The following is a 144,179-nucleotide window of genomic DNA, read 5'->3' on the forward strand; positions in this document are numbered from 1 at the left end:
ATCTTCAGTATTAGAAGAAAAAGAGTAACGAAATCCTGAAAATAACTACAAATGTTTATACAGAGTACTCGCTTCAGTTTTCAGGCGATCTCTTGGCGTGGGTTCAAAAATATTCTCAACTAGCATGAATGACTAATTCTCTGATTCAGGTGTATGAAAATTAGGGTGTAAACGTTAAGACCAGTAGAATGAAATGCTTAACAGGTGGCTGTCCTTATGAATTCCTGTGCTGGAAGTACTGGAAGCAATGGCAGCAACTACTTAATGCAAATACTTGTGGATAGTAATTACAAATAATCGGAAACAACACAAAGAAATTAGATTAATATTGATATCATAAGGTAAAGACGGGACACAACACGCGGGAAGACAAGCACCGCACTTCCCAGAAATTCGTCAGCAGACATTGTTGTGCACGCGACGCTCATTGTTGTTGTAACCGCTGCTGAAGAGATCAGTTTTCTCCCAAGTTTTTGTACTTCAGGAGCAGAAAATAAATTTAAGAAAATATAATTTCGTGACCAAGGTAAGTCACGGAAATTTTTCACTATTCCTCTTTAATAGCATGTACTAGTAGATACTAGCCTAATGGCGTACAACTTGTATTTAGATTGCCCAGTAGAAACATTGTCGGTTGTGTTATCTTCCGATAACATCTTTGGTGAAAATCGGGGTGCGGACAGATGACGCACCATTACGGTGAACCAGATGCCGCAATGCTTGCAATGCTAACAAGAGTCCATACGGTTTGGTTTTACAGATAATGCCGAGAAAACGCATTAGGACAAAAGACAGAGGAAAATGGACTGCAGAAGATCTATTAGAGGCCGTGAAACTAGTCGAAGAGGAAGGTTATGGTAAAAGGAAAGAAACTCTAATGAAAAATATACCAGAACGAACATTAAGGAGAACACTTGGTACGCACAACTGCAAGAAAGCAGGGCGTGGACCATCATCATACTTGGGTGAAGATGCAAAAAGGAAATTAATTGCTCATATCAAGAAATTGCAGTCATGTGGCTTTGCTCCCAAACCGTCAGATGTAAGGCAAATAGCTTTCAATTTAGCTGATCAAATGGGACTGAAAAACAACTTCAACAAGGAAAAGAAACTTCCAGGGAAGGATTGGTTTCTCTCATTTTTAGAACGCAATGAGCGCTTAAGCATCAGAAAAGCGCAAAGGCTTTCTGTAGCCAGACCGATTGGAATGAACAGAGACGAGATCAGTTCTTACTTTGATCTGTTAACACAAACGTTGACCGAAAATTGGCTTTTGGGTAAACCAAGTAGTATCTACAACGTAGACGAAACTGGTCTACAGTTAAACAATGAGCATTGGATGATTGTTGCGGCAAAAGAAAGCAAAGATGTCCATGTCATTACTTCTGCTGAGAGGGGAGAGGCAATAACAGTTATTGCATGCTGTAATGGCGAGGGAAATTTCTTACCACCTTACTGCATTTAGAAAGGAGTGAACTAAAAACAAGTCGCTGAAGACAACATTCCACCAGGATCATTTGTTGTTATGAGGGGAGAATCCGCTTATGTCAACAGTGATATTTTCATGGATTGGTTTAAAAACAATTTTCTTTCTAGAGAGGCGCCGGGCCCTGCTCTGCTTCTGTTAGATGGTCATGCCTCTCATATGAAATGTGTCACCCTTTTGGATATAGCTGTTGAAAATGAAGTGTGGATAATTTGTTTGTCTAGCTACAGGACACACTTTTTACAGCCACTAGACCAATCATTTTACAAGCTGCTGAAATCATGCTTTAAAGAGGCTTGTCATTCATGGATTGTAGGTAACGCAAGAAAAGACAGAAGAATTACAAGGCAGAAATTTGGAGAGTTGCTCTTGAAAGCATGGACTCGTGCTGCCACTCCCCATAATGGTGAATCCGGATTTAGAGGTGCTCGAATTATCCTGCTTGACAGAGCAGTAATTCTAAACGACGCCTTTGTTTCAGACATTAACAATACTGAACTCCCAACTACAGCAGATGTGTCTCCAGATGAGCCATCAACAACAAAGTCTGAAACAAATGTGTTAAGGGAACACCTCTCTACCTGTAAACCTTGCACAAATTTGGCTACTCATCGACCAACTGATCAAGGCAGATGCTTCGTAAATGACAACTCAGTGACACTTCACGGAGAGACTCCATCAAAATTGCTCGAAAAAGATTTCACCTGTTCCTATACTGTCTCAGAGAAAGCAATCCAAAGAAAGCAATCAGCAATAAATTCAACATCCCACGATTTTATAGCAACGAAAAGAAAGAAAATCACGGAAAGAAACAATAAAGGAAAAGGTCTTGCCCAAAAAAATGTAGCAGCTAAAAGAAATCAAGTCCCCAAAACTAGAGGGAAAATAACCGCCAAAGAGGCGTCTGTTTGAAGACTCAGCTTTAGAAGATGATGGAGATGCTATTTCCCCACACGAAAGTTCCTGCGATGAATTAAATTCGAAGAAAACGAATGTCTAGAGTTCCTTGAACTTTATGAAGAAACAACGTCTACCTCTGACTGGATTCAATGTGTAGGATGTTCTAGGTGGCTTGATGAATCACGCACTCTGTACGGGAAAATGTATCGTTTGTGTGGACGACTTAAAAATGAACTTGAAAAACAAAAATCAGAGTGAATATCATTTTCAATGTATCTTGCCATTTACCATCCGTCCCTCCCTTCTGCGGCATCTTGCCCGCCACTTACTAATTAACTGAAATTTATAAACCTTTATAAATCATAACAACTGTAAGTAGGCTGTTTAGGTTTTTATGTTGGTAACGCCACGTAGCGCTCTGTATGAAAATCACTAACTGTGCTGTGTGCAGTCTGTGGCTGATTTGCATTGATGGAATATTTGCTACTGTAGCGTTGGATGTGAACAGCGCGTAGCGTTGCGCAGTTGAAGGTGCGCCGCCAGCAGTGGTGGATGTGGGAAGAGAGATGGCAGAGTTTTGAGAGCGGACGATCTGGACGTGTGTCCGTCAGAAAAACGAAATTTGTATGACTGGATGTCATATATATATATATATATATATATATATATATATATATATATATATATATATATATATATAATGACTTTTTAACACTATTAAAGTAAATACATTGTTTGTTCTCTCCCAAAATCTTTCATTTGCTAACTATGCCTATCAGTAGTTAGTGCCTTCAGTAGTTAGAATCTTTTATTTAGCTGGCAGTATTGGCGCTCGCTGTATTGCAGTAGTTCGAGTAACGAAGATTTTTGTGAGGTAAGTGATTCATGAAAGGTATAGGTTATTGTTAGTTAGGGTCATTCTTATGTAGGGATTGTTGAAAGTCAGACTGCGTTGCGCTAAACATATTGTGTGTCAGTTTAGTGTTGATCAGAATAAGTAAAGAGAGAAATGTCTAAGTACGTCCCGTTTTGCTCAGCTGTTTGAAAATCAAATAACGTAGTGGTTTAAGGGGATGTTTCCCAATGTTCCTTTGTTTTGAATATTTTTGTAATGCAGTGGTATCTGTAATAAAATACAATGTTCAAACCATCAAACTTGCGTAATTTTATTGCGATTTAAGTGTTTATATATTGATAAAAATTAATTTGAACAATGTGCGGCGTCCCACCTTTACCTTATGGGTTAAGATTATTATTCCTTTATTATATAGAATTCTATGAGATGTGAGAATCTTCACTGAGCCATCTACTTGTAAGCCAAACGTTACGAGTTCATTACACATAGTTTAGCTAAGTAACAGTCCGTACTCAACTGCTGAATGAATTATTCATTGTGGAACCATCGTGTCGACGTGAGATACAACAACAACAAACAAAGATAGGTATAATATTGACTGCTATTTGCATCAAACTGTTCAATTTACACCCTTTGTGTCATCCTGGATTCTGCGAACTTCAGAACTAATATATCGAAATTTGATTTTCATGTCCGCCTAATATTGTGCCAATCCCTCAATAACTTTACAATGGGCCCCTGGCTACCGATTATGAATATTAATGGAGCGTTATAGCTTTTTGCTCGCAAACAATAAGAAGGACCAATTTGTCTGTCAGGCAATGATTGAATACTTTCGTGTTTTCTTACGGTGGCCTGTCATTTTTTCCATTGCGAATCCACTGGTGGTCAGCGCAACAGCTACAAAAATACACATACAGAAGACACTGACCAAGCATGGTTAATTTTATATACACGAACTCGACGGTATCACGCACTGCATGTGTTAAAACACACCAGAACGTTGTAATAGGTGCAATTATTTTTTATCACTTTTAGAGCGCTCCAGGAAGTAAAACGTGTAACGGAGAAAATTGTTCAGGTTGTCACAGTACATGTAGCTCCCCATGGCTTCTCAGAAAACATGGGTATGATAATTCCTGTCGGCGAACAGATCTTAGGTTTATTCGATTTTTCACTCTATAAATTTTAGCAATTGTGGAGAAACGGAACGTAACACCTGTTCAGAAGGTCAAGAAGCCAACTATAAATTTTTCAGGTTATTCAACCCGTGTTCAGATATGGCCCATTTTTCCACCCATTCCAGTCTGTAGTTACTTTTAACTTCCGTGAAGTAGTTGTTAATGAATCCTCCTGACATATCGTTACACATTTGGCTTAGATAGCATGATGATAGTCCCCCTCTAGTGTTTTTTACAGTCTGGAGCACTCATTGTTTTCTTGGGCAGGTAGAGTACTAACGTTATGACATCTTTTCGGTATCTACGGCAGGTTCTGCCCCTCACACAGAGGATACACGAAACTAGATTCTCTCAGTCTGAACATAGTACGTCATTCTCAACAGAGAGCTACATTAACACGCATAAGTAATTTCGCGAGTACCCGAAGGGGGTGTTATAGTACCATTAGGTTTTCCGCATATACAGCGACTGCCACTCGACCGTACAAAATTAAAAAAAGATAATTATAAAAAATGCGTACTGTACATAAACAGGCACTAGTACCAATTACTGTAAGATTTCACGATAGCAGAACAGTAACTGGAATAAGTTTACACGGTCCTCCGTATCCTCACTGCAAATACAGGCTGCTTGTAACGAGAAACTTAATGGATAAGGACTTTTATCTCTCGTATACCTGCTGGTGTGACCGTGTGTAGCCACGCCGCAGGTGCAGATCGTAGTATAACTAGGACTCAGAGGAATACGGAAATATATTCATATAAGTCAAATCTTCCTCTATTTAAATTATTTAAATCTGCAGCAGAACGAGTGTTACCAGAAGAAAATAAATTTTGAAAAGATTTGATTTGCACTGTCTTTATACAAAAGGCAATACCCTGAACGACTGACTCACTTATATCGCCCAGCCCACATCGCTAACGATAGAAACTTGAAATTTTGCGAAAGTGTGGATTTTATACTGTAGGCGTCGTTTAGAGAGGTATTTTCGAAATTTCAACCCAGAGGGAGAGAAGTAACAGGTCAATGCTCATTTTGAAAATAAAAGAGTACTGAAGAATTTTTGAAAGCTACATCTATGAACATTGGTATCTGACTTCTCGGTGTTTTTGGAAATTTATCCCCTAAGGCAGTGAAACAAGCGATGAGATCTTTTTTATTATGAAATTATTTTATCATGGAAACATTTTTAAAGTTAAATCTATGACAATTTAAATATACTTTCCAGCTAACAAAAAAAAGCACGTATTTCAGAGTTTCGTAAATTCAACCCCCATGGGGGTGAAACGAGGAATGAAAGGTTATATGGAAATATTTTACTGTGCCAACATTTTTGAGATTATATCTGTGATATTTGTATTTCGCTTCTCTGTTAGACATAAAGCATATGCGCGTCACTGGTTTTGGAAATTTGACCCCTGATGGGATGAGACAGTGACTGAAACGTTGCATGAAAATATTTCACTGTGAAAGATTTTTAAAGCTAAATCTCTAAAACGGTTTTTGGCTTCTCGGTTAGAGATGAAAATATACGTGTACAAGTGGTTTTGGAAATTCTGTTTCTGTTGTTGTGGTCTTCAGTCCTGAGACTGGTTTGATGTAGCTCTCCATGCTACTCTATCCTGTGCAAGCTTCTTCATCTCCCAGTACCTACTGCAGCCTACATCCTTCTGAATCTGCTTAGTGTATTCATCTCTTGGTCTTCCTCTACGATTTTTACCCTCCACGTTGCCCTCCTATACTAAATTGATGATCCCTTGATGCCTCAGAACATGTCCTACCAACCGATCTCTTCTTCTGGTCAAGTTGTGCCACAAACTTCTCTTCTCCCCAATCCTATTCAATACTTCATCATTAGTTACGTGATCTACCCATCTAATCTTCAGCATTCTTCTGTAGCACCACATTTCGAAAGCTTCTATTCTCTTCTTGTCCAAACTATTTATAGTCCATGTTTCACTTCCATACATGGCTACACTCCATACAAATACTTTCAGAAATGACTTCGTGAGACGTAAATCTATACTCGATGTTAACAAATTTCTCTTCTTCAGAAACGCTTTCCTTGCCATTGCCAGTCTACATTTTATATCCTCTCTACTTCGACCATATTCAGTTATTTTGCTCCCCAAATAGCAAAACTCCTTTACTACTTTAAGTGTCTCATTACCTAATTTAATTCCCTCAGCATCACCCGACTTAATTCGACTACATTCCATTAACCTCGTTTTACTTTTGTTGATGTTCATCTTATATCCTCCTCTCAAGACGCTATCCATTCCATCCAACTGCTCTTCCAAGTCCTTTGCTGTCTCTGACAGAATTACAATGTCATCGGCGAACCTCAAAGTTTTTATTTCTTCTCCATGGATTTTAATACCTACTCCGACTTTTTCTTTTGTTTCCTTTACTGCTTGCTCAATATACAGATTGAATAACATCGGGGAGAGGCTACAAACCTGTCTTACTCCCTTCCCAACAACTGCTTCCCTTTCATGTCCCTCGACTCTTATAACTGCCATCTGGTTTCTGTACAAATTGTAAATAGCCTTTCGCTCCCTCTGTTTTACCCCTGCCACATTTAGAATTTGAAAGAGAGTATTCCAGTCAACATTGTCAAAAGCTTTCTCTAAGTCTACAAATGCTAGAAACGTAGGTTTGCCTTTCCTTAATCTTTCTTCTAAGATAAGTCGTAAGGTCAGTATTGCCTCACGTCTTCCACTATTTCTACGGAATCCAAACTGATCTTCCCTGAGATCGGCTTCTAGTAGTTTTTTCATTCGTCTGTAAAGAATTCGTGTTAGTATTTTGCAGCTGTGGCTTATTAAACTGATTGTTCGGTAATTTTCACATCTATCAACACCCGCTTTCTTTGGGATTTGAATTATTATATTCTTCTTGAAGTCTGAGGGTATTTCGCCTGTTTCATACATCTTGGTCACCAAATGGTAGAGTATTGTCAGGACTGGCTCACCCAAGGCCGTCAGTAGTTCCAATGGAATGTTGTCTACTCCTGGGGCCTTGTTTCGATTCAGGTCTCTCAGTGCTCTGTCAAACTCTTCACGCAGTATCGTATCTCCCATTTCATCTTCATCTACATCCTCTTCCATTTCCATAATATTGTACTCAAGTACATCGTCCTTGTATAAACCCTCTATATACTCCTTCCACCTTTCTGCTTTCCCTTTTTTGCTTAGAAATGGGTTTCCGTCTGAGCTCTTGATTCATAAGAGTGGTTCTCTTACCTCTAAAGGTCTCTCTAATTATCCTGTAGGCAGTATCTATCTTACCCCTAGTGAGATAAACCTCTACATCCTTACACTTGTCCTCTGGCTATCCCTCCTTAGCCATTTTGCACTTCCTGACGATCTCATTTTTGAGACGTTTGTATTCATATTTGCCTGCTTCATGTACTGCATTTTTATATTTGCTCCTTTCATCACTTAAATTCAATATTTATTCTGTTACCCAAGGTTTTTAACTAGCCCTCGTCTTTTTACCTACTTGATCCTCTGCTGCCTTCACTACTTCATCCCTCAAAGCTACCCATTCTTCTTCTACTGTATTTCTTTCCCCCATTCCTGTAAATTGTTCCCTTATGCTCTCCCTGAATCTCTGTACAACCTCTGGTTCTTTCAGTTTATCCAGGTCCCATCTCCTTAAATTCCCACCTTTTTGCAGTTTCTTCAGTTTCAATCTGCAGTTCATAACCAATAGATTGTGGTCAGAATCCACATCTGCCCCAGGATATGTCTTACAATTTAAAACCTGGTTCCTAAATCTCTGTCTTACCATTATATAATCTATCTGATACCTTTTAGTATCTACAGGGTTCTTCCATGTAAACAACCTTCTTTCATGATTCTTAAACCAAGTGTTAGCTATGATTAAGTTGGGCTCTGTTCAAAATCCTACCATGCGGCTTCCTCTTTCATTTCTTAGCCCCAATCCATATTCACCTACTACGTTTCCTTCTCTCCCTTTTCCTACTACCGAATTCCAGTCACCCATGACTGTTAAATTTTCGTCACCCTTCACTATCTGAATAATTTCTTTTATTTCATCATACATTTCTTCAATTTCTTCGTCATCTGCAGAGCTGGTTGGCATATAAACTTGTACTACTGTAGTAGGTGTGGGCTTCGTATCTATCTTGGCAACAATAATGCGTTCACTATGCTGTTTGTAGTAGTTTACCCGCATTCATATTTTCCTATTCATTATTAAACCTACTCCTGCATTACTCCTATTTGATTTTGTGTTTATAACCCTGTAGTCACCTGACCAGAAGCCTTGTTCCTCCTGCCACCGAAATTCACTAATTCCCACTGTACTAACTTTAACCTATCCATTTCCCTTTTTAAATTTTCTAAACTACCTGCCCGATTAAGTAATCTGACATTCCACGTTCCGATCCGTAGAACGCCAGTTATCTTTCTCCTGATAACGACATCCTCTTGAGTAGTCCCCGCCCGGAGATCCGAATGGGGGACTGTTTTACCTCCGGAATATTTTACCCAAGAGGACGCCATCATCATTTAATCATACAGTAAAGCTGCATGCCCTCGGGAAATATTACGGCCGTAGTTTCCCCTTGCTTTCAGCCGTTCGCAGTACCAGCACAGCAAGGCCATTTTGGTTATTGTTACAAGGCCAGATCAGTCAATCATCCAGACTGTTGCCCTTGCAACTACTGAAAAGGCTGCTGCCCCTCTTCAGGAACCACACGTTTGTCTGGCCTCTCAACAGATACCCCTTCATTGTGGTTGCACCTACGGTACGGCTATCTGTATCGCTGAGGCACGCAAGCCTCCCCACCAACGGCAAGGTCCATGGTTCATGCGGGGGATTTCTGTTTCTAAGGGGGTGAAATACGCGCAGACTCATTCACTGACTCGTAATAGCCCAGCCCAAACCGCTAAGGATAGAAACTCGAAGTTTGGAGAGCGAGTGGATCTTGAACTATAGATATCCGTCAAGAAGGGATTGTCCGAAATTACAATCCTAAGCGAGTGAAATAGAGGATGAAAGGCTTTTTGAAAGTATGTCGCTATTTAGGGATTTCTGAAGTTAGAACTACGAAAACTGGTACTTCATTTCGCAGTCAGAAAATAAAAAAATGTGTGTATCAGCAGCTTTTGGAAAATAAACCACTAATTTGGTGAAAGTTCTTTTGAAAATAATTACTAAAGTACTACTAACGGACTTTTAAGACTACGTCTATGATAAATTGTTTAGATAGACGGAAATGTTTGTCAGGGGATGAAAGTTGCTATGGAAAGATCTTCTCAAGAACACAAAAGGCATGATTAAAAAAAAACTTATACGTAAATTTACGGGCGATCACTGCTTTAGCTGCAGCGGGACAATAAACGGAATCAGCGGCGACGAACGAAAATGTGTGCCGAACCGGGATTCGAACTCTGGATCTCCGACTGACTAGGTAGCTGGGGTAGCCATTGCGCCATACGGGACAGCGCGTTATCGCAACTGCACGGACTAACTCGGTATGCCTCACGGCCGATCCATACTCCCATCGAGCACCTGTTATCCGCAGTCCCTGGACGTTACGCTCCTATTCGCTACTTACAGATTCCTACAGGAGGTCGGACGTATTTGTGCATTAGCACTGAAGAAAGTGGACCCATCACCCAGACAGGCTTAGCAATTATTTGAACGCACAGTTTCTGTTCCTTCGAAAGAACACACACTACGCAGATACAGCAGCTGTGGAACACTATATGTAAATTGAAGCGATATCACTGCTATCAGCTGCAGCGTGACCTTAAGCGCAATCAGCGGCGACGAGCGGAAATCTGTACCGGACCGAGCCGGCCGGTGTGGCCGTGCGGTTCTAGGCGCGTTAGTCTGGAACCGCGTGACCGCTACGGTCGCAGGTTCGAATCCTGCTTCGGGCATGGATGTGTGTGATGTCGTTAGGTTAGTTAGGTTTAAGTAGTTCTAAGTTCTAGGGGACTGATGACCTCAGAAGTTAATCTACATAGTGCTCAGAGCCATTTGAACCATTTTTTGTACCGGACCGGGATTCGTACCTAAGATCTCCACTGAAGCTGACAGCAATGACCCCCCTTCAGTTTAGGTATAGTGGTCTACAGCTGCTGGCTGTGCGTGGTGTCTTTCCTTTGGAAGGAACAGACACTGTGCATTCCAATTACAAATAAAAATCCTTGGAATCAAGCTACCAGAAACTCTTTTTGGTCAGAAATATATCCGGAAAAGATCATGCTTATATGGCCATAATTAGCGTCGATTGCATAGAATGTGGTGCAGTTTTAAAACAACATAATCAGTCGATTAAATAAAAACAAAACAATAAAATCTCTACAAGCCATTCAGTCTACGCTAGCGGAGCAGCGGGCTCTAAGCGGCGCTTCATGCGCGCTGTAAAGACAAGGAAAACTTAGCTGATTGTTTGATTCTATGTTGCTTGTTAAATGAGGCTGACTGTTTTAATATTTTTAATAACTGTGCAAACTTATCGTGGCCGAGGCATTGTCGATAAGAGACTGCAACTTCAGCTGCGGAAGGTGGCGATGTGATTCGCGTTACGATGGAGTTCGGTGCTTCGGTCGACCGCTGCTGACGGTCATCAGCACTGTCGCTTATTCTTCTATCCAACAGGTCCTACCAGACCGAGACCAAATACGGCCACCAGACCGAATACTGTACATGTGCAGCACTTGATGTCTACATATGTATGTGTGGTGGACCGAGACTTGAACTCGGGACCTTCGCCTTTCGCGGGCAAGTGCTCTACCAGCTAAGCTACCCAAGCGCGACTCACGCCCCGTCCTCCCAGCTTTACTTCTGCCAGTGCTTGAGTAGCTCAGTTGGAAGAGCAGTTGCCCTCGAAAGGCAAAGATCCCGAGTTCCAGTCCGCACACAGTTTTAGTCTGCCAGGAAGTTTCATATCAGCGCACACTCCGCTGCAGAGCGAAAATCTCATTCTGGATGTATGATGATGACATTGTGCTTCAGTCTTGCATGCTGTTGGGTATCAGTCTATGTATTACTATAACTTGAGTACAAACCAGTTAATCGTTTAATTATAACACTTCGCCAGTACCGTAATATCCCCAAACCACTGCAGCACGGTTGTACTCCCATGATGATGATGGTGTTTGGTTTGTGGGGCTCTCAACTTCGTTGTTATCTGCGCCAGTATAAAGTCTCAATCTTTTCACTGTTCATTCTCGCCACTTTCCCGAATGATGGTGAAACGATGAGGACAACACAAACATTCAATCCCAGGGCGGGGAAACTCACCGACCCAGCCAGGACCTCATGATCCAGAAACAGCAACGCAAGCCACTACACCACGAGCTGCGGAATCTTGCTTCCAGAGACCGACAATTACTGCAACGTTATTACAAGCTGCTTAATTGCGTAACAATAACACTTCGCACTTTTGTGCCAATTTGGTACACCTTATTGCAAAACATATTTCTGAGTTGCCGAACCGACAGCATGCAAAAACAGCCATCCAATGACATCTTACTTGTTAAAATTTCATAAGTATTTGTGTTAATTTTCAAGTGCTACCACACTTCTCAGTCCATCGTTGCGAATATCCTCTGATACATTTCTGTTATCGAGAAGTCGCTATCGCCATGTCCTACGGCAATATTATTCACTGGCGTCCCCAGTGCTGACCGTGTTCAGTGAGGAAGCTGTTACCGCCATTCCGACTCCTGCTTTCTCGCGTATTGTGTGCAACTTTACAAAAATGGTCTCTCTGGGTACTAATATTCAGTGGTCTCTGCCGTCTGCAGTCCAGGTTCGGTCTTAGGGCATCTTTCCAGCTCACCTAGGTGTACGAGGTCTATTGCAAGTTCGGCAGAGCCTACGATCCGCCACACATAATTCTCATTCACGAAACGAGTTGATCACGTTACAAGTCGTTCTTTATCTGTCTTGCAATGGTTTGCACACATAAAGGTAAATATTCTACTGCTGGTGATCCCGGCCGTGTGTTCCACGAAGGCTCTTTTCATAGCCAAATAATAATGAGACTTTGCGGGTATACATTGCATGGGGGCTTAATTATTTAAAATGCAAATATTTTTAGTAGTTGTAAGTCCGATTACGCTGTGTCTCGTAAACGGTAGGCCCTGACTAGTATTATTACGCAATCTGACTGCATAGAATAACAACAAAGAATGAAAGAAAATTTTCGTTAACACAATTAATTAATTAAGTCCCCAGCAACTATAAAACCAACGCAACAACAAGCACAAGAGTAATTGTTCTGTATGTGGAAGTATGACTCAACGCGCATCTGGCACGGTTCTTCTTCAACAAGACAAGAATTTTTAAATACCAATTATACTGACGTGATAATAAAAAAAATTAGAAATACTATAATTGCGCAAGAAACCCAGAATTACACTCTAATACAAGAACACAAGCCAGATGCTTTGTTGATTGAACCTGTAATGACGCATTATTCAGGACATTGAAATAATGAGAAAAAAAAGAAAAGTAGTTTGTTACCTTAATTTATATTGATGAAAAGCACTCTAGACATTACAATCTCTCCACACCAACTCGCTACTACCACATCTCAACAAGAACCTTTCCGTATCACATCTCAGCAAGCACTCCCTGCTACGAGTTCTTAACAAGCACTGACCACTACGAGTCCTCGACAGGCACTGACTACTACGAGTCTTCGACAGGCACTGTGGAGGCGGCTGAATAATACTCTTTGGCGCAATCTCTGGCGCTGTGGCTCAGTGTAGCCACCTTTCAACATTGACCAGTAGATGGTCCATAATTTCGTGTGAAAGATGTGCAGAGAAACGAAGTAAACCACAATTAACTTACAATAGCAGCTAAAGGGCAACTGGAGCAGTGTAGGAGCTAAGTTTCTTTGAGACCACGGAAACATAACGTGTCTGGCGGTTGTTTGCTCAAAGGAATATTGATCTGGCAGAATAAGATGTGCAGCAAAATCAGTTATCACTTCACGGACAAGCATTTAACTTCTTTCCTTTTCCTTCAAAAATGCTACATTGTTTCCTGATAACTGATTTTAAATAGCCACTTGTCCGGCGAAATGGATATGGGTTCCGATGCAATCGGTACTTGACAGACGAACGCACTGTTATTCGTAGGGACTGATAACATTTGCAGCATAGTTGTTTTGGTCCGATGATGAGTGACATGTAATCAACCCGTAATGTCGTGACGATTTGCGTGGGGGAAAAGAAAAATTATGATTCAACCGTGCTGACTGCTGAAAATCGTTCGGCTTCTACCACCGTGAGCTGAATGTGCTTCTTTACTCTAAATGGTTCATGTCTTATGTTTCTTAGTTTGATGTATGTTTAAAGTTTAAAATTATTAGCCTATAGAATATAAATCATTAATGAGTAGTATATAATTTCTTCAAGATTAATTCCATACGATGTGTTACATACGTTATATGATTCATTATTTCGACCAGCTGCAAAGTTTTAAGTAGTCCATTATTTAATTTTTATATTTTGCACTATCATGAGTGATCCAGCCTGTTGACGCAGAGATCTACGCTGATGAGCCAAAACATTACGACAACCTGCTTAATAGCTTCTTTCTTCTTATTTGGAACGAAATACGATACAGATTCTCCGTATTAGGGATCCAAAACTTTGTTGCTAGGTTTGTGGAAGTGTGTGGTTTTTTATGTCTACGCGTACATCATGTAATGTTCGTAAAAACCGAAGATTTGCGCGCGCGGAATTGGCGCCCAATAGTTACCGGATGGGTTCCATAGGATATGCAGCAGGCGGATATGGTCACCGAGACTTCAACGTGAGTTCACTATAGCACGGTTCTGGCTAGGAGAAACAGACAATTATACCGCTGAAAAACGACCGCCGTTGTGGAAGACATCAAGTTTGAAGGGATGTAGCTGTCAGCAAGTCTTCGACTACCATTGCAGGCCTCATGCAAGCTCAGGATAATGTCTCCCATGGCGTATTACTGCTCCCATCAGCCTGCGCCCATGGCCCGCTGCACATTTAGAGCCGCCGTTCATCTTGGTGGCGGCGTTTGTGGAGACGGCTATCGACCTAGTGTAGCAAAAATGAGAATCACCCGAAACGCAGACACGTTCCAGTTGATCGACGGTCAAATCACAATAGTCCCACGCTCACTGCAATCGTAATTGGGTCAGTATGCGAACACATAAGGGTCATATGTTGCGCAGTTCCATGTTAAGCCTTGTACGATAAACGGTGTGCTCCGAAACACTTGTATGTGCACCAGCGTTGTGCTCTTTCGTTAGGGATGGCCCAGATCACCATGTATCCTACTTAACAGAGCAGACAAGCCTCCGAACCGCACGTTCTGTGAAGTATCGCGGACGTCCAACTATTTAGCACCTAGTGGAGGTTTAACTATCCTGACGACAGTAGCATGTGAATATTCGACCAGCATCGCCGAGACACTCCTTCACAGTTTCTATATAGTAATATCTGCCCTTTGCCCAAGTTACTTATCTTAATGGATTTTCCCATCTGCAGCCCATATCTTCGCTAGGCTGATCCCCCATTCGCGTCTACTCTACTTGCATACTTTTGTTACCGAGTCACGTATCCGTAACGCCACCAGCAGATATTTAACGTCGTGGTGGGAAGTGCTCCCAATGTTTTGGCTCATCAGTGTATATAGTTAGGGAGGTGAGAATGTCGTAGCAGCTAATACACTGCTGGCCGTTATAACTGCAACACCATTAGGAAGTCTTGTGTAGTTCTCAGGTATTCAGCCGGTAAGCGTCGTCCAAACGACGCTGTATCTAAGCAAGCCGACTTCTTGCATCTTCAGGATTTCTAATGTCATCAGAAATGCCTGAAGAAGGCAAAAAGTTAGCTTGGCGAAACATTGCGCCTCTTGGTCGACGCCACCCGGCTAAATACCCGAGACCTGTTCCTGATCACACATCACTGAGAGGAACCTATTATTACATTAGTACATGATTTTGGAGTGAACAGAGTGCGAACTTTAGAATACAGCGTTGCTACCTCTGGCAGGAAAAAGGCCGTAAGCTTGTAGGGCATCGAGCCGAACTAGGCTTGGATGACACATACAGGTGCTGCTCCAGTTTCATCCCAGAATTCCTTGCTGTGACTCGCAAGCGTTGGCATGACAGTGTCTCGAACCCCACTTACATATGTTTTCAGTTGATGAGAGACCTAGATAACGGGCTGGCCAGGGCAACCGTCCAACTCACTCCTTATCGATTGAAGTCAGGACAACTGGGGAACATGCAGTTATGCGTTGTCTTGTTGAAACGCCACGGCAACTAGGCAAATCAGGACATGAACACAGACATTAATATGTCCGAGATGGAACGACTGCTGTTCACATTACTGACTATATGAACTAGAGATGATTTTGTTTCGTACCTAACGGCATCATGCACTATCACGTCAGGAGCTGAATCTATATGATGATGAACAATGCAATCGGGAAACGTTCTTTCAGCTCGGAGCCTCCAGACATAGATACAGTACTCGCCATGGTGTTCACACAACCGGGTTTTGGTGATACCTATGCACCACTGCCAGGACTCTTCCTATGGTACTGAGCCAGGTTCCAGGAATGGTCACGGTATTGAAAAAAATGTTCAAATGTGTGTGAAATCTTATGGGACGTAACTGCTACGGTCATCAGTCCCTAAGCTTACGCAGTACTTAAATTAAATTATCATCAGGACAAACACACACACCCATGCCCGAGGGAGGACTCGAACCTCCGCCGGGACCAGCCGCACAGTCCCTGACTGCAGCTCCCCAGACCAGTCGCCGAATACCGCGCAGCACCGTATTGACAGACCGTGGTAATTTAGACGTCGGAATGCTGCCTATCCCGCTTTGAGCAAGTGCATTTTAGGATTAAAACTATGTGATGTACCTGTAAGATCCTGCACGGCCAAGCGAGAAATACGTCTGGCCTTTCGAGCGCTATTCGCGTGGTTTCGTTGAGAATCTGCACGATGTCAATGTGGCTCTCTTGACGATTAAAGCAGACAACAGTATCGCAGAATGGTAGACTGCAGCAGTCTCGATCAGCCTCGTTTCTGCAGCTATCTAATTCGCCTCACAGTTAGATGCTTCCCCCAATTACATTTGGAGTACCACGATCTTCTTACAAATACACAACATTTAAATGAGATACCAAGGCGAGAGACGAGCTCCATAAACTTTCCTTATGCGCAGAAGGTATATGGTGTTACTAGCACCCTCTACTGAGTGGTTTTCTTGAAAACTTCACCAGCATTTGATGTTTGTTTTGTGCTGCTCCCTTGGTGTTGCAGTCTGAAACGCTCCGTCTTGTACTGGAGTATGCGTAAAGTATATTCTTCAGAAAGCGAGAGAAGTTTACCTGATATGTTATGTATCGGTCGATTACACCGCTATATGTGGCTCGTATATGGCATCAGGAGTGAGGATTTCTGATCGTGTGATCTGTATGCTTATTGGTGCGATTACTCGCGCAAACGCTGAAAACTCCGCGCGGGGGAGGCTGTACACTGTTCGGCGTCTATTTGAATGCAACTGTTTGCAGTTCTCGTGGAACATAAGGACGAACTATTTGTCAGTGGAGACAAAGGAGCTCTTCATTCTGGCCGTGCCACGAACTAGCAGTGCTTGAATAGCTGCTCAAGTCTGGAGTGTTTCGTTGAGGGGTAACGCCATGCTTTCGTCCAACTCTGCCAGTCTATTTCACCGCCAAGTGATGGATATAGTTATCAATCAGTTCACAGTTACACACACACACACACACACACACACACACACACACACACACACACGAATATTCCGCAATGGGTTCCAGTGCAAGTCACAGTCTTTTTGCGTAGTCGCTTTGTACTATGAGATCATGGTTGTCGTAGCTGGTACCACGGCTACACAGGACGCTCAGAAAGAAACTGAAAAGCTTGTAAGGATGCTGCAGGGTAATTTCTGCTAGTAAATAACTGTTTTAAGAAAATCGGTACCTGGTGCGGTCTCAAATTTAATTTGCATTGACTTTAGTCAATCAGGTCGTTGCACCCGAAAATTCAAGTACCTGCACGCGGTAAAAAGCGGCAATACACAGCCTCCGGTGCGTCTGTGGTTTACCACTTGTTCAAATGCTCATTACCAGTAAAATATGCCCTTTCTTCGGAAGTGATGAATTTGTGTTACATGAGTAAAGGCTACGTTTCTTCTGCTTGATCTACCCAAACGAAGAAATTTCTCTGAGAAGCTGTTTGAATTTCCGCGTGCAACGAGCTTATTACCTTACTTCAATGCTAATTAAATAGGAAACGGCGCAACGTGACAAATTTTTTTCCTAGAAGTTATTTCTCAGCCCACCCTCCGCTGAAATACGCTGAAAAGCTCTTTTAACGTTTTCTGGACACCCTGTGTGAGGACGAACAAGTTACTAGCCTGATCGGTATGCATAGAGAGTCCATTAAAAACGTTCATCAGCTATTGTACTATGTAAACGAATACATTTTCTGAAGTATTATGCTTCCATTGTTCTACAGATAATTTTGAGACTGGGGCAACGACAGCTTAAATAGTTATACATGATTGCTTGACAACACATACACTGAATAATTTTGTAAAACATAGATGTTAAAACGATTAAAATGAGACTGATTGTAATGACCAATCGTCAGACCTACAGCGCACCACTGAACGTTCCATTCAGTTTCATTTTCATAGTTTTAAAAATTGTATTTTAAAAAATTGTTCACTGTGTAAATTTTCAAGCAATGATGTAGTTCATTTTTCTCATTTGAATATTTTGCCGCGAAATTAAATGAAAAATAATTGTCGTCTTCCAATTTTGTCCAATATATCCTTTGTTATTAGAACTGCTTGAGCTGAAGCTCCCAGATATTCTCAGTTGGGACTCTCTCTGTAAAATTAATAGTTCGCCATGTATTGTTATCAGCCCGAGAAAATTGCAATTAGCCGTGTCACCGGAACTCCATGCACTAAAATACTAGGATTGTCCCGAAGGTAGTTTCCGATCGATCGCGAAATGGAAACCACAGTGACAACGTGCACAGTGACAATTTGCAATAGTTAGGTAGACTTTCCACCTACTTCTCTACATAGACGCCGCTTCAACTTCGAGTGTTGTCATAGAGTTGTATCAACTTTCCAATATCCTCGTGATAGAAAGCAGCCGCCTGTGCTTTCGGCCAGTTATCTCCATATTGTGGGTGGGTGATCAAACACTTCTCATCGGAATCGCTGCAGGAGTGTCTTGATTGCCCCTGCAGTATGCGGCCGAGAATTGGCATGAAGAAGGAATCGCCCGACGGTTGTGTTATGTGTTCTGAATGACACAGGCGAAATCTCTAACCAGGCTTCTATACTTGGCCGTGACGCTATTCCCTACGCATTTTTATGTGCTCACTGTTCACTCAAAATTGTAAACAGCGTCGCTACACGATCGACGGGCATACTAAAGACACTGCCCTACACATCTGTGTAAAGCTTTACCGGATTCTCCCAGTCGTTTCCATTTCACGACAGATCGGAACTTACTTTCTGCACAACCCTCGTTTTGAATTTTCTTTCGTAGGAAGGATGCACCCACGGTCTAGGGGTAGTGTTTTTGACTAGTAATCAAAGCATCCTCGATATCAGATTTAAGGCATACCACCACCTAAATTTTGATTAATATCAGGACTGGCGGCCGAAGACTTCCGGCAAGAGAAGTCACCCCTATTTTTCCAACGGCCTTGTCAAAGAGGGCGGAGGAGTGGTCAGATGTTCCGGGTACTGTCTGGTCCTTGGGGTGGGAAACTGCTTCGACAGGCGGAGGAATCAGCAATGATAAATGGCATGATGATGCACAAGGCGATGGAAACCACCCATAACGTGTATCCACAGAATATGTGGCATTTAATTGAAAAAAAGTGTCAATGATCATGTCTCCATTGGGAAAAGATTCTGGAATATCCCCCATATAGACCTACAGGAGGGGACTGCCCAGGGGGAGGTGACAATGAGAAAAAGATTGAATAACCATCGAAAGGATAACGTTCTACGAGTCGGGACGTGGAATGTCAGAAGCTCGAACGTGGTACGAAAGCTAGAAAATATGAAAAGAGAAATGCAAACGCTCAGTCTGGATATAGTAAGGGTCAGTGAAGTTAAATGGAAATAAGACAAGGATTTCCTGTCAGATAAGTATAGGGTAATATCGACAGAAGCAGAAAACGGTATAATAGGGGTAGGATTCGTTATTAATGGGAAGGTAGGGCAAGAGTGCATTACTATGAACAGTTCCGTGATAAGGTTGTTGTTATCAGCATCGACAGCAAACCTGCACCGACAACGATAGTCCAAGTATACACGCTGACGTCGCAAGCTGAAGATGAAGAGATACGGAAAGTAAACGACGATATTGATAGGGTAATACAGTACGTAAATGGAGATGAAAATCTGGGGTGCAGTTGTAGGGGAACGAGTGGAAGAAAATCTTACAGTAGAATGTCGGCTTGGGGCAAGGAATGAGAAAGGAGAAACACTAAATAAGTTGTGTAATAAATTTCAGCTAGTAATAGCAAACACTCTGTCCAAGAGTCACAAGACGAGGAGGTCTACTTCGAAAAGGTTAGGTAAAACGGGTATCAGATATAGACTCAAATCACAAAGTGGTGTTGATGGGAGGAGGCTGAAGCTCTGAAGCTTAGGACATTAGTCAGGAAGAATCAGTACACAAAGAAGTGATATACAGAAGTACTAAGGAATGATGAGATACGCTTGAAATTCTCTAAGGCTATAGATACAGGATAAGGAATACCTTAGTAGGCAGTGCAGTTGAAGAGGAATGGACATCTCTAAAAGTGCAATCACAGAAGATGGAAAGCAGACCATAGGTACAAAGAAGGTAACTGCAAAGAAACCATGGGTACATGGGTATCTGAAGAAATAATTCAATCGATCAATGAGGAAAGGAAGTACAAAAATGTTGAGGAAAATTCAGGAATACAGAAATACAAGTCGCTGAGGAATGAAATAGATAGGAAGATCAGATGAATTGGCTACATGAAAAATTCGAAGAAATGGAAAAAGGAATTATTGTTGGAAGGACTGACTGAGCATAAGATAAGACACTACAAGCAAGGGTGGTAACATTAAGAGTGCAGCGGTAATTCCGCTGTTAAATGCAGAGGAGAGAGCGGATAGATGGAAGGACTACACTGAAGGCCACTGTGAGGGGGAAGATTTGTCTGATATGATAGAAGGAACAGGAGTCAATTTAGAAGAAATAGGGGATCCAGTATTAGAATCAGAATTTAGGAGAGCTTAGGAGGATCAAATAAGGCAGAAGGAATAGATAAACATTCCATCCGAATTTCGAAAGTCTTTGGGGGAAGTGGCAACAAAACGACTGTTCACGTTGGTGTGCAGAATGTATGAGTCTGGCGACATACCATCTGACTTTCGGAAAAATATCACCCACACCATTCCGCAAACAGCAAAAGCTGACAAGTGCGAGAATTATCGCACAATCAACTTAACAGCTCATACATACAATTTGCTAACAAGAATAAGATACAAAAGAATGAAAAAGAATATTGAGGATGTGTCAGATGACAATCAGTTTGGCTTTATGAAAGGGAAAGGAACGAGAGAGGCAAATCTGACTTTGCGGTTGATAATGAAATCTACACTAATGATACGAGGCCTGTTGGGACAGTAAGGTCCGATCGGTCGCGAAATGGAAACCACAGTAAAAATCAAAAATTTTTTATTCGCAGTATTTAGCCACACGTTCCAGGTATATCTCTAAATAGTCGCCGCTCCGACTTAGACGTTTGTCGTGGCGTTGATCAAACTTTCCAGTTTCTTCGTCACAGAAAGCAGCCGTCTGTGCTTTCCGCCAGTTCTCTACGTTGGTCTGCCCTCCGTTGTTTGTGCCAAATGTTGTCTTCGTAGCCAACGGTTCATGTGAGCAGAGATGAACGACGGAGGGAGCCAATTAAGGGCTGTATTGTTAGTGACCAATGACTTCCCATCGAAAACGCTGTAGCGCCGTCTTCATTGCCTCTGACGGATGTTGCTGAGAATTGTCTTGAAGAAAGAAACCGATGACATTTATGTTATATGGGTTGCATAGCTTCAGGCGAAATCTCTCACCACCTCCACAAACGTGGCGGGAGACACTGTTGTTATGGGCATTTCTACATGGTCACTTTACTCTCTGAACTGAAAAGAGTGACGTGAGGCGATCGACAGGCACAGTAAAGACACTGCCCAACACATATGTTCAAAGTTCCATTGAATTTTCACTGTGATTTCCATTTCTAGCAAAATCGGACCTTAGTTTCCGAATAAGCCTCGTAAATCAAGGCACGTTCGTAAAATTTGTCGGCCTAGAAAAATGTTCGACTGTTTAAAATGGAGCAGGACGTTCGAAATCCTGAGAAAAATAGAGGCAAGCTAGAGGGACAGACAGGTAATATACAATATGTACAAGAGGAAAGAGGGAGTAATAAGAGTAGACGACCAAGAACGAAGTTATCGGATTAAAAAGGGTGTAAGATACGAATGTAATCTTTGACCTCTACTGCTCAGTCTGTATATGTAAGAAGCAGTGATGGAAGTGAAAGAAAGGTTTGGGAGTGCAATTAATGTTCAAGGTGAAAGCATATCAATAACACGATTCGCTAATGACATTGGTATCCTAAGTGAAAGTGTAGAAGAATTACATGATCTGCTGAACGGAGTGAACAGCCGAATATGATCTGATAGTAAATTGAAGAAAGGCGAAAGTAGTGTGAACTAGCAGAAATGTGAACAGTGAGGAACTAGGCATCAGGTTTGATGTTCTCCCTTCATTTTTTCATTCGGTACACAAGCCCCCTCGTCTTTCGTTGTATGAGGGTTGCTAACATAGTCCTTTTATCCGCCATCATAGATTCCCTAATCTCATCACATGTCCATACCATATTAAACACCTGTTTTCCACGTCATAGGTGACATATTTAGGAGTATCCATTCCCTTCCTGATTTCATTATCTCAAATCCTCTTTCGCCTTAAAAATTTACTGTCCCTTCTCAAAAAATGCAGGTGCTACGCTTTATCTCTTCTCCTCTCTTGATTTGTCTTTCCTATGGTTCTACGCCATACTTATTTGCATCTGCTACAGGCAAGTTCACACCTTCTTTCGTGTACTATCAAATACGGTTTCATTTTAATAACTTGCGCTTGCATAGGAAACTACATAGTTGGCAAGTGTATATGAGGGCGTACTGAAAAGTAATGCCTCCAAATTTTTTATTCTCTTCACAGTATCGGCTCAGGTATTGCATGTCATTGTTACCATTCGGTCGACTTTCTTGTTTCATTAATACAAGTTGTAACGGTCTGCTGGTAGAGCGCTGCGAAGTGTAGCGTATGACCAGGCGGTATGTAATGAAATTATGTCGGTGCACTAGAAAATGAAAGCAAGAATTCGAAGAGTTCGTCCACACATTGAACATCGTCCCCTTCAGCATGCCAAAGCGAGGCCACACACAAGCGCTGCTGCATCTGCAGCAATCCTCCACACAGTCCCGACTTGGTCACATCTGATTTTCTGCTGTATCCAAAACGTACAAAACACATTCGACGGCTTCACTTTGATAGTGATGAAGCATTGCCGGCAGAGGTCGAGTTGTGGTCCCATCAAGAAAATAAGACATTCTACAGCAGTGGTATCAACAAACCGGTCCCTCGTTGGAAGGGATGTGTTCATCACCTGGGTCATACGTTAAGAAATAAATACGTAGACATGAAGAATAAGGATTTAGAAGGTTAAAGAAGTTTGTTTAATTCAAAAAATTAATAGATTTCAGATGAAAAACTCGGAGGCATTCCTTTACCAAATGCCCTCGTAATTAAAATCCCATTTTGGAGCTGGACGTCCAAAAAATATAGTAATACGTTAATCGTTTCCCATCGCAAGGCTTACCGAATCGGTCACTACAGAGCGTAAGATCGGAGCCATCATTTTGAAAAATGTTACTGCGTTACGCCAACGTTTCTAAGGCATTACATACTGTAATTACGCTTCCTAACAACTAGAGCAGGAACTTTTGTAAGAAATTAAGGCTATGGTGGAGAGTGCTACTGGAAGTTAGATATTTGACCTGAGCAACTTCTACGTCTCCATGATAGAATATTAAAATCCAGCTTGGACCCCACACAATTTCATCATACATCGCTACAATACAGGAATACTTAAGCAATTTTTTTTTTCACCCTTACAGTTTGTATCGTGTCAACAATTCTAACCGTTTCAGCAAACATATTACACGTAAGAACGTACTTAAGGAAAAACTGTAAAGAACTTTTACGAAGCAGCGGATGGGTTGTAAGAAAATGTGAAAGATATAAACGTGAAAAACTTAAGCTCCAGGCCCCGCAAGAGCTGACGTGAAACGTAGAAGGAGAGTGGAAGTGAGAAATGCAAGCCGTAGAGCCTGCAGTGAGGTCGAAGGTCGCTCTCTGTCTGGCGAGAATTCACGATCATACATAAAATCCTTTACGGCTCCTAAATCATTCTTTCCGTCGTTTGGTGCTTGCAGTGGAAACGAAAGATAGTGGACTGAAAGTCAGGATTTAAATTCCGCATCCATAACTTGTACAGTGGCGGGTGCTGCATGGCTGTGTAACTCGAACAAAGAGATAGGAGGAAGCGGCATAGGAAATCAATTATGAAAGGAGCATTACTGCAACGTTTTCATTAATACAGACGCTTGATCTGATTATCAGAGTAGTTCTAGTAAGAGTTTTCACACATGCAGAAACGATGTGAGGTACTTTCTGTGATTACTATGACGTACACTGCATCCTATAGGAGACAAAAATGTCTCTCATAGCTTTTCTGCCACTAAAAGATCAATGATACTATCATGTCCTAGCACAATGAGAAGTCAGATAACCAGTTCTCCCTCGAACTTCAGAAATGCTCTTTACTGGGGGTTATCAGTGTACCAGCAGTTCACATTTACAATGGATTATCTCGCGTTTACATTAACCTGTGATCTTGCAATGCCCATCACTTAAATATATTACCCAGACAAACGTATGCATGAAATTTCATTACACTTCATTAATTACTTTGTTTGTATTGCGTTTTTCCGTCGGTTTCAAATACTGATTTTCAGGAGCAGGACCGTTCATTTATCTGTTCATTTGTCTTCCTGTGCCACACTACGGATCACAGTAAATCACGCTGCATCGTGCAGCGCGCGGTACCATTGAAACTGCTTGATCTTATGTCCGTTCTGACGCTGCTACACGACTTACCTTGCAGCACGATTCTCTCATGGTCTGATTAAATAGCAATCGAATAACTGGACTAACACTATTGCAGGCAACATCGCACCATGGCTCCATAGGGGTGGTAATGATACGAGTCACTGATATTCTATTTAAAAAAAAAAAAAACAAAAAAAACAGACGGTGCTTGGAACCACTGTACTGAAACCAAGTCACGTGACGTACGGCAGCAAGCCGAGTTTCTGCTACTGTATGCTATGTGAAGTGGAAGTGAAAGTTGTTTTTCACATTTTTAGCTCATATAAAGATTGATTTTGGTAACTGGACGGACTGTTTTATTACTGTTGCTAATGTAATAGTACAGTTAACGTAATTTCTCAGAAATTCCTAATGTTAATCTTAAGGTTGTGGTCTTACATGTGGCAAGGTGAAACGAATTGCTAGTTCTTTTTACAAGCAACACAATTACACTTCATCAGGGAATGTCTGATTTTGTTGAACTGTGAATCTTTTAGTCTTCCACAAGAACAGGTGACAAAATCTCGGTTTCGCAGGCAGCAATCGTTTGCTGAGGATTCCCCAATAACACATGTGAACTGTTTCGTTATGATTTTATAAGAGATGACCGGTTTTTACATAAAATATGTATTTATATTTTATGATTGCCGCCACATACAGTAATGTATGCCGATATGAGAAACAAGCGAAAAGCTGGATATTTACACTAAAAGGATATGCTGGAGGAACGTAATCGGTGCACTCAACTACAAGAACTGGTTTTATAGGTAAAATTGATAGTCCGTATTCATATTTAGCTGTGTATGACGCTTTGCAAGCTGACCTGCGACAAGAGTAGCTTTCTTACTGATTTATAAACTCAGTCAAGATCTCTTGGACCCATTGTTGTGAGACTTGTGGAGATGGGGGTAGTGGGAAGGTAGGGGAAGGGCCGTATAACAATCCTACTGCCCGTCAATTAGAAGCTGTTTCCAAGAGACTTTTGGTACACATTCGGACTGGTACACCTGTTTGTACTCATTGCTCTGCCACTGACTTTACCACAGTTCCTCGTGCAGCATCAAGTAATCAAGAATTACTGAAATGAGTTGCCCTTTGTTTCAGAGGCTACATTAATAAATAATGACTGTGATTACTTATCGTACCTTATCTTGTTTCTCTTACTTTGTATGTGTCTAGAAAACCGAACAAAACAAGTAGAGTGTAAGCTTTCCCAATGTCACTTTGTCGCACTGTTTCAAGTGGAGGTATCTTGATGAAGAAAAAAAACAAGAAGAAGAAACCCGAGGTGGAATGTGTCTGTTGCATCCAATGATGCTACTTATGTGTGCAAAATGTCCAGAAGATATTAAGACAAACATCGAATTTTGATGTGAAAAACCATTTGAAGAATGAAGTGGTGTCAGCTTTGACGGACGGAAGGAGTCATGTTTTCCTTCATTTGGATGAATATGTTTAAAGTGTTTCTTTCCTCGATAATCACAGTTATGAGTTGAAAACAGCTATAATCGGTGAGTACTTCAAAATAGGGTTGCATCATGAAACAATTCTACACAGTGAGAAGCTACACCATGATCGTATTGTGAGTTTCCGCACCAAAATAGTTTTATTTAAAAACGAGTGACTTTATGCTGGCCCCTAGGCAACCGAATTCCACGCACCTACAGCTACTGTTTTTTGTGTGTGTGTGAAATAAATTAATTAACCTAAGTACAATTTTTCTATCCATCTGTCTGTATATTTCTTAAATAATTTTTATTGCTGAATTTTAAGGCGGCTGAACAAATTTTTCTTCTTTCCCCCCCCCCCCCCCTCCCCCCACGTTGGCAAATAACTAGATAAAACATAAAACATTGATGATTCTTAAGGTTTCGTGTTAGCTGCTACCGTAATAAGACATACCAACGGAAAAAAGGACGTACGATTTCCATAAATGCTGTTGTTCTGGGACACTATATGTGGTTAGTTATATAGTTTGTAATTGGATTGAGGAAGACAGTGATGTGTGTGGCTGGCTGAGTGGTGAAGCCAACCTCAGTGCACTACATTATGTGATTTTACTATCAACTTGCGTAAATTAAACGACTGTAAAAAATCAATGCAACCATACGAATATCTCACTGAAAAGCCAATAAGAAGGTAAACCTTGGTATTACAACCCACTTCTCATAGTATATTATTACTCGTTCTGGGGATATATAATCCTAATTTACTGTTGTCTTTAGACAGTGGTAGTTGTCTTTAATTCCCTTGCTTCCTTCAGCATATTTAAAATAAATCAATTCAACCCTTAGCAAAAATTACGAGAGATTTTCCTTATCATGCTTTGGATTTAGTAGCACTTAACAGTGGCCTGTAGGAAGCACAGGTGAGAAACTGGAAATACTGCGCTGTGAGACAAGTAGTAAAATTTTACATTGTAACATTTATTTCCATGAAAACTGGCAGTAACATGAAAATAAAGAAAATCCTAACGTTAACGGTTCCTGGTGCCTGATGTACTGATGAAATAACATTCAACTAAAATCGTTATAGATAACGAGATGACGTTTATTTGTTGAATAACACATGACATTCAAAGGAGGGAAACAATGGATTGATACACTAGTAGGAGGATTTAAACAGAACGAATTAAGGATGGAATGAATTTAGACCATATCCAATTATGGCAAAGAAAGTCGGAATGACTGACGTCAGGTTCGCGAAAAATAAAACAAGCATTAATGGGGAATGTGATCCGAAATATCCGCATACAAAAAGCAAAGAAAGATACCAGGTGGTTGAGTAATTTAACAAAGATAACAAGCACCTGAATTATCATAAACTATTAAGAACTTAATAAAAAACGATCACCTGGTCGGAAAAGATTCAGAGAAATACGGTAGTGCCGTTCCGATGAAATAAGCAGAGGAATCGACTTGTTCGTAGTAACATGAGGTTCACACGAAGGAAGGAAGTTTTCAAAGACACGGAAAAGTCAAAGCTAATCTCAAACAGAAGAGAGGTTTAAACATATAGTATTCAACTTAACGAAAGATTACGATAGGAAATAGAAAAAGGTGAGAGAAAGTCTCACTGTACGAAATATGCACACTTGAACCCAATAGGACAAAGCACGCTGATAGAGAATAGAAGTATAGCCAGGATAAATGTTTAACTACGACAACAAAAAGAATTACACTCTTACAGGTGCACAATTACACCTTCGAATACACAACAGAGAAGGAAATATTCTAATGTAAACTAAGTAACTCGAAGTTATTACACAGCCACATATCAAGTCTCAGTGGAATAAAGCAAATCCCACATTCAACCAGTAAATTATGAAAATGCTACCATTTCCTACTTTAGAAACGACGGCGTGCTGAAAACTAATCCCTCCGATTCATGTTCTCATACATCGGCTGAGGTAATTGCATATCATGCATACTATTCCTTCAACTTTTCCAGTTTCCTGACGCAAGCTGCAACCCTCCGCTGCAAGGGGGCACCGAATTGTAATGTAGAACATGCGGAGTGTATCTGAACTTGTCCGTCCTGGAGAAACAGCGCACAGTAATCGAGTTTCTGATCGCAGCAAACTTCGTCCACACGTGTAGCTCCTCTCCTTTAGCATGACAAAGGCAGACCACACCGCTCGCTGCAACATCTGCAGCTATCCGCCGCCCTGGGTTCCCTGTCATCGGTTGTCCTCCATCCACTTCTGACCTAGACCCATCCGATTTTCAGCAGTTTCCAGAATGTAGAGAACACTTTCGAGGACTTCATTTTGATAGCGCTGAAAATGTGGGTGACAGGGAAGTGTGATAGGACCGCTGTTATTTTCTATATAGGCTACACAAATATGTAGCGCACGAGATAAGCAGCAGTGTGTGTCTGTTTTCTGATAATACACTAGGGTATGGGAAGACGTTGTCGTTGAGTAACTGTAGGAGTGTGAAGATGGCAGACACAATTTCTAGTTGGTGTGATCCATGGTATATAGCTCTAAAAGTAGGAAATGTAAATTAATGTAGAGGAGTAGGGAAAGAAAAGCATAACGTTCGAAAACAGTATTTGCAGTGAGGTGCCTGACACGGTCACGTTGATTAAATATCTGGGCGTAACGTTGCAAAGCAGTGTGAAGTGAAATGAGGATGTCAGGGACAGTGGTACTGAATGTGAATGGACTACTTCAATTTATTGGGAGAGCATTAGATAAGTGTGCTTCATCAGTAACGAGGCCGCAAGTAGCACACTAATGCGACCCCCTTTGAGTGCTGTTGTAAGTGTCTGACGATCCGTACCAGTTCGAATTACAGCGGCGGGCTGCTAGGTTTGTTACCGGTCGGTTCGAACAATGTGCAAGTGTTACCGAGATGATTCGAGAATTCAAATGTGAATCACTGGACAGAAGGCGACATTCTTTACGAGGAATACTATTGAGAAAATTTAGAGAATGTCCATTTGAGGCACACTGTAGGACGCTTCTACTACTGCCAACGTACATTTCGCGTGGGTTTCATGAAGATTAGAGAGAGTAAAGCCCGTGTGGAGGCATGTAGGTAATCGGTTTTCCCTTGCTCTATTGGCGATTGGAACAGAATGTGTAATGACTGGTAGTGGTACAGGGTACAACCTACCACGCACTACATGGTGGCTTGCGGAGTACATTTGTAATTAAATATGTAGCTGTAGCGGTACAACCAGAAGTGAGTTTGTGATTCGATCAACAGTGTTATTCCATCATGATCGTATCTACAAACCGGTCTGTGATTGGGAGAAATGTGTTAGTTGTCAGTGTGGCTGTGTCGAGGAACACATTTGTACAGGTGAGAATGACGTGTAGAGTGTTAATAAAAATATTTTATTTAAAAATCTGCAAGAGTTTTCATACGAAAATTCAGAGGCATTAGCTTTCAGCTCGCCCTCGTAAGTAGTAAAACAACATTCCAAAAATAAAGCGCAAAAGAAAATGGTTAAACACTTCAGTTAAGCTAAAGACTTTCACAACAACTCGATTCTAAATTACCATGCTCATTCTTAACCGATAATGTTCATTCACCTAATCCCTGCAGCAGAATGCCCGCGAAAGCTTGCTGACCACAGAACCACTCAGGTAAACGAAAGTGTCCAGGTTGGTGGCTTCCATCACCAATGTAACAACAGTCGAATGATTTGCATCGGTGAAGCTAATCAACTTTGGTGACACAGTCACAACAGCAGACGGAAAACTGTGCACTACTAATCATCTTGGAAATACAAAACAGAACCACGCATTCCCTCACTCTCTCAAGCAAGAGGTTTTGGGGCGGTGGGGAAGGCGGGTGGGGGGGGGGGGGAGAAGGGGTAAGACAGAAACAGATTTAGATGTGATAGAAGCCGCATAATAAAATGTAGGTGTGGGTTACGTGGAAACAAAGAGGGAAGGAAGGGGGGTTATAGTTTACTGTCGTGCCAGCATCGAGGTCAATAAAAACGGTGTAGATGCTCGGATTGATTCAAGGATAGGGAAGGAAATCGGTAGTTCCCTTTCAAAGGAACCACCAAAGCAGTTTCCCTGGGACGATTTAGGGCAATCACGGGAAACATAAATCAGGATGGCTGTACGCGTGATTGAACCGTCGTCTTCCCAAATGCGAATTCATCACGTTGAAATAAAGGTTAATAGTTATACATACATTAAACATGTTTTAAACTTATGCAGACGACGCGTCTTTGGGATCAGATCGTTAGCAACTGTTGAAATACTCGTAATTTATTCCACAGCTCAGTTCCTCCAGGGTAAGTTAAGAAACGCAGTGAAAATATGAGGTGCTAATATGAGACGCAAGAACAAGGTAAACGAAGCAAAATCTCACAAATCGGTTATAACAGAAGTTTGAACACTGTTATTTATAAATTGCGTACTTTTGTTATTCGCATTAGTTCCTTTACTTTTTTTGGTGTTTACTACTGGCGTAAGTAATTTGTTGAGCTTTTTGGCACCACTCGAAGAAATGAAGACTATCAGTCACTGGAAAATGCGCTTCATCTCGTTAATTTACCGGACAGAATAACTACCGCGTCGCCAATATTAAATTAATTCGGTATTGTACAGAGTGGTGTATATTGGCATTCTTTTTATGTACCATTCGTAAATGGGATATGAATGGAGGAAAATAACACTGCTTCACTACATTTCCCGATGCATAAACCGCAGGGTGTCTTATGGAGTACATTTTCTAGTAATTCGATGCTCGTGCGCCGGCAGCGAGTATGTCAGGTGGTTAACATGGGAATAAAGTGATTTATTTGCAAATGATTCTGTACTCATGTGATTTGATACCAACTGTTGGTGCAGAAACCGTGCATAGTTGAACCTTCAACTGGAGGTAGTGTGACAAACAGAAGCTAAACGATGTCAAAGTTAGCTTAAGGAGGGCTATGCGTGAAGCGTGCAGTGAATTCGAAAGTAAAATTCTATGTACCGACTTGACAGAAAATCCTACGAAGTTCTGGTCTTACGTTAAATCAGTAAGTGGCTCGAAACAGCATATCCAGACACTCCGGTATGATGATGGCATTGAAACAGAGGATGACACGCGTAAAGCGGAAATACTAAACACCTTTTTCCAAAGCTGTTTCACAGAGGAAGACCGCACTGCAGTTCCTTCTCTAAATCCTCGCACAAACGAAAAAATGGCTGACATCGAAATAAGTGTCCAACGAATAGAAAAGTAACTGGAATCACTCAACAGAGGAAAGTCCACTGGACCTGACGGGATACCAATTCGATTCTACACAGAGTACGCGAAAGAACTTGCCCCCCTTCTAACAGCCGTGTACCGCAAGTCTCTAGAGGAGCGGAAGGTTCCAAATGATTGGAAAAGAGCACAGGTAGTCCCAGTCTTCAAGAAGGGTCGTCGAGCAGATGCGCAAAACTATAGACCTATATCTCTGACATCGATCTGTTGTAGAATTTTAGAAAATGTTTTTTGCTCGACTATCATGTCGTTTTTGGAAACCCAGAATCTACTCTGTAGGAATCAACATGGATTCCGGAAACAGCGATCGTGTGAGACCCAACTCGCTTTATTTGTTCATGAGACCCAGAAAATATTAGATACAGGCTCCCAGGTAGATGCTATTTTCCTTGACTTCCGGAAGGCGTTCGATACAGTTCCGCACTGTCGCCTGATAAACAAAGTAAGAGCATACGGAATATCAGACCAGCTGCGTGGTTGGATTGAAGAATTTTTAGTAAACAGAACACAGCATGTTGTTAACAATGGAGAGACGTCTACAGACGTTAAAGCAACCTTTGGCGTGTCACAGGGGAGTGTTATGGGACCACTATTTTTCACTATATATATAAATGACCTAGTAGATAGTGTCGGAAGTTCCATGCAGCTTATCGCGGATGATGCTGTAGTATACAGAGAAGTTGCAGCATTAGAAAATTGTAGCGAAATGCAGGAAGATCTGCAGCGGATAGGCACTTGGTGCAGGGAGTGGCAACTGACCCTTAACATAGACAAATGTAATGTATTTCGAATACATAGAAAGAAGAATCCTTTATTGTATGATTACATGATAGCGGAACAAACACTGGTAGCAGTTACTTCTGTAAAATATCTGGGAGTATGCATGCGGAACGATTTGAAGTGGAATGATCATATAAAATTAATTATTGGTAAGGCGGGTACCAGGTTGAGTTTCATTGGGAGAGTCCTTCGAAAATGTAGTCCATCAACAAAGGAGGTGGCTTACAAAACACTCGTTCGACCTATACTTGAGTATTGCTCATCAGTGTGGGATCCGTACCAGATCGGGTTGACGGAAGAGATAGAGAAGATCCAAAGAAGAGCGGCGTGTTTCGTCACAGGGTTATTTGGTAACCGTGATAGCGTTACGGAGATGTTTAGCAAACTCAAGTGGCAGACTCTGCAAGAGAGGCGCTCTGCATCGCGGTGTAGCTTGCTCGCCAGGTTTCGAGAGGGTGCGTTTCTGGATGAGGTCTCGAATATATTGCTTCCCCCAACTTATACCTCCCGAGGAGATCACGAATGTAAAATTAGAGAGATTAGAGCGCGCACGGAGGCTTTCAGACAGTCGTTCTTCCCGCGAACCATACGCGACTGGAACAGGAAAGGGAGGTAATGACAGTGGCACGTAAAGTGCCCTCCGCCTCACAGCGTTGTGTGGCTTGCGGAGTATAAATAGAGATGTAGATGTAGAAAGCAAAACACGCAGCTACGACAGCAAATGTTGTTAACCCAAGTCTCCCATAAACTGCTTCTCACCATATGGCTTTTCATACTTCTCTAAACCATACATTGGCCCATGGAAGGGCCGGCCGCTGTGGCCGAGCGTTTCTAGGCGCTTCAGTCCGGAATCACGCGGCTGCTCCGGTCGCAGTTTCGATTTCTGCGTGGGGTGTGGGTGCGTGTGAAGTACTTAGGTTAGCTAGGTTTAATTAGTTCTAAGTCTAGTGCTTAGAGCCATAGTGCTTAGAGCCATTTGAACCAATTTGACATGGAAGGCGTCGGTACCAGGAGGACTATTTTGGTAGACAGTAACCGCCATAACAAAGTTTCCCCCCAGCCCTCCTATGAATCGGGTAGTCGAAGGGGTATAGTATCATCCAACTGAGGTATCTACCACTGCCATAAACACGTGGTGGAGTTAGAAATTCCGTGTGCTTCTTGTTTCTAAGCAAATTCGTTTTGTGGATGAACAAGAGGCGCTCAGTCCTAGTCATGTGTTTGTAACACCACGAGCTATGGTTTGGAGAGGTAACAATAGGACAAAGAAGAGGGAGGAGAAGGATAATATGTCACAGTTTTGTTCCATTGGGGCCTTGGTAACACCTCCTTACCGCCAGTAATCCAGCCACCTCCGATCTGACCCACACCTGCTCTGCCAGATAACCAATGGTAATACTCTATTTTGCTTATAATTCATTCTGCTGTGCATAAAAACTTGTAATACCACATAAAATGTTATCCCAAAATAATGCACGAATAATTTTCGAAAGAATGGAAAAATGGAGGCAGTGCTATCCCTATGATTATATACATACTTGTAGATTTAGAGGAAGCTTTGACCATTCTGACTGGATATTCAAACTACAACAAGAATAATAGAATGTTGTCGAATTTCATCACCCGATACTGAGGAGATGAGATTATAAAATAAAACATCGATGTAGTATTTTGCTGAAATTCAGAAGTTAGAAGAGATAAAATAGAGCGAAACGTTATCCACAATTGCTGTGGCAACTGCGGAAACAATAAACGAAAAGAGACTGGGGCAATATAGCAGTCTATTCCAATTGTAGTTCAGTTTATACATTGAGCAAGCTATGGAAGAAAGCTAACTGCAGTTGGAAAAAAGATAGTTGAAGAAGAACGAAGAAAATCTTTTAGGATATGTGACGACAATGTCATTCTGTCAGACATGGGATAGGATTTGGTAGAGCAGCTGAAAGTTGTGGATAGCTTCTTGAAAAAAGGTGAAAATATGCACATCGACATTAGTAAAACGTGGGTAATGGTATGTATCAAGATACATCAGGCCATTGTAGGCATCTACATTAGGAAATGGGGACTAAAGTCATTACATTAGCTTTGTTACTGTGGCCTAATAAAGGGGATATAAGTTGTTGGCGATCAGTATGAAGAAAATCGTTTTCCAAAATGAGAAAAATGTTAAAATTGAATATAGGTTCAAATGCTAAGAAATTGTTTCTGAAAGTATTTTTCTGGAGTGTACTCATGTACTGCAATGAAGAGGCTGCAAGCTTTTTAAATGTGATGCCACAGGAGAAGGCTGACGATAAGTTCGGTGGGTCGGATAACCGATGAGGACGTGAAGAATCTAAATGAGGAGAAAAGAAATTTATGGCACATACTGAATAAAGCTAGGTCGATAGGAAACGTTATGAGACAGCAATAAACTGTCAGTTTAGTAATGAAGGCAGGTACACTAGCGGTGAGGGGTGTGGGGAGGTTTCTAGAGCGTCATAAAGCCTCGGTTACTGTACGAAGTTTCAAGTGGATGTTGATCCCTATAGTTATGCAGTCGCTAAGAGGTTCATCACAACAACAACACTACATTACTTGATACGCCCTAGGACAGTATCGCTCTCTCAGCAACAGCTCAATATTTATTTACGTGAGTCAGTCATTAGTTCTAAGGATTTAGTTACGTTGTTATGCTCATTTCCAGTCGGTCAATGCATGTACTTACGACAATGTTTCACTGACTAAAGCTCCACATTTACGTATGTCAATGGTATCATTAATATTTGCAATCTGTGCACAAAAACGAATGACAATAAATGAATTTGTTTTCTTTTTTAATATTTGTACTAAACTTATAATTATTTTGTATTGCAGTTAAAATATAATCACTGATGTTTATGTGAATGATGTGTGGTAACGGTTATGTTGATCATACGTTAATATAATCATGGTCATGATGGAGACGGAATGAACGACTACTAGAGCCTGTATAACAGCTGGTAGCGTGCAAGCGTGGAAAGCACTAGGAAGTAAAATGGTGTAATGCTGTGAGGTGGAACTTTGTGACTTGAGATGGAACACAGGTATATCTCGGGACGGATTTCATTGCTGCGGAGTGTGAGTTGGTTCAAATTCCGCCGGGAGACTTGTGTAAGGCAGGAAATTGCATGGAATGTTGAATATTGGTGTAGAGGGGCAGCAAGGTACCTACATTGGCGATTAGTGGGTGGCATATTTAGTGCAGAGTATTGGATCTAAAAGCCATCTAGGAAGAGAAAATGGTTTGAGAAATGAATGAACTAGTTGTTGTTGTTGTGGTCTTCAGTCCTGTGACTGGTTTGATGCAGCTCTCCATGCTACTATATCCTGTGCAAGCTTCTTTATCTCCCAGTACCTACTGCAACCTACATCCTTCTGAACCTGCTTAGTGTATTCATCTCTTGGTCTCCCTCTACGATTTTTACCCTCCACGCTGCCCTCCAATGCTAAATTTGTGATCCCTTGATGCCTCAAAACATGTCCTACCAACCGATCCCTTCTTCTAGTCAAGTTGTGCCACAAACTTCTCTTCTCCCCAATCCTATTCAATACCTCCTCATTAGTTACGTGATCTACCCATCTTATCTTCAGCATTCTTCTGTAGCACCACATTTCGAAAGCTTCTATTCTCTTCTTGTCCAAACTAGTTATCGTCCATGTTTCACTTCCATACATGGCTACACTCCATACAAATACTTTCAGAAACGACTTCCTGACACTGAAATCTATACTCGATGTTAACAAATTTCTCTTCTTCAGAAACTCATTCCTTGCCATTGCCAATCTACATTCTATATCCTCTCTACTTCGACCATCATCAGTTATTTTACTCCCTAAATAGCAAAACTCCTTTACTACTTGAAGTGTCTCATTTCCTAATCTAATTACCTCAGCATCACCCGATTTAATTTGACTACATTCCATTATCCTTGTTTTGCTTTTGTTGATGCTCATCTTATATCCTCCTTTCAAGACACTGTTCATTTCGTTCAACTGCTCTTCCAAGTCCTTTGCTGTCTCTGACAGAATTACAATGTCATCGGCGAACCTCAAAGTTTTTACTTCTTCTCCATGAATTTTAATACCTACTCCGAATTTTTCTTTTGTTTCCTTTACTACTTGCTCAATATACAGATTGAATAACATCGGGGACAGGCTAAAACCCTGTCTCACTCCTTTCCCAACCACTGCATCCCTTTCATGCCCCTCGACTCTTATAACTGCCATCTGGTTTCTGTACAAATTGTAAATAGCCTTTCGCTCCTTGTACTTTATCCCTGCCACCTTCAGAATTTGAAAGAGAGTATTTCAGTTAACATTGTCAAAGGCGTTCTCTAAGTCTACCATTGCTAGAAACGTAGGTTTGCCTTTTCTTAATCTTTCTTTTTATATAAGGTTAGTATTGCCTCACGTGTTCCAACATTTCTACGGAATCCAAACTGATCTTCCCCGAGGTCCGCTTCTACCAGTTTTTCCATTCGTCTGTAAAGAATTCGCGTTAGTATTTTGCAGCTGTGACTTATTAAACTGATAGTTCGGTAATTTTCACATGTGTCAACACCTGCTTTCTTTGGGATTGGAATTATTATATTCTTCTTGAAGTCTGAGGGTATTTCGCAATGAACTGGTATTGGATGCAAATTGTAGAAAGCATGTGGACGCAGAATTCGAAGACGAGTGCACGTCTTTCCAAGATGTAAAGCGACTTGTAGAATTTTCGGGAGCGAGAGATCCATATTAACTTGACATATGAGCGGATGGGGCGGATGAGGGATTTATTCGCGAGAACAATGGTGGACGGTCATGGGCCCGATTTGTGGCATGTTAGTGCTTTTAGTGGTTTTATTCGATTTCGCACGTTGCGTGACATGGTAAGGGAATGAGCATTCTATGCTACTTTTCTGTCGAGGTGCTATTGATAGGGATATGTTGGTTCCTAAATAGATAGATGTGAATATGGACGAAGGAAACGTGGAACGCAGCGACCAAAGTTGATGACTTCGCATTTCTATGGATTTACTGAGTGTTTCTTCATGTTACGCTATTAGGAGATTCAAATGACCTTGAGGGAGGCATGGGATAGTTGAAGGATGTGGTGAGCATAATCAACAACATATTGAAGAATGTAGACGGGTGGTGGTGGTTTGAGAATGTCTGCAGTACTGGATGTAAATGGGGGGGGGGGGGGGCAAGAAAGAGCCTTGAGACCCTCTGAAGTGGGAAGAAATATATGGGAACAGGTGTGGTTCATTTAGATAGGTAGGACCATGATGAAGGAGGCATGCTACAAGGCGAGCATAGCCAACTGGAAGTACATGAGTATGTAACCTGAAGAGCAGTCGAGAATGCCGTACCGAAACATTTTCGATGTCAACGGATATTACGGTTTTCCGCTTATTTAACTGATGGGGGATAATGTGAATATGGTAACTAAGATGGTCGTTGGTGTCAGAGTTCCGACGAAAGCCATGCAGTGAGTTGGGGATGGGTAGTAGGATTGCCAAATGTTGATGAATTCTGTGGGTGGTGATGGTTTCAAGGGTTCTTCTGAAAACGGACAGGAGGCTGACAAGTCGACAGGATGGGATCTGCGAGTCTGATTTATCGGCTTTCAGGACGTTATCAACTACTCTGGGTAATGAATTGTGTAGAGGATGCGTTTGTGAAGAATGGAAAGACTTTGGTAATAAGCTATGAGATATCCACTGGGGTGCAGTGCTTCACTCTTTAGCGAGTGTTTGTGTAATGCTTTCAGTTGTTATTGTCATCATTAGTCCTGTTCATGAAATTGTATGTACTTATTGGAAGCTTGGTTCAGGTGGTAGGATAGCTACGTTTTGGAAGGATGAGCCAGACAGTAGGTGATTTTACTTTATTATATGAGCTTTTAAACAGTAACTTCTTTTTTCTTGTTACGGCCAAGCCTCGACCCAATTGGCAGACACCAAATTTTGTTGGCTTTGAGAACTATATTTCGCCAAACTCTACGCTCTGGCTCACCCTCGCCTCCTTAAGTCCTGGCTATGTGACCCCTTTTTAATATGCTTTCGCCAGTAAATGGCCTTTGTCTAAATATTATCCTGATGACTTAATTACGCCCACTGCATTCCCGTCCGCCCATCCTGTACAGTTTGTACGTCCGTACACTTAGGGAACTGTCGACTAACTAAATTTGGGGTCATTTGGGGGTTGCAAATGTATATTCTTGGTAGGATGTGCAGTTGTTGGCTTTATTGAGGTTTTATGGAAATGATTGCTCTGATGGAGGATGGAATACGTGGAAATGATTTATTTCCTAAAGGTGCTATGGAACGCTTCCAAATACTCTGCAATGTTTATAGAAGTTTCGTTTATTCTAGTGGATGTCATGCGCCAGCTCAGACGTCGTTTAGCTTGTAAGTAAATCCGAACATACAACTGGAGCTCCAGCATGTGTCTGAGTCACGAGCACAAAGGAATTCTCCGTAGACACAATGGGATTCTTGGAGCAAATCATGAGGAATTTTAGTCATGGATGATTGGCAGTATGGCGGGTTTCGTTTGGCATCCGATGAGAGATCTGATGGACCACAGGTGGTTGATCACTCCTAGTTGGATCTTGAACTTCTGATATGCATCTCAAGAGGTTACGGGAAGCAAAAATGGCGTCAGGAGCTGTATCTGTGTCAGTCCAAGTGATGGCGGGTGTGTCGATTTAGTGACCATAGAGGACGTTGAGAAACTGATGCCAATCCTGTTTCCTGTCACATGCAGGTGCATTTATGTATGAGATTAAGTTTTGATCAGCGTGGGTTAGGAAATCGTAAGGGATGGGATGGTTTGGCTGGATGTAGATTGTGTCCAGGTATAATGTGAGTGATCCGTTGCACAATCGATGGCTCGAGCTGCGTCTGCTGGAACAAGATCTTTAGCGTGAAGGGAGGCGAGCGGAGCGGTACGTTGGCGCGAATGCTATTGAGGCCGTTTCACCGGGAGGAACAGTAAATGAAGCACCCTGGACACAGCAAGTCTGCGGGGCAACCGGTGGGGCTGTTTCTTCTGCCACCCATGTGACATACAATTTTGTCTGGCTGAGCAGCTTCCAGACACGAGGGACGTGCACTGGAAATAGGAGTGAATACATTATTCCTTTGGCCCCCCAACTCTGGAGGTGGGCGGTGGGTCGTCGTCATCGACGCATTTCCTGACGGCTCCAAGTCCTGTTCGTCACCGCACAGTGGCTTTGGATTCCCAAAGAGCTACTTTTAGTTCGTTGGTTCGTTTTTGCTATAGTAATCACTTCAACCATCATCTGCCAACTGTTGGACAACAGTCGGCAGACGACAGTTGAAATGATCGCTAAGGCAAAATTCTGCTTATACCAGTATTGGTGGCCCTTTTGGTGATCAGAACCGAGGTAAAATCTTCCTAAACGTCGGTCAGAGGCCTGAAGATGGCGTATTAGAACGCAGAAACTGATAGCCAAATAAAACAAAATGGTTCAAATGGCTCTGAGCACAATGGGACTTAACTTCTGAGGTCATGAGTCCCCTAGAACTTAGAACCACTTAAACCTAACTAACCTAAGGACATCACATACATCCATGCCCGAGGCAGGATTCGAACCTGCGACCGTAGCGGTCACGCGGCTCCAGACTGAAGGGCCTAGAACCGCACGGCCACACCGGCCGGCCAAATAAAACAAGTTTGGAAACTAGACAGCTCAAAATTGTTTAATTTGACATTCTGTAACTCCACTCAGGTGAGAAGGATTCATGAATTCCAGGATTCCAAGGAGTGGTGCTATGATCATCAATCCGTGCAGATGAGCTACAGGTCGCGTAACGTTTAAGCCTCCACAATTGTCCCGGTACTTGCTTACCAGGTTGCAACCGGCGTCAGCTGCCCTCTCCGAAATTCGCCGCTATCAGCACTTAATCCAGCAGGAAAACCTTATCCGAGACCAACTTAACAATTCGCGGTTTCACGATCTTCACTCCTGGGCAGCAGGAGTGTCGCAGAAACCAGCTCGCCAAACCCAACATCACACTCCTCGACCGAATTCTGCTTCTGTCATTTGAAAAGGATCGATATCGGCTCTACAAGTAGTTAGTGGAGCCTGTGGAATGCCATACCCATCAAAATTACAGCAACTACTGCTCAGGTACTGCGTAAGTTCGTGAACATAACTCTCGCTGAAAGGCTTATGAAGCCGTTCAAATGGTTCAAATGGCACTGAGCACTATGGGACTTAACATCTGAGGTCATCAGTCCCATAGAACTCAGAATTACTTAAACCTAACTAACCTAAGGACACCTCACGCATCCATGGCCGAGGCAGGATTCGAACCTCCGACCGTACCAGTCACGCGGTTCTCGACTGGAGCGCCTAGAACCGCTCGGTCACCACAGCCGTCTATGAGGGCCTCCATCTCGCCGGTACGCTTCACCAATATTTTTGATGCCTAGGAATAATGAGGGGGGGGGGAGGGGGTGAGACGGTTTCAGACCTGTTGTGGACTATCGTGTAGTTTATCATAAAGTAATCTTGGAGTCTGCCCTTCGTCCTGATCTAAACGGGTATTTCTCATGATTTTCTGGGGGCACACTGTTTTTCTGTTTTCCATCTTGACCAGGCCTATTACCTGATTCCCTTGCCAAAGAATCCTAGGCGGCCACTGTCTCTTGCACCGCCTAGAACTTATATGAATTCAACCGGATGTCTTTTGGCCATTCTGCGGTGTGGCAGTTCTTTCTAGGTTACTGGGTTTCGTTTTTGTAGAGCTAAAGTGCATGTGTCTGTATAAATCCTTGGAAGATGTTGTCATCTACAGTGTCGTCTTCTTCGAGCACTTTGAGTATTTGTGAATGCTCTTAGAGCGTCTTAGGCAAGCGGGACTAACTGTCAAAACGTCTAAAGCTACCTTAGCTCGTAGTGAGATCTCTTTTCTCAGGCATCTAATCTTGGCCGCAGGGACAGGAGTGACCAGCCTAGGACCCGAGCTATTTATTGTTTCCTTTCTACGAAGACTGTGAAAGGGATATCCCATTTCGTTGGAATTGCAAACTTTTTCCGAAAATTCTTTCCAAAGTTTGGTCAGTTCCTGGAAGCCTGTTGCAAAAGAAGCGCGATCCGTTTGTCTGAACCGACAGCCAGCAGGCTCTGTTTGATGCGCTTAAGATCTCTTTGAGTAATGCCAATGTTCCGGCCATTCCTGACCCTTTGTGGTCCAAACCGACGCTTGTAACTCGAGGGTTGCCACCCTGTTGATTCAGGACCAAGATGGAGAGCAGAGGTCCTTATCCTGCGCCTCTAGATGTCTGTCCTCTTCACCCTAGATAAATTCAAATACTACCTACAACACCAGGAATTCATACTGAAGACAAAAAACCAGGCCTTTAGTTAGGTTCTGACCCTCTCGCGTAGAACTGAGCGTACTGCGAATTTCCGCCTTACTCTTCTACGTGAGCCACATTAGGGGGCGCAGAATATTATAAGAGTAGGAGGAGGTTTGTTCTCTCTCCACGGCGCCAAAATGGTAAAATGTTTTGTTAATTCAGTGTTTATCGATGTTTCGGCATTGTTTGCTGACCTTGCACAATAACAAGAGCAGTACACCAAGTAGTGCTCCATTACAGAGCAGTTCAGAGACGGTCAGCAAGTCTCCTGGGATGAATTGCGAACGGACATTCTCTGCCACCGCAGGACCGGGATGAAGAAATTAAAATCTGCTTGCCTGCCGCGCTTGTCGTTCGATGAAGGGCTTGTGAGGCCGTCGACCTCGCCGGCATGCTCCACCGATATTGTTCATACCTAGGAATAATGTGGGTGGGGGGAGGGGGGTGAGACGGTTCCAGACCCGTTGTGGACCATCGTGTAGTTAATCAAAGTAATCTCAGATTCGGGCCTGTCTTCAATATGATCGTAATTCTTCTGTGGGGGTTGACTGGCGGCGGTATATAAAACCTTTCAGAAGATCCGTGAGTCACTAACGTAGCCCATCGCGTATCGTGATGTTAGAAAAATGATTGCTCACTGTGGGGAATGTAAGACGACTATGCCGAATGCCGATGTGGGCAGGGGTTTCTTCAATCCACTGGTCCACACTGGTCCTTTAATTGATTGTGTCGGTCCTCTTCCACGGACGCAATGTGGCAGCGCTATAGGTTTGTGGTGGCTGATGGTTTTACTCGTTTCAGCTACCCATTAGTGGTATTACTGCTGGACAAACTATTAGATATTTGAGTAAGAATTTATATAAGTTATAAGAATCACTCCTTACAGTATTGCCGATTATTCAGATGTCAATGGCTTGACAGAGAATGCTGAAGTTATAGTTCTTGAAATTTTGCACGGATTTTTGAAGGGTGTCGTTACGTCAAAAAGAAATGTAAAAAAAAAAAAAAAAAAAAGTGCAGCAATATCCAATGTGATTCTGTCTGCTAGCAGGCATCGTTCAGTTTAGTCTTGCGGTATACTTGTTTCGTAAAGTGGGATCAAAAAACATTGTTTGAAATTGTCTCGTTTGTGGGTTTCTGCTCTTCATTTAGCACTGTGGCTTGATTAGAGGCTTCTGACGTTCAGTTCAGGAAACCTAATATTTCAAATGATTCTCTATCACAGTTCGTTTTCGATAATGCTGACTTCAGTATTACAACAATGATAGGCAAATGTAACTCACGATTATACTTGGATGATGGAAAAGGTTTTACAGATTTCTATTCCTGCATGGCAAGAATTTATGGAGAATATCGGAACTTGAGAACCTTATACGCAATCAAATGTGTTAGCACTTACATTCATCAACAACCCGCCTACAGATTACAGTACTCTGTTTTAACCGCTTTAGCTTACGCCATCACGGACCATAAGAAGACCATACAGCAAATATGTATCGTGACGTCTGATTAACCACACTACAGGAGAGCTAAAGATACAGTTGCAGTGGTCGCCAATGGAGGGAATAAACTATTCACTAATGTAGTCTATCGATTAGGAGGCTTTCACTTCATAATGTCTTTTCTAGGAGCAATAGGATTCTTAATGAGAGACAGTGGACTCTCTCAGGTCTAGGGGACTGTATATGCTGCAGCTTCTATTCCCCTTGTACATATTAAAGACTGTCATTCTGATTTCAGTGGAAACGGTGCATCATTCAGCGATTTGGAAAAATATCAAATGAAGGAAAAGCTGATGGTTCAAACGGCTCTAAGCACTATTGGACTTAATATCTGAGGTCATCAGTCCTCTATACTTAGAACTGCTTAAACCTAACTAATCAAAGGACATCACACACATCCATGCCCGAGGCCGGATTCGAACCTGCGACCGTAGTAGCCGCGTGGTTCAGGACTGAAGCACCTGGAATAGCTCGATCACAACGGCTGACAAAAAGCTGAAAAATAAATTTGTCAACACAGTGGATGATATTAAGCAAAGAGGGAAAACTTCCCAGTTGGGGATACAGTACATTCGGCTTGTTATCTTGGCACTGCATTTCATACAGGCAGAGCGTATGGGGAACTGTGAGCTCCATATAGAATATGTAAGAGCTATGTTCCCTATATTCCATGCAACTTGACACTTTCCTTGTGCTAAAGCGTGTTATGTGTACATTCAGGACATGTAAAAACTGAAAGAGACCATCAAACCAGCGGCTTTCGATAAATTCACCAAGGACAACTTCTTCAGGATTCGACGTTCTGATATGTATTGGTGTGGAGTATAGACTGACATGACGATAGAACAAACGCTAATGAAGAACCTGAAGAGTGTTGGATGTGTTTCACACGGAAAAGGTTTCACCGATAGAGTGCTGAACCGTTGAATCTGCGGTATACCAGTAGCCCACGACATTTGGGAAGCTATGGAACAGTCCTGCAATTTACATTCCGTTTAGAATGATCAACAAGTTGAACTGACGAGTGGGAGGATAAAAATTGACGACAAAATTTGCATAAAATTTCCGCTATATTTGCAACTACACAATTCGTTTGTTTATAAGGAGCAATTGCATTGGTGGGTTTCCGGGTTCCCCTTAATAGGTCAGGAGTCCCTTACAAACAGGAAGCGGATACGTGGGTAGCGGGGGCTGTGTGGAAGGGACTGGGCGGATGTTTTTGATTAGAGTGTCTCAGGAAACCACAGAAAGGGTGTCCGTCTCAAAAGGGGGCAGGCAAGACTCAGTAAGGTAGCTGTAGAAACAATCGGTATTGTAGTTGTGAATTGTCGTAGCTGTGTTGGGAAAGAACCAGAGATCCAAGCCGTAATAGAAAGCACGGAATCCGGAAATAAATTCAGACGAAATTTTTTCAAACGACCTAACTGAGTTCAGAAAGGATAGATTAAATACTATTGGTGGAGGAGTATTTATTGCTGCCAGAAGTAGTTTACCTTGTAGCGAAATTGAATTATAAGTAGATAGATAAGTAGATAGATCCTGCAAAATAGTATGGGTAGGGCTGTACTTGACAATCGGACTAAACTATTAGTTGGCTCATTTTACCAACTCCTCGACTCAGAAGATATAGTTGATGAACAGTTCAAAGAAAACTTGAGTCTCATTTCAAAAAAGGTACCGCACTCATACAATTATAGTCTGTGGTGACTTCAATATACCCTCGATATGCTGCAAAAACTATACGTTTAAAGCCTGCGGCAGGCATGAAACGTCATCCGAGATTGTACTGAATGCTTTCATAGAAAATTATTTTGAACGATGAGAACATGAGCGCACTCGAAGCGTAAATGGTTGCGGATGCAAACTTTACCTCATAGTAACCAATAATCCTGGACAAATAGTGAGTATTATGACAGTTAGAGGGATTAGCGACCACAAGGCAGTTGCTGCTAGGCTGAATACCGTAACACGCCCCCCCCCCACCCCCACTTAAAAAGAAACACAAAATACATCTGTTTAAGAAAGCTGACAAAATTTATCTTAACGCCTTGTTAAGAAACAGTCTCCACCCCTTCCGTTCTGATCATGTAAGCGTAGCAAAAATGGACAATAGTTTCAGAGAGATATTATCGACGCCAGTTGAGAGATATATACCACCTAAATTACTAAGTGAGGGAACTGATCCCCAATAGTACACAAAACTGGTCAGATCGCTATTCCAGCAGCAGCGAGAAAAGCATGGAAAATTTAAAAGAACGCAAAATCCTCAAGATTGGCAAAATTTTGCTGAAGTTCGAAAGATAGAGCGTACATCGATACGAGATGCTTATAATAAGTTTCACAACAAAACACTGTCTCGGAATCTGTCAGAAAACCCAAAGAGATTCAGGTCTTACGTAAAGCACACCAGTGGTAAGACGCAATCAATATCTTCACTCCGCGATAACAACCATGTAGTCACTGATGACAGTGCCACTAAAGCAGAGTTATTAAAGACGGTTTCCCAAAACTCCTTCACGAAAGAAGACGAAGTAAATATTCCTGAATTCCAATCAAGAACAACTGCGAAGAAGAGAAACGTAGAGGTAGATATCCTCGGTGTAACAAAGGAGCTTAAATCACTTAATAAAGGCAAGGCCTCTGGTCCAGAATGTGTACCAGTCAGTTTCCTTTCAGAGTATGCTGATAAAATACCTCCGTATTTTGCAGTTGTATACAACCACTCGCTCACAGAAAGTTACGTACCTAAAGACTGTAAAATTACTCACTTCACACCAATACCTAAAAAGGAAAATAGGAGTAATCTGCTGGATCACTAACGTCGATTTGCAGCAGGATTTTGAAACATATGTTGTGTCTGGACGTTACGAATTATCTCGAAGAAAACGATTTATTGACACATAGTGAGCATTGATACATGTAATATCGTTCCTGTGAAACACAACTAGCTCTTTATACTCATTAGCTAATGAGTGCTATCGACAGGGGATGTCAAATTGATTCGATATTGTTAGATTTCCTGAAGGCTTTTGACCCCATTCCTCACAAGCGTCTTCTAACCAAACTATGGAATATCGCCTCAATTGTGCGACTGGATTCGTGATTTCCTGTCAGAAAGGTCACTGTTAGTAGTAATAGACGGAACGTCATTGAGAAAAACAGAAGTAATATCCGGTGCTCCCGAAAGACCGTGTTATAGACCCTCTATTGTTCGTGATCTATATTAACGACATACGAGGCAATCTGACAAGGGAACCTCCCCATCGCACCCCCCTCAGATTTAGTTATAAATTGACACAGTGGATAGGCCTTGAAAAACTGAACACAGATCAATCTAGAAAACAGGAAGAAGTTGTGTGGAACTATTAAAAAATAATCAAAATATACAAACTGAGTAGTTCATGTGTCAGATATGCAACATCAAGGAGATTGTAAACTGAGGAGCGCCGTGGTCCCGTGGTTAGAGTGAGTAGCTGCGGAAAGAGAGGTCCTTGGTTCGAGTCCTCACTCGAGTGAAAATTTTACTTCCTTTATTTTCGCAAAGTTACGATCTGACCGTTCATTCATTGACGTCTCTGTTCACTGTAATAAGTTTAGTGTCTGTGTTTTGCGACCGCACCACAAAACCGTGCTATTAGTAGATGAAAGGACGTGCCTCTCCAATAGGAACCGAAAACATTTGATCGCAAGTTCATAAGTCAACCGATTCCTCCACAGGAAAAAACGTCTGATATATTCTATACGACACTGGTGACAGCATGTGCGTCACATGACAGGAATATGTTGTTGACCCACCCAACTTGCACACTTGGCGTATGGGTAAAAAGATTCTTCTACCTTGCTCGATTTAGATTTTCTTGTGGATGTGATAATCACTCCCAAAAAAGTGATGAAAACATAAGAGTTTGTCACATAAACTGCAAAAAATGAATGCAACAGTTTCACAGTCGCACAGTTTTCCCTGTGCTCTGTTAAAACGTATGTTTTTTACGTTTTCAAATGTTTCCGTGTGTAGACCGTCAAATCCTGCGTATGTCCAAGCAAATCTGAACATGTCCTGGAATTTTGGAGAGCGAAATTGATTATGTGTGAGTGCCTGAACTTTGATAATTGTCTGAAAATAAAAAATTAAACTTTTCATTCAAGAGAAGATTTGAACCAAGGACCTCTCGATCCGCAGCTGCTCACGCTAACCACGGGACCACGGCGCTCGCCAGCTGACACTCTCCTTGATGTTGCCTATCTTGCGCATGGACTACTCAGTTTGTATATTTTGTTTATTTTTTTCATAGTTCCACATAACTTCTTCCCGTTTTCTCGATTGATCTGTGTTCAGTTTTTCAAGCCCTATCCCTGTGCCAACTTATAACTAAATCTGAGGGCGGTACGATGGGGAGGTTCCCTTGTGAGTAGACCTTTTAGGTTGTTTGCAGATGATGCTGCCATTTACCGTGTTTTAAAATTATCAGATGACCAAACTGAATTGCAAAATAATTTAGATATGATATCTGTATTGTGCAAAAAGTGGCAGTTGACCCTGAATAAAGAAAAGTGTGAAGTTATTCACATGAGTACTAAAGGAAGTCCGCTAACTTTCGATTCTGCGATACGTTACACAAACCTGAAAGCTGTAAATTTAACTAAATACTTATGGATTACAATTTTGGGTAGAGCAAACCAAAGACTGCGATTCAATGGTGGAACAGTTAAGAGAAGTCACAGGTCTACTGAAGAGACTGCTTACACCACGCTTGTCCGCCCTATTTTGGAGTACTGCTGTGCGGTGTGGGATCCGCGTCAGGTGGGACTTACAAATGACTTCGAAAAAGTTCAAAGAAGGGCAGCTCGTTTTATGTTATCACGAAATAGGGTAGATAGTGCCACAGACATGATACGTGAATTGGAGTGGCAATCATTAATACAAAGGCGTTTTTCGTTGCGACGGGATCATCTCATGAAATTTCAATAACCAGTTTTCTCCTCCGATTGCGAACACATTCTGTTGACACCCACCTACATAGGGAGAAATGATCATCACGGTAAAATAAGAAAAATCAGGGCTCGCACAGAAAAATTTATGTGCTCGTTTTTCCCGCGCGCCTTTCGAGAGTGGAACGGGAGAGAGACAGGTTGAGGGTAGTTCACTGAACCCTCTGCCAGGCACTTTATTGTGAATAACAGAGTCATCACGTATATGTAGATGTAGATGAATCTTGGATACGGTGCCTCTTGATAACCAAACACTTCGGTTCCCTCGATTACTGAAGTACCCACCACACGAGAAAAAAACGATCTGCTCACATTCAGATTCATTGAGCCCCGAGATAATGCATTCACAACTACATAGGAGACTGTTCTGACCACTACTCACTCTTTCAAGGTACAGAGGACATTCCACAGGCGCAACCTGTAGCCTTCACTAGCATTTGCATTTATGTTCAGGCATACATATTTGTTTTTCCAGCACCTCTACCTTCAACGTTCTGTTTGCAGCGGAATTCCGCTCTCTGTATCGAACTTTTGGGTATTTAATGCTATTATATCCTAGGTGACTCGCTTGGTACTCACACACTCCACATGATGCCGGCAGTGCGCGAAATTATGTCTCTGACTTGCATGAAGTCGTAAATTAGGGATAGAGGATTTTTTTAATCACAGTATAGGAAATTAACTGTAAATTGAACTTTTTATATTCACCGGAAAAAGTGTACACGTTAGTCAGAGCTGGATAATTCAGCAGTGTAATTATGGTTAAACTAAGAATTTATAGCGTCACTAACCTAATTTACGACTCATCGACCAACAGCAAAGACAGGAATGAAGTTATAGAAACAACATTCTTTACCTAGTGTTTCATTACGTAATTACGTTTTCACATCTGCTGAAAGTTACATAAGAAGTGTCGTACTTATCTGTTACCTAATAACTAACAAACAATTAATAATTTAAACTACAATCTACATGTATGTCTAAATGTACATACATAATCCGCAAGTCACAATACTGTGAATCGCGGAGGATACCTTGTATCACTACAAGCCAGTCTCTTTCCTGTTCCAATCGCAAGTGGAGCTTAGGAGAAACCAAGGTCTACACTTCTTCGTACCAGTTCTAATTTGTTTTACCTTACCTTCGCACTCATTACATGAAACGTGTGTGAGCGGTAGTAGAAATTTTCTGCGTTTACCTGCCAGGACGGCTCCTTCCATTTCTCAGAAACCTTTCTCGGAAAAGAACGTCACCTTCCCGCCAGGGATTTCCATTTCAGTTGCCGAAACATCTCCGAAAACCTCGCATGTCGCTATAAACTACTGGTAAAAAGTCTAACAGAACGCCTCTGAGTTGCTTCGATATCTTCCTTTAATACGATCTGTTGGTGATCCCAAACACTCGAGCGAAACTCAGGAGTCAGTCACATCAGCGTTCTATGCGCGATCTCCTTTGCAGATGAGGTGGCCTTGCCTATATTTCTCCCAATAATTCAAAGTCTGTCATTCTCCTAGCGTCCTTACATTATCGTCCCATCACATTCCGCTTTTCAGTGTTACGGCGAGATACTCAATCGACGTGACTGTGTCAAGCGACACTCCACTGAAATTCCATTCGAACGTTAGAAGTACATTTTTCCTATTCAGCTGCATTAACTTACATTTTGCTACATACAGAGTAAGCTGCCATTCATCTCAACAAATTGTATTTTATGTCATCCTGCGTTCTCACCCAGTCACTCAAACTTTCCCGTACACTACAGTCCCATCAGCAAAAAATCGGATATTGCTGCTCAGTCAGTCTGTTAAATTGTTGAAGTACACAGAGATTAATAGCACCCTATCATTCTTCTCTGGACTACTTCTTACTGTACCCTTGTCTCTGATGAAGACTCACCGTCCAGATCCACGTACTTGATTCTGTTACTCAAGATGTCTTCGAACCAATGAAATATGAGACCTATTCCGTAAGTCGGACCTCCGTTAACAGTCTGCAGTGGGGGCACTGTATCAAACTCTTTTCGGAAATGTAGGAGTATGAAAGCAGCCCTTGCCTTACATCCGTGATTCGCTGAATATCGATCGAGAAAAGGGCAAGCTGGTTTATGGATACAATCTTTTCTATCTCAGTATAGTTTTCGATTTTTTATTTTCGAGTCATCAGTGTTGTGAGTGGTATGATGAGGCCCGCCACATATTCCTCAGTTATGCCAACCTTTTCATCCGAGAGTAGCAGTTGTAACCTACGTTCTCAAGTATTTGCTTCAGGTGTTCCAATATCTGGCTTCCTCTACAGTTTCTACCGTCTACAGCTCCATTACCAGGGAAGTTATTCCGTGATTTCTAAACACATGTCCTATGATCCTATCCCTTTTTCTTGTCAGTATTTTCCAAACACTTCTTTCATTGTCAATTCTGCAGGAAACCTCCTTATTTCTTACCTTATCAGTCCACATAATTTTCAACACTGTTCTGTAGCACCACATCTTAAACGCTACGATTCTCTTTTGTTCCGGTTTCCCTACAGTCCATGTTTCACTACCATGCAATGCTGTCCTCAAAACCTACGTTTTCAGATACTTATTCCTCAACATAGAATAAGTATTTATTATTACAATAAGCAAAAGAATATTCAGTTATCATTTTTAGTTTGAGTAAACGATATGAATAACATTAAGGCTTAAAGCTGTAAGGTAACATAAGTAAAATGAAAAAAAGTAAATAATAAAGTACAGCGCAAGTTAATATACATCAGATCCTAAGGCAGCTACAAAATAGGTGTTTTTAGGCAAATTGCAAATTATTCTCATTATTACTGAAAGCAAGGGGAAACAATAGCCGATACTGTACCCGAGTTTATCTAGCTCCACAGTAGTGTTAAACGATGATGGAATCCTCTCGGGTAAAACACTCTTAAGCTAAAACAGTCCCCCATTTGGATCTCCTATCAAGGACTACTCGGGAAGAAATCGTCATCATGTGAAACATTCTACATCTTGTATTGTTGAATGTTAAATCCGTTAATCTAGTAGGTGGGTTAGAAAAATTAAAAACGGAAGTGGGTAGGTTGTAGTCTGACATAAGAGGGGTTAGTAAAGTTGGGTGGCAGAAGGAAAGTACTTCCAGATGGTCAGTACAGCGTTATAAATGCACAATCAAATTAGGGTAATGAAGAAGTAGGTCTGGTTATGATGAAGTAAATAGGAATGCGGGAAAGCTATTATGAACAACATAGTGACCGCATCGCAGTCAATACAAATCCGAAGAATACACTCACCACACTGGTGCAAGTTGGTATGCAATCTACCACCTCAGATGATGAAGGGATTCAAAGAATTGTTAATGAGATTCCATAATTTATTCAGTTAGTTAATGGAGAAGAAAATTTAGTTGGAATGAGAAAATGGTATCCGATAGCAAGGATAGAAACAAAAGAAGAAATAGTGGAAGAATATATACTGGGTGACGAAACGAAAGAGGAAGCCACCTAATTGGATTTTTGACAGAGCATAATTTAATAATGACTAACATTTGGTTTAAAAAGCGTGAAAGAAGGATGTATACTGTAGGAGAGGAGGAGAAAGGTGTATGCTGTAGGAGACCAGGAGACAATGGATGGTGACAGACTGATTATATAATGGTACGAAAGAGCTTTAGGAAACGGATTTTAAACTGTCTGACCTTTTTGAGGGACAGATGTTGTCTCTGGCTTCAATGTATTGGTTAAGAAATGTATATTAGAAATGAAGAAATTACAAAAATGTAATAGATTAAGGAGGTGGGACTTGGATTAGTTGAAGGAACCAAAGGATTTAGAGGGTTCTTTTTAAAGAATTTCAGAGAGAACGTTAGGCGGCGATGGTCTGAAATAGGGGAAATGAATACCGCGTAATACGAATGGGTATGTCTGAATGACGAAGTACAGAAGGCACCAGAGGGTCAATTAAGTTAAAAGACATCGTTAGATAACACAGAAAATACTGAAGTTAACTGATGAAAGGAGAAAATAGACAAATACAGCAAATGAATACAGATGTTTAATAAATCAGATTCACTGAAAGGTCAAAATGGCTAAGCAGGAATGGTTGCATCGCAAATATAGGGCTACAGAATGATGTACAACTAGAGGAAAGGACGATACCACCGACGATAAAATGAAAGAGGACTTTGCAGAAAAGATACGCAGCTGTGTAAAATAAAGAGCTCAAATAGGAAACCAGTTCTAACGAAAGAAGTGAAAGCTAAAAAGTGGAAGAACAACGTAAAGAGCCCATGCGTGGGAAATAAATTTGAAAGCAATATTGCAGAAAGGGAGAGGATATAGATAAAAACAAGATGGCTGATATGACACTGCGAGAAATATGTTGCAGAGCATTCGAAGACCTAAGTCGAAGCAAGGCCCTTGTAGTAGATGAAATTCATCCGAACTACTGGTATCCTTCGGAAAGCCCTCCATGACAAAACTATTCCACCTGATGTTACAGATGTTTGCGATGGGCGAAATTGAAGAAGATATAATAATTACATTTATAAAGAAATTTCGTGATGACAGCTCTGAATGTTACCAGATTACAAATTTAACAACTCACGGTTGCGAAATACTGACACGAGTTATTTATAGAAGAACGTAAAAAGTGGTAGAGGCATCTTCGTGGATGATCTTTCCGGGTTCCAGAGAAATGTAGGAACACGCGAGGCAATATTATTGACCTTACGAAATCTCATAGAAGATAGGTTTAGGGAGAGCTAATCTTCGTCTACAACATCTGTAGCTTTAGAGAACCGTTTTGACTGACTTAAATGCCCTCTTTGAAATCTGAAAGTAGAAGATTGGTAAAATACAGGTAGAGTAAGACTATTTGCAACATGTATAGAAACGAGATGGAAGTCTTAAAACCCAAAGGGAATGGAAGGGAAACATCTGTCGAGATGGAAGTGAGACAGGGTTGCAGCTTATACCAGAGTTACTCAATTTCTATAGTGAGCAAAGCAGTAAAGGAAACAAAAATCTGGAGAAGCAACTAGAGTTCAAGCAGAAGAAATAATAACTTTGAGGTTTATTGATGACACTGTAATTCTGTCAGGTACAGCAATGGACATGAAAGAACACCTGAAGAGGATGGGTAATGCCTTGAATGTAGCACATAGCGCAAACATCAGCCAAAACAAAACTAATGTAATGGAATGTTGTCGGATTAAATCAGGCGGTGCAAAGGGAATTAGATTAGGAAATTAGACAGAAATGTTATAGATGAGCATTCCTATTACCGTAGTAAAATACTGACGACGACCGAAGCAAAGAGTAGCCTGGGTTCAAATGGTTCAAATGGCTCTGAGCACTATGGGACTCAACTGCTGAGGTCATAAGTCGTCCCCTAGAACTTAGAACGACTTAAACCTAACTAACCTAAAGACATCACACACATCCATGCCCGAGGCAGGATTCATACCTGCGACCGTAGCGTAGCCTAGGAATGGGAAGTAAAGAATTTCTGAAGAAGAGAAATTTGTTAAAATCGTACATAAACTTAAGTGTTAGGAAGTCTTTACTGAAGATATTTGTCTGGAGTGTAGCCTTGTGTGGAAGTGAAACGTGGGTGATAAGCTGCACAGACAAGAAGAGAATAGAAAATTTTGAACTGTAGTGCTCGAGTAGAATGGTGAAGATCGCGTAGTAATATGGAGGTAGTGAACAGAACTGCGGAGTAAATGTATTTGTGGGGCGGCATGACTAAACGAAGGGATAAGTTGAATGGGCACATTTCGAGATATCAAGGAACGTAACTATAGTACTGCAAGGAAGTGTGGGTGTAAAAATTGTTAAGGAAGGTCGAGAGATGAATAGAATAACCACGTTAAAATGTATGATGGCTGCATTAGTTATTTGGAGATTAAGAGGCTTCCACAAGATAGAGTAGCAAGATAGAGTCTTACAACTGAAGTCCACGACAAGAAAAACAACAACAACAACGACACAATTAGATACTCTTCACAGTTTAACACCAACTAAAAAGGCAGAGGGTGGCTACACTGAGAATGGGAATTTAGATTACACTAAATTATGGTTGACTTCTTAAACAGCCTACTTTTAGCACAGATTTACCTATATTATCTGCTGCGCCCAAGTCCCAAACTCTCCCTCAATACATACACTCCTGGAAATGGAAAAAAGATCACATTGCCACCGGTGTGTCAGACCCACCATACTTGCTCCGGACACTGCGAGAGGGCTGTACAAGCAATGATCACACGCATGGCACAGCGGACACACCAGGAACCGCGGTGTTGGCCGTCGAATGGCGCTAGCTGCGCAGCATTTGTGCACCGCCGCCGTCAGTGTCAGCCAGTTTGCCGTGGCATACAGGACTCCATCGCAGTCCTTAACACTGGTAGCATGCCGCGACAGCGTGGACGTGAACCGTATGTGCAGTTGACGGACTTTGAGCGAGGGCGCATAGTGGGCATGCGGGAGGCCGGGTGGACGTACCGCCGAATTGCTCAACACGTGGGGCGTGAGGTCTCCACAGTACATCGATGTTGTCGCCAGTGGTCGGCGGAAGGTGCACGTGCCCGTCGACCTGGGACCGGACCGCAGCGACGCACGGATGCACGCCAAGACCGTAGGATCCTACGCAGTGCCGTAGGGGACCGCACCGCCACTTCCCAGCAAATTAGGGACACTGTTGCTCCTGGGGTATCGGCGAGGACCATTCGCAACCGTCTCCATGAAGCTGGGCTACGGTCGCGCACACCGTTAGGCCGTCTTCCGCTCACGCCCCAACATCGTGCAGCCCGCCTCCAGTGGTGTCGCGACAGGCGTGAATGGAGGGACGAATGGAGACGTGTCGTCTTCAGCGATGAGAGTCGCTTCTGCCTTGGTGCCAATGATGGTCGTATGCGTGTTTGGCGCCGTGCAGGTGAGCGCCACAATCAGGACTGCATACGACCGAGGCACACAGGGCCAACACCCGGCATCATGGTGTGGGGAGCGATCTCTTACACTGGCCGTACGCCACTGGTGATCGTCGAGGGGACACTGAATAGTGCACGGTACATCCAAACCGTCATCGAATCCATCGTTCTACCATTCCTAGACCGGCAAGGGAACTTGCTGTTCCAACAGGACAATGCACGTCCGCATGTATCCCGTGCCACCCAACGTGCTCTAGAAGGTGTAAGTCAACTACCCTGGCCAGCAAGATCTCCGGATCTGTCCCCCATTGAGCATGTTTGGGACTGGATGAAGCGTCGTCTCACGCGGTCTGCACGTCCAGCATGAACGCTGGTCCAACTGAGGCGCCAGGTGGAAATGGCATGGCAAGCCGTTCCACAGGACTACATCTAGCATCTCTACGATCGTCTCCATGGGAGAATAGCAGCCTGCATTGCTGCGAAAGGTGGATATACACTGTACTAGTGCCGACATTGTGCATGCTCTGTTGCCTGTGTCTATGTGCCTGTGGTTCTGTCAGTGTGGTCATGTGATGTATCTGACCCCAGGAATGTGTCAATGAAGTTTCCCCTTCCTGGGACAATGAATTCACGGTGTTCTTAATTCAATTTCCAGGAGTGTATGTAGATCAGATGATGTTAATTACTTGTAACGTCGGTTGTATTGTTTGCATATTATTATACATCGAAAACACGTTTTGTCTGCAGGTATGTAACATCAATTCCAAAAAAATAGCTCTTTTTATTAATCCACCAAAAGCATTACACAGTCATACTTAAAACGTTCTAAATATTACATCGTGGTGTGTGAGGAGTAATGCATATGAGCTAAACATCAGCACTGCCTCCTAACAAAGACCATCGCCTCTGAGATTCGTTGTAAATAAATATAGTTAAAATTTAGTGACTTGTTGCGTTGTGTTTTTATGTCTGTCAAATGCGCTAATCCAATCCTTGTGAAAGTTATGATATGACTAGCTATTATAATTATTGAGCACTGTTATATAAGTGTGTTTGCAAGATTTAAAACCAGCGGCAACAAGAACAATCAATGCCACATCACTAAGAAGTCAAGAAAATTATTTTATTGGCTTCTGTAGGGGTCGACACATAGGGAGATATGAAGACTGGAGACTCTAGCAAGACAGTGACACTGCAGGCGAAAATCGTAAAAATACTGCGGTTGTGGGATGAATCGTCACTCGTTTGGCTGACGGTCTGCCACAATAATTAGCCATGGAGGCTCCTCTCGCGGAACCTTAGAGGTTTTGCTGTTCAACGATGTAGCGGGTTTGTAGAATGTGGCAGATATGGCCAAACTGTGTATTATTCTAGAATGCTTTTCCAAGAATCGTTTTTTCACTACTGTATGTTTATTGGTGAAGGAAAAGAAGCTTTTGGTACCTGCTAACGAATAATTCTACTGATGCATTAAAGAATGTACAAAGGCACAACATAATTGATCTAAACTCCATTTTGTCCACTACCAGTAAAGTATATGAGGTACATTACCAAATCAGTTACTTTCGCAATCAATTACTGAATGTAATTTAGACTAGGTGCAGAGTTAAAAAAACCGCAAGCTCATTTCAGTACCAGTTTCATGACGTGTTTCTCAACAGATTCATTATCCTTCATTTTTGCAAGTAATTCTATATGAGATTTACAAGTAAGTCTCCTATTGGAACGGCTCCCCCAGTCGGAGGTTCGAGTCCTCCCTCTGGTATGGGTTGTGTGTTGTCCTTAGCGTAAGTTAGTTTAAGTTAGATCAAATGATGTGTAATCCTAGGGACCGATGACCTCAGCAGTTTGGTCCCTTAGGAACTTACCACCACCTCCATCCTATTGGGATAAACCCCAAGATGGCGAACAGCTGAATTCATTCGGAGTAGATAATTGCTCACATGGGTGGCTGAAGGATCGTACGTTATTCGATTTGTGATTTTTTTAATGGTGACATTTCAGGTGATATCATAAGTCCTGTTTGCAAAGAACTGCTACCAGTATCATTCGTAGCACTGTTTGGCCACTGACGAGTAATTCTGGTTATCGAAAGCAGACAATCCGCTGATGTAGCCTGATTTTTATGCTACAGATGCAATGATCTACTAACCTATGGCCTTCAGTTTGTGAAACTGGTAAGGAAACATTATTGTATGTACCAATAATAGCTAGGAAAACACTGCTCAGGAAGACTCGCATTGAATGTGATTATTCAACTTCGCAGAGAAAATATGAAGATTATCTACTATACTTCTATCTCTGTCGATCAGAAACTCTGATGACGGAAGATGACTTTAGAGTTCTAATTGCGTTTTCAGCCTGGCTTCGGGCAACTGTTCGAACGTTTTTGCTATGTGAGAGGATAAGACCACGAGTCACGAGAAGAAACTTCACAGATATCTTTCCTCGTCGTTAACTGCTGGATAATTACACTGCTCCATTGTAATGTTATCAGCATTTGCTCTAACATAATTTAAGAGTGCTAATTTCCGATATGAGGAGGGAGTTTTCTCCGAAAGCTCCATTTTTTTGCTGTCACCAACCGTCATTCTGTTTTTTCTGTGTTTAAATCACATTGTAGGAGGACAAATATTTGATTTAAGTCTTTCGAACATAGCTGATTTACGTCACCGCCTCTCTTTAAATGAAGTTACGTAAAATAATTGAGAAATAAAATATTAACTTTCTATGAATTCTGACTTGAAATACTTAGCAAACATGGCAATTTTAAGGAAAAATTTGGTCCAATGTTAATTCTTTTACGTAAATTTTCAATTTCAGTGGCAACTTCAGCTACGCCCCACAGTTAGCTTGGAAGACAGTTCTTCTGGTAATAAATAAACTGACGGTGAAATTTAATGCTGTTTCCTTTAGGATAAAAATATGTTAATTTATAATCTGACTTCCTAATGAAAAAATGAGTGCCAGCTCTATCGCATTTTAAAGACAAAAGATAGCTGCGCCTTAATTGGCGCTTGAAAGTTACGCAGACCAACAGAAAAGCTGCCGTATTTACTTATTCCACATCTTCTGCTCTTGTAAGGCAAAGAGAGGTGTTTGAAATGAAATAAAAAGTTAATTTGTCAGTGTATCAATGTAAACGACACATACAAGTAATATTCAGCTATCACGACGACTAAATCAATAGTTTTGAAGGAAAAATAAAAATCATGTCTGTGAAGATAATACTTTTATATGATTCCTATGCATTTAATTATTCCAGGAATCTGATTAGACGTTTATTCTCCAGATAAAATTACGACTGAGCACCCAACTAAATTAATAATAGTCCAAAGCTAGTGCAATTTATAATCAAGAGAGCTAGCAAAGCGAGCGAGTAAAATAAACAAAAAATGAGATCAAGAAGTGAGATCGAGCACCCTTCTGGAATGGCTTATATAATCACTTATGTAGAAGATCTTTGTACATTTAGAAATTACATTTATGGTTACAGCTCTCGTATCTCTGTTGCTCTTAATATACCCCTAAAGTTTTATACTTTTCGTTTGTGCAACTTAGAGTGTCACTTTCCATGTATTTACAGTAATAAAATTCATGGGAAAAATTGTTTAAGTTCGGTTGTGACACCACAAAAACCCTCTAGGATATAGAGCTCGCATTATACGCTTCTGTTTAAGACCAACATTAAAATACTGCTCACTTCACTTGCCACTGACAAAATTCGTGGTTATAAGCCTGAATTTTTGATTACAGGAGACCTTCATTGTTACAATGATATTATGTAACGACAGCCATTCCTAATTTTCTTATACATATTGTTATTTACATTTTCATTCTTAACGTTTGCCTTTGCCGCTTGACGGCGGCCTGTGTTCCAACTTTGCCGGCCACTGTGGCCAATAGGTTCTAGGCACTTCAGTCCGGAACCGCGCTGCTGCTACGGTCTCAAGTTCTAATCCTCCCTCAGGCAAGGATGTGTGTGATATCCTTAGGTTAGTTAGGTTTCAGTAATTCTAAGTGTAGGGGTCTCATGGCCTCAGATGTTAAGTCCCGTAGTGCTTAGAGCCATTTGAACCATTTTGTGATACAACTTTGCCTTGATTAAAATTTGTTCGTCATTGTATTCAGGCGCGGTCCCACGGAAAACGAGTAGGAAACCACGCAGTTCTCAGCCTCTTTCTTACATTCATAAATGTAGTTAACATTGACATTGCAACATAAAATATTACAAGACATTTAAAAATGAGAATATGAAACATAAAAAAATACGTAGTATCACAAGATATTACTTAAAAAATTTGTTTTTAGAATTTGATTAGTATTCTTTGCACGAAATTTTAGATATTTTAGTTAGACAGAAATTTGTTCAGTTCTTTGTGAGACTTTTGTTAAAAGTTTCTACCTCACATTAAATATTGTTGATTGTGGTTCTCTGGTTCAAATGGTTCAAATGGCACTGAGCACTATGGGACTTAGCATCTGAGGTCATCTGTCCCCTAGAACTTAGAACTACTTAAACCTAACTAACCTGCGGACATCACACACTTCCATGCCCGAGGCAGGATTCGAACCTGCGACCATAGCAGCAGTGCGATTCCGGACTGAAGCGCCTAGAACCGCTCTGTCACAGAGGCCGGCTCTTCTCCGCTAGTAAACATTATTCATTTCAAGGGTGCGAGTGTTCATAGGTAATTACACATTCTCGTTTGTTCTTTTTCCATTACGAAACAATTTTTAAAATACTAAAAGCTAAATAGTTGTCTTTTGAAAAGCTGCAGACTCGTCGCGATGGACTGAAGAAGACGACTCGTCAGGTAGGATGTAGGACGACGCCAGGTCCCTCGGAAGCGAACAGGATATTGTAGGTGTTACTAGCCGGACGCAGGATGTCCAGGTTGTGTTCTCCCGCAGGGGATAGGCACGTGGAAAATAATTGTTTGGTATTAGCACATACTGGTATAGAATGGGGTGTGCCGACTGGAAAGATGTTCATAAACACACACACATCTTCACAAGGTTGCTTGATTCCCTTTTCTTGTTAGTGGTGACAGTTGCTTATTCTGGTGCGATCCTTTCAAGTATTTGTCTGCGTCTTCGTTTCAACTGTTTTCAGTTCAGATAATGCTGTCCACATTGAAACGAATATTTATACTGCACCATAATCAATGCTACTTTTGATGTGGTTAACAGTTAACTTGTCTTTACATTATGCTCCCACTGTTCGTACTTAAGGCGTGTCTATAGTAGAGCACATATGTCGGTTATACTTTCTGTTACAGTCAGTACTGTACGATCATGTGACTGACATTCCACGGCGACAGTACTGTGCATAGCGTTATTGTCGCACAACGATTTGACCACGCGGAAACGACAGTTTGTGGTACATACTGTGTCCACCCACGTCTTAGCGTTTTGAATACGTCAGAGCATCTACTTGTGATTCATATAGAACTTTTTACACATAATGCTGCTTTCGCTCACACAATTTGACATATCCATTAACGTAAGTGCAATTTATTTTTCCTTTTCAGAACTACCTCGGTTGTCGTTCACAACACACAAGTACAGCCGCACTGTTTCCCGTTATTGTGGCGTCAAAGTCCATGTACCGTGTCACTCTATGAAAGTCTATAACAGCAGTGACCTTAGCAATCGGTTGTTCTGTTTGCATTAGATAAAGTTTTTTTATTACATCACAGTGATGTTGAAACTATTCACTTTGTATAAAGTTCAGGATAGCCTTCGTTTCGATGCATGTGTGGTCTTTCAACCCGGATATTTCATCGAACAACTTCATTTACAAATAATGTGAAGGCTTTAGTACGTAATTACAATTCTTGCTTTTAAGCAGGTCCGAACAGTGGGAGGGAATGGGGGCTCAGCCAAATCCCCGGTGTCCAAACCCCATGTGGGGTGGGTGGGCGAAAGTATCTGAAGATTTCGGATCCATCTGAATGCTCAGCTGGCACATTTCAGACTGCCTTTGTAAAATAAATTTCGTTTCATCTAATAAATAAAAGAATGTTACCTCAGCACCAGCATAGCCAATCTAGCTCTTGCATTCAGCTTCAGTTCTTCATTTATATAATTCTTGCAAGACAGTTGCATACACTTCTAGTTGGCGTTCAATGCGAAATGCACAATGATTCCTTTCGACATCATGCACTTGAACAACATCCTGATTGAATCTAAAGTGCGCTTTCGTTAAACGTTTTTGACAAACCTACCAATACATTCCCGCAACAAATGTTCACACCATCAGTTGAGAACCGTGCTTATAATTTGGGAAGATTGTCCACACCGTTCAAAGAAAAGGCGTCTCTAATTCCATAAAAAGGTGGTTTTACATGAAATAAAGAGAAAAAATTTTGCATTCAAGGGTAAGAAGGAAATTATATACAGGGTGTTACAAAAAGGTACGGCCAAACTTTCAGGAAACATTCCTCACACACAAATAAAGATAAGATGTTATGTGGACTTGTGTCCGGAAACGCTTAATTTCCATGTTAGAGACCATTTTATTTTCGCAGTACGTACTGTACTTCCTCGATTCACCGCCAGTTGGCCCAATTGCAGGAAGGTAGTGTTGACTCCGGTGCTTGTGTTGACATGCGACTCATTGCTCTACAGCGCAGTGGTTCGACACTGAACTCGCATTCGGGAGGACGACGGTTCAGTCCCGCGTCCGGCCATCCTGATTTAGGTTTTCCGTGATTTCCCTAAATCACTCCAGGCAAATGCCGGGATGGTTCCTCTGAAAGAGCACGGCCGACTTCCTTCCCCATCTTTCCCTGATCAGATGAGACCGATGACCTCGCTGTCTGGTCTCCTTCCCCAAACAACCCAACCCACTGCTCTACAGTACTAGTAGCATCAAGCAGATCAGTACGTAGCATCAACAGGTTAGTGTTCGTCACGAACGTGGTTTTGCAGTCAGTGCAACGTTTACAAATGCGGAGTTCGCAGATGCCCATTTGATGTATGGATTAGCACGGGGCAATAGCCGTGGCGCGGTTGGTTTGTATCGAAACAGATTTCCAGAACGAAGGTGTCCCGACAGGAAGACGCTCGAAGCAATCGATCGGCGTCTTAGGGACCACGGAACATTCCAGCCTATGACTCGCGACTGGGGATATTCTACAGGTGCTGCTAGAACATGTGCCTTTACAAGAACGACACCACATGTGGTTCATGCACGATGGAGCTCCTGCACATTTCAGTCGAAGTGTTCGTACGCTTCTCAACAACAGATTCGGTGACCGATGGATTGGTAGAGGCGGACCAATTCCATGGCCTCCACGCTCTTCTGACCTCAACCCTCTTGACTTTCATTTATGGGGGCATTTGAAAGCTCTTGTCTACAAAAGCCCGGTACCAAATGTAGAGACTCTTCGCGCTTGTATTGTGGACAGCTATGATACAATACGCCATTCTCCAGGGCTGCATCAGCGCATCAGGGATTCCGTGCGACGGACGGTGGATGCATGTATCCTCGCTAACGGAGGACATTTTGAACATTTCCTGTAACAAAGTATTTCATGTCACGCTGGTACGTTCTGTTTCTGTGTGTTTCCATTCCATGAGTAATGTGATTTGAAGAGAAATAATAAAATGAACTCTAACGTGGAAAGTAAGCGTTTCCGGACACATGTCCACATAACATATTTTCTTTCTTTGTGTGTGAGAATGTTTCCTGAAAGTTTGGCCGTACCTTTTTGTAACACCCTGGAAGAACCATAAAAGTGAAGAAATGTAATGACATGAAAGAGTTTCATTGGAAGTAAAGAGGTAATGTTCTTAATTTGTTGTTCCGTAAAATAGCCAGCTTATGTGGGAACCCACATGTTATTTGATGTAACGTTTTCTTGGTCAAAGAAACTTGGCCTTCAGAGTCTTATCTCAGAAAATTGGAGATCTAGGTAATGGAAATTTCCTTACAATATTAGAGATATTGAGTAGGTACGATACAGTTCTTGCAAATCACATTAGCAACGCCAGAGAAGGGCATGGAGCTGGGAAGCGTTTACAAGTGCATTATAGTCAGCTGATACCCAGAATGAATATATTTCTAATTTTGCACATCACTTCAGGGGTGCCATCTTTGAACAGAGAGAAAATGAGAATTATTACTCAAATAATGTTGAACATGCAAATTCATCCTGAGTTATATCTACTTTAGTAAGGAAACCGAAAGGGCAAGAAACAAATGAATGGCTTTCGAATCAGTAAATTGCATTCAAAAAACAGGAGTTGCTGTTGCATGTTTAATTCGACCAATAGTTGTGAAACACGCAGTTCCTATCGCTGAATGCCAAGGACAATATTATGAGAAAGAACATAATACGAGATGGTGTTATAAAGGAGTTTAGATATTTTCTTCAGTGGAATCCTGTGGCCAAACTGTCTCTGTCTGCTTTTCATGGCCTTATGCGGTGTACGTATAGCTGAGAATCGTCATGAAGTTCATACTTTTTTCGCGGTGATTCAAGTTCTTTAAAACCTGTTCAGTTGCAGTCGATAACGATGGGTAATTCTGAAAGAGCGTTATATTCCGCGTCTGACACTTCATGGAGTGTTCAGATTGACGTATAAGACCAGTTGCAGATCACTTGGATAAGATTTTCATTGCCGTTGAAAATCTCAGTAAATTAAATCTTTCAGCGGAAACACTTTCTGAGGTAGCCGTATCTCTGGGTTACGGAAGATCTTTCGGGAATTTCACAATGGCAGCAATTTGGCTACGGTTTGTGGTAACAATTGTGTAGAGAATCAAATTATACAAGGTGGAAATACTATCATTAATATTAATGTAAGACTGAGAGCTTATTAAACAATTTAAAATATTTTGGCAAAACTGGGACGCTATTCTCGATGAATCCTTAAGTTCTTACCAGTGCAATTAACAATGATCCTGAATTTCCGGAGGTGTCCACTAAGAAGAAGAAATCGTATCATAGAGGAAACCAGGTAGGAAGTGACAGACGTAAATCCGGAAGATTTCCTCAAGATAAATGTGTTTATGCCATCACTGACAATCTAGTATCTAACTTGAATATCTGATGTGAAAGTGTTAAGATTATACACGAAATCTTTGGGTTTTAAGGAAACAATCGAAGATCACTGATGATCGTATCGCTGAGGCAAGCAAGCTGATCATTATCAGTCAGTGCCATAATAATGTCACAACTGATTTAGAAGAAGGAATTATATGTTTTAAACTATTCATACTACAAACTTTGAATACATTGCTGTGAAAGAACTAGACCTTGTGAATAAGATGCACGAGCCATAATAATGTCACAACTGATTTAGAAGAAGGAATTATATGTTTTAAACTATTCATACTACAAACTTTGAATACATTGCTGTGAAAGAACTAGACATGTGAATAAGATGCACGAGCCATAATAATGTCGCAACTGATTTAGAAGAAGGAATTATATGTTTTAAACTATTCATACTACAAACTTTGAATACATTGCTGTGAAAGAACTAGACCTTGTGAATAAGATGCACGAGCTAAAAATTTCAAGCTTATTTCCGCACGTATCTGTAGCTGTGCACATGTTTTACTCCCTTCCACGGCTGTAGCTGAAGCTGACAGGTCATTCAGCACTCTGTGTGGTGTTGAGAACTGTCTCAGATCAACTATGCATCACGAACGTTTCGCAGATTTGGTGACCTAGGCAACTGAATATACACTACTAAAGAGAGAGAGAGAGAGAAAGAGAGACGCACCAAAAATTAATCTTCTGAATGGAGCGGATTTTGATAGATGTGATATACAGCGTGAGTCACCTAACGTTACCGCTGAATATATTTCGTAAACCACATCAAATACTGACGAATCGATTCCTCAGACCGAACGTGAGGAGAGGGGCTAGTGTAATTGGTTAATACAAACCATTTAAAAAAATGCACGGAAGTATGTTTTTTAACACAAACCTACGTTTTTTTTAAATGGAACCGCGTTAGTTTTGTTAGCACATCTGAACATATAAACAAATACGTAATCAGTGCCGTTTGTTGCATTGTAAAATGTTAATTACATCCGGAGATGTTGTAACCTAAAGTTGACGCTTGAAACCTCCGACGTTCAGTTGCGTGTTGTAACAAACACGGGCCACGATCGGCGAGCTGCAACATACTTCCCGTTTCTACAGAATGATTTGCCAACGTTGCTCGAAAATGTCCCACTGGAAACGCGTCGACGTATGTGGTATCAGCACGATGGTGCACGTGCACATTCCGCAATTAACACTAGGCTGACCCTTGACAGGATATTCGACGGGCGTTTCATAGGACGTGGTGGACGCATAAATTAGTCAGCCCGTTCTCCTGATCTTACACCTCTGGACTTCTTTCTGTGGGGTACGTTAAAGTACAATGTGTACCGTGATGTGCCTACAACCCCAGAGGATATGAAACAACGTATTGTAGCAGCCTGCGGTGACATTACACCAGATGTACTGCGGCGTGTACGACATTCATTACGCCAGAGATTGCAATTGTGTGCAGCAAATAATGGCCACCACATTGAACATCTATTGGCCTGACATGTCGGGACACACACTATTCCAATCCGTAATTGAAAACGGAAACCACGTGTGTACGTGTACCTCACCCCTCATGGTAATGTACGTGTGCGTCAGTGAAAAAGACCAATAAAATGGTGTTAGCATGTGGACGTAATGTGCTGTTCCAGTCTCTTCTGTACCTAAGGTCCATCACCGTTCCCTTTGGATCCTAACGTAATTCGGTGCTCTCCGATACACACGATCGAACAGCAGAGGAGTGGTACTCAAGCGTCAACTTTAGGTTACAATATCTCCGTATGTAATTAACATTTTACAATGCAACAAACGGCACTGATTACGTATTTGTTTGTATGTTCATATGTGCTAACAAAACTAACGGGGTTCCATTTCAAAAAACGTAGGTTTGTGTTAAAAAAACATACTTCCGTGCATTTTTAATGGTTTGTATTAACCAATTACACTATCCCCTCTCCTCACGTTCGGTCTGTGGAATCGATTCGTCAGTATTTGATGTAGTTTACGATATATATCCAGCGGTAACGTTAGGTGACTCACCCTGTATATATATATCAACAAAGAAGTCATTACAATTTTTATAAAAATCTTAGTTTGTCGAAAGAAAGTGCTTCACAAATTGAGCAAGTCCATAATGCGTTGATCCCCACTCTGGCGTTCATGCAAGCTGTTGATCGGCTTGTCATTTATTGACAGAGTTGTTGGATACCTCCCTGAGACACCAAATTTTGTCCAGTTGGTATATCGTCAAAATCTCGAGGTGGTCGAAGGGCCCTGCCCTTAACGCTCCAAACATACTCAACTGGGGAAAGATCTGGCGATCTTGCAGGCCAAGGTAAGGTTTGGCTAGCACGAAGACGAGCAGTAGAAACTCTCGGCGTGTGCAGGTGGCCATCATCTTGCTGAAATGTTAGCCCAGGGTGGCTTGCTAAGAGGGGCAACAAACGGGACGTAGAATATCGTCGACGTTCAGCTGTGCTGCAAAGGTGCCGCAGATGACAACCAAATGGGTCCTGCCGTGAAAAAAAAAAATGGCACCCCAGAAATCGCTCCTTGTAGTTGGACCTTATGGCGGCCTGCAGTTAGGCTGGTATCCCACTGCTGTCTGGGACATCTCCTGACACATCTTTGCTAGTCATCGGGGCTCAGTTCAAAGTGAGACTCATCATTAGAGGCAAATCTACTCCACTTAATGAGGTTCCAGACCTAAGAGTGTGAAGCTCTTTCTCTTGAATAAATCACACTGTATTTTCTGGAATTGTAATAATTTGTTTATCTTTATATGTACAACACGTCTACCGATTTTCCTCCCATTAGAATTACTAGCTCACTGTGCGTCACCTTTTTTCTGTGAGAGTATACTGTAATTTGACAAGGCAACTAGACTTTGGTGCTGTTATTCCAATATTTGCTGAACGATTAGCTCACAAAGCGCCATTGAGGAGTGTTACTTCCAAGAAAGTCATAGTACGCTACCCGCGCAACAACTCATTGCGGTTTCCATGCCAGGTCGCTGACGTCTGTTTACTGAAACGCGTTGTCATTCTAGGGAAGGAGCGGGGACAGAATGCTCCACGTCGCAAAGTTCCTGACACAAGACATTCTTCAATGCAGCAAAGTGAATAATACTTAGTCCTTGGTTTCAAAGTGAAGTGAAAGTAAATTAAACCAATATAAAAAATAAAATTAAATGGGGAATGCATATATTTCATAAAAATGAATTGTTCAGGAGAGTCTGAATTGACATTTGTACGTTTGTCTTTCTTATCGGTTTTCTGTACGTCTCCGTGGAGGTATCGTGCAGTTCCCTAGCTACGGTGGTCTGAGGTGCCTGATTAACTGTTTCTATCACTATTTTTCAAAATTCTGCCACTACAACTACACAGACACTCCACAAGCCACCGTAAGATGGCTGGCGCAATTTACCCTGTACCACTACTAGTCACCGCCTATACTGTTCCACATGCAAACCGAGCCTGGAAAACTGACTATCTGTATGCCTTTTTGTTGTTGTTGTTGTTGTTGTTGCGGTCTTCAGTCCTGAGACTGGTTTGATGCAGCTCTCCATGCTACTCTATCCCGTGCCTTTTTATGGAACCCAAATTCTCGTATCTTATCTTCGTGGCCCTTAGGCGAAATGTATGTTGACAGCAGTAGGGTCGTTTGGCAGGCAGCTTTAAATGCCAGTTCTCTAAATTATCACAGTAGTGTTCCTTGAAAAGGGTACCGTCTTCATTCTAGGCATTCCCTGTCGAGTTCCAGAAGCATCACCGTAATACTTATGTGTTGTTCGGACATAGCGACAATAAATCTAGCAGCCCGCCTCTGAATTGCTTGTACGTTCTCCTTTGATCTGACCAGGTGCGGATCCCAAACATTCGAGCATTACTCAAGAATAGGTCACACTATCCTCCTCTGGTCCCCTTTACAGATGAACCACACGTTCTTAAAATTCTCCCAATAAACCGTTGTCAACCATTCGACTTTCCCACCACAATCATCACATGTTCACTCCATTTCAAATCGTTTTGCAACATTTTTCTCTGGTATTTTAACGATGTGACTGTTTGAAGCGTGACGCTACTAAGCTATATCCGAACATTACGAATCTGTTTTCCCTACTCATCTGCATTAACTCACATTTTTCTATATTTAGATCTAGCTGCTATTCATCACACCAACTATAAACTTTGTCTAACATTAAGTCACCTCATATCCTCCTAAAGTCACTTACCGATGGCATCTTCCCGAACAACACAGCATCATCAGAAAACATACGCAGATTCCTGCCCACTCACGTCTGTCCTCGGCCATTTCTGACGATACACTTCTCTCTGAAGAACACCCGCCGTCGAAGACAACACAGTAAGTCCTACTACTTAGAAGTCACATATCTGGAAAATGTATTCCACATTAGCTTCGTTAACAATCTACAGGGGCATCAAATCTGAAAGTTAAGAATATGACATTTACATGTTGCTCTTCATCCGCTGTTCACAGTATATCGTGCGAGAAAAGGGCAAGCTGAGTTTTGCACGACTGGTGCTTTCTAAAACGCTGCTGATTCGTGAACATAAGCTTTTCAGTCTCCAGGAAATTTATGACACATGAATTCAGAATATGTTCTAGAATTGTTTAGCAAATCGGTGTGAAGGATACTGGCCTGTAATTTTGCGTTTCTGTTACCATACTGTAATAAACGGGAGTGACCTGCACATTTTTCCAACGAGGGATTCGCAATAAATGCAAGCTAAGTAACGAACCAATGCCGTAGAATACTCTTCATAAAATCGAGTTGCGATCCTATCTGGACCTGGCAACTTATTTCTTTCAAGTCTATGAGTTGCTTCTCCACGCCAGAGATTCTTATTACTATGTCGTCAAATGGGATTCTGTACGATGGTCAAATTACAGTGTGGGTGTACGATTTTCCTGCGTGAACGGTTTTTAGAAACTAAATTTAAAATGAAACTTCGGTTTTCTTTTTGCGATCTTGTACTTCAGCACCAGACTAGTCAACGTGTGACAAGATGAAAGTCTTAGATCCGATTAGCGCTTTAACATGGGGCCAGAATTTTCGAGTTTTCGGCCAGATCTTTTGTTGAAGTACGAGGGTGCTAGTAGTTGTATGCTTCACGCACAGATCTTTTCATATACGCATGGATCTCTACCAACGTTTGCCTGTCGTGATTAGCGCGTTCTCTTTTAAGCCGAGAGTGCAACAGCCTTTGCTCCCTCCGCATTTTCCGAACATACGCTATTAATATTCCTTCAGTCCCCGATTCCACGACAACGTCTTCATGCTCGTATCTTTCTTGATATACTCGTATTTAGTATTTGCACACTCATTCATGACTGATCTGATTGGCCTGTTCTCTCAAATCTGCAATGGAAAACCGGAGACGAGACTTACGAATATTTTTCGTTTTAGTATATTCGAAATGATTTTGATTGTAATAGAACTGTACACAGTACATAATAACTTTATCTTGTTTTTCTGAAATAATAAAGGGCGTGAAATGAAAAATTTTTCTTACTAAAGCAATATCCTGTAATGCGTCATTTTGAAATAGCACTGGGATGACAAAAATTGTACATTGTATTAAAAAAAGTGCTTCATTGCAAAGTGAGTACGAAATTTAGAGCATAATCTTAGGACCTTCACATCATGGAAGTCTGCTATAACTTGTTTTCTTTCCACAAATTTATTATCATTACATGTGATGAAAACTGTAGAAATATTAATAGGTGTTACTTAAATTTGTAGCTACGGCAGTCTGTTTTAATTATGTTTGAAAATGTGTGCGTAAATTGGAAATGAAAAAGCCGAAAATGTGATCGCAAAAATTTATGTAGTGGAGGCAGGAAATTTAAATTTCAGTGTCAGTTCTGTAGTTCGGAAGCCTCTCTTTCTGGACTTCCGTAGAAAAACAAAGTTATGAATTTTAATATCCTAAAGTAAGTAAACAAACTTAGAAGAAAATATTCTGTGCCCTACAATAAACTACCTTCAGTAGTTCATTGTTTCCTTGGTAAGAAAAACAGCTGAAACAAAGTAGGTAAAGTCTAACTGGTGAGTGCTGGTTTTTCTACAGTAAATGAAGCGTTTGCAGGTAGTACATTACTGTTAAGTAATGTTCATGGTCATGTCCTGTCCGACATTGCGAAATTAGGAACAGTTACTCCGACACACTAGCATGATAAATTTTCTGCTCTGCGCCGGAGCATTTCGGGCTATTTGTCCGGGACTATCTGCTTTCTAAAAACAATGCAACGACATGTCACACTCAGTATACGTCCCTCGAATGTGCAGATGCTCTGTAATAGAGGGTAATATCGTACGCAAAATGGAATCGAACTTAGTGCTGTTAGTGGCGGCTCCATGTGATAAAGTTGCGTATACTGCCGCGCTCTCTGATTCAACAACCTAATGCGCCATGGACAACTGTTAGCTCACTTGAATTCCGCCAGCAATATCTCGCGCAATGTATAGTGCCACTGTAAACATTGAAAGTGTGCTTGTGTTTTGAGGGGAATTTCATTTATTTTTCATTTCATGCCAATGAGTATTTTTGTGTATCTCCAATATTCTTCGAGTTGTGTTCAGTTTAAATCAAGTAAAACTTTCTATAAATTTACAATAATATTGGATTACTGCATTTTCAGTTGGACCAAATGTCACACTCTGCCCCAGGCACAGTCCCGGCTATCAGCGACGTTGCTTATATGGATCTACAAGTCTCGATGCGGACAGGACAGTGCACTGCCTCGTTTCTTTATACAGTTTGGCCTCGCTTTACAAATATGTGTGTTCAGTGATAATTTCGCACACGATTTAGTTCATTAATGGAAGGAAACCCCTGTTCAGGAATTTTTTCAAATATTTTTACTTTAAACCGAAAGAAAATCACGAAAATTAACTCGCTACTGAAAAGAAACTTATATCCAAAATCATCAGATACTGCCAAAAAGTAGATACACACAATTTAACTGTACAATTATTAAATTAAATGACCTGAGCCCCTTGCCTTTGAACTAAGGCACTTACGCAAACATCCTTCATTTAATATTACTGAAAAGAATTGCTGTATACTTTCTGCGTACTGAAGTACTTGTTCTGACAACTTCAGCAAAAAGAAACTACACTGACACTTCCAGTTCCATTTCATTAAGTCCTTAAATTATTTAGTTCATATCACGGTTTAGTAATGTACAGCACACACTTACATACTAAAAGGTAACTATATAAAAAAATACAAATGTAAATAATACCAAAGCTGGGTGGAATATCTACAAAACTTTTACTACTGAATATTCTTTAAAATTAGATTAGTGTGTACATTTATCAGTTGCTGTGTTCTGTAACGCTATTTAGATTGTCTTTGAAGAATATTTTCCGCTCAGATTTTGTATAAGAAAAGTTCTTTACCTATCATCAACCTGCTATTTTCTCTTTCTTTCATTGGCAACACCATTGAACTGTGAATAATTTCTCTGCTGTACTAAAGATTTAACAATACTACTACTAATATCCGTAAGGTATTAACGCTACGTATGTTCTACTATCGTGCACAAACAGGTCACGATAGTTTCATGATCATTGTATATCTTTGTGAGGATACAATCCTCTTACTCTACTTCATTTTGAATATTCCAGTAAATAACTTCCGTCATGAGGTATACTGAACATTCTGTAAGGACCAGTGTATTTTGGTTGCAACTTCTTGTCTTCCTTCTGTGACAAGTAGTGGTTTGGATGAGCTTTCAACAAAACTTCAACACCTGTCTGGTACTTTTGTAAGTTAGCTAGATTTTTGTCATATTTGTTCTTGCTTAACTGCACCTGGTGTGCTAATGAGGAAACACTTAGTTTTACTTCCTCTTTATTTATTACCTCTGTTTGGTTCGGCGAATTGGATAGATGGCACGACAATATGTTCCTGTTACGTTGTAACTTTTCACAACGCCCGTTTGTTTCAGTGAATACCTGCAAGTATTTGTAAAGGAGACCGAGGTCTTTTCTTTGTCGTTCAGTTAAATATCCAGTTTCTTGTCCTGTAGTGCTACAATGAAACATTTGTAACCTCCTCCTCACTTATCGACCTTAATGACAGTGAAAAATTAAACCGCGTACACCTAATGGAAATCTGGGAAAAGCAATCGTCACCGAAGTTAATTTGTCGGTAAAGAGGGAGGAAAGAGTTACATCTAAATGAAAGGAAAAATGCAAATGAAATTGGTGGAAATAAATTTTGAGAAAAGGGTAAAATTAATAAAGAAAGTAAATGTGTGGTCGTTACGTTAACAATTAATTGGCGTTAGATAGATATTTGAGATTTTGGGAAAATTACGGTCGCCAGTCCTATGGACAATTACTATAATAACTGAAAATGAAAGATTAATGCACATATAATTAGCACTAAAAGCGTGGAAACTGAAGGTTGACACGTGTTGTGTGAAAACTGAATGTTTGTCAGAAGTAATAAATTTCGCTACACTCTGACTTAATTTAGCAAAAGAATTAATAAAACCGGAAAACTGAAAGTTAACTTAGTGACTGAAATTAATAGTGAGCTTTGTTTTTGAAGCACATCGAAATTCAGTAGAATACGGTTAGTCTTGGGGTACCTCAACAATCATTTCAAAAGCTACTTGAATCTACGCAATTTAGAAATAAGAGATTTAACTTTGAAGTTGAATTAAATGATTCTGAACAATTAACAACAGTAAAATTTAGTACGTACCAAGCTGAGCTGCAGTCACAGGTAGGCTAAAAAACGGTAACAAAACTCGCACTCTTAATTTTTTCTTATGTAATCTAAATATTGTAGCCAGCTATGAATACCTTAACTAAACCTTGAAATTAAAGCAGTGAAATCGAATGATATTACTCTAATGCTGGCGTCTGAATTTCAACGACACTCGGATTCATTCCGGAAAAGGAAGGGACCCTGCTTGGTAATGCAATTGGGACAATAAGCAAGAAAGGTTCATGCTACGTTGCTGTAATTTAGTGAGAAAAATTTAACAGTTTGTAAAGCTGAGGTCTACCTTACCGTTCTAAAACTTTACGTGCTACCAGTCTTCCTTGTTGGTTGATTGAAGGTTTGAAGTCGTCGATCGAGGAGGTGGCGACAGTCACTCATTGTCGGCCGTCGCTGTTGCAGAAGCTGGATATTGGTGCGCCTTCTTCTCGACACGGTCTCCAGCCGAAACGGGCTCTTGATGTGTGCCAGTAAACGCTTCCCGTCCGCGACACCATGTCAGAAACTAACATAGCAAGTCGAGCGCAATTACTTGCTGCCAAACCCCGAAAGCGCGTCAACTCGCGGGACCGTCAGACAAGACACCTGCTCCACTGCCCTCCTCCAGCTAGACTCCCTCTGCACGCTCTACACGCGGCAGAGTTAACCCTACCAAAGATCCTAAACACTTTGGTTCTCCACACAACCTATCGCTGTAATCGTTCGATAGCATAGTTTTCCCTAGGCCAGACCCAGCGTAAAAATACAAATAATATTTTAAAAACAGATCAATAATAAATCGGCATAAATGAATAAATATATATATACAAGTAGTAAAACAATTACAATAGATAAAGACGCAGAAATGTCATATCTTGAGGTAACAAAACAAGGAAAAAAAATTATAGTACAATAGATGGATATAGGAGGATTTGCATTTCCGGCGTTACACATTGCACATCATTTACGTTTTTGGTGCACTTCGTGTCCTCAGTTTGAGTAATCGAAAGATTAACTTTCAATGGAGTTTCAATTCCCACAAACTTAATCTTTACCCTCTGGCAAAATTTGCCGTCTTTAGCTTTCGGCTAGACAAGAAACCGTTCTTTACTATTCACTTTAAAACAGCATTTTCCTAAAGAAAGTTCGATCTTTTTCGTCCCGTCTTGTAGAAATCCTGTTCCTCGTACACTGCTGACCGACAAATTCTCTACTACCGGCAATGTGCCTTTAAATGCTCCGTTTCCAGTAACAATTTCCACCTGCATTTGGTAGCTAACATTCTTAGATCTAGCGCCAGTGGCACATATTATTCTGCAGTGCTGAACCGGCAATTTTGGAAGTACAACCCTCTCACATATTTGCTTGACTAGATTGAGAGAAAGTACGTTTTCTGACGCACTTGTGTCTAAAATCACTATGGTAAGTAACTTACCCATTACAGCTCCAAACGAAGCTTGGACCAGAGTACTATTTTCTTCCTCAAAGTAGTTCTCATCTGAAAATGGTTCGTCATTTTTATTTTTACTTTCGTTATATCTGATCAAAGTAATCTGTTCTGTAGATCTGCCCACTACACATTTCCCGACCAGTATGTGAGGTCACGATCTGGCCGAAATTAATTTGTTAATACACTGTCAGTTGGTTGATTACTTTCGACAACTTCAGCAAGTGTCACCGGTTGGTTTTTCGTTCTTCAATTCTGACTGTTGCTGCTATTATTGTGAATGTTATTATTTTGGTTCTGATCCTGATATGAATTCTGAAAAACACGGCCTTGTGGCATAGGGTTCTTTGAACATTACCTTGTCAAGCATATGAAACCGTATTGTTATTATTATGGTTATTATTATTATTGTAATTATTATTTCGGTACCCAGGAATACACCTATTATCGTACTTTCTTTTTTGCCTGTTTGTACTACCATTAGCGTAGTTATTTCTCCGATTTTGTTGTGGTATCCACCGTTATTATTATTATATTGCTGTTGACTCTGTTAACCTTTATTGTGAACACTGCAGTGAGTCCACGTTTTCGTGTTCTAGTACAGGAAGTCATCTGAGTCAACTACTGACGTGAAATTTTCTACGTCAGTTGGAGATGCATTCAAAACTTTTCTTTCAGGATCAGATGCAGTTTTGCCTTACAATTCGGATTGCCTCTTTCGTTGATAATGGATCATCCCAATACCTTGTTTTCTGTAAGTACTTTTCAAAATATTTACATAAAATTCCCTACTTACTACTTTAATCTTCTAGGGAATAAATGTCTTAACGTAATATCTCGTGAGTTCATGGAGACCAATATTTGACGAGAGAAGTTCTTTCAAATTGCTCGAAAGATTCACATGCATTTTTTCCGATGCTCAGAGGTCGCTATCACCCTGAATATGTGAAACCACAAATTGTATCTTCTGAGTGTCTGTCCATCATTTGGGAAACACCGATATAAAACTTTTTACTAAAATTACTGGATGGGCTACTCCTTTCTTATCAGGTACATACACTTGAATTTGACGAAGATTTAGAAGACATTCACGCATCAGTATTGTGGATGAAGTATTTGGCGCCTCCGTCTCGATCTGTAGTATGTTGTACATAGGATTTGTATCATGATTTGCTTCCCGATACAGCATTTCAGGTTGCAGTGAAGCAAAGCATTCACTGTGGTTGCTGGCGACCCCTGATGGGTTCTCGTCTGCATTACTGCCTGCAGCGGATAGCTCTGGCTGCTACTTATTTACGTGGGCTTCCACACCTTGTTACCAACTTGGATTTTCACGTCTTAACATGGTTTTAATCTGAACAAGTTCTGTTTAGACTTCATCGTTGACTTCTTTCCGATTGGTCAGAATATGTGCACTTGAGTTTTGTACTGCTGTACGTAATTCGTTTTCCAATGTTTCATTAACTTGGGCATCTTTTACATGCAATCACGTAACAAATTCCGTGTTAATTATATCGCTTTGTTCAGTTAAACTCTTGGTGTCTCGTTTACCTTTGTTCTGAAACCCGTCCAAAAAATTCATCTTTCAGCTTGCTACTTTGGGAAGGTATGTGATGTACAACATTCTGTAACTCTGTGTATCTTTCAGTTTTTTTTATATCTGATATCAATTTTATTACAAATTCTAGTAATCCTTTACAAGCAGGTTTGAAATTTGCTTACTCATTCATGACTATTTCTAGATTAGCATTAAGTCCAGTAAGTCAAGTGCATTTCCCTTCAGGTAAACGTTAATATCTTCAGTCACTTCCTACTCGATATGTGTACTCATTGGCACAACAATGATTAACAAACTGTTTAAAATTTTCAGTCATCTGATTTCGAATATAGGTACTACCTTGTACTGTTTGATGCTTACGAAGATGCATAATTATTTTCTTAATTTTTGTGGCTAGTCCTTTCTATGCAGGACATGGTAACTCAATGTTGTCTCCGGATTCCGCTGGTAAATCTGCTTTACTCACAGAGGAACTTTTCCTCAAAAACCATCTACCAGCGCCTTGATATTATATCTTCGTATCAACGAAGCACTGCCATTTTGTAGCGCATAGCTTTCAATTAACATTTATACTAAGTAGAACTTTAAGCACTTTACTATGAAAATTACTAAAAATAGAAAGAATCCACTCAAATCTGCTTTGGCAATCCTTTATTGGGAGGTCGAAGATATTTCGCTCTTAACAAAGGTTTCCTTACCTGTAGTTTACAATCAGTTGTCGCGTTATTTCTTAAATTCTTCCTGCCCGTTTTTCTCTCTTCCTTTGTCTTTCTATGCTTTACTGGTTTTTGTTGTCTTAAGGAACTTCGTATGCATGAAACACAGAACACACAATACAATTACAAAGCATAAATTTTTCAAACTATACAGTTATATTCCATCTTCTTATTCGCCGTTCTCGTGTGAGGTCGTCAATTAAACGTCATCGCCTCTCTTTAAATTAATTGAAGTTACGTAAAGTAACGGAGAAAGAGAAAATTTACTTTCTGTAAATTTAGACCTGAAACAATTAGCAATTAAGGGAACGTTAAAGAAGACTTTGATTTTATTGTTAATGTTCTTCGTAAATTATTAAAAAATATCAGTAGCAGTAAAATAGCTACAGTCCACATTTAGCTTAGAAGGTAGATCTTTGGGCAATGTATAAACCAACCGTGAAATTTAATCTAAATATGATAGCAGGTGGTATCGGAATTTAAAGATAAAAGATAGGTTGAAAATTACGCGTACTGGAAGAAAAGTTTTCGTATTTACTTGCTCCACAATTACTAATCTTGTAAGACAAGGAGTGTTACCTTAAATTACATAAAATGAATTTAACAATATACTTAAAGTAACTGACACACATCTTATATTTGATTGTCACAGCAGCTAACCGATAGTCATGACCCAAAAAAGGAAGAATGTTGTCTGTGAACATAACGCTTTTACATGATTCCTACGCATTTGATTATTCCTGGAGTCTGATTCGGCATTTATTATCCAGATAAGAATTAACATTGAACACCCAGCTAAATTGACATAGGATAAAAGCTAGTGCAGTTCATAATCGAGTGATCTAACAAAGCGAGCGAGCAAAATAAGCAAAAACAAGTGAGATCGAGGACCATTGTACATGGTTTATATAATCAATTAGAGATTACACTTATGATTACAGGTCTGGTGTATTTCTTTACTGTTAATATATCCCTACGGTTCTATAATTTTCGTTTACACACTTCACAGTGTCTAATTCCACGAATACACATTAATAAAATTAAGGTGAAATGATTGTAAAGTTCGGCTATGACGCTACAGCTGGGTAGTACAAACAAAATGGTAACACAACGTAAATCCATTCAGTGGTACAAATTGCGACAAGTGACGTTATGAAGGAGGTTGCAGACAATTAAAGTGGCTTACAACCAATACATTCCACTAAGAGATTTTCGTTAAAAGCTCTTCCATTTGTGGAACACTTCAGATAGATGCCGTTTGATACTGCGGTCATGGTCTGCCATTATATAACCATCCCATAGTTCTAGATAGCGATCTTCGATTGTCTTCAGGTTCTAAAGGAACCGTTCGTCACTGACGTCACGGATTTTATCAAGATGACTGTATAGGAAATGGAAATTTACACGCATATTACATCCCAGGACATGAAATGCTAGCAACTTATCAACTATGAGACTTTCATAGCCAGCAGTTTTCTTATTGTGAAGGAAGTTTCTCATTGCGCAGCAACGAATGACATCCATACAACCCTTTCCTTGATGTTCTCCTTTGTAATAAATTCCTTACGGCTTATTAGTGCCTGAAACTGGGGTCTATTAAACCATTTTGCCTTTATCTCCTCAAGGGAGAAAACAGGAAGAGCACTGAATACGTGTTTTACCCATTCACCGTCTCTGTTCGATGTTTTAACAAACTGTTTACTGAAACCTTGTTGGACAAGGGGGGAAAAATATGTTTTTCTCGACTGGAAGTTGGATCATTGGCAACATTTGACATAATGCCTCGCAAAGTATCATGTATCGGCCACTCCTGGTTCCAGTGTCTATTCCGTCTCTCACGTACAAATAAGGCAGGGACAATTTGTAAATTTCCTCTTTTGGTCTAGTAGCAAATTAACTATTTCGTCCACGCATATTGTCTAGCTGTGCTCTTGGTATTTTGGTGGAGTAATAAAAGTCCTCGTTTCATTATGCTTCTCCTGTAAATACACAGAGTAACAAACATTTCCATTGTGTAATAGGATACATCTCAGACAACGTTATCATCTGACTACAAATGAACGCCGATCTTTTGGACTGTACTATGGAATCTCTACAATCTCTAATTCCTGGCGAAGACTTGAGACGTTATGGAAATAAACTAACCGATTTTCTTCCGTAAAATATGAAAGGAAGACCTTTTTTCCGTCTTCAGTAATTTGACATTTATACAGTATCACTAGGTACACATCTCTCCTGCAATCTAGTGGCTAATATTTCAGTTTCAAGTTTGCTGAGAGATCCAAATCCGTTTAAATTTCTTCCGTTCTTGCGATATTTCAGAGAGATTTCGTTTAATACTTTAGCAACAAACTGACATCATACGATTTTCCCTTCACCCTTGTAAGTAATTAATCTAACTGCAATTACTATGATGGGAAAGTTCAAACTACAGGTAAACTAGAACGTGCAGAGCAAAACTAATGCCACATTTATAATCAGCAGGTCAAAAACAAGAAACATCGCTGAAAGATGTTCATGTAACTGCAAGTTACAAAAATTAGTTGACCACTGTTATTTGTGTAAACATCGGGATAGCGTCTCTGTACAAATAGCCCTAACAAGGATCTGGCTTAACGAACTTCGCTTGTTGTGGTAATTGTTGCATCATTTATTAAGGGTGTGGTCGTACTCTAGTGCAGTATTACTTTAGCTTTTTAGTATACGTTCAAGTTATTCGCAAAATATCTTTTTCAGCTGTCTGAAATGTCCTATTGTAGACTGCATAAACGTGCGGGATTATGTACCTTCCCATTGCTGTCGTTTGGGTGAAATAATTTTTAAGTTCTTATGTACGTTTGTGGAAGGGTCGGGGACAGGAGACTGGGTTACTTACCAAACAGACCAGGACGTGGTTACAGATTTTTGCTTTCCCAGATTCTCACAGTATTTGTCTAGTTTTTTCTTATTCACGTATTAAGTAATCGTTCATCTGCAGACTCCATTTTTTATATACAACGTGAGTCAGGAGGGATGGTAATTGCTCTGTGGAGTGAAAGAATTAGTTGTTCTGAGCAGAAACTTCATATGGACATATACCCTGTTCCGAATGGTTTCCGAGATTGAACACATTTCATATCATTTTCTAGGGTTGTCATGAATAACTCGTAACCGCATCCTCCAGGGAAAACGTGTCGCAGTACAAAATTAAACTACATTAAGTACATTAAAAGGTCCCATTCATTTTTGCTATAGGCCAAATAGTTAGGCAAAACACATACATACACATACATGCACACATTGGTTATGTCAATGGTCTCCCTCTCTCTCTCTCTATCTCTCTCTCTCTCTCTCTCTCTCTCTCTCTCTCTCTCTGTCCCTCACACACACACACACACACACACACACACACACACACACACACACACACACAAAATTTTTATGTCATGTGTTAAAATTACATTTACATGTCTAAAATGTGTAGAGGTTATAACTTTCAATAATTCTGCATCCAAAATGCATATTAAAAATATCAAAAACACAATGTTTATGTCAAGGGTTGCAATGCTGCTTTCACGTATAAAATACGTATTACAATATGTAAAGGCTGTAACTTATAATAATCCACATCTGAATTGTTCTACAGTTTTACAAGACTCACGTGCTCTAGAAAAATAACGTGCTAAGCTGGCAGTTGACAATTTATCCTATGGTGAAATCGGGCTATACACAAAACTGAACTTAACCTTACGTCAGTTTAGAGGAGAAGAAGATAACCGTATATACAACGTTATTTTCATTTTTAAAATAACCATCAAAATTCGTAAATGATGCTAGTTACTCTATTTACGTGACTCAACTACACTTCAAAATTGTGACACCAACACACACAATACTTACACGAAGTGCTACAAAGTTATTTTCAAGTCAAAAATATCTGTTGAACTATTTAACACAGATCTGATACTTCAGTCATATGCTTACTGGTGGTGTACAGAGTGACCATTCATTATATTATGTCCTTACATAATTTACAGTAATGATTCACCTCAGCAAACGCTGTTTCACGAGTAAGAATATCATACGTGGCGTTCTGCACTAGAAACACTGCTTTGAGGTTTCTATAGTTACTATTTGACCCTGGGAATATCAGTTTTTATGTTCAACTGGTATTCTGTACACCAACTTCACAATTTTCACTACTTTAACACAATGAACTGTACAACAATATTGCATTTTGATGAGATATTTAAAGTGTTCTATCACTTAAACAAAGTATTTCAGTAATAAACAAGGTAGCTTCATGAAACACAACAATAGAAATGTAAACACAATACAACATGGCCAAAGATGCTGTAGGAACAAACTTTCACATACAGAGATGAGGCTCTGACATCTCGATAATACAGTCTTTGCTCAACATTATTTACTCAAGTAAATAAGATTTCGAGCACGAAACACTCAAGGCCTGCCATTGTACCTTAACTGCTGTATGTCAGTAAAAACAGGTACACAGGGACCATACATTGAAACTCCCAAAATAAGCTGCAGAGTAAACAGCACTTGTCAGTGAACTTAGTTTGATCTGTATACCACATATTAAGGAATTGAGAATTTGTCTGTGTAATTTTTCAAATTAGGTAAAGGTTTGATCTATAGAATCGCGAAACACACATGACACTACCACTAATACACTAGCACTAATCTACTTAACAGCTTAAAGTACACATCTCTAAACTTTTGTCTTTGTTCCAAAGGAAACTGTGTTATTCCCATATCTCAGTGGTCTGTATCATTTGTCAGAAACTTGTCTTACCTTAGCTGAGAGCAATATCGAAGTCAGCCAAACATTACAGTGAGTCCTACTTCAGGTATTATCGTTATCTTGTACTACATAACATTTCTCATATTTTGCTGATAAATGTAACATTTGCTTTCACACATTGGCTTTGGTGAAATAGCATACTGAAGAGTAGTAATACACATTCTTATTGCTTAGAAACAAACACTTTCCGAAACTTTTCAAAGTCATCCAGTTGTTACAGTGATTCCTTGTTAGAATATTAACTTTATCTTACAGTATAAAACACTTGTCATTGTCTGCAGATAATGGAAATACAGTGGTTGTTTGGAGATACTTAGAACTCTCTCCCCCACTCCTCTAATACTTCACTGTGGTACTGCTAAAATGAAGGCAATTTCCCTATATATAATATTATATAACTGTAAGTAATTGCCACATACAGCTCAATAACACATGTAATTGTAACAAACTATCCCACGCTGGTTATCAACTTCTAATACACCATGATGTTATAGCATATTAGCAAGACATTGCCTCTTATATCGTCGTTTTACTGGAGATGTGTGAGAAATTGGCCAATAAAGCGATAAGCAATAGCAAAAATTCAATCAAATTAACCCACAAATCACTGTTGCTATATGAAATTGCAACAAATGGCCTGATATGCTGGAACCTAATGGGGCAATAAAGGTCATCATTACCACAATCATAGTGATGGCCATTATCTGGAACCCATGGTGTATAGCACTGTGTGTCGAAAATTACCCTAATTACAGAACAATGGCACAAATGTTCTTCTGTGCCCATCCAAAAGGTCGATCATGTGAGGTTATGGTGTGAACGGTTTATGACCTCAAGTGCCACTATTTAGCAAGCACAAACAAAACTAAACATCATCCAAAAATTGCACACACACCCACACTCACACACACACACACACACACACACACACACACACACACACAGGAATGGGTAAATCAATTTGGGGTAATATTATGAAACACTTTGCTCTTACCTTGTAGTCCAGTTAAATTAAAGATTTCATTACAAAGCAAGTGTCACTTAGCACGTCAAATGTAGTAATCAATGAAAAGAGGGAAACATGTTCAGTCCCACAGCCATGTCAGCATGAAAACAAATCATTGAAATGCCTGCACTGATACTACATTTGAAATAGAATATTGCTGTAATGCCATTTATGTAAGTGCAGTATAGTGACCAGTTAGCATTGCAATTAGCTTTAATTATTGTTAAGTGCAATCCATCTCATCTTTTGTATTTGAGATGAGACCAGTAACTACATAAACAGCTTGTTGACCATCACATTAATTGCTTCATTACTGGAACAATATTTGTTGATGTCTGAAATGCTTATCCGAAAGACAATTATTGGTTCAAGATTAAACATTCTGCATTTACAGAAACCCACATCTGAACATAATTTTAAGGAAATGTATTTCGCACTTAATTTGTATCTAATTACTGAGTGGCTCATTCACAGACCACATGGGACCTAACAGTAGCATAGTGGTTCCCAGCACATTATTGTAGGCATGGATATCTCATAACATGATGTCACTGTCTGCAGCTGCGTGATTCACCAATCAAGCTTTCGTTGACTGCACTGGTCATTGGCGAAAAATGACATTACGATCAATTCCACAAATAACCTTTCTTAGATGTACACTGAACATCCCGAACATTATGACTACTGCCCACTATTCTGGTAGATTAGATTAGATTAGTACATGTTCCATAGATCATCAATACCTCCTTCGTAATGATTTGGAACGTGTCAGGTTAATAAAAGGTGTCCATAAAGATATTACATTACACAAAATACTACATGGCACCATATTTTTTTTTGGGTGGTGGGTGGGGAAATTACCCACTTACTATATCCAAATATTCATCTAATGAGTAGAAGGAGTTGCCATTCAGAAATTCTTTTAATTTCCTTTTAAATACTATGTAGCTATTTGTCACACATTTGATGCTATTAGGTAAGTGACCAAAGACACTTGTGGCAGCACAATTTACCACCTTCTGAGCCAAAGTTAGATTTATCCTAGAGTAGTGAAGATAACCCTTTCTCCTAGTGTTGCAGCCATGTACACTGCTGTTACTTTTGAATTCGTTTGGATTGTTAATAACAAATGTCATAAGTGAATAGATATATTATGAGGCTACAGTGAAGACCTCCAGCTCTTTAAATAAGTGTCTGCAGGATGATCTAGGATGAGCTCCAGCAGTTATTCTGATTACACGCTTTTGTGAAATGAACACTCTTTCAATCAATATCGAGTTACCCCAGAATATGATGCCATACGAAATTAGAGATTGAAAATAGGCGTGGTAAGGTAATTTACTGAGATGTATATCGCCAAAATTTGCAGTGACCCTAATAACATACTTATCTGAACGCAAACGTTTCAACACATCTTCAATGTGTTTTTCCAATTCAACCCCTCTTGAATGCATAGACCTAGAAATTTTGAATATTCTACCTCAGCTACAGATTTCTGATGAAAGTCTATATTTATTAATGGTGTCATCCCATTTAGTGTGTGGAACGGTATATACTGTATTTTGTCAAAGTTTAATGTGAGCCCATTTGCTGAGAACAACTTAATAATTTTCTGAAAAACATCATTTACATTTTCATCAGTTAATTCTTGTCTGTCGGGTGTGACAGCTATACTTGTAAAATCGGCAAAAAGTACCAGCTTTGCATCTTCGTGAATATAGAATGGCAAGTCATTACTGTATATTAAGCCCGAACCTTGTGGCTCCCCATTCTTGATTGTTCTGCAGTTTGAGAAGTCACCAGTTTTTTTGCATATTATGTAAACTGCTTATATCAACTTTCTACACTTTTATAGTTAAGTATGATTTAAACCATTTGAGCGCTGTAACATTCATACCACAGTACTTGAGCTTATCTAGAAGGATTCCATGATTTACACAATCAAAAGCCTTTGAGAGATCACAAAAAAAACCAACAGGTGACTTCCAGTTACTCAGAGCATTTAATATTTGATTAGTGAAAGTATGTATAGCATTTTCAGTTGGAAAACTTTTCTAGAAATCAAACTGACATTTTGTTAAAACTTTATCTTTACAAAGGTCTGAAGCTACTGTACAATATATTACTTTTTCAAGAATTTTGGATACAGCAGTCAGAAGAGAGAGTGGGCGGTAGTTGTTGACATCAAACATATCCCCTTTTTTATGCAGTGGTTTAACAATGGCATACTTCAGTCTATCTGGGAAAATACCCTGCTTCAGAGAGCTATTACATATGTGTCTAAGAATCCCACTTGGGAACAAGCTTTTATTATCCTGCTGGAAATGCCATCAATTCCATGTGAGCTTTTATTATTGAGAGAGTTTATTATCTTCCTAATTTCAGAAGGAGAGGTCAGTGGAATTTCAATGTATATAATTGCGTAGGTAAGACCTCTTCCATTAACTGCCTTGCTTCTTTTAATAAACATTTAGATCCTATTCTCTCTACAATATTTAAAAATGATTACTCAAAATGCTTTCGACTTCTGGCTTGTTGTTTGTCAAATTTCCATTCGCTTTGATGGTAATGCTGTAATCCTGTACTCTTGGTTGCCCTGTTTCCCTTGTAATAATATTGCAAACTGTTTTGATTTTTTTATCAGAGTTATTAATCTCAGACATAACGCACAAGCTTCTGGACTTGTTAATAATCTTTCTTAATGTAGCACAGTAGTTTTTATATTTGGCTGTTTCTGTGTCATTACCCTTTCTTGTTGTTAGATGCAGTTCACTTTTGTGGTTACAAGATATTTTTATTTCTTTAGTCAGTCAAGGTTTTTTGCATGGTCTCTTATAATTAGATTTAACTACTTCCTTGGGGAAACAGTTTTCAAATTCTCTTACAGGTGTATCATGAAATAAGTCATATTTTAAATTAGCATCTGGTTTCTTGGACACCTCATCCCAGTCTAACTGCTGAAGATTTTCCCCGAAATTTCTAATTATTGAGTCATTAATTGAACACACAACTTTGGAGGATAGTTTTGAATTTCTGAATGGAGCTATGCCACATACTGTAACTAGCTGAGCACCATGATCAGAAAGGCCATTCTAAACAGGACAAGAATCTATGTTTTTAAAGTTATCTTGGTCTATAGAAGTATTATCTCTGAATGTACTGCTGTCCTTTACTACCTGAGTAGGAAAATTAATTATAGATGTGAAATTGAAAGAACCGAGCAAGCTTTCCATGTCATTCTTCTTATTACACTCTTTCAGTGAATCAACATTGAAGTCCCCACAAACAATAATTTGCCTTCCCCTATCTGACAGATAGCTCAACAAGGCATCCAGGTTTTCCAGGAATAAACGAAAGTTTCCTGAAGGGCACCTATATACTGTTACAATTAGAAAAGAGCCCTCCTTCAGTTTAAATTGACAGGCGCATCCTTCTATATGTTGCTCTTGAGAAAACTTTTTTGTATCCAAGCTTTTTACACAGTGATAACTTTTGACATATATGGCATCTCCTTCTCTCACCTTATCCTCTCTACTCATATGTGCAACTAGTTTATAACCACTGATATTTACCTTTTCCACATTAAACACAATTTGATGCTCAGACAGGCATAGTATATCTGTTACATTGTCAGATTCAATATCATCTAAACAAACCAGGAGCTCATCTACTTTATTCTTCAATCACGGAATATTATGGTAAAAATGGTAACATTATTTTTTGCTTTACTCTTGTGAGAATCTACTTTTTTCTTTAATCCACCAATGTTTTGGTTAAATATGGTAACATTATTATTTACTTTACTGTTGTGAGAATCAGTTTTGGATTTCTTTAGCATCTGCCTGCATGAACTTCTCATTGGACACTGATATTAGTCTAAAAAAGAGGTACTTCCATTAGTACTAGTGTCCCCCCTTATGGATTTCGCTAACAATCCTGCCAGTTTACCCTTCCCTTTCCTATTGACGTATTGGCCATCCCTTGTGAAATCCCCCCTATCAATAGCCTCGACAGGAACCAATCCAGTGTCCGACAGAGTGGCTGCCCTACCCAACTGATCCAACTCCATATTTACCCTCCTGGCAGAGCGGTTGAACTGGGGCTGATCATGCCGCACGAAAGCATGCACCAGCTCACCATTGGTAAGGGGCGCTGCAGAGGCTATTTCCACCAGTTCACACTCAATACTGTAGCCCTGATCCCTATCAATACTGTTTCCCACTCCACCCACTATCATCACATGATCCTGCTTTGAGAAACCCTTGCACAAGGAACCTATATCCTCTACTGCCTGGCTAAGACATGCACTTGGCTTGAAAAAATTTGAGACCTGGTACCTGTCAAATAATTTTTCTTCCAAAATCTGGTCCACATATCTTCCATGGGTGTTACCTAGCAACAGAACTTTCCTCTTACTTTCTGCTTTTTTCGAAACATTAGATTTCCTAGTGAGATTCTGTTGCATCTTAACTACATCTACTTCCACTGGAGCCTCTTCCTTACTTAACTGTGGTAGCAAGGCAAATCTATTGGTTGTGTCAATTAGGCAACTGTCAGACACTGTCCACTTTCTGTACCTCTGTTCCCAGCTATCACTTCCCACCGCTGTTTACCCTCCTCCCCCCCTTAACCTCTTCAGTTCCTCCCTCGCTCTGTCCAAATCGTCCTGAAGGGCTCTAATTTTCTCCTCCGGTTCAGCATTAATCCTATCTCTTGAGAAAACTAAGTATATTTTGGAAACTAATATGTAAGTAAACTGTTAGCAAACGCACTTAAATTTGTTGTATAAAGCTAAATATTGTAGTCCAAAAATTAGGCCCAAACAGCCGAATGTAGCCAAAACGAACTTTTTGCGATTACTGGAAGAATACGCAAATAAAAGAAAAACCTTTAATGGCGAGCTTGAAGAGCACACTAATGAACGTATTTCATCAGTTAATATACAGCAAATGCACTTAAGATTGCGGTATAATGCTAAGAATGCACACTCGGAAAGTAAGGCAAAGCCGTGAAATGTAAACAAAACGAACTTTTCACGATTACTGGAGCAATACGCAAATAAAGGAAAGACCTTTAATGGTGAGCTTGGAAAGCACCCTAATAAACATATTTAATCAGTTAAACTATGGCAAATGCACTTACAATTGCGGTATAATGCTAAATATGCACTCTCGAAAAATTAGGCCTAAGCAGCAGTAAGTAAACAAATGAACTTCGCAAAGAAAAGAAAAACTTTTAATGGTGAGCTTAAAGAGTACACTAACGAACGTATTTCATTAGTTAAACGTGTTCAACTACAAATAATTGCAACCGAAATTACTTATTTTTCACGAGAACTCTGTCTCCGTACGTTTTGCTTTGTGTCGCCTGATGGCCTTGCAGGCACGTGACACCGTAAGAAATGTATGTAAGTGGAGCAGTACCGCATGGAGGATCACTCTGGGGAAGATACGGGGTTACAAGTGGGGATATCCATTGAGATAAGTGACTTCGAAAAAGGGAGATTATTATCACATGGATCCTGTAAGCAAGTGCCTTGAAAACGGCGAAACTGGTCGAATTTTCACGTGCTACTCTCATGAGTATGTGCAGAAAGAGGTAGAAGAACAGTGCCACTTCCACAAACAACTATTTAATTAGCAACCAGATGAAGATTGCATAAAAAATTCCATCAAATCACTTCAAAACATTATATTACAGTAATATTGGTAAACGAAGTTTTTAAAGCTCCTTTGAGGAGTAAGGTTCTTAAGTTGTACTGACACAGAAATAGAAACAGGTAAATTACGGGCACTGTTGCTACCTTCTCTTTGTCATTTTTATACAAACTGAACACAAAGAATACAGTCTTAAAAAGACTGTCTCAGAATGAAGGGACAAAACGAGATCGTTTCTATCTCAGAGGCAGAGAATAGGAGGAAAAGGGAGGAGTTTAATACACTCCCTTCTCAGGATGAAGTGATCACAGTAAAGTTGAGGCAAGAAGTGAGAAACAGGCCTTTAGTACTGCAGTCTCCGTTTTGAGGATGACAGTCATCAACATTACCTCACTGCAATCAGTGTTTCTTCAGACGGTCGGTTTCAGAAGTTTGGGAAGGGTGCAAGTCAAGCGCCCAAATTCAGGAGACATCTGTTGTTATTATTGTCTCTGAGGGGATGGAAACACTGGAGAGTGTTAAGGGGATGGTACCCGATATATCTTCTTGAGAGGAGGCGAAGATATTGGTGTAGACAGCACTAGAAGAGTCTGTGGCAAAAACTGGGATCCAAACTCTAATAATATGCAATGGATGTACACCACTCTGATGATGTATAGGCATACAGTTTGACGGAATGAAGTATAACTGAAGGTGGCTCCTAAAGAGCTTGGCAAAGTGTCTGCTTAGCCATAATAGTTGGGAACGACACCATGCTGGACATGGCCCCTTTACACATTTGGGTTACAATGAAGGCTGCGGGAGGGGCAACCAGGCTAAGAACTGGAAGTAGACGGATACTGTTAGAGTATCCTGAATTCCATATCAATATATGAAATGTGGTAAATACAGGAATGGTCAAGGATATGCCGCCGGACTATACAGTAACTCCCAGCTGCTTCCATAAATCTTTCCATGCGACAACTGGAAGTTGGGAGCGGTGGAGGAACGAACCACGATCCCGTCCAGTAGATGTAGTCTGGTTTACTGACGGCTCGGAAATAGACCAAGGTGCATGGGTTGAGGGTTTATGTTCTACAGCCTGGGCTACAGAGCACACTTCCTTTAGGGGAACCGGCCGAGATGTTCCAGGAGGATATATCCACTACCAGCGTGTGCGCGAACGAGGATTTGGGCAGGCGCTGCAAGCTCCGTAGGATCTACGTTTTATTTAGACAGCCAAGAACCTCTGAAATCTCTATATCTGCCCCTGAAAAGCTATCAAATACCGTTGCAAAATGCTATTAAGCTCTTTTGAAATTAGAGGGAAGCAGCAGGGTAAATCTGCTGTGGTTCCCTACTCACTAAGGAATCATTGTCAGTGAGGAACCTGATAGAATGGCCAGGACAGATGTGATGATTCCATTTATTCGCCATCCGCTCCTGGTAGCTGAGTGGTCAGCGCGACCAGGTTCGATTCCCAGCTAGGTCAGAAATTTGACCCAGAAACAATAACATGGCAAGTTAACGATGTCATATGCAAGTTTTAAGTTAGATTCTGTAATCGTTGGCTCCCATGTGTAACGGGACGTTATATCTTTTTTTATTGTTAATGTGTTGTATCTGCGTGTCGGTGCAGGAATCCCATGCAGTTCGTTAGAGAAGACAATGAAAACCTGTCATATGCTTGTGACTTTGCACTGAAGTACGATATGAGATGCTGGGAACCTACTTCTAACAATATATTGTTTATAACGTTAAACTATTCAGTGACAATTGAACTGAAAACGTGTACAGTTTTAACGCAGTCTTAGTAGACTATAACACAACAATTACCTTTTACTGATCATTTCCACAGCTGATAGTGTAGCAGTCAGTTACGAGCTCCGCCGCTCAGCAACTGTTTTGCCGGAAGTAATTTTTAAAACAATTTTTTCTGCTACACACCGTTGCAACGAACAGCGGAATGCGTTCTTTCTATTCAAGTGCTCGCTGTGGGCGAATATTGTGCTCCAGTTCTGCTGACAAATCTGCAATACTGTGACGCAAAAGGCCCGTGCTGCTGCAAAGTTTGTCTCTGTGTACGCAACAGATGTGATGTTTCTGGAAATTGGCTGCATTCAGTTCGCGGGAACAGCTAATACACCGTGAATCAGCAGCCATTCGCCATTCGGTCCACAAGCATACAGCGGCTGCTTGGCGATATTAGTACAACGGATATCCCTCGCCCATTTCGGCTGGAAATGTTGTGGAAGTAAACGCAGGAAAACAACGGCTGTTTCCGAATAATATTCTGCACCGCTTCAGCGAAAGGGACTGAGACGTAGGCGTTTCAGACAGTTTACCGTATGTAAACTTCATTTGTTTTCTGGTAGCAAAAGGTTAGCTCTCTCTGGCTGCCTTCAGTATACATTTAGGACCACTTGCTCATAATTGTCTCAGCATTCGTGTTCTTGAATTACGGTTTTCATCCACCTCCAAAAATGTTATTCCTGCGTCTTTTTTAATCAACTTACCCAATGCTGCAACGTCATATTGCTCTCATGATTGCATTCTGGAACGAAATAAAGGATATTCTTGGTTGAACACAATCTTTTCAACTGGCACTGACAACCTTCACTTACATTTAATTATGGTCGTAAGTGGGTGATTCACTCAAGTCTATTCGTGGACTTATTTGATTTCTTGTCTCGTCTAACAATTCTCAATCTAATCCGTACAGCTCGCCCAAGAATCCGCAAGTTTTGCATAATTTTATGCAAGGAAAGGACTTGTATCACAGACTCAAAACAGAACTAATAGTACACACTCTTTGTTTCCATTTCAGTCACGTATGAAATGTAGTTCTGAAGCCATTATTTAGTTTGCCAACATCAGACTACTCTACTCTTTCTTATGTTTACTTCCTTTTCTCTTCAATCATCGTATCTTCATGTGACCTACGTAAAAGCTATCCTATGACTTCACTGCTAATGTGGATTGTTTCCTTTTCGATGAGCCCATTCAACTTTATTACAGTTTTACTGTAATATTTTTGGAGGTCCTGTTCCAGATTTGCTTTACTGCAACTAGAATAGGACGTTGGCCTGCTCTAGAAACAAACAATGCAGTATCACCAAGAAAAGGAACATGAATTAAATAATCTGCATTTACTCGTACTCCTTCTTCATTTCCTCAGTTTGTGTATCTGGAAAATCACTCTAGGACTTTTCAGCACAGTTTGGATAGTATGCAAACTTCTTGCCTAGCCTCGCTTTCAGTTATGACTTTCTCACTGTCCATATGAAGTCTGATGAGAGCTGCAGTACTAACGTATGTATTATTCTGTATACTAACGTAAAATGGAACACTGTCCTGTTACTCAATGTTGTCAGGGCAGACATGTGCGAAACTGATTCAACAGCCTCCTCTATTTCCATGGACACCAGATATGCTGGGAATTCATGTTCATTGCTCCATTCCATAGCTTTCTTCGCTACTTACAGAAGTACATTGCGCTGTATGATTTAAACAACCCTTTCTGTCGGGTAATCAAATTCCAACAATTTTTCATATATTGCTGTTGATATCTTCGGCGTGTGTTGTGCAGCCGGCTGGGGTGGCCGAGCGGTTCTAGGCGCTACAGTCTGGAACCGCGCGACCGCTACGGTCGCAGGCTCGAATCCTGCCTCGGGCATTGCTGTGTGTGCTGTCCTTAGGTTCGTTAGGTTTAAGTAGTTCTAAGTTCTATGGGAGTGACGACCTCAGAATTTAAGTCCTATAGTGCTCAGATCCATTTGAACCATTTTGAGTGTTGTGCGAAACACAGAAAGGAAGGTGACAGGTTCATTGTTCATGGCTGTCTTCTTGCTTTAGATATGCAGTTCAGGTTTAAAGACCGGTCTTTCTTCCCACATAATCAATAAATAATTTTAGACGTTCCCTTTGTTTTCATTTTCTCCTTCCTGAGCTATATTTGCTGAAACATCGTCTTCTACAGGCGTGTCTCCGTTCATCATAACTTGATGGCTTGTAAACAGCTTATACTGGGTAAACATTAATAAAACAAACAAACAGCAGGGACCGGCTGCTGACTGGAAGTGGAGGAAGAAAGGTCCTCTGAAGATGTGTCCCGAAATGGACGGGGTGCGTGCAACTTGAACAAAATGGTTCAAATGGCTCTGAGTACGATGGGACATAACTTCTGAGGCCATCAGTCCCCTAGAACTTAGAACTACTTAAACCTAACTAACCTAAGGACATCACACACATCCAAGCCCGAGGCAGGATTCGAACCTGCGACCGTAGTGGTCGCGCAGCTTCTGACTGTAGCGCTTAGAAATGCTCTGCCACTCCGGCCGGCGCAACGGCAACAAATCATCCCGGAACACAAGACAGAGCTGCATCACACCCTCGTCACAACAGATGTTTTAAGTGGCTCCCATGGCATTCAGTGTCACAGAGGATACACATAATAGTAGTTTGTCTTACACCATGTTTGCAACCACTTGTCTGAAGGTTGTACTTGGGTTCGTCTCAATATCCTGTAAAACACATTCCTCAGATCTGGTGTACGCCCTGTCCGCCGCCTCCCAGCGCGTTCGTCAGTCTGAAAGAGCCCATAATCACACAAACGCCCAAACAGGGCTTGAAATGTTGTCTGATGTGGTTGGTGTCTGTAGGGGCATCTGTTTTGGTGTACCCGTGCTGCTTACCGAAAGTTTCTATCCACGTGTTCGCACACGACCATCATCTCTGCTCTCTCGCGACAAGACTAATGGACCATTCTCTTGCATACAGACGCTACGTCAATCGCACAGTATCAAACACACAAGGAACACACGACACGTGTCCAGTGGAACAGTCATCCGTCAGCTTCATTTACCGTGGCAACTATAGATATCGAGACACTGTAATCTTACTCTCCCAAACATCACAACTTCAATTCTCTGTCTCTCCAAAAATTCTGAAATCTTCTGGAGGCGTCAGGCATACAAAACAAAGGTTTTTACATGTCATCATTTTCTCTTGTTGTTGGCTCCAGGTCTTGCGTCTAGGGGTAAATTCTTGCTGCTGAAATGTTGATTTAACGTTGTGGGTGCCTGATGACTGAAAAACTGATGATTTGCCTGTATATTTCGTAAATTTTATCCTGTGTCACATTATTAAATATCACACCGTCCTTATAATTTGCAATTAATATTCCAAATTACATTGTTAGTGTCGATCATATAAATACGTCTGTCTCCATCAGAGGAATGCCGACTACTGCTACAATATTCTGCGGTACTCACAATATTCCCAAAAGTTTACAAAACAAAAGAGTTTACAAACTTTCTTAACAAACGAAGAATCTTCAAGTTATGTCATTATTTTGTAAATTAATCCAGAATAATTCGGGTGGGATTGTGCAATTAATAGAGTAATAAGAATTTTAAGTATATGAGAAATTTTGAAATTTCAAATATTTCTAAAAGAAGAATAATTTTAACTGTACATACAGAGTGTAACAAATTTAATTCTTTTTATACATTTTAATCTGAAATATAAGACATCGTTTACAAAATCATATGAAATTCTTTTAGTTAGACAACTGAGATAATATTCACCTATACAAGAATCAGAAGTATAAATGGTATCTATTATTTCTATAAAAAAAGGTAATGTTAGAGGAGGGCGTCCCATTACAACACGTGTCCATAGGAGATTTCTTTCTTCCACTTCCATTAATGAATCCTTTGTAACAATTTGTCGGTTTTATTAATTTTCACCATGTTTTAAATATCAAGCAACGTTCCCGTGAGCGGTATCATCCCAACCACGCACCAGGTTGGAGATACTTGTTTGGTAAAATACGATGTCCTGCTGCATCAAGAAACCGGTAACTGCTTTCTCCACGTCCTCATCCAACTTTTACGGGCCATTGTAGAGGATCGAACCCGTGATAATCTTGTGGGGAAGAATGAGAACTGTATGGTGGGTGCTCGAGTGTCTCCCACTTCAGTTGGAATAGCTTCAGCGTTACGACACGTACAAGATGGGGACGTGTGTTATCATGAAGCAGCAACGCTTCTTGTCGTTCACCACTCGGCAAAGGTGGTGTTTGACAGATATTCTGCTCCAGTAACCCATACCCCATCTTCATTCCAATATGGACGTCTGCCGATGTTCCTCCTTCCTCAGAATAACAGCACATCGGTACTGTTTGGACGCATCTGCTAATATTGTCGCAACAGTTCATTCACGTTTCCGCATTGCCCGCGCGGACGTTGAAAACACACGAATGCCACAGTAATAACTTGCTTATATGTCGGTGCTTATATACCCCATCCGAGTGCCGCTAGTTGAATACACGCTGCAGCATCGCTCTCGAAGGGAAACTTTTTGATCGCCGCCTATATTACTACCTCGAAATCGTCTGACCTTTGGACTGACTTATCCACCCAGTTATATTGGATTATACAGTTAAGAAAGGCCACCGAAAAGGTGCTCAATTAATAAATATACCGAGGTCCGTCTTCAGCCAGTTATAGCGGACAACATGACGCGATTATTGAAGTTCACAGTAAATTTTTGGTCGCCGAATTATGCCCCGATTTTTTTCCTGTAATGTTCACTCACACTTTTTCTGTATTTGAAAGAAGCTTATAAGAGAACTTCGACAACATAGCATGTATGAGGCTTGGTCAAATAATATCAAGATAACACCGCAGACACCTAGCCCACCGTCAGGAAAAGAGGTTCCACCAACGTGTGCCCTGGACAAGAGTTTCCGTAAATGTCTGTCCTATTATATCATTACAAGTAAACAAGGAACTCAGGTATGGTTACTGTGTTCACCTGTGCGATTGAAGCACATCAGTCTGTGTTACTGTTGCAGCATTAAGGTAACTTGCTCGTAAAACTACTGAGATATTCAAAACGCTTACGAGACGCGAAACAGTGAATATTATTTGTGTCGAATGCCGACAAACTATTAGAGCTGCTTTGCGGTTGTATACTGAAGGATATCGAGATCGTGCAAAACACTCACGATCTGTCGTTACAAACACTGTAGCTGTCTGGCGAATATGCTGCCGGTATAGTTGTTTATCACGTAAAGCCTGTTTATGTACAGATATCTAAGTCTAAACTTATCATTCGCAAACCGTCTCGTGGTGTGTAGTGTACTTCACCTTTTCATTTCAATATTCCAGCAGTGCTCGGAATGTGCGACTTCCGTTACTCCGCTATACTAGCTGGAAATTCTCTGGTGTTCTTCTAAAGATCTATTCGCGAGATGAACGATGCAATACGTTGCCTGAATTTTCTTCAAACGTACGCGCTGTGAATCTATCTATGATGCACAACGCCTCCTTTGTAGGGTCTGCCAACAAAGTTTGGTGCTGATCTCGGTGACGTTTTTACGTTTATCGACAGACAACCGATCTCGCTGGGAACTTTGCTGTATTCACTACTAATGTCATACGGTGAGGGTTTCAGTCGGATATCAGATAAGTATCCGCTAACCGGCTGTTTAGTATCCTACCTGGTTTATGGGTGAATTACATAATTATGTTTAATTACAATTCTTGTAATGAATCTGCCCAGAATGTATAATTCCCTACAGCAATGTTTGTGTATCCTTCGCAAATCGACTTCCTCTGCATGAATTCGTGTAGGGATCATATGGCTCTTAGCGGTTTCAGTGGCTGCTGGCGTAATGGAACAAGACGTTTATGTATCTTAACCCTCGCAGTACAAAGAAGGGGGGGGGGGGGACGTGGGCGGGTTTTATGGCCAGCTTTTGAAATTATTATAATGTAGTCAGGTACTTCATACTTCATGTTTTAAAATTTGGAAAAATTTCTATACATGTTTAAATTTTTCTGTTAAACTTGGCCCATAAATTTAAGTCTCATTAAGTACCATTGTGACTTTTCACACTGAATATCATATCTTATACTTCCAGGTTCAGGACACAAATTACCTACCAGTAGGTTTTTAAATGGTATGTTGTGGGTGGATGTCAACAATCATTAACGAAATTTGTATATTTATTTTCGTGGTCACAAAGAACAATCGCCTAGGTAGTATGTATTAAAAGTGCGTCGGCATTCCTAAAAGCGTACTAAAAGGTGTTTTCAAGTTCTTGAACCTGCTTACACGTCATTAGCTCTTTGAAATACCTGTTGTTAATAAAAATCAAAAAATTGGCAATTATTACATGTTGACTGAAAATACATTGCTATTCTGAGAGTCACTATGTTTCACATCTATTTGTGCCATGTTCGTTGCATTATTTTGAATTTACAGAACAGGATGGCCAGCAGAGGATAAGTGCTTGTGGGAGGGACTGGTTTATAGAACCGAACCGACCTTTAGGATCCGTATAAATCGTCATCTGATCATTCTTCTTCTTCCTCTCCATGGTCATCTTTGTTCTCTTCATACATAAGATGGTCTTCACTCACATTGTGAGCATTACTTATGCCGCACTTCCTGGAAGATCTAACAACAATGTCTTCTCTCACCCTAGGCCACCACTATTTTATCCAATAACAAACTTTTTTGGTAGCAGGTCATTTTAAAGCTCCCTACGGCGTGCACTCTTGTTGGGTTTCTCCCATCATACATTTCTTCCATTCCTCTCTCATACACACTTTAACTGATTTATTTATCGAGAGATCAAGAGATTGCAATTGTGAAGTATGTGCTCCCGGAAGAATACCAAGCTCTGTATTTTTCTGTCCCAATTTTTCTCATTCACAGAACTTTTCATGTGACTACTAAAGTGGTTTAGCACAAGAAGAGAACTTCTCTTCAATAAAGCACTTTCTCTTCTGTCCCAAACTCTCTTAATCCATAATTTCATACCAGCCTCGTCCATCCAACCCTTGTCATGTGCGTGAACAACAAAACCTGGCTGTACTTCAGAAAGCTTTGGCATTGTTTTGCGCTTGAAAACGATCATTGGATTAAATATAGTACCGTCGGCACAACACGGAAGGACAACAGTACCGCGTACTTTTTCTTGTCCACTTATTTATGTAGTTACAGTTTTAGCACCATTTATACCAATGGTTATGTTACTCGGCAGTTATGTTGCTCGGCACTGTCAGAGGAATTTCGTCCTTATTCCCAATTTGGTTTAGTTTCGTTCGATTTCGAATAATAAAACAATGGATAGATAATATTTTCTCTCCGTATTGTTGAGGAATTTTTTAGATATTTTGGTTTTGGTTCGCATGCTATGTCCTTGACGCTTCAGCAACCCGTAGCACCAAAACTCCATCCTTAATGTCTGTTAAGTTCCAGTGTAGCGCTAGCTTACGAGCCTTTATTTGAATAATTTTTGTATTAATACCTCTGCCATTTTGACTGGGTCTTTGAATCCTTTTCAATACGTGATATTCTCGTTTTGGCCATATTGCATTCAGTCCTCTACCTTCACAATTATACACCATATTTTTCAGTTCTTCATTATGGCCCGCCAGTCGCGGACAATTGTTTCTTCTGAGGTCCGAAATGCTGCTCAGTTGCTCTGATTCTATGTTCTTCTGCATATGCCATTACTTTCAATTTACAACCCGCTTCATATCAATAACTTCTTTTTTTTCATCAAAAAAACTGCCTACTATCAAAAATATTGCACTGTCACCGGTAACACAAATCACTTTCAGTTCAAGTTCACTGGCAGCGTAGACTGAAATGACAGATCATAGGCCAGATGTGTTCTGGGTCGAGAAGCAGACAGCGTTAGTAGGCTTGTGAATCACCGAAACTCATGTTCGTCGCACAGGTGCACTGCTTTTGCCAGTTGAATCCAATGTTGCCAGATAGATACAGGTTTTCCAATGTACCGAATATATGGCTCGTTTTGAGACTGACAGAAATGCACCTCAATTTTGGAGAAAATCTTTCTAAGTAAAAAGTTTGTCTTACAGTCTGTAAAATACAGTATGACATACATAGCTGTAAACACACGTTAACACCAATTTATAAGTAGTTCGACTGAACTATCAGTCATTGAAAACGTCGACAGGGTATAACATCAGTACATTTCACATACGCATGCGTCCAGAGCTACTAGAAATGAATGGGAATACATTAACATTGTTGTAGCTAATATGCGAGACTGCGATCGTTAGAGGAACAATAAGGAAACGTAGTTCACAAATAAAGAAGTAGCTTACTAATCAGTCATTTATCAGATTGTTAATGTCAGTCAGGGACCGTCATCACATTTGATTACTAGTCAATATACTAAACATCTCTATGAGAAGGGGTTCGTTTTACTAAACGTAACAGCGTCGCCGTGATTCCCGATAAAATTCGGTGGTTGACGTAACAAAAGTCGAAGGAGATGAAAGGGAAGTAGATGACCTAGATGGGGGTCAGGGAGGCGTGTAGAGTTTCCCGAATGCTACATGTCCTGTACAAGGAGCAGGCAGTAAATGAAAGTAAAGAGAAATTTGCGAAAGTAATTAATGTGTAGAGAGAAGAAATAAAAATTCTTTGGTCTCCCTGCGACGGCAAATGATCTCCAACGGCAGTTCAGCAGAATAAATAGTTCCTTGAAGACAGGTTGTAAGATGAATATCAATAAAAGTATGACAACCTTGTAATTGACTGCAATTGAATGAAATCAGAGGATAGTGATAGAAATATATTACAGAATAAGACACTAAAAGCAGTATATGAGTTACGGTATTTTGGCAGCCAACTAATTAATGATGTCCGAATTATAGAGGATATATAACGCAGACTGGTAGTAGCTAGAACAGTACTTAATAAAATGTGAAATTTGTTAGCGTCGAGTGTAAATTTAATCGTCAGGAAGTCGTTTCCCAAAGACATTTGTACGGATTGCAGACTTGAACGGACGCGAAACACTAACAATAAGCAGTTCGGACGAGAAGTTTTTTTAAGTAAGCAACAAGTCCACTAAAGAGACAGCTTACACTACACTCGTTCGTCCTCGGAATGTTGCTGCGCGGTTTGGGATCCTTACCAGGTGGGATTGACGGAGGACATCGAAAGGGTGCAAGAAATGGCAGCTCGTTTTGTATTATCACGTAATAGGGGAGAGTGTGGCAGATATGATACGCGAATTGGTATGGAAGTCATTAAAGCAAAGATGTTTTTCGTTGCAGCGAGATCTATTTACGAAATTTCAGTCACCAACTTTCTCTTCCGAATGCGAAAATATTTTGTTGAGCCCAACCTACATAGGCATGAATGATCATCAAAATAAAATAAGAGAAATCAGAGCTTGAAGAGAAAGGTTTAGGTGTTCGTTTTTCCCGCGCGCTGTTCGGGAGTGGAATGGTAGAGAGATAGTATGATTGTGGTTCGATGAACCCTCTGCCACGCAGTTAAATGTGAATGACAGAGTACTCATCTAGATGTGGATAAAGTATAGTGCTACAGAAAAAAATTGAAATATATGTGGGTAGATCGAATAACTGATGACGAGGTACTGAAACGAATTATAGAAAAAGAGATATATGGAACAACTCGATTAATAGAAGAGATTGTTTAATAGGAGAATTTATCAGGCATCAAGAAATCGACAATTTGGTACAGTATGGAGAGGAGTGGGGGCAGTGTGGGAGAGTGGTGTTAAAAATTCTAATGCGAGACCATGACCTGAATACTGTAAGCAGCTTCGGATAGATGTTGGTTACAGTACCTGCTGTGTACAACTTGGTACACAACAGTAAGGAGAGGTGGGCTACAGAATGGTGTGGAAACTGTCATTGTAAGAAAGCTGGATAGAAGAAGGAATTATTAGCAAGCAAGTTAACACTGTAAACAGGATATTAATTTAACTTTTGTCTCTCCAAACGTACCAAGACTCTTTACAAATATTGCACCACGAAATACAGTCCAGTTGTCATTGTGAACATCGATGATGTTACTAGGTACTGTCAGCATACCGTCCCTTGGCAAGGAGGTTCCAGGCGAGAGTGGGCTGAGTCGCTGCCACCAACCATCCTGAGAGGGGGTACTGAAAAAATAGCAACTGGAATTATTTTTTAAAAGCTGTATATTTTCAAATTGTTTACGAAACAACCTTGTCCCTTCCAAATATTCTCAATTGCAAGTAGTACACGTATCTCACTGATGTTTACTCTGTTCGGAACTCTTTTTGTAGTCATCTTTAGAAACAACTAACAGCTCCTCCCTCGCTTCATGGTTGAGTTCTTGAATGTTGTCAAATCGGCGTCCTTTCATGCCTCTTTTCATGCATGGATATAAGAGAAAGTTGCACGGAACCACTTCATGCAAGTAAGTAGCATGGGGCAGAGGAACCATGCCAGTCTTTTGCCAAAAACTGTCTTACAGAGATAGCTATATGCGGAGATGCGTTGTGGTGGAATAACTAGTCTCGTCTGCCGCAAATCGGGTCTGTTTTGACAAACACTGTTGCGCAATCTTCTTAAAACTTCCAACCTCGCCATTTTTAAATCGGGAAAAGCAGCCGTGCCCTAGAGTTTTTTCCATAGCATCATATTGGTAACATGTTTTCGACATTAAAACAGTTTCAAAAGAATTTTTACTGGGAAGAAAAAATATTTCACGATTGCTCGTTGTTTTCTTAAACCTGCCATCATAAAAAACTAAACGAGAACAAAACAGCGCTAGCGAAAACAATCACTGCAGATGAACAGAACAAGTCAGGTGGGCAACGTAATCGGCACTGAACTGGCAATGAGTTGCGCTACACACGCCAAGCGGCAGAAATGCGTACTGCACAAGCTCCGCCCACGGAACTGTTATTCAGTGTTTTTTTTTTCTTTCTCTTTTTTTAGTACCCCATCGTATATTGTGAGGGCAGACGGCGCTCGTATAGCACAGCAGCTGGAGTGTGGTCTCGAAGGCGTGCATCATTGGGTCCACCACAACCTATAACTATCGGCATCTAACGGAAACTTGCTGTTTCATTCCTCGCTGTGGTCCGCCGGTGGGGTTGTACTGATACATAACACAGTAGTTATGACAAGTTCAAGAGGCTTGCCCTCTATATACAAGCAGTGGAGACAAGCGTAATTTCCATATTTGTGCAGAAAAGTAGAATTAAAGAGTGTAGATACTCAAAAAATATATGAGAGCAATTATTTCAGTGAACAGTTTTCTTATGCCTGCCTCTTATTTCATATGTATAGTATTTACTAACACAAATCATGTTATCTGATATTACACTTTATTTACACTGCTCAGTTGAATATATTTTATACAACACTTTATTTACATTGCTCAGTCGAATTTAACTGAACGTTATTGTAAGCTTCTGCTACCAAGAGGTCACTGGTTCACCTTTCTCCACAAAAGAATACATTTTGATGTTTCTAGTAAAGGGTGTTCATACACAAATCAAAAAAATGTTGGTGTATGTGCAATCCATAAATCCCCGTACATAGGAAGTATCAAATTACAGCCAGAGAATCGTATGTTTACAACATTTGTTTAACAAACTAGAACCCATGGAAGGCATACAATGCTCAAGGAAGATAGTGAATTCTACATGGCCTCACATCAGCACTTTTTCCAAATTCAGTGTTTAGTTTAAACGTCACTGTCTGTCCATCACCTCAGCGGAAACCCCTTTTGTACTCTTCAGAAGCAAATTCAGTTTGGGTGCAGGGACTAATTCGCTGGTAACATATCTGATGCAAGGTTCGGATTTATGTTTCTTCGGATTTATGTTTCCGTTAAAAAGAGGTCATTCATTGCTATCAAATCCATGACATACAGCAGACAAACATATAGGACGCTAGGATGACTAAAGTAAGTAGTAAGCGTTTTAACAGTTCATGAGGGAATTTGTGTGATGCATGCCTTTAACAAAGTTGCTAGTAGTCCCAACAAAAAATTAAATTATTTTCACCCAGTATTTGCTGGTCTATACCAGCCAAAAACCACTACCTTCAGGAGATAAGCACTGTAATTCAACCCTCTGTAACTCTGGGTATATACCACCCAACCAGACAGGGCCGTTTCATCGTCTACATACCCCTGGTGCATTCTTGCTAGAAACGATTCCAGATGCATGCTACGTTCACTGTCTGAGAAAGTTTATGATTCCTGGGAACCAACGAACTGTGATTTTGGACGAGATTTGAGTATAGTGGTTGCTGATTATTTCGACATGTACTTTATTTGTGTGGTTTTCTATCCACTGTCTGTTCATTCTTCACACTCTTGTGAGAGAGTGTTCCTGTCTGGCGATACAGCTAGTAACATTATGAGGCATCATTCTACGCTATAGGCCTCCAGGCGTTCACCGTCGCAGCCCACTGATAAGCGTCACCAGTTGGCGGTTATGTACGCAGGTATCTCAGCTGATTTTTTCGTTGTATACGACTACAGCTGCTGAGAATGTATGAAATACTAAATTACACGATGATATAATGTTAATTTGTGTGTGTATGGGGGGGGGGGGGGTTTGGAGGTAAGGGTCTACAGCCCCAACGTGCCAACGTGTGCATTCAATAAAATTGCTGATGGGACACAATGGTCTCTACATAAATTGGTGCCCAATGTGGCACAGGAAAGCATACTATTCCATAATTGGCGGCTAGTGGCAGGTGTGTAAAGTAACCATTACATAATTAGATGCAACTGTGCAGACTTCAATGTACACTACTGTATTATTATCGCTACACCTGGAAGAACAAGCCCTTGATGAATGACACTACATTTGTTGCCATCAACCCCATGCTCATTTCCAAAAATACATTATGTTCGATCTTGCCATTCTTACATCGACTCATATGGTGGTGGTAAGTTCCTATGGAACCAAACTGCTGAGGTCATTGGTCCCTAGTCTTACACACTACTTAATATAAATTAAACTAACTTATGCTAAGGATGGCGCACACACACCCTTGCCCAAGGGACAACTTGAACCTCTGATGGGGGAGCCATGTGAGCCATGGCAAGGCACCGCTTCAAGCCATGAATATAAGATAGAGAGATTAGGGCTTGTGCAGAGGCATACAGACAGCTGTCTTTTCCTACTTCTATCTGTGAGTGGAGCAGAACGGGAATGACAGGTTACCATCCACCATGTGCCATTCGGTGGCTTGCGCAGTATGTATGTAGCTAGAGAAGTAGAAAGCTTCCGCTTTGTTAACTATATGCAATATAACCCTTTTAGGAGACTGTTAATGGATTTTGTACGACCTGAAACGTTCCTCTTCGTTTTTATCACCAACTTAACGACAGCTTGCGATGCTTTCGTCGATCCGAGTGGTCGCTATCAGTCGACATATGATACCATCCTAAAATTTCGCTTAAGAAATATTCAAGGAATGCGAGTAAACACTCAGGCAGAAGTTTCATTAGCAAGAATGCTGCAAAAGTACCTGTTCATGAACTTATGGCTATAGCATGTGTCTGTTGAAGGAAAGCAGTTTTACTGTTGCGAAATGAAGACAGAAATACACTGTAGCGACACCACCATTTAAGATGGGAAAAGTTTAGCTTCAGTGCACTATTTCAGAGCTCGCAAGCTACAGCCAGACATGGGCTTGTTGACGGTAAGTTATGCTACCAGTGGTTGCGATGTAGAATGGAGGCCACAAGGCCGTAGACCCACTGAAAAGGCTAAATGCAGCGGTTTGCATGGTGCAAGTTACAGGCAGAAGGGGCCTACTGGCCTACCTAGGTGAAATGAGTATATGACTCGGAGTGCCATGTTAGCAAAACAGTGGCGCACAGCCGTGTATAAATAGGCGCCAGTTCACTAACACGGGATTCAAGTGTGACAGTTCTCCTGGATGACAGGGCGTGTCACGCCACTAGCTACACACAGCAGCAGATGGGGCAGCATCATTCCAGTCCACGACAGGTCACTGGTTTGACCCTCTGCGGCCAATGTGTGGGATTCAAGTGTGACAGCTCTCCTGGATGATGGGGCATGTCACATCACTGGCTACGCATAGCAGTAGATGGGGCACCAGCTTTCCAGTCCATGGCAGGTCGCTGGTTCGACCCTCTGAGGCCAGTGCAGGGTCTGTAGCCAGCCAGTGGCGGGCCATGCCACGACTCACTACTGCGGGCAGTCTTGTTGGCTCCGAACACATGCCAGAGGCATCCCGAGGCGAGGGCCACAGATTCGGACGTCGGACCGCAGGTGCTCGATCTCACTGCCTAGCCACACTGGCGAGGAAGTGGGCTGTGGGTCGCCTTGAGGTGGGCGGCGCTGAGGTGGCAGGGGCAGTAGACTGCTGGCGCAACCTGATGTAATCACAACTCTGTGGCTGTACAAGGTCGACACACTGCAGGACATTGTACAGGTAGCTGAGGCTGCCATTCTGCACCAAGCCATTTTTCCGACAGCAAAGTGGTGTCCTCAGCATTGCGGGACCCAGTGATGCAGACCGAGAGGAATGGGGGCACTGTAGCTGGAAATAATAAATCACTTGGAAAACTCGGATGAGTTTTAATACAGCGCATCCTAACAGCCCATTCTCGTCCAACAACCCCTCTTCAACATAATTAAAAAAATAGGGCACCATATCAGTTACCTAAAGTGTATGAAAAAAGTTGTTTATATGCAACCATTGGTAACTGTTAAACTGACTGATAATTCTATATAATGTAACATTGTTTGCAAGGATAACGTGAAGAACGTGACGTACACTACTGTAATGATTTTAATGAAACTGAATTTCCACTAGTAGCCAATGATGGGCACTAGTATCTCCTGTTTCATTTCAGGACAATTACATCTCGTTTTAATGGGGGGTCTCATTCTGATGAAGGAAATTAACTTACAAGTTACGTTTTGCAACACTAGAATTATTACGGACTTAATGTATCAATCAAAACATAGCATCATGAGTATTACTCTTGCCCTGCACGCGTGTTTGCAGTTGTTGTAAGACTGTGATTAGGCACTGAGCTAATTCATAAGGTTCAGTTGCAGTAGCAACTATACTTCTTCACAGGTTGGTCAGAGGCTCTTACATCCTTCATAAATTTAGACAACACTGTCTATGGATTGCAGCAATCTGGTGCTATGTTTAGGTTGAAGTAAACAATTGAGATCGCAATAATATTTGTTCATTAACTGCTTTCGGCTCATGTTAAAGCCATCTTCAGAATTTTTTGCCCCCTATGTCTGACACTTGCGGCTCCTCGGTTTTCTCGTAGTACCACCATTACAGAAAACCGAGGAGCTGCCAGCACCAGACATAGGGAGAAAAAAATTCTGAAGATGGCTTTAACATGAGCCGAAACCAGTTAATGAACAAATATTATTGCCATCTCGACTGTTACGTTTAACCTAAGTCTTACATCCTTGCACTGAGGCTGATCTAGCAGATAATACAGTAGTTTTCGCAAGTAATAAAGTGGCTCAATCCATTCCAAGTCAGGAAGCTTTACGAATATAATTAATAGTAGAAATATTTGAATACAGGAAGATTAGTAATGATACCCAGCACTAAAAATTAGCGGATAAATTAAAACATATGTTGATATTCCACCCACTGCAGTAACACGTATGAATGATGCCTTCACAGTGGAACAGATAAGAGATATAAATGGAGCACTAAGCAAACCATAAAAAAATTTAGCCCCAAATTCTCTAACACAGTTATTTATTAAACGTGCTCGTGCATACAAAGCCCAGAAGTGCTTCAACACCCAGCAGTTTCTCCACAAAATGAATTAATATCTTGTATACCATCTTAGATTCGGCACCTAAAATGTTAAAGTGTGTCTCTCAAGAGTCTACCTCAAAGGTAAAACTCCTGTTGAGAAATAAAACTTGAATAATATGCACATATCAGTTCAACCCCAAAAAAGAAAAGCAAGTTACTGTAATACATTAAATGTATTTGCAGTTGCGAATATGGACAACCATTAGCTGTATAATGGAATGATGACAATGAAAATATGTGCCGGGCCGGGGCTCGAAGCCGGATTTCCCGTTTTCCGCGAGAGCTCACTATACCATTTCGCTATCCGAGCACCACTTACGACCAGACACAAACTTTCATATGTCGTCACCATGTGTATACAACCTGGACCCCTTACTCCGTTACGTATACTCCAGTACAAGCGAGACATTTCTCTTGAAAGTCACTTGGCCAGTGCCGGCGGGCAACTGAGATATTGCAGTCCTTGTGTTATTCCGAAGCACTGTGCAATGTTCCTTCGGACTTTCACGTATGTCCGAAGAAACATTGCATCGTAATTTAGAGTAACACAAGAACAGCAATATCGACGTTCAAGTAAAATGTCCCCCCTGTACGCTGTTATAGATAATGGATGTATGAGTACAGATTATAGACACGTAGTTGACGACATATGGAAGTTTGGGACTGGCTGTGAGTCATTCTCGGATAGCCAAATGGTGACGCGACCGTTGCCGGTAATCGGGAAATTCGGGTTCGATTCCCTGTCCCGCACAGATTTTCATTGTGGTCATTCCATTGTGCAGTTGACGGTTGTCCATATTCGTAACTGCAAATGCATTTAATGCATACATGTGCGAAGGAAATTTGCTTCGTAATTGAGAGTAACACAGGCACTGCAACATTGTGTATAAGTTACTTTAAGTCTCGCCTTGAAACTATCAGTCGTAAAATTTAAAACTGTGACACTGATGCGACCAACTCGGCACCCTTAAACTATCAGCTGAGTGTTATTCAGACACCGACACAACGTCGCTGAGAGACAAGCAGCGTCACACGGTCGAAATGTACGAAAATGGATCATCATTTAAATTTGCATTTATTTACTATAAAGCTGGCGTATTGAGAGGAGCGCCTCGCTTTCAAATCCCCTACTCATTATGATTCATAATTAAAGAATAAAAGAACGACTTCGCCCAGTCATCCTTATCAGTGCTTATAAAAGAAACATCAGTCAGTCATCTAATTCTGTATTGGGAGACTTCATGCACTCTTCTCAATCGTGCTCTTGAAATTTTCCTATGACACACCATGCGTTAATGATGTACATTTTATTAAGTACCCAAAGAATATTTGTTCAGTTAACTACTAACAAATAATTACATATGATATACCGACAAAGAATTTATAGGTGAGTGTGGCACATTACTGCTTTATATTAAGTGCACATGTGGAGGATTTGGCGTTGTGGAGTATTTGTGTAATCAGATGGAACACTGACTGCAACATTGATTGTACTTCAGAAAGTGGTACGAAATAATCAGTGTTTAGTGAGGCCTTTATCTGTTCTCTAACATCTCGTTGTAGTTATGAGCATGTTGATCTGCGTGTTACTAATTTTTATATTGACTTGTATAAGTGTTGGTATCTACATAGTCTTTCAACCCGTTGACCACAGTACTTCCAGGTATCTGGAATTTTTTTAAAAACTCTAAGTCATTGAACGAAATTTCTTCGTATTGTCCATATTCGTAACTGGATCACTCGTACATACCTAAATCCTAAACGTCCACTGACTGCCACATCTCCTTATTTAGGACCCTCAGCCACTGCCAACTAAACTGTAGGTGTTGCGTTACAATGTTACTCATCTTTTAATGTTTCCACAGGCCAAGGATGGGACTCGTCCCAGCCTGTTTTTATGTCACCAGTCAAGCAGTCAAGGTTCTACAACGTCTCAGAGAGTAAACAAAGAATTATTCTGCAAAAGTTCTTTATGAAATTAATAAATTAAAAATTAAGGAAGTGCAGGTAAATAGAAATAGGAAGTATCTTTCCACATGTGTTTATTTACTACGACACGTTAACGTGCAAGATTATGTAAGTCACTGTGTAAAATAGAAAGTTACTTTTAAAGGTTAGTTTAATAAATAATCTCACCTAATTTTCCAGTACTCTTCCAATTTTAGTTATCTAAGAATTTAGTCCCACATAAAAGTTGGTTAATAAATAATTAAATTTTATCTTTAGTGCTATTATACTTCAAGTCCATGAAAATTTGTTTTACTACAACATCTGAGAAAGAAAAAGGTCCTCTCACTGTAAACACATGTTAGTTATATCACCACAACGTAGATTTTTGTCAACAAGTAAATAAAAAATTACCTCTTGGTACGACATACGGGTGTTGATCAATATATTATTGGATTTCCTTTCACAGCGTCATCCGTAGGTATATGATGTATGTATTGTTAATATCAAACTTTCAAGCAATTACGACAAAAAAACATAGCAGTGTATATATGCCAGCGTTATCCCAAGGTTTTTCTGAATTTGTGAGATACATTTATCGGTGTTACCTGCATGATCTTACGTTCATAATGCATTTGCTGTGATCGTCTTCAGAGAAACTGGCAACGTAGAAAATTCAGACATTCATCACTTTCATAGACTGACCCAGAAATGCATATTTCTTCTGAATTTTACAAAAAGTAAACTAAACTGTCGAAAAGTTAAGTCGCAGTATTGTCAATGGGAACCGGTCTTCAGGCTTATTTCTCTTCCGGAAATATTCTTCATGTTTGACAGTTATAGCCTTACATTGAAGCTATGTTAAACCAATATAGCGAATGGTATTTGCTAACAACGTGTTTTCTGCCGTTCTCTCGTTGGTTCGAATATTCTTTCGGGCGAGATTTCCCCTCAGTGTTTGACAAGTGATTTAAGAATATAGCAAGGGACCCAGCTTAACAACGGCTGTAAGGTTTTCAGCCGAAATATGGGAAAAAGATCTAATAACATCCTGGATACGCGCTCAAAAAATGGTGGAGTAATGCGTCAGTTTTGTTCAGTTGCTTGTTAGGTTACTGAATTCGGAAGTACATCGACGCTGATTGCTATGAAACTGCAGCACCATTAAGGCGCCGTCCAACAGATGTCATTATGGCATCATCTGTACACCGCGCTCGGATTTGCTAATGATCCGCGCCTCAGCACAACCACAGTAGGAAAGAAGGATTTACAACGACATGCAAGCTGTCATACAGTGCATTGTGGAGGGTACCACATACCACCATTAGCCATTTCCTCTCCCGTTCCACTTGCAAACGTAGCGAGGAATAAACGACTGCCTATAAGCCTCCGTTCTTTTCTTCGCGGTCCTTACGCGAAATGTACTTTGGGGGCAGTAGAATCAATCTGCAGTCGGCCTCGAGTTCCGGGTCTCTATAGTTCCGCAAGAGGGTCTCTCGCAAAGACCGTCACGTTCCATCCAGGGGTTCCCAATTCGAGTTTCCGAAGCAGATCGAACCTTCTGGTAACAAATCTAGCAGATAAACTCTAAATTGCTTCGATAACTTCCTTTAATCTGGACTGATGGGAATCCCAGACACTAGAATAGTACTGAAGAATGGTTTCACTAGGGTTCTAAATGACGTCTTTTTTGTAGATGGGCTTCAGTTCCCCAAAGTTGTCCCCACAGAACTAAGTCGAGCATTCGTGTTCTCGTCTATCAACCATACGTGCTTAATCCACGTCATATCGCCTTTCCACGTGACGCCTAGATATTTAATCGAGGTGACTATGCCAACCAGCACGTTTATAAGGCATTATTGGAACCTTAGAGGATTGTTATTCCCACACATCCCCAACAACTTACATTTTTCAACGTTTAGAGCAAGCATCACACCAACTAGAAATTCTGATGATGACTTAATCATGTATCCACCTACAGTCACACAAGGACAGCACCTTCCTGTACACCATAGTGTCATCAGTAACAAGTCGCAAGTTACTGTTCAGCCTGTCCTCCAGACCATTTACGTATATAGAGAATAAGAACGGTTATTCACACTTGCCTGCGGCACTCCTAGCGATTCACTTGTGTCTGAAGAACACTTGTCGTCGAGGACAGGGTACTGTGTTCTATTACTTAAAAGGTCTTGGTGCCACTCATATTCCGTATGTTCGGACGTTCGTCAAAAGTGTGAGACGTGGCACAGTCTCACTTGCTTTCCGGATGTCTAGGAATAAGTAATCTGTTTGTTTACCTTTATCCATGGTATGCGAGAAAATGACGAACTGAATTTAGCCCGAGCGATGCTTTTTAAATCCATGCTGGTTTCAGGACAGAAGATTTTCTGTCTCAAGGAAATTTATCTTACTGGAACTCAGAATGTGTTCAATGATTCTGCAACAAATCGGTGTTAAGAATACTGGTCTGTAATTATGCGGGTCCATTCTTTATTTTCATACATACAGGAGTAACCTGTGCTTTGACATGGGCGAGATTAGCGATAAGTGCGAGCGAAGTAATGGGACCAAAGCTGCACAGTCTTGCATGTGTAACCAAACTGGGACTCCACCACTTGACGGCATCTCTATTTAGCATATAATAAAAGCTGACACAGAAGATTTTTCATTCTGAAGTCGCATTTGAATACTGACTGCCAATCCGGGGAAGAATTACCCCTCGTATACGAAGAAGAAACGTCCATCAGCACTTGCCGGAGTTGGACAGCAGCAGGATCAAGGCAGATCATCAGTTTGGTTCTTCGTTCCGGTGGTGATATGGATGTCAGGTGAACATGCGAATACGTGAATGCGTGCATATGGAGTCAATGGTTCAGGAGCACAGTATTTAAGATCATGTACCATCTCAATGACCCCACGAGACTAGTGCCCAAGAGAACAATCAGGAGTGCTAGTTCTGCAAGATTCGCTGGAGAGCTTCTGTAAAGTTTGGAAGGTAGGAGACGAGGTACTGGCAGAAGTAAAGCTGTGAGGACGGGACGTGAGTCGTGCTTGGGTAGCTCAGTTGGTAGAGCACTTGCCCGCGAAAGGCAAAGGTCCCGAATTCGAGTCCCGGCCTGGCACACAGTTTTAATCTGCCAGGAAGTTTCATATCAGTGTAATCTCCGCTGCAGAGTGAAAATCTCATTCTGGGAACAATCATACTGCTTGCTCTGTCGTGCAGGACCTCACAGCCATGTCATGTCTCTTCCGTCAGGAAATGTACGTGTTTCGAGCTAGACAAGTATCAGCATGTATACTGTGATCTCTGCAGCAATACGGACTGTCAGCACGGCAGCTATGGCTGAGGCCTCCCTTGCGTCAGCTGCACAGGGAGGCGTTCTGACAGGCTGCACCCGACAGTAATACTGTAAAAGTTTGTGCCACAACATCATCTGTTCAGTCCTGGTTCTGCTTGCAGTATTGCGACAGTTCGTATCCATGCGTGGAGGCTGCGAGAACATTGAACATTCACAGAATACTTCAGACGTAGTCTTATTAGTAGAGCAAGTTAGGGTTAGGTTGATTTGGTAGAAGAGACCAAACAGCGAGGTTCAAAAATGTTCAATTGTGTGTGAAATCTTACGGGACTTAACTGCTAGGGTCATCAGTCTTTAAGCTTACACACTACTTAACCTAAATTATCCTAAGGACAAACGCACTCATCCATGCCCGAGGGAGGACTCGAGCCACACAGTCCATGACTGCAACGCCCAACGCCTTAGACCGCTCGGCTAATCCCGCGCGGCAAACAGTGAGGTCATCGGTCTCACTGGATTAGGGAAGGATGGGGAAGGAAGTCGGCCGTGCCCTTTCAAAGGAACCATCTTGGCATTTGCCTGAATCGATTTAGGGAAGTCACGGAAAACTTAAATCAGAATGGCCAGACGCGGGATTGAACCGTCGTCCTCCCGAATGCCAATCCAGTGTGCTAACCACAGCGCCACCTTGCTCGGTGGTCGAGCAGATGGCGTGATGGTATGACCTGCTATTGTGTTCATAAAGCTTTCACCTCTGTTCCACGTAGCAGTTTGAAGGTTTAAGGCCGGTGGCTATGCAAAGTCGTTGAAATCTCCGTTGCGTTATCTTACAACAAGACACCGGAAGACGGCATGTTGTCCATGCTCTCTTGGCCCATCTCATCCACTGAAAACATTCCTTAATGATTTTCTGAAAGACTGGTACACCACCAGTCGCCAGCCTTTATGACTAATAAACTCAATGGAGCAGCACGGAATGCCATACCTGTGTCTCAGCTCAGCTCAGCCTAGGTCAAAGCCATTGTTCCTGTCAAATGTAACAGCTAACATGAGCGTTCTGTGTACCAAACCACCCGATCAGATACGTATGTAATAATGTATTCCTTCTTCTATGGAATGTATGCACAGTAAGTGAAATTTCCTATCTTGCTATCCTTCCTGGTGCTGAATTTTAACTATCCAATATTGTATGCCCACATTTCGAGACGTCTGACATAAAAGTACCTTCTCAATTTGTATCTCCCCATTCGTTGTCAGCCTCCGGACTGAGATATTGCTGTATCAATAGTTTTTCCAAACTTTCTCTTCACTGACACGATATTTCTTAAAATACATACAACTTACATTTTTGCAGCCGTTGTACTGCAGCCGTAACTTCTTGCACGGCCAAAAAGGAGCTGTACATACAATACTCTTCACTGACGGCAAGTTTCCTTAACTGGGATGAAAATCCGACACTGTTGACAAAGATCTGAGCTTGCAAGTGGCTCTGCATTCGCATTCACCACTGACGTGTATTCTCAGATTCACCAAATTCAATATGACGCAAATATACCTTCCGTTTTCAAGTGGCTGCTATCACATATCTCCCCTTGTAAGTATGGTACAGAATACTTTGACAAGGTTGCGTTGAGCAATGTTATTTCCCACGCGGAACTTCTTTTGGTGGTTCAGGATTTATTGAACTGATAATATATGTTATGTAGTTCAGCAACATAGTTTCTTCGCAGTATAACCATCTAATAATATGGCAACACAGAAGAAAATGCTTTACATTGGATATTTTACCAAACACGTGTTTCAAGTAAATAAAGAGTTTCTCAAAGGCGCACTAATGTAAGACTGGAGAAAAATTAAGGGACAAGTTGACAATAAATGCGAAAGAAGAAAGAGGATACTGCAACGTGGTAGTAATATCGTAACGATTGTTACACTGTGCATCAGTAACATTCAAATAATTTTAGGGCGAAGAAATGCAGTAATTTTAACACGAAGGAATAGAAGAAGAAGCAGAAGCTCACTTGCTATAATAACAACATTTGGAAGCTTCTCTAAACCACGATACCTGGACTAGAAATTAACAGATTGGAATAGTTGTAGTGGGAAGGAAAAACAAAGAACTATAAGTTTCTTTGTCATTTAATGAATTCTCCATGACTGATATACAGACGAAATATAAAAATTATGTGGCTAATTAAATAACATACACTAAATTAAAAGATCGTTATTGTGTGAACCGTAAATAAATGATCAAATTCCTGATTCTTGCATTTTCGTTCTCATGAGTGTGACTACTCTACACTTTAAGGAGAGAAAATGAAGCTGACCCAACGGTGTTGCGCCGTTTTCATACATACAAGTTCTCTGCGTTCATGTATTTTGCATTGGTACGATATCTCAATTTGCTACGGAAGCTATCTGTCCAAAGTTAGAGATCAGATCTGATTCAGTTTCTAAATAATCTCCTGCGGCCATCGAACCAGGGCGCTACTGTGAAAAGCGGCAGTTCCTATTACACCAGATCCACTCCTGAAGACAGAAGAACAGAGTTTCCTCAAAGTTGGGTAAGAGGACTGTGGAAAGGAGAAAGTTTCCATCCTGCCTGGCGGAAAGAGAGCACGATACAATCTGCCGATCTGTGAAGAATAAATGTGTGTAGAAAGAAATCTGAAGATCAAACGGAGATAACTGTCAGATGATGTAGCGCGATAATACTTCCAGTTCAACGTAGCAAATTGATATCAAAATGATACTTTCTTGTGGCAAACGCAAATACGTCAGAAGCTATACCCACAAGGGGCCCCTAAATCAACGCAAAAGTAATGCACAGTGCCATCTGATATTTTACATTTTGAGCGCTATTAAGCAGACCAGTTTTTATCTTTGTACAAAAAAGAACTAAAATCATCATCGTGAGAGAATGCATTCATCGGCATCATAATTCTCAGAGCTGTACAATAAAAATGGTATCAGTCGCTGATTGGAAACATACCGTTTCAGCCGAATTAGTAGATCTGTTTAAAAACATCTATGCTTTCAGTTTTCTAAAAGCGCTTCAGGCCACTTTTATCCCACTGTTGCTGTCCCTCAGTTTTCTTTCTTCGGCCAACTTGCGTACTGTATCTTTGACTTGTCTGTAATTTACATTACTTAATTTTTTTGTATCGAACAGTCGACACCAACGGTAATAGCTTTAATTTCCTCGACACAGAACTGATTCTTTAAATGACATACTTCACTGTGCGTCGTTCTCTGTTGCTTGAATATCGACCTATGATAAGTCAGTCTCCTTACTCCTGCAGCCATCTTACGTGGATGCAACCTGTTAAGTTTTATCCCGGCGGAGGTTCGAGTCCTCCCTCGGACATGGGTGTGTGTGTTTGTCCTTAGGATAATTTAGATTAAGTAGTGTGTAAGCTTAGGGACTGATGACCTTAGCAGTTAAGTCCCATAAGATTTCACACACATTTTTTGTTAAGTGTTGGTGACTGCAAATGGATATGTGTACACATATAATATGAGGCATTGTTTTTTGTATGATGATGAAAGAAGGGAAAGGGTCTGAACAAGTGCCAGCACGTAGCGAACTTATCCAGAATAGTGTCGCGGTGGCTATGAGCCTCACTTTCGATGGATCACAAATAACTACTACGTAGGGACTTTGGAATAAATTCAGGATACTGGCCAAAAGTCTGGTGATCTGGAAAATCACGCCGCAGTTACGTAGAAATTTCTCCATTATTTTCTCAGTTTTGGTTACATATAACTTCTTCTTTCCCTAAAGCTCGTGTGAAACTACTGTCACGTATTGCTAAGCGATATTGTTTCATTTTTATACCAGTATTCCGTGATTATTTTATCATGAATCCTGGACAGATTTACTGGGGAGAAAAGCTTTCCGTTTTTCTTGCTGGGACGGTAGTCTCCCAGTGAGGTCTCAAGCCCGTCTTCGTCGACAGAGTGCAGTCAGTGGATGTCACGAGGAGAGGGGAACCTCCCCACGAAGACACGGTGTTCGTGGTAATGGGGCTGCAATTTGCTCCATGCTTCAGGGAGCAGAGACAGCATGTCCTTGCTAAAGGCAGTGGATGCTCTGCCACCACTGCTCCTCCATGGAGAACAATGTAGCACGAAATTTTTGCTTTTCTGTAGGAAAATCTAAGGACAAGATGCCGCGGTGCCTCCTGGCCAGGGTGAGAACTTGGTATGCTTTCACTTCCAAAATTACCGTGTATGCAATCGAAAGTGTCGCTCTCACCGCAGTGGTTGTGTGAAGGAGGTGGCCAATAAAGCAGACACTGCTCCAGGTTGTAAGACCCTTGTGGTGGTTGGTGTGCATTTCGCGTGCCAACAGTTTGATGTTTGTCCCGCACTCTCAATTTTTCCTTAATGTAAGTTACAGCATTGTCTGTCACATTGCAAACAGCGTCGAATCCTCCTCTCCATTTACAGCTTTTTGGAAGGTAGAGAGTAGCGATGGAAGAATGGCTATTCATCTCCTGGCCCACACTTCGGTAATTTTCGGGAAATGTAAGTGTCGCAGCCTGTGGTAGCGGAATCGATGCTGTGAGCAATTCTCTATTAACTTGTTGTGTTACACAACGGGAGGTGGCAATTTTCACCTTTAATTTGTTATGTTGACTCACTAACTTTGAACTCGCGAGCTGCCCAGATAAGGATACTTCATTGGAGTTTCTCAATGCAGTCTTCCACATAATTTAGCGTGAACATCCACAACGAGTCTTTGCCTCTAAATCCGACAGAAAAGCTGAAGAGATTTTCGTCGTATGTAAAGTACACCAGTTGCAAGACGTTTCACTGTGTGGCAGCAGTTATAATGTCAGTGGTGTTAGCATAACTAAAGCACAGTTACTAAAAACGATTGTCCAAAATTCCATCGCCAAAGAAGACCAAGTAAATATTCCAGAATTCGAAACGAGAACAACTGTCAACATTATTAAGTGAGACGTAGATAGCCTCAGTGCATCAAACAGCTTAAATCACTCAATAAAGGCAAGGACTCCAGTGCAGATTGTATACCGGCTACGTTCCTTTCACTGTACGCTCGTACAATAACACCATACTTAGCAGTCTTGTACAACAGCTCGGTAGTCGAAATATCTTTACTCACAGACTGGAAAGTTTCACAGGTAATATCAATACTAAAGAAAGAAAATAGGAGTAATCCGCTCAATTGGAGACCCATTTAAGTAACATCAGTTTGCAGCAGGAATTGGGAACATGTACTGTGTTCGAACATTACGAATTACCTCTAAGAAAGAGGTTTATTGACAAATAGCCAATAACGTATCAGAAGATATTGTTCTTGTCAAGCACAACTAGCTCTGTGTTCTCACGAAGTAATGAGTAGTATCGACATGAGGCGTCAAACTACCTCCACTTTTGTAGATTTCCAACGCTTTTGACACCGTTTCTCACAAACAACTTCTAATGAAATTGCGTGCCTACGGAGTATCATCTCAGTTGCGCAACTGTAATCGTGACATCCTACCAGAAAGGCCACAGTTCGTAGTAACTGACGGAAAGTAGTCGAATAAAACAAAAGTAACATCTAGCGCTCCCCAAAGATGTATTATAGGTACTTTGCTATTACTGATGTGTTAAACTATTTAGGAGTCAATTTGAGCATCTGGCTTATACTGTTTGCAGATGATGCTTTCATTTACCGTCTTGTGTAGTCATCAGATTATCAATACCAACTGCAAAATGATTTGGACAAGATATGTGTATGGTGCGAAAAGTAGCAGATTGACGTTAATTAGTTAAATGTACGAAGCCATCCTCATGAGTCCTCCAAAAGAAATTTCAGTCACCTACTTTCTCCTCTTAATGTGAAAAGTTATTGTCGGCGCCCACCTGCATAGCGAGTAATTATCGTCATAATAAATTGAGAGAAATTACAGCTCTCACGAAGAGGCAGGTGTTCGTTTCTTCCCACGCACTGTTCGTGATTGTAACGACAGAGAAATAACATGAAGGTGATTCCATGAACTATCTGGCAGGCATTTAATTGTGAATTGCGGTGTAATTATGCAGGTGTAGATGTAATTTGGTACCTCTGCACAGTGTTAGCGTCATTTTATGAAAATTCAGTCGAGATTTTAAAGAACTTCATTCTCGGTCACTTCTTGTGAATTTCGTTCATCAGAGCAAATAGATGTCTGTTACAAGCAGAAATGATTTAAATTTGAATACTCTGCAATTATCCTTGAGTTTTCCATGGTTAGGTGATCCACTAACAACGAATATAACAGGTCTGTATATCAAAGTCTGCTGTTTTCACTGAGACGGTGTTATCGCTGACCGCACTGCCTAAACTCTAGTTACTTACTACTTATTGAGCTAAAGAGCACTACAGATTTGTTAATTGACTAGGCAGAGCATGCCTATTCCTCCTAGGGTTATAATTTTGTCGTGTGTTTCTGTGGGTAGCCTTAAGTATCTACAGCTAGACGACCTGACTGGCGTAACGTGTTGTGCATTGGGGTACGTGAATAAAATTCAGACAACAGTTTTGAGCAAATGAATAACATTAGCCCATCTAAGCAATGTACGCCAGGAAAGTTGAGTGGAGACCTGATTGTTATGTATCCAATATTGAACTGGGATTTGGAGTGACAGCTTATGTTAATTATGGAAGCACATCGTCATGTATGTAATATTTTTACAGTGAGGAGTCTATGTTTATGTCATTGTTCCAATATGGCTCATGTGACACAAATAAAAGGAAAAATAGGAAAAAAAACTCCTGATCTACAAGATAAGCTCTTGTTCCAGCAATCCTCTCGTGAAGCTTAGTAAGTACTGTGGTGCATAATCGAGACACGTTGGGCAGTTCTTTGTCCTGAAGTCTTTATGACAGACTTCGTCGCCGTGTGAAGCAAAGAATTTTGTCCATATGTATTTTTGATTTAAAGAAAGCAGAAAGCTGAAAGTTGAATTATGCAAAGCTTAAAGAACGTACTGTATGTAAACGATGTAATGTTGCCAAAGTTCTTCTTCGGAAAACAATTTACTTCAAGATAAAAAATGAAACACCACATATTTACGATTCGCATGTTTTCTCGCTACACAGCTGTTCACAAACGATTACAGGGAAACTGTTGGTTAAAAATATTTGATTATTTTATAAAATATTTGATTATTTCAGATTATAATTCTCAACACTAGACTTCAAGAAGAATATGGTGATTCCGATTCCAAGAAAACAATTTCTGCCAGTCAGGCAAGATACTAACACGAATTCTTTACAGAAGAACGGAAAATCTGGTGGAAGCAGACCCTAAGGAAGATCGGTTCTGATTCCAAAGATTACCTCAGATGTCCCACAGTGCCTAGAGCCATTTGAACCATTTGACCCATCATGGAAAGAAGTCTCAAGGTAAAATAATTTCCGAAAAGGAGTTGGAGAAAATGAAACGGCGTGAGGCTAACAGGGAACACACCAAAAGAGGAAGCGAAATAAGCGAACCAAAAGTGGAAAACGTACACTAAAGGGAAAAGTAGAGGATGGTATTAAAATCATATAGTAGATGGCCTGGACTGGCTGATCACAAGAATAAAAAAGGACGAGCTAGCCTCTCTGCAACACACTAAAATCTCCAGCCTAAGAGACAAGGCGAGATGAACGCACATAGCGAAAAGACCAACACCAAGGCAGACAAAATACTAACAAAGAGTGACGAACAGGTAAAATGGAGGGAGGGTGGAGGCCTGGGAGAGAAGACCAGATGCCCACCCTAGATTGTATGGTAAAACCACCATCACAAATAAAAACTACATCAGCCATTGAGGTACTGTCGCCCAATGCCGTAGTTAGAGTGCTGGAAAGGTTAAAAAATCCGCGTAAAGCGGATAAAATCGAGCAGTCCAACAAGACGTGGACGACAGTCATTTGGGAGCCAAAGCAACACTGAGGTGTGTCTACGCGACGGAGGAGTTGAGCATGTGTAGCCAAGTATGGCTGATGCCGAGCTGGCAAAGGACAACAGAGTGCCAGTGAGTGGCTTGCCTAATGATCGCCACACAGTCGTTGTCTCCTTGATAATACAGAGTTTATTTGGAGTACTAAGGGTGCACAATTCAGTACCTGACATCACCAAAACTTAACAGCGTAAGACTGGTCGGAGATCAGTCTTCGGCAGGCTGATCTCCAGCGTTGGTTTACCAGTAGGCAGTATGAGGAGACTGTCTTCAAGTTTATTGCCCCATGTCTTGTGGTCCTAATGATGGTCACTTAATGTCTACTGTTGCCGAGGGCGCCCACCCTCCCTCTCCCCAATCGACAACTTGGTCCACACGGAGCCTGCAATTCGATTGACGTGATGAAGGTGTACAGTACCACTTGGCGGCAACACATCCTCGCTACTCTGCATGAGTGGGGTCTCTGGGTTCTGCTCTCAATTTTATACGGAACTTCTTGTCGCTTGGCAATTTCAAAGTTCGCATTGGTGCTTGCCACAGTGCTCCCCATATACAAGAGAATGGGCTCCGGCAGGGCTCTACCCTGAGTGTCCCACTCTTTTTAATTGCTGTCAATCGTCTCTCAGTGGTAGTAGGGTTCTCAATATCTCCCTTCCTATATGACGACGATTTTTGTATTTCCTTCTGTTCTTCTTCTATTAATGTGGCTGAATGTCAGCTGCATGAAGCCATATGGGAGGCACACTCGTGGGCCCTCACTCATGGCTTACAGTTTTCGACTGCCGATAATTGCGTCTTCCTCTTCTGTCGTCATCATATTGTCCACTCCCAGTGACCAAATATTTGATACAGTGGACACTTACCATTTTTTGGGACTGGTCTTCAACCCCCACTTACTTGGCTTCCCATCTTCGTTGGGTGCAAAATTTTAACATTATTCGATGCCTGAGCTACACCAACTGGGGTGTTGATCGTCCTATACTGCTGCAGCTGTACCTAGCCCTCATACAGTCCCATATGGACTACAGGAGCCTGGTGTGTGATACAGCATAGCCATTTGTGCTGTGTCTGCTGGATCGTATCCAACACTGTGGAGTTTGGCTCACTTTGAGAACGATCCCAGTGAACAGCCTCTTTGGAGAAGCTGGCGTACCTCCATTGTGATTGTAGCGGAATCTACTTCTTACAAATTATACTGTCCACATTCATAGTTCGCCTCGCCATCCAAATTACCATATCCTTTTCCCTAACAAAGCCATCCACCTCCGTCAATGGCGGCCAGAAACTGTGAATCCCCTTGCCATCCATGTCTGGTCGCTTCTTACCAAACTCGATGCTTTCCCTCTACCACCTTTCCTGCAGGTCCACTTACATACAGCTCCATGGTCCATGGCTTGGTGACAGCTTCGTTTGGACCTCTCGCAAGGTCCAGAGGGCTTAGTTCCATCTGATATTCTCTGCCATCAACTTTTCTCTCCTCTCGACGAGTTCCAGGGTTCAGAAATGGTCTACACCAATGGATCAATGGTCAAAGGTCTTGTTGGGTTCCGGTCGTGCGGTAGCGTCTCGCTTCCCGAGCCCGGGTTCCCAGGTTCGATTCCAGGCGGGGTCAGGGATTTTCTCTGCCTCGTGATGACCGGGTGTTGTGTGATGTCCTTAGGTTAATTAGGTTTAAGTAGTTCTACGTTCTAGGGGACTGATGACCTCATAAGGTAAGTCCCATAGTGCTCAGAGCCATTTGAACCATAATGTAAAAGAGACCGATGGCCTGGTAGTTTGGTCCTTTTGTACCCCAAACCAGCCAACCACTGCATCACAGAGGAAGAGATGGCATTACCCTAGAACGTTGTAAGGGCAGAACAGGAGATCGGACCACACATGAACAGACGTTTCTACGGGTGGAGGAGAATACCTAGATGGAACAGTCATTTCTACATCAACAGAACCAACTACGCCATCTTGGTGTAATACGGCCGCAATTAACGTTAGTATTCAAAGCATCAACAAGGAAATGCCTTCTGGGGAAGGCTAGATTGGGGATGGGTGTTTTCAAAATCTACACCGCCTTGAGTCCACAGGCGTCTAAATTGTGCTACCGGCGAATGTGCCCTAACGGCAGCAGGGGCCACCTCTGAACGTGCCTTGAGTCGGTGGGCTTGGGGGTATTGTCTCCCAGTCACTTTAAGTAATCTCAAGTTCGACACACGCAGCGCCGCGGTACAGGCGGAATTAAGGACAACATGCTCACTCAACCCTCAAGTTGGAACTGAGATCACACTCTGCGCTACCGTGCCAACAACACTAGGTAATCAAACCAAATACGAATTCGTTCAAGCTTTCTACTAACTGAATGCACTGGGCAGTCGCGAGCTATGGCAGCTGTTCGGTAGGTCACAACTAAAATTTAATTCCTCATAATTGGAACAATTTTTACGGGACCCCTATAAATTAAACATTAAAACCTTCCTCGTGAATCAACGTTTCTATTAGTGAAAACCGGATAAAAATCGGTACAGCAGTTCCTGCGATAAGTATATACACTACAGGCTAATAAAGTTGCTACACCAAGAAGAAATGCATATGATAAACGGGTATTCATTGGACAAATATATTACACTAGAACTTACATGTGATTACATTTTCACGCAGTTTGGGTGCATAGATCCTGAGAAATCAGTACCCAGAACAACCACCTCTGGCCGTAATAACGTCCTTGACACGCCTGGGCATTGAGTCAAACAGAGCTTAGATGGCGTGTACAGTTACAGCTGCCCATGCAGCTTCAACACGATACCACAGCTCATAAAGGATGGTGACTGGCGTACTGTGACGAGCCAGTTGCTCGGCCACCATTGACCAGACGTTTTCAATTGGTGAGAGATCTGGAGAATGTGCTGGCCAGGGCAGGAGCCGAACATCTTCTGTATCCACAAAGGCCCGTACAGGACCTGCAACATGCGGTGGTGCATTATTCTTCTGAAATGTTCGCAGGGGTCGAATAAAGGGCAGAGCCTCGGGTCGTAACACATTTTAAATCCAACTTCCACTGTTAAAAGTGCCGTGAATGCGAACAAGAGGTAACCGAGACGTGGAATCAATGGCACCCCATACCATCACGCCGAGTGGTACGCCAGTATGGCGATGACGAATACACGCTTCCACTGTGCGTTCACCGCGATGCCGCCAAACTCGGATGCGTCGATCATGATGCTGTAAACAGAAACTGGATTCATCCAAAAAAATGACGTTTTGCCATTCGTGCACCCAGGTTCGTCGTTGAGTACACCATCGCAGGTGCTCTTGTCTGTGATGGAGCGTCAAGGGTAACCGCAGCCATGGTCTCCGAGCTGATAGTCCATGCTGCTGCAAACGTCGTCGAACTGTTCGTGCAGATGGTTGTTGTCTTGCAAACGTCCCTATCTGTTGACTCAGGGATCGAGACGTGGCTGCACGATCCGTTACAGCCATGCCGATAAGATGCTTGTCATCTCGACTGCAAGTGGGATCCAGCAAGGCGTTCCGTATTACCCTCCTGAACCCATCGATTCCATATTCTGATAACAGTCATTGGATCTTGACCAACGGGAGTAGCAATGTCGCGATAAGGTAAACCGAAATCGCGATAGGCTACAATCCGACTTTTATCTATGTCGGAAACGTGATGGTACGTATTTCTCCTCCTTCTGTTTGTGTATGAGAAATCGGTTGGAAACTTTCCTCATGTCAGCACGTTGTAGGTGTCGCCACCGGCACCAGCATTGTGTGAATGCTCTGGAAAGCTAATCGTTTACACATCACAGCATATTCTTCCTGTCGGTTAAATTTCACGTCTGTAGCAGGTCATCTTCGTGGTGTAGCAATTTTAATGGCCAGTAGCGTATACTGATCAACTAAACATTACGACCTCTGCCCATCGCGACGTTGGATGCCGCCTGGAGTCGTTGAGGGCACGTGGCGCGGTAACAAAAGCATGTAGACAGAGGAGACACGGTCGGGGCATCACCCTAGCGAAGATATGGGCCTCAAATGGGGAAATCCTTTGAGATGAGCGACTTTGCCAAAGCAGAGAGTAATATCACGCAGCGTCTATGAATGAGTACCTCTAACACGGCGAAACTGGTTGAATGCTCACGTGCTACTGTAGTGAGCAACTAAAGAATGAGGCAGAAGGGCAGTGGAATTGCCACTAGGTGCTAAGTCCTTCAACGCCCATGCTCTTTACAGAACGTGGGGTTCGGAGGCATGTCTGCTCTGTAAAGTAGGGTATATACATCTACCTACATCTGCATCCATACTCCTCAAGCCACCTGACGGTGTGCGGCGGAGGGTACTTTGTGTACCTCTATCGGCTCTCCCTTCAATTCCCGTCTCGTATTGTTCGTGGAAAGAAAGATTGGTGGTATGCTTCTGTGTGGGCTCCAATCTCCCTGATTTTATCCTCATGGTCTCTTCGCCAGATATACGTAGGAGGGAGCAATATACTGCTTGACTGCTCGGTGAGGGTATGTCCTCGAATCTTCAACAAAAACTTGTACCGGGCTACTGAGCGTCTTCCACTGGAGTTTACCTATCATCTCCGTAAAGCTTTCGCGACAACTAAATGATCCTCTAACGAAGAGCGCTTCTTTCCGTTGGATCTTCTATCAACCCTATCTCGTACGGAACCCACACTGGTGAGCAATATTCAAGCAGTGGACGAACACGTGTGCTGTAGCCTACTATCTTTGTTTTCGGATTGCATTTCCATAGGATTCTTCCAATGAACCTCAATCAGGCATCTGCTACACCGACGATCAACTTCATATCATCATTCCATTTTAAACCACTCCTAATGTCTACTCCCAGATAATTTATTGAATTAACTGCTTCCAGTTGCTGATGCTATGTTGTAGCTAAATGATAAAGGATCTTTCTTTCTATGTATTCGCAGCGCAATACACTTGTCTACATTGACATTCAATTGCCATTCCCTGCACCATGCGTCAATTCTTTGCAGATCCTCCTGCATTTCAGTACAATATTCTATTGTTACAACCTCTCGATATACAAGAGCATCATCCGCAAAAAGCCTCAGTGAACTTCCGATGTTATCCACAAGTTTATTTATGTATATTGTCAATAGCAATGGCCCTACGACACTCCCCTGCGACGCACCTGAAATTACTCTTACTTCGGAAGATTTCTCTCCATTGAGAATGACATGCTGCGTTCTGTTATCTAGGAACTCTCAATCCAGTCACATCATTCATCTGATAGTCCATATGCTCTTACTATGTTCATCAAACGACTGAGGGGGAACTGTAACGAACGCCTTGGGGAAGTCAAGAAACACGGCATATACTTGGGAACCAGTGTCTATGGCCCTCTGAATCTCATGGACGAATAGCGCGAGCTGGGTTTCACACGAGCGTATTTTTCGAAACCCATGCTGATTCCCACAGAGTAGATTTCTAGTCTCCAGAAAAGTCATTGTACTCGAAGATAATACGTGTTCCAAAATTCTACAACTGATCGACGTAAGAGATATAGGCCTGTAGTTCTGCACATCTGTTCGACGTCCCTTCTTGGAAACGGGGATGACCTGTTCCCTTTTCCAATGCTTTGTAACGATACGCTCTTCTAGAGACGCACGGTACACCGCTGAAAGGGGGGGGGGGGGCAGGTTCCTTCGCCTACTCTGAGTAAAAACGAACAGGTATTCCATCAGGTCCAGCGGCCTTTACTCTTTTGAGCGATTTTAACTGTTTTTCTATCCCTCTGTCATCTATTTAGATATATACCATTGTGTCATTTGTGCGACACACTAGAGAAGGAACTACAGAGCAGTCTTCCTCTGTGAAACAGCTTTGGAGAAAGACATTTAGTATTTCGGACTTTCATCCTCTGTTTCAGTACCATTTTGGTCATAGAGTGTCTGGACATTTTGTTTTGATCCACCTACCATTTTGACATAAGACCAAAATTTCTTTTGGTTTTCTGCCAGGCAGGGTAGATGGTGATCCGAGGCATCTCTAACGAACGAGCACAACGCTGGTGCACACACAAGTGTTTCGGAGACACCGTTCATCGTACATTGTTGAACATAAACCTCCGCAGCAAATCACCCGCACGTGTTCAAATGCTGACCCAACGACGTCGTCAATTACGATTGCAGTGGGCATGAGAACAGCGTGATTCGACCGTCGATCAATGTAAACGTGTCAGCATGTCGGGTGAATCTCATTTTTGCTACTTTAGATAGAGCGCAGTCTCCACGATCTCCGTCATCCAGGTGAACGGCGGCTCGAATCGTGCACGGACGCAGGATGGAGGAAGCAGTATTATGCTATGGGTGATATCGTACTGCGCTTGCAGGGGACTTGTGGCAGAAACAGAAGACACGCTGGCAGCTGCGAACCACCTTCATCGATTCACGCCTGAAGTCTTCCCTGGCTGCGATGTCATCTTTCAACAATATCCGTATGTCAGAGCTAGAACCGTGCTACAGAGGTCTGAGGAGCCTTATAGTGAACTCGGTTACCAAATTCGCCGTAAATCCTTTAGAACGATGTGGGTAACTATCGGGGGCCATCACCGCTTACGCTAATCAATGGCCCGTTATGTACGCAAATTACATGACCTGTGCTTTGACATCTAATGCAGCATACCTATAGACACCAGTTTCTAAAGAGCCTGGTTGAACATGACGCGCACCCTTCTGAAAACTCGAAAGCGAACGGTTCCCCGACGAGAACTGGTCTTTCGAGACTCGACAGACCTGGCGCGGGCAAACACGCTGCCTGCAGAGAACGAACCAACAATAGACTCCGGTAAGCAAGCACGGTACGACACTGGCCGATAAACTGGCCGTTCTACCTGGCGTATATGCGGCCATGTTCTCGTAGGAGTGTCACACGAGTAGCATGTTTGTCTCAAATTGCTGGAAAGCTTTCTAACATACGAGAGTAATCCCAAAAGTAAGGTCTCCAATTTTTCTGTAAGTACAGAACTCTGTTTTTGTGGCAGCTGGTCACACAATTATGAAGAGCGCTTCACGAGCTGTGTGTAAACATGCGCACGCTGTGCCAAGGCGCTCAGTCTTGGTTTGGCAACCGTTGAGAATGGAGCTCCCGCTGCATGCTTCCGCCAAGTGCGAATTGCTCACAGTTATTCGGTTTTTGAACGCAAAGGGCACTGCGCCGATTGAAATCCATTTCAATTGACGGAAGCGTATGGTGAGTCGTGCTTGGATGTCAAAAACGTTCTTAAGTGGTGTAGAGAGTTGGCAGCTGGTCATGACAACCGTTTTTTGGGATCTGAAAGTGGTATTATTGTTGGTCGACTTTACGCCCACTGGGACCACAATTAACGCTGACAGGTACTGTGACACTCAAACGGGCAACTCAGAACCGGAGAAGTGGAATATTGATCAAGGGCGTACACATTCTCCATGACAACGCTCGCCCACATGTCGCTCGGCAAACCGTTGCTCTCCTGCAACAGTTTCAGTGGAACATAATCACCCATCCACCCTATAGTCCTGACTTGGCGTCCAGTGACTATCACCTGTTCCCTAGGTTAAAAGAACATTTGGCCGGAAAGCGATTCAGCTCCGACGACGAGGTGTAAGAAGAGGTTCATAACTTTCTGAACAGCATGGCGGCGAGCTGGTATGACGTGGGCATACAAAAACTGCCACAGCGTCTACAAAAAGGCATCGACAGAATCGGTGATTATGTCGGAAAATAGCTAATTGTTCATGCTGTAAACTGATGTAAACCATTGTAGAAATAAACAGGTCTACGTACTTATAAAAAATAGGAGACCTTTTTGGATTACCCTCGTATTTCACGTATCACTTACTGTTACCACTTACTCACTCCTACGGGCCCCAGAAACTCTGAATCTAACATTTACATAGTCCATGCAAATTGTCTCCTGTTTCTTTGTCAAACATGTGGCAAGCATCGCGGAAATATTTCCAGGCGGTACAGAGAAACGCTGGAATATACAGGGTGAAAAGTATTTAAACCGATAAACTCTGGGAGGTTGTAGGGGACATCAAAACAAATATTTTTCCCCAATGTCATTTTGCCTATGAGCGGTATTTAAATCGGTAGAGGAAGATTTCTGTGGCGGCAAATTAATGAAACCAACAAAAACTTTTCCATTTTTTTATGGCCAAGAGACAACACATTAACACAACCCAATTTCAATTACAATAGATTTTCAAAAATGCCTCCATTGACATCTAAACAAAGGTTACACCGTCAGATCATGTTCTGTCTGACACGGGCAAAACCCTCAGGAGTATCCTAAATTGTTCCTGCTGCTGCTACTATCCGGGCAACCAGATCGTCTTCTGATGCAGCAGGAGTTGCGTAAACAGGGTTGTGCATCTCTCCCCACACAAAAAAGTCCAAAAGGGACATATCTGGGGATGGAGCATGCCAAAGTACAGGACCACCTCTTTTAATCCACGTTTCTGGGAACTGTCGGTCCAGGTATCGAGGCACACGATGACTGAAATATGCCGGCGCCCCGTCATGTTTGAACCACATGCGTTGTCTTGTAGGGACCGGGACGTCTTCCAGCAATTCTAACAATCCTCTTGCGAGAAAATTGTAATAGTGCCTGCCATTTAATGGCCTAGATAGCAGATACTGCCCAATTAAACAGTCCTCAACAACACCGACCAACACATTAACGAAGAACCGCACTTGATGAGCGCTAGTAACTGCGTCATGTGGGTTATCCTCACTCCAAACATGCGAATTGTGCATGTTGAAGACTCCAGCACACTCGAACGTTGATTAATGGGTAAACAACACACAGGATTGAAATGTAGGACGCATTTCACACTGTTCCAGGTACCACTGCGAAAACTGTGCTCTGGGTGGATAATCAACTGGTTCCAGTATGTGGACACGCTGTAAGTGAAATGGATGTAATAATTGCTCTCGAAGGACTATTGTTACATTCGTCTGACTCGTCCCCATGTTACGTGCAATTGCACGAGTACTGATTGAAGGATCCCGCTCCACATGCTGCAAGACAGCTTCCTCAAATTGCAACGTTCTTACCATGCGACGGCGTCCCTGTCCAGGTAATCTGCTAAATGACCCGGTCTCACGCATACGTTGGTACACAGCAGTCAATGTCGTATGATGCGGGATACGTCGATTAGGATATTGTTGTTGATAAACCCGCAGTGCAGCTCGTTCGTTGTGGTGCGTTACGTAGTACGCACCAACCATATCAGTGTACTCACTCCAGGTGTATCGCTCCACTAGTAAACAGAGACAATGCATTGCTACACTGGTGGACAGCAGTTGCCTACAACTGAAGAGCGTAATACGGCATCTAACAACTGAAGAGCGTAATACGGCCTCCACCGGTTTAAATAACCTTCAAAGGAAACATGACGTTAGGGAAAATTGTTTTTTATGTCCCCTACAAACTCCCAGGATTTGTCGGTTTAAATACTTTTCACCCTATATTCACACCCACTTCCATCTATGTACCGGTTTATTTATGATCAGTTTGTCTCTTGTATATTTGACGCTTTCGGTACCACGTTTCTCAATTTCGGAAGTAGGCGGTACTACGCTGAATCGCGGTCGGTTCCTTCCGTTTGGTGACACAGCGAGCACGCACGACAGACGGCCCTCGCACTGTACGCCCGTGTTCACGAGCAGGGCTGGCTGAGTCGCACAGCTGCCAGCCGGGCACGTGCTGTGGAATAGTCATGAGGGCGGAGCATGAAGTATTCATCACCGCAAAATGCGGCACCGCGCCGGCGAATCTGGGTCCGTCACTCGCGCTCCCTAAGGGCGCCGCGCCAGCCGGAAATTAATCCACTGTCACACTCCCAGGAACACATGGCTGCATATATACCGGGCCTACCAACGCGTAGTTTCCTCCTGCATCACTTTGGGCTCATGAGAGCCCACTAGGCATTGGCGACTGTAGGCCATACTCAACTGTTCATAGCCTAGCTGGTCGATGAGTAGGGAACTGCAGCTACGAGAGTGATTCTGAAACTAATGCTTGATTTTTGTGTGTGTGTACAATTTGAGTGCCCGACTAATAGGCATGATATAGTAACATTTCTTGATTCCTCCCTATAATTCTCTGTTGGTATAGTCGTCATCAATAGTTTACGCTGCAGCAGCAGAGAAGCGTTCCAAATAATGTATGACTTCGAGGTGCGTATAAAGCAGAGAGAGGTCATTGTGGTCTCGTATACTGCTCAGAAGGATACTCAATATTGTAGAACACTCAGTATAATGTCGTTTATTGAAACTGAACTACACTTCTCGAACAACCACTATATACAGACAAAGAAAACAAATAACATGTAGACGACTGTTCATCAAGAGCATCGGTTAGGTCCGTCGGAGCTGGTCCTAGCTTGGCGAGGAACTGGCTGTACTGCTGCTGCGCTGGCCTTATAAAGCCGAAGGAGGTCGGCGGAGAACTCCAACTTTCCCTGTGTCTGTGAAGCGACCTCTTCAGAAAAAGGTTCGCATTAGTCTCTAGTAAGTTCTGTCTGTTTTGAAGAAATGGTTTCCTCTTGGTTGCGCCTGCTAGTGCTTGTGTATGTTATTCGGTACACAGGGGTGTCTTGAGTGTAGTTTGCCTGGCAGGGGCCGTCTGTGGCAGACGTGACACCCTTTGAAACCTATCGAAACATGTTAAGGGAGTATGGCGAGGACGCAGTGGACATAAGTAAAGTGAGGTGGTGTGTACTGCGATTCGGTGGTGGTGAAATAGATGTGCACAAACTATGCCCCATTCAACCCTCATCATCTGCCGTCCCTCGTAAGGAACTAGGTGTGTAGGAATCATCTGTGGTTATCAGTGGATTACAGCCAATGAATTTTCATGTGCATTAACTAATGCGAAGTTTGTACGTGATGGAACTTGCAAATGTGCACACGAGACAAAAAATAGAAAAACGAAACCAAGGAAGAAGCAGTCAATCTGTCGGAACTTGCTGGACCAATTTATAACACCATCGTCACCAAAAATGCGTGGCTGAAGAACACTGTTGACGATCCACAGCTGTACCGAAGAATTCGAAACTAATTCGCTGACAGGGAGTTTCTTGACTTGAGCTGCATTATGTACAATTACTGGGTGATTAAAAACTCAGTATAAATTTGAAAACTTAATAAACCACTGAATAATGTATATAGAGAGGTAAAAATTGACACACATGCTTGGAATGACATGGGGTTTTATTAGAACCAAAAAGAAAACAAAGTTCACAAAATGTCCGACAGATGGCGCTGGACAGCAAAACGTCAGTGACTGCGCATAACAATCATGTATAAAAGGAGCTGTAATGAGAGAGAGAATCAGATGCGCCAGCAGTCGCAGCATGTTGACGTTACCTGAAAAGGTGCTTTTAGTGACGCTGTATTATCAGCACGGGGAATGTGCTAGTTCAGCGTTACGATCCTATCGCCATAGGAAGGGGATTCGAACGCGTAAAGGTCCGTTGACAAATGCTGCTGTGGCGAGAATGATTTCGAAGTTCGAAGCCACGGGTTGTTTAGACTATAGACTCCGTAGTGGCCGACCGAGCGCAAGGCGTAATGCTGCTGAGATAGTTCAGGAAGAAATGGAGACTGTAGCGGGTTCATCTGTGCACGAGGAAGTCAGCGCTCGTGCAGTCACACGTCGCACCGGCATTCCATACACTACTGTTTGGTTGGCACTTAGGTGCACCCTCCGATGCTATCCGTACAAAATCCATCGGCATCATGAACTGTTACCTGGTGATTTAGTAAAGCGGAGGGCTTTTGCGATGTTGGAGTTTCAAAAGATGGCTGAAGATGACGATTGGTTGAGTAACGTGTTGTGGACCGATGAAGCTCATTTCACGCTCCGAGGGTCTGTCAACGCCCACAATTGCAGAATTTGGGCTACCGAAAATCCTAGAACTGTCGTGGAAACTCCATTGCACGACGAGAAAGTCACGGTATGGGTTGGATTTACCACATCTACCGTTAGCGGACATTTTTTTTTTTTTGAGGAAATTTGTGAATATGGTTTTGTAACTGCTGCCGTGACGGCTGAGAGGTACGCCGATATGTTACAGAACCGCATCATCCGCAGCCTGGCTGATAAACACCTGCCGGAACGTACGATGTTTAACCCTTTGTTTCCTGACATAAGATAAAATTTACCTTTTAACATTTTCTTTGCAGAATTTATGCTATTGTGGCCTCAAATGATGGTAGGATTTTTTGTAAAATTTTATTTTATTTTTCACAACTTTTTTTCTCTCCTGGTACTCAGAAGTACCGTCAGACTCCATGGACAGAATCACAACATGCGCAGAAAAATGCTCCAATTTTTGTAACTTGTACTTAATTCCACATAAATATTAAATATTTTTACATTAGAAAATTAATTAACAGAAATATGATATTTCTGATTTTTTTTTTTAAATTTCGCATAAATATATTCTAGAGCAACTTCACAATACATAGTAACTTAGCTATACATTTTTGACATTTTATACATATCACAAATTTAGTTATACCTCATGAAATTGTAGGAAACAGTTATTTTTCTCATTGCAGCACAAATACACTTTACATGTACTACACTGAAAATGTGGTCTCGACTCAATTTTATTTTTCGCACACATTTCGCATCGTCCTCTTTTACAACTGAACACTACGAAATGGTTCCCTCGGTTGCCAAGACGTACATCCTTCGGAACAGAAAAGCTATCCTTCCTTCTCTTTGGGAGAGTTATTTCATCTTTACCACAGTTTCTCTTTTTGAGATTTGGCACTTGCTGTTCATTCATTAGCCCTAGTGCTACAGCACGCCTGAATTCCAGCAGTGGCAGTGCCCAATGTAGATCACTGAAAATGACGTAAGCATAGACAAAAGCAATTTCTAGTGCTCCCCAGAAGAGACGGTGCCACCATTTCTTTGATCGTTTGTCAAGACCATAAGTTGAACGTAAAATGTCTGCATGATCCACACCACCCATGTTTTTATTGTAATCACATACAATAATTGGACATGGTATAGTCATACTAGTTCCCTCTTTCTGTTTTCTTGTCACTACACTCTGTTCAGTGCCATGGAAGTTTGACGCAAAATACACTACTTTATTTTCCTTCCATTGAAATACTGTTGGGTTTGAAGATGACTCTCTGTGATTTGATTTAGACATTTTTCTTTAGGTAAATTCCCTGGCAAACCTTTCCTGTTTGTTCTAATTGTTCTACAGGCAAATGTATTTACCGATTGCTGTGTGAGAAAAAGTGGACAGAACAACTAGTGAGAGGTAACGCATTGTTGCTACAATAAAGTGTTCGCACAAACTGACGGTATTAATAAGTCCGCCTATATTTTCCCCTTTATCTCATTCACTTGTAACGTAATGCTTCAAACTATTATAAAAAAAACAAAGAAGGTAGGTACGTACAATGGAAAACTCAACGGAAGTTTCTATAAATTGCGCACAAATTCAGGCAACACTATGGAAACAAGCACATACAATCTTCTGTTTTCACAGCAGCGCGCGAGAAACAATTTCAATCTCTGACCGCCAGAGAGGTCTATGTATTGCAGAATAACATCTATGAAACAGTGGAGCAGAGTTACTGTTACGTACCGACAGGCTCTCAGATCACGAAACTGCACCACGAGAAAATAATGAGAGTCAAAACTTATTGCTACTTTTAACTACCGCCAGGCAACAAAGGGTTAATGCAGGATGGCGCTCCACCCCATATTGCTAGACGCGTGAAAGATCTCTTGCACGCGTATTTGGTGATGATCGTGTGCTCAGCCGCCACTTTCGTCATGCTTGGCCTCCCAGGTCCCCAGACCTCAGTCCGTGCGATTATTGGCTTTGGGGTTCCCTGAAGTAGCAAGTGTATTGTGATCGATCGACATATCTAGGGATGCTGAAAGACAACATCCGACGCCAACGCCTCACCATAACTCCGGACATGCTTTACAGTGGTGTTCACAACATTATTCCTCGACTACAGCTATTGTTGAGGAATGATGGTGGACATTTTGAGCATTTTCTGCAAAGAACATCATCTTTGCTTTGTCTTACTTTGTTATCCTAATTATTGGTATTCTGATCAGATGATGCGCCGTCTGTCAGAAATGTTTTGAACTTCAGTATGTTTTGGTTCTAATCAAACCCCATGTCATTCCAAGCATGTGTGTCAAATTTTACTTCTCTATGTACTTTATTCCATGATGTATTAAGTTTTCCAATTTATACTGTCGTTTTGATCATCCGATACATCAAATGGTAACATACGCAAATCTGTGCCCAACCGAGATTCCAAAGCAGATTTCCCGCTTGTTACGAGCGTTCGCTTTAACTACTTCTTTTCTAGAACCTGGTTTCTTCACTTCTCTTGAACGGTTCCCTTAACCATTAGTTTTGTAGTAGTTTGATTTACGTAAACATTTTTTTTTGTTTAGTCCCTTAAGGTCTCCTTCAGCTTCAGGCTGATGGAGACAGGGTTGGCAGGTGTCGAAACCCGAGGACTCGCCACGATGCCGCCCTCCGACCGTCCGTGAACCGCCCCCTCCAATTAAATTTTTAAAATTTTTTATCGTGAAGACAGGTTAAACAAACATTCCTTATTTGTACAATCCATTGTGCCTTCCAAGTGACAAAGAAAGTATCTGAATAGCAAAAACAAAATCAAACCATGCTCGTAATCACAACGTAAAGGGCGCCCTTCCGGCGGAACCAAAATTAGACGTTACACCCATGGCTGCTAGCGACCGGTTGTCCGTGGATCCTTCCAACACGCCATCGGGGCCGGTCACGTCTTCACCAAGAAAGGATACGTACGGTTCTGTCACTTGTTCTGGTCCATGCACTACACGGTAATCCTCCGTGTGTCACACTGTCCACTACCATATATCGTTTCCAGTCCCTGTTGCGAGAATATAGGTAATGTTGGCAGCATTTGCTGATGAATTTAGGGGACTACAACATAAGAATTTAGACCGTGTGACACATGGAGATTTGGGTCGGTCTTGGGAACGTGCACGGGTAGCCTAAATGGTTAACGATGCTTGGTCTATGGAGCGCTCAACTGCGCGGTCATCATCCCCCCTTACGAAGCCCCCCTTTTTACACAGTCCTATTTCTACACAATCCAATCTAGCCACTGCCACGAATGATGATGATGATGAAATGATGAGGACAACACAAACACCCAGTCCGTAGGCAGAGAAAATCGCCAACCCGGCCGGGAATCGAAACGTAGACCCCGTGATCCAGAGGCAGCAACGCTAGCCACTAGACCACGAGCTGCGGTCGCTAAGTGGTCAAGGCGACCGTACGCGACTAGCGGAAAATGCACATTCGAGTCCCGGTCAGGTACAAATAATCACGGGTCGCTAGTGGGTAGAAAATCTGTACATAATACAGCCGAAATCAAGAAATCGTGACTCAGCAATTTCATTTCGAAGACCATGGCACTCACTGACACAGCCCGCATCTCGTGGTCGTGCGGTAGCGTTCTCGCTTCCCACGCCCGGGTTCCCGGGTTCGATTCCCGGCGGGGTCAGGGATTTTCTCTGCCTCGTGATGGCTGGGTGTTGTGTGATGTCCTTACGTTAGTTAGGTTTAAGTAGTTCTAAGTTCTGGGGGACTAATGACCATAGATGTTAAGTCCCATAGTGCTCAGAGCCATTTGAACCAACTCACTGACACATTTGTATGAACGGTCCTACGACAATCACAGTACAGTCCTGACTTAATAATTTCAACATCTTTGTATCTTTGAGCCTATGACAAATGGACTTTTTGTCTAACACTTTCTAGACTCAGATCCGGTTATTTCACGCATGAGAATGCAATGAACACGCCAGTACTTCTACAGCACTATCGCAGTGGTAGTTACTACGACCGAAAACATTAATCGTCGCAATCAAATATCTTTGTACATGAACACGCATTACATGAAAACCTGTGCAGGGTGTTCCAGGAGGAATGGTCAGTATTCATGGATGTGACAGGAACGATGATTAGAAGGGAAAAAATCTGTTAAAAATGAGCTCTAAAATGCATACCTTACGAGGTACGACTACTTATTCATCTTGGACTCTGCAATACAAATCTCTTCTACTGCAGGCTCTTAGGTCTAATAAACGTGGGCTCTAAAGTGCAGCTAAATCTACATCAACAGATCGCACACCATCTGACGGTGTAGGCGGAGCGCACTTTTGTAACTACTAACTGATACCTCTTTCCCTGTTCCACTCGCTAACGGCGTGTGGGAAGAATGACTCTCGGTAAGCCACTGTGCTGGCTCTAATGTCTCGAGTTTTTCGTCGTCGTCATTAAGCGAGATTCATGTGGAACGTAGTACTATATTGTCCGACTCTTCCCGGAAAGTGTTCTCTCATAATTTCAATAGTAAACCGCTCCGAGACGCACAACACATCTCTTTTAGCGTCTTCCAGTGCACATAACGTTCTCACGCCAGCTACACGACCCCGTGACGAAACGCGCCGCTTTTAGTTCTATTCTGTTATTCCTACCTGGTAAGGGTCCCAGACTCCTGAACGATACTCGAGAAGCAGTCGAACAAGCGTCTTGTAAGGGTACGTGTTTCGTGAACGAATTACATTTCATTAAACTTCTTTCTCTGAATCACAGTCTGGAATCTTTTTTTCTATTACTGTATTTGTTTTATTTAGTTATTCCACTCAGGGTCCAAAAAATGTTCAGATGTGTGTGAATTCCTAAGGGACCGACCTGCTGAGGTCATCGGTCCATAAACCTACGTACTACTTAACCTAACTTATGCTAAGAACAACACACGCACACACAAACACACACACACACACACACACACACACACACACCCTGCCCGTGACATGGCGTTTCTAACAGCGCGGCCCCTTCCGCGCGGCACTCAAGGTCGCACTGAAAAGTTACTGCTAGATATTTCACGGTAGATACTGTTTCCAGCAATCTGTCATCAATAGTGTAGTTCTACAGAAGCGATTCTCTTTCCGTATGTGCACATTATGTTACATTTATTTACGTTCATGATCAACTTCCAGAACCTGCAGCATTAATACATCATGTGGGGGTATTTTGCAGATCGATACTGGCTTCTGGTGTCGCTACTTTCATATAGACAAATACATCATCTGTGAACTATCTCAATGATCTTCCGACGCTTTCTACTAAACCATTTACATATAATTGTAAACAGTGAAGGTCCTATCACACTTCCTTTGGGTACTCCGGAAATTAACTTGCATCTGTCGATTTTGTTACATTAACAGCGACTTGTGGAGTTTTGTCTGTAAGGAAGTCAGGAATCCAGTCGTATGTCTGGCCCGTTACTCGGCGAACTCTTTTTTTTTTCACTAGACGGCAATACGGGGTGATGTCAAATGTCCCCCTCATGTCAAGTAACAGACCAAAATATTTCGCAAATTGTCTGTTCATGTTAATGTTTTTAGAGAATATTTTTGTTCCACAAAAATGTCATAATTCTTTAGCATAAAACATGTTGCACAATTCAACAACAGATTGACGTCAACGATGTAGGTTTATAATGAGGCACACCTGTCCTACGAACCCTGGAAACGGGAAAGACCTGCGCTTTTTTCCGATCGTTAGGTACCTATCACAGCTCCAGCGAACTACGATAAACTGCTGCAAGAAGGGGACCTAGATCTTTGCCACAGTCTTTGTTCCTTCTAGTAGATAAAGTATCTCCTCTGGTCCTGATGCCTTTCCACTACTAAGCGATTGTAGTTGCTTTTCTGTTCGACGATCGGTTATCCCCATATCTGCCATTTCGACGTTCGTACGATGATTTAAAGGTGGGACTGTATTACAATCTTCCGCTGTGAAACAATTTCGGAAGACCGAATTCAGTATTTCGCCTTCTCTCCGTTATTTTTCGTGTCCGTGTCTGTTGGTTACTGAACAGATGTTTTAGAATCGTTTATTTTACGTGAGACCAAAACCTCTCAGGGTTTTTAATCAGACTGGTTAACACAATTTTAATTTCAAAGTCATTCGGTATTTATGTTATTGCTCTCCTTATTTCCATTTCGTTCAGCTTATGTTTGTTCGCTAGGTTTTGACTTCTGAATCTGTGTTAAAGCTCGCTTTGTTTATGGAGCTGTGTTCTAACGCGGCTACTGATCCACGACTGTCTTTCCCATCGGTTAAGATCTTGCTCGGAATATACTTGCGTAAGGCATCTTCAACTACGCTTTGTGCTCCACATCTTCGTCCTCATCACTGAATATTCGTTGTTGACTACGTAACTCTTTCTAGACAAAAATATTTTGCCACGTTTCTTAACATTCCTCGCTACACCAGTAGTCCTAACTGCTATCAATTCCTTAAGTTCACCGATATCATCTTCTGCGTTGTTTGCTGCTAGGAGGTCTAAGACGTTACCTTATCGAGTTTGTTCTACAATTATCTGTTCTAAGTAGTTTTCGGACAAGACATGCAGAATTATGTCACAAAAATGCCTGTCGCTGACACTAGATTTCATAACATCTACAACGCCAGGATAATTGAAGTTGCTATCCATATTCTGCAAGCTCTCTGATGCGCGCTACCTCTACAGGTCCTCAAGACCTATTAGCAGTTGTTCCTCTCCGCTGTTGTGAAACATACCTCTTGCACTGAACAAGTGCTCATAGCTGTTAAGGCATATATTTTAGAGTCCATGTTATCTAGTAGTTTATTTCTTAGTTTGGTGCATACTATCTCATCGCAAAATAAGAAAGGCAAAGAACTTTCAGTAGAAGAGATTTGTTGCACGCCGGCCAGAGTGGCCGAGCGGCTGTAGGTGCTACAGTCAGGAACCACGCGACTGCTACGGCCGCAGGTTCGAATCATGCCTCGGGCATGGATGTGTGTGATGTCCTCAGGTTAGTTAGGTTAAAGTAGTTCTAAGTTCTAGGGGACTCATGACCTCAGAAGTTAAGTCCCCTAGTGCTCAGAGCCATTTGAACCATTTGTTGCACAGTATCGAACATGAAGAAGTAGTCATGGTTCTTTAGATATTCAGTTGAAGCATACATTTACTTGACATTTTTATTCGAGTGGTCGTTTTCCTCACATCCCTGAATCTTGACCTCCCTGTATGGTGGTGTTGAGTTAGAGTACGGCGTTCCAAAGCTGGACCAATATATTAATAAACAGGTGGTCACGATTTTTTGGTTAATCGAAGTATTTCTGAGGGAGCTATATGACCCTAATCATAAAGACATGGAAAGTGTTAGTGTGTGACGCATCTGATACGGCTTGAGATAAGGCAACAAAATTTAACATGCTGCGATACTTCTACAACACACGTCACCGCAGTAAGCATGGTTAAAACTACAGTTCACACTAGGAAATTACTTATAAGTGGCACTGCATGTTAAGATGCCGTGTGCTTAAAGCGTCAAAGCATGCTTGCATTAGTATTACGTTCTTTCATTATTATCATAGGTATCACATTTCTAGGTGGAAAGGTATTATGTGACTGCCTAGGAGTTACGCAGCCCATATTATTGTCCTTTCTATAGTGTGGACTTATATCTCGGATACCGCCTGTACATGTGACAACCATCTCACTTTTTATATTATTTAGTATCGCATCAAGTGACGGTGAGGTTGCTAAACTATTAACTTCTGGTGATTGTTTATGCAATAACACAATTTTTCGTTAGATGTTTAATGGGCTGATAAACGTGCGTATCACATGCAGTGAAATACTATTTACTGAATCAGCTGTGTGTGGTAGGCATGCAACTCACACTTGAAGAACATGTAACCATGAAAACTTATTATGTACCTAATAAATTAAGAAAATTGGTGATATGATCAAACAAAATCCGTTTTCTTCCTCTCCACTTCATCTCACATGTAAAAGATGGTAATTCCCTGTATTTGTCTCAGATGATCATCAGAACGTCAGTGAACACAACATCCTCGACAATAGAGTGACCTGCAAAATTTCCATCCAAATAACTATTCAGTTGTCAGTGTAAAAATAGAGTGGTTGATAAGGACGAAAATTAGCTGCGACTACGAAGATTCTATTTTTAAATTTTTTCTGTGGTATTTCATAACACGCCATATTTCATATCCATGGTAACTACGTCACTAGGAATATCAGGATCTGAAACCCAATGTAAAGTTTAAAGTGGTTCAGCCTCTGTAGCACTGAGCTGTATAGTTATATCCTCGGTGTAGTGAAGCAATTTATATCCTTGGAGTGCTGAAACAACTTAAATCACTTAATAGAAGCAAGCGTTCTGGTCCAGATTATATACCAATTAGGTTCCTTGTAGAGTATGCTGATCCATTAGCCGCATACTTGACAATGATATACAGCCGTTCCCTCGACGAAAGATCCGTACCCAAAGACTGGAAAGTTGTACAGATCACATCAATATTCAAGAAAGGTAGTAAGAGTAATCCACTTAATTACAGTTCCATATCATTAACGTCAATATGCGGCAGGATTCTGGAATATATATGTGATCGAACATTATAAATTACCGCGAAGTCACAGTCAACATGGGTTTAGAAAACGTCGTTCTCGTGAAACAAAACTATCTTTTTATTTGCATGAAGTGTTAAGTGCTATTGGCAAGGGATATCGGATCCATTCAGTATTTCTGGACTTCCAGAAAGCTTTTGACACTGTACACCCAAGCGGTTTACAGTGGAATTGGGTGCTTATGGCATATCGTCTTAGTTATGTGAGCGGATTTGTGATTTCCTGTCAGAGAGGTCACAGTTCGTTGCAACTGAAGTCATCGAGTAAAACAGAAGTGTTTTCTGGCGTTCCCCAAGGCCCTTTGCTGTTCCTTATCTGCCACTCAGGATTAGCTGAGCGGTCTGAGGCGCTGCAGTCATGGACTGTGCGGCTGATACCGGCGGAGGTTCGAGTCCTCCCTCGGCAATGGGTGTGTGCGTGTGTGTGTGTTTTTGTCCTTAGGATAATTTAGGTTAAGTAGTGTGTAAGGTTCGGGACTTATGACCTTAGCAGTTAAGTCCCATAAGATTTCACACACGTTTGAACATTTTGTTCCTTATCTATATAACGATTTGGGAGGCAATCTGAGCAGCCGTATTAGGTTGTTTGCAGATGAGCTGTCACTTATCGACTAATAAATCCATCAGATGTTCAAAACAAACTGCAAAATGATTTAGAAAAGATACCTGTATGGCGCGAACATTGGCAGTTGATCCTAAAAAACGAAAAGTGTGAGGTCATCTACATGAGTGCTAAACGGAATCCGTTAAACTCCGTTACACGATAAATCAGTCAAATCTAAAGGCCGTAAATTCAATAAAATACCTAGAAATTACAATTACGAACAACTTAAATTGGAAGCAATACATATAAAATGTTGTGGGGAAGGCTAACCAAAGACTGCGTTTCATTGGTAGGACACTTAGAAAATCTAACAGATCTACTAAGGAGACTGCCTAAGCTATGGTTGGCCGTCCTCTTTAAGAATACTGCTGCGCGGTGTGGGATCCTTACCAGATAGGACTGATGGATTACATCGAAAAAGTTCAAAGAAGGGCAGCACATTTTGTATTATCGCGATATATGGAGAGTGTCACAGAAATAATACAGGATTTGGGCTGGACATCATTAAAAGAAAGGCGTTTTTCATTGCGACGGAATCTTCTCACGAAATTCCAATCACCAACTTTCTCCTCCGAATGCGAAAATATTTTGTTGACACCCACCTACTTAGGGAGAAATGATCACCTCGGTAAAATAAGGGAAATCAGATCTCGTACGGAAAGATAAAGGTATTAATTCTTTCCGCGCGCCTTATGAGATTGGAACAATAGAGAATTGTGAAGGTGGTTCGATGAACCCTCTGCCAGGCACTTAAAAGTGCAGACTATCCATGGTGATGTAGGTATGCAGCGAGAATGTCTGCTCGCATGTCAATGTCGGTTTCTTTCTCACTGAATAACAAGCACCAAGGCCACCACTGCATGGACTGCCAACTCTCTCAAAACCAATATGGATCCTGTATAGAAAACCGGAAGTCTTTTTTAAGAGATTCCTTCTCTCTGGTGTTTTGGAAGGTACCTGCAGTTTGTATCAGTAATATGTGCAAATAAGTACTGGTCATCTCACGCCTTATGTGTGGTCTGCCTGCATCGAAAAACAAAATGTATCTTTCTTGTTACAACGTAACGTACCTCTGCGATCGGGCACAAAGCCGCGCGTGATACCGATCGACCGTCGTAATGTTCTCTACTGAACAACCACACGCGGGTGCGTCGGAGAAGTGTATCGGTTGGGGACACCACTGTCTCAATCGTTGCAGGCTTTTCAGACATGTAAGCCGCTACTTCTCATTCACGTAGGTCCTCAGTTGACATCGCAAGGCTCAGTGGACGCTGTTCTAGTCACCCTACCAAGGAAAAAAAAAAAAACCTGGCAGTATCGGGAATCGAACCCCTGTCCTCCGCATGACAGTCAGACAGCTGGTCACTCGTTTACGGATTTGGAGCACTCGTTACAAACAAAATGAGGATAATTTGAAACTTTTAATGCGTTTACTGCCAGCCGATAGAAGGCTTCCACATTAGTGCGATTCTCAGTTTGACAATGTGTGTTATCAGACACCGTAAAATACGGAGAATAGAGAGGGCGCCTGAAACGGCCCGAACGTGGTTGGGGAGTGGAACGCTGTGTCTTAGGGACTGAGAGTGAATGAACTGACGACCATTTATTTTTTCATTCTTTATTTAATTTCTCAAATTCAGGTCCGACGCCAACTGGAACACCGGGCGCCCTTGGAATGAGGTGGGCGCCAGATGTGAGAACCCGCCCTCTTCAGGCCCGCGGTGCTCATCCTGTTCTCTCAGCAGTTGAGGGGAAACTATATTTCATCATGTGTATCATCTGTCGTCTCAAGCGACAGAGGCTGTCACAGTACAGACTGGCACATGTCATGACAGATTTTAGCCTGTTTAAATAGGATGATGTGCTTTCTTTTCTAATTTTGTTTAGTTCCACGACTCTGTGTTGCTGTATGATCAGTACTGCTACGCATGCGATAGCATGCTCTACCTTTCTGTAATATGTTCCAAAACGTTGCGAATGAAAAAGGGATTATTTATCGCTCATAACTCGGGTTCTGTTGGCAGCAAAAACATAGGGTCAAGTGTTTCCGGACCTCTTCGGTTAGGGATCATTCGTATACCTAACAGAAGGATCATTTGTCAGTTTCCTAAAGTACAGGATCAATGTATGAATACTAAATAGTTCCTTCTGCTTAGGCAAATGAAGCAAATCGGTTGGTCTCTTTTGCATGTGATGTGGTCTAGAGTGGATATTAAGGAGCTTATGGAAAAGCCATTAGTTCATGGTGGATTGTTTAAAAATAAACCAAGAAGGAGTTGTTTACTATTTCTTCGTGCCAAACCAAGTCGAGCAGAAATTTTTGTGATGTATTCCTAAGTTACCGATATCGAACAACTTTGGAAATTATTTTGACATCTTTATCCCTTTCCGAGATACAGAAGTTCAAAACTACCTTATATGTACACGTAAAATACACACATCAAACAAAGTTTTGCATCACATCGTTCCCGAGAGTTGCCGAACCTGTACAGAAAATTGGAATAGGCATCAACATAAACATCATTTCTGCCTTTTTTACTGCTGAATAAAATTGCACCTTACATGTTGTACCACCACACAGCGAGACCTTCAGAAGTGGTGGTCCAGATTGCTGTACACAGCGGTTCCTCTCATATCGACGCATTGATGCATGCCTGTATTCGTCGTGGCATACTATCCACAAGTTCATCAAAGCATTGTTGGTCCACATTGTCCCACTCCTCAACGGCTATTCGGAGTAGATCTCCCAGAGTGGTTCGTGGGTCACATCGTCAATAAACAGCCGCTTTCAATTTTTCCCACGCATTTTAGATAGGGTTCATGGCTGGAGAAATTGCTGGCCACCCTAGTCGAGCGATGTCGTTATCCTGAAGGATGTTGTTCACAACATGTGCACGATGGGGGCGCGAATTGTCGCCCATGAAGACTAATCCCTCGCCAATATGCTGCAGATATGTTTGCACTATCGGTTGGAGGATGGCACTCACGTATCGTACAGCCGTTACGGCGTGTTCCATGACCACCAGCGGCGTAGGTCGGACCCACATAATGCCACCACAAAACAGCATGGAATCTCCATATTGAAGCACTAGCTGGACAGTGTATCTAAGGTGTTCAGCCTGAGCGGGCTACCTCCAAACACATATTCGACGATTGTCTGGTTAAAGGCATATGCGACACCCATCGGTGAAGAGAACGTGATGCCAATTTTGAGCGGTCCATTGGGTACGTTGTTGGTCCCATCTGTACCGCGCAGAATGGTGTCATGGTTGGAAAGATGGACCTCGCTATGGACTTCAGGAGTGGAGTTGCACATCATGCAGCCTATTGCGCACAGTTTGAGTAGTAACACGACGGCCTGTGACGGCACGAAAAGCATTGTTCAACATTGTGGCGTTGCTGTCAGGGTTCCTCCGAGCCATAATCCGTAGGTAGCGGTCATCCACTGCAGTAGTAGCCCTTGGGCGGCCAGAGCAAGGCATGTCATCGAAGTTCCTGTCTCTTTGTATCTCCTCCATGTCCGAACAACATCGCTTTGGTTCACTCCGAGACATCTGGACACTTCCCTTTTTGAGAGCCCTTCCTGCCACAAAGAAACAATGCTCACGCGATTGAACCGCGGTATTGACCGTCTAGGAATGGTTAAACTACAGACAACACGAGCTGTGTACCTCCTTCCTGGTGTAATAACTCGAACTGATCGGCTGTCAGACCCCCTGGGTTTAGTGGCATCTCTGGACAGTCAAAGGGACTGTGTCTGTGATACAATATCCACAGTCAACGTCTATCTTCAGGATTTCTGGGAACAGGGGTATTGCAACACTTTTTTTATGTGTGTATACACGTAAATTCCACTGTGAGTTAGAATCTAGATAATAAATAATTCAGCAGATTATTCAATTTTTAACATTATATTCGCTAGGCATTCATCTAGAAGTTTCCAATCTTTTATTCGTTACCGAGAAAAGTCCCAGAACTAGAGTTTTTGGGTACCAAAACCGTGCCTCAAATTCTAAGACAGCTATGCACAGGTCTCTGATATCTTTATCTGTTTCCAAAAAGCAGTAATTGCCCTACTTATACACATAAAATCCAGTGTGAGACGGAAAAGTAGTTTATATAGTGAGATAGCACAAATGCCGGCCAGAGTGGTCTAGCGTTTCTAGTTCAAAGTTCTAGGCGACTGATGACCTTAGACGTTGAGTCCCAT

The sequence above is a fragment of the Schistocerca piceifrons genome, chromosome 5 (assembly GCF_021461385.2).
Source record: "Schistocerca piceifrons isolate TAMUIC-IGC-003096 chromosome 5, iqSchPice1.1, whole genome shotgun sequence".
Lineage (NCBI taxonomy): Eukaryota > Metazoa > Arthropoda > Insecta > Orthoptera > Acrididae > Schistocerca > Schistocerca piceifrons.